The sequence below is a fragment of the Tachyglossus aculeatus genome, chromosome 9, assembly GCF_015852505.1.
Source record: "Tachyglossus aculeatus isolate mTacAcu1 chromosome 9, mTacAcu1.pri, whole genome shotgun sequence".
Lineage (NCBI taxonomy): Eukaryota > Metazoa > Chordata > Mammalia > Monotremata > Tachyglossidae > Tachyglossus > Tachyglossus aculeatus.
This window is the reverse complement of record NC_052074.1, coordinates 13,718,924-13,863,102: the sequence shown is the minus strand read 5'-3', so window position 1 is coordinate 13,863,102 and position 144,179 is coordinate 13,718,924. Positions and strand designations below refer to the sequence as shown.

Here is a 144,179-nt window from a genome sequence, read left to right as displayed (position 1 = left end):
CTACAAAAAAGTGGAAATAAGGCCAAGTCTTTGAAGATTAATTAGAGACATAATGCAAGACTGGAGTCCCATGTGGGACAGGGATCATAACCTAAGCATTACAGCTATAATTCTATTTGTTCTGACGATTTTGACAGCTGTCTACATGTTTTGTATTGTCTGTCTCCCCCTTCTAGACTGTGAGCCCATTGTTGGGTAGGGAGCGTCTCTATATGTTGCTGACTTGTACTTCCCAAGCGCTTAGTACAGTGCTCGTAAGCGCTCAATAAATACGAATGAGTGAATGAAAAGTCAGTCTTTAAAGTACTTGGCATTAGTTGTCCAAATATTTTCAGGCAAGCATACTTTTTGCTGACTCAAATGGTAGTATAAATGAAGGCAAAATGTACTTGGGAACCTGAATTTTATGGACAATTTCCTAGGGCACGAACAAAGAAAACAATGAACATCTACATAGAGTAACACAACCATCCAGTAAAGGATAGGGCCTGCTTATTCCTGATGTTCATGTTTGTTGAAAGATAGTATCACATGGGATGGAAAACTCTTTTCAGGCAATCCAAATCTGGATCTCAATCAAGGCACTTTGGAGTGAAATCTGCAGTTTATGAAATGGGGGGAATTTTTTTAATTTGAACATCAATGCCATGTCAAATTTAAATGAGCATATGAAATAAAGGGTCGGCATGTTTTATTGCTTCATCAGGCCGAAGAGATAATTCTTTTTGAAGAACAGTTTTATAATACTGCACAACTCTAGGAGTGATCTCTATAACATTTAACAGCTTTTTGCAGCATAACATTGAGGACAACTTCAAAACTGGGGCAGCCTCTATTTTAAAATTAAAAAAAAAAATTTTAAACTAAGAAGTGTGGGATTTTAAGGACTGCTTGTAAGGCTGAATTCAGATGTAATGCTAACCAGAACAATACTGTACCCTCTGTAACGACGTTACTGGTGTTTAGCTAACACTTAAAAATAAACTGTGTGGAAATGGACAATTTTAAATATGCACACAGAAGAATATAAAGTAATGTGTATCCTGAGAAGTAGCAAGGCTCAGTGGAAAGAGCACGGCCTTGAGAGTCTGAGGTCGCACTTAACAAATGCCATTATTATTATTAAATACAATGCTATTCAGTAATTTGACTAATGTGGTGACTGCATTTTTAAATGAAAGCAATAAAAAACAGTTAAAAATCATTTTAATTTTTTTCTGTAACTAATGATGGTTTCTATTACAAGGGAGTGGTAAGTAGGCAGATAATAATATGAAAGAGGCCTCTTAAAATACACACTATATATGATACGTCTTTATTTCTTCCAGATGCTGCTACATTCTTGCTGGAGAAGTTTGAGGTAGAGGAGAAGGAAGATAGGCAGAAGATGTGATTCTAAGAGGTTTTAATTGACATTCCTTTTCCATTTTAACATTTAACATTGCAAGGTTTTGTTTTCTTTTTTTTTTTTTATTTGTTTATGGCCCCTTTGTTGCTTTTCCTCCCTTCCTCCCCTAACCTCTTCAACCTGGGTTTTCCCTACTCCATTTCCACTGACTTTCAGAATATAAACTTGAAACTGAACAAGAGCTGACCCTTTTGGCTATCTAAAAATCACAAATCCAGTAAATATTGTCATATCAAACTATGTTTTACAAATTTCCATACTAGACCCCTGCCAGTGATTACATTCAAGTTTTATTTGATCCTTCAAATAGTCATAGAAAATACTACCAGAAACCCTTAGTCAGGAACACAAACAATAAAATACAAAGAGTACTTTGGAAGGTAGTGAATGCAATTAGGGGTGTTATTTGATTGGGATTTTTTCTCATTTGCAGGTCTTTCTCTTCCCTGAATGTCTTGGATACATAGACTCTTTTAGAATTGTTATTTAAATGTATATGGTAAGCTGCAGTCAACATAATAATTAGAGAGGATTAAAGGATAACCTTGCATACACACATGCGCTCATGTTCTTGATTGGAATTGTTCTAGATTAATCAATCAATTGTATTTATTGAGTGCTTACTGTGTGCAGAGCACTGTACTAAGTGCTTGGGAAGTACAAGTTGGCAACATAGATTAGAGTAACTTAGTACAGTGCTCTGCACACAGTACGCGCTTGATTGAAAGAATGAATGAATAACATCTACAGCATATTTTTGAGCTCTGATCTCATGCAATTTCATAAGCGCTCAATAAATATGATTGAATGAAATAATAATGATGCTATAATTAAGCTAAAATAAGAAATAACTTATTTTAAAATTTTGCATCTTACTCAGTAATAATAATGATGATGGTATTTGTTAAGTGCTTACTATATGCAAAGCACTGTTCTAAGCGCTGGGGGGATACAAAGTGATCAGGTTGTCCCACATGGGGCTCACAGTCTTAATCCCCATTTTGCAGATGAGGGAACTGAGACACAGAGAAGTGAAGTGACTTGCACAGCTGACAAGCGGTGGAGTCAGGATTAGAACTCATGACCTCTGACTCCCAAGCCTGCACTCTTTCCACTGAGCCATGCTGCTTCTCCTAGAAATCGCTTAGAAATCACCTTTCAAATAGTCCAGTCTGTTAATTATACTAACTCTAGAATAATAAAAAAGCTAGCATGGCATTTCTGCTGCATATTCATTCTGCATTATATAATGTACACACCTGTTCTACAAAATATTTTTTCTACTCATTATATTTTTCCATGTTGACTTGAAGAACTGAATTGCACAAAATGTTGCACATTTTTAATTTTGTTCAAAACCTAAGTGCACTATTACGGTTTATAGGATAGTCAAAGCAATTCTGAAGAGAAGAATAGTTGACATGGACTAGAAGGCCTGTTTTTTTTTTTAAAGATTATTTTAAATTAGCATTTCCTGTTGGTAAGGCCCAGTTACAACACACAGAGAATTAATTACATGCTAAACTTAAACCCATGCCCTGGAGGCACCCCTAGATAATTATAGGCTGACTGTGATTTTAAAGCAAATATTTCTCATTTGCGGGTAAGTATATGGGTTCCAGGTCATATTTCTCACAACTTAATTTAAAGCTGCAAAAGTGTCTTGAGACCTGGGCACCACAAAAGCTATATGCCTAAATCTATAGTATGGGTCTTGTTAGAAAAAACAAATTTAGCCACATGTTTATAGATGGGATCTGGATCAAAAGGTTTTTGAAGGACAATTACAAGTGTGTATATATACAGTTGTCCTTGGTTTGCGAAAGACATCATTGTTGGTGAAATTCACCTATGAGTGTGTGTTTAGCTGAAAAGGTCAACGTGGGACCCACTTAGCTTCTCTGTGCCTCAGTCACCTCAGCTGAAAAATGGGGATTAAGACTTTGACCCCCATTGTGTCCAACCTGATTAGCTTGTACCCACTCTAGCGCATTGTACAGGGCCTGGCACATAGTAAGCATTTAACAAATCCTATTTTTTAAAAAAGCACCTAACAAATACCATAATCAATTATTATTATTAATGAGGTAGCCAGACCCAAAATTTCCATGGTGACATTCACCTGTCACTATGAAACCCATGCCTTGGAGGCAGCACTAGGTCGTGCTAGTGATGGGAATTTTGAATGATATTTTTCTCATCTTCCTGATGGGATCCGCAGTGGGATAGGTAGTTCTGATGGACCTTAAACTGCAACGCTCAGGCGAAAACTCAATCAAACCAAGAATTACTTAAAGTTTCTAGCTCTATCGATATTGTCTGTGCTTAGGAGTTGCCTGGGGCAATATGGTTGTTGGAATTCATTCTTCTACTGGCCTCCAGGGATAATTGACTCATCCCCTACTTTGGACAGTGGGAATCCTGGCAAATATTTCCAGTTTCCTTCGGACTCTTAATAGGGAACCTCAGGAGTCTCTGAGAAAAACACGGATTTCCAACAGCTGCTTTGGTGATAAGAGCTCACCTGTCCCGACTCTATGCCGAAGGCCTGAGAACACCTCAGCTGGGTGTGCTGACTTATCTTCACAGTTCTTCTGGACTGTAGACATTGGGTGGTAGTCAAAAGTTATGCCCGCAGAGACCTGTCTTTTCAGGCCTGTTCTGAAAGGCATAAATAGTTCTAACTGATGAGACTTGGTGGATATCTCACTTGGTTCTAAACTGATAATAATGATAATAATAATAGTACTTGTTAAGTGCTTACTATGTGCCAAGCACTGTTCCAAGTACTGGGGTAGATACAAGTTAATCAGGTTGGAAACAGACCCTGTCCCACATGGGGCTCATATGCTTAATCCCCATTTTACAGATCAGGTAACTGAGGCCTAGAGAAGTTAAAATCACATAGCAGCCAAGTGGCAGAGCCAGGATTAGAACCCAGGTCCTTCTGACACCCAGGCCTGTGATCTATCCGTTAAACCACGCTGCTTCTTGAATAATAATAATAATAATAATAATAATGGCATTTGTTAAGTGCTTACTATGTGCAAAGCACTGTTCTAAGCGCTGTGGGGGATACAATGTGATCATGTTGTCCCACGTGGGGCTCACAGTCTTAAGCCCCATTTTTACAGATGAGGTAACTGAGGCTCAGAGAAGTTAAATGACTTGCCCAAGGTCACACAGAAGAGTTGTGGTGGAGCCGGAATTCGAACCCATGACCTCTGACTCCAAAGCCCGCGCTCTTTCCACTGAGCCATGCTGCTTCTCGGATCCTGCGTGTAATAAAGTAAAACTTGCTTTAATACAGGTTTATAGGGGGTCAGGGTTAAGAGCTCCTTGAGACCAGGGGATGTGTGTTTTATTTCTACCGTACTTGGGAGCCAAGTAGCTCGTTTTTCTTCTCCGGCTCGGAGAATCGGGGGACCTGGCTTCTAAACCTGCCTCTGAAAGTAGGGGATGCCCGCTAGGACAAGCCGTCTGTGGTGGAAGGTTTTGTTGTGAAGAATTGCTGTCATGTGGAGAGGCCCGATATTATCCTAATTAATAACTGGCTAACATGGCAGCGTAGATCACAGTGGCTACCAAGGCAACTGCTTATTGGGTTAGGGTTCAATGGCAGAGCATCAGCGCTAGACTGCGGTAACTTGGGCCAGTTAAATGTGTCCTACATATGACACACATTCCCTTCAAGGCCCTATTGAGAGCTCACCTCCTCCAGGAGGCCTTCCCAGATTGAGCCCCTTCCTTCCTCTACCCCTCGTCCCCCTCTCCATCCCCCCATCTTACCTCCTTCCCTTCCCCACAGCACCTGTATATATGTTTGTACGTATTTATTACTCTATTTTACTTGTACATATCTATTCTATTTATTTTATTTTGTTAGTATGTTTGGTTTTGTTCTCTGTCTCCCCCTTTTAGACTGTGAGCCCACTGTTGGGTAGGGACTGTCTCTATATGTTGCCAATTTGTACTTCCCAAGCGCTTAGTACAGTGCTCTGCACACAGTAAGCGCTCAATAAATACGATTGATGATGATGATGATGATATAAAATACAGTCATGTGTGCTTCGCAATGTGTTCCTTTCCCTGTTCATCCATCAGTCAATCAGTTGGTATTTGTTGCGTGCTGACTGTTAAGTGTTTGGGAGAGTACATCAGGGAAGAGAAGGTAATAATAATAATAATAATGGCATTTATTAAGCGCTTACTACATGCAAAGCGCTGTCCTAAGCGCTGGGGAGGTTACAAGGTGATCAGGTTGTCCCATGGAGGGCTCACAGTCTTAATCCCCATTTTACAGATGAGGTAACTGAGGCCCAGAGAAGTGAAGTGACTTGCTCAAACTCACACAGCTGACAAGTGGCGGAGCCGGGATTTGAACCCATGACCTCTGACTCCAAAGCCCGGGCTCTTTCCACTGAGCCACGCTGCTTCTCCAGGTACAGACGATTTCTGCCCGTGAAGAACAGTGTGGCCTAGTGGATAGAGCACAGTCCTGGGAGTCAGAAGGACCCGGGTTCTAATCCCGACTCTGGCACTTATTTGCTGTGTGATCTTGTGCAAGTCACTTCACTTCTCTGTGCCTCAGTTCCCTCGTCTGTAAAATGGGGATTGAGTATGAGCCCCATGTGGCTCATCTACTCCAGTGTTTAGTACAGTCCCTGGAACATAGTAGGTGCTTAACAAATACCATAAAAAAGGGATCTTGCAGACTAGAGGGAATTTATAGACTAGACATATATTTGCCTGTTGTTCTCTGAGATTGTGGGGGTGGAAGTGAGTGAGCTAATATCATTTAAATCAACTTCTGAGTCTGAAAATCTCAGGACCGAGCTTTGTCCATTGGGCTCAATAGGGGACTACATCACTCTCTGCAATGCTTAGCACAGTGGTGTGCACACAGTAGGCTTTCCATAAATACTACCGATCGATATATCCGAAGATGAGCGGAAGAGTGAGCTGCCTTTTATTGAGCTTGAACTATTAAAGACTGTGAGCCCACTGTTGGGTAGGGACCGTCTCTGTATGTTGCCAACTTGTACTTCCCAAGCGCTTAGCACAGTGCTCTGCACACAGTAAGCGCTCAATAAATACGATTGAGTGAATGAGTTAATGAAAGTGCTACCCTAGCTAAATGGAGGCAGTGGGAGGGATTGAAAGGCTCATTGCCAAAACTAAATCTCTTTGGTCAGACAGTTCTCTTCCTCTTTACAGGATAATATTCAAGTGTTTAGTCTCCAGCGATTGGTGTCCAGGAATACCACTCTGACCTCTGCTCAATAAATACGATTGATTGATTGATTGATTGATTGCTCTTCTCCAGTGACACAGTTTAGCTGGAGACGTGTCAAATGTGTGTATTCAACCTGGTTACTGAAAGAAGTGATCAGGGTCCAAGTCTAGCATTAGGGATAATGGGCTGTTATCAGATGAAATATAATACTGAGGTCCTAAGTGCATTCGCTAAAGGCCTTATAGGTTTCTTGGAAAACTCCCCGAAGGCAGGGATCATGCCTTATATTCCTTGCACCAAGTAGGTGCTCACTTAATGCCGTTGATAAGCATGTTGCTGCTGGTCAAATTCTAATGTTTGCAATTACCTTTCACCAAATCCCTCAGGAGTAGTTTAAACTTGAAGCAGCATTGTCCCGGTGGCCCTGGGACTTGGGTTCTAATCCTGGCTCCACCACTTGTCGGCTGTGTGACTTTGGACAGGTCACAACTTCCCTGAGCCCCAGTTCCCTCATATCATCAATCGTATTTATTGAGCGTTTACTGTGTGCAGAGCACTGGACTAAGCGCTTGGGAAGTACAAATTGGCAACATATAGAGACAGTCCCTACCCAACAGTGGGCTCACAGTCTAAAAGGGGGAGACAGAGAACAAAACCAAACATACTAACAAAATAAAATAAATAGAATAGATATGTACAAGTAAAATAAATAAATAAATAAATAGAGTAATAAATATGTACAAACATATATACATATATACAGGTGCTGTGGGGAAGGGAAGGAGGTAAAATGGGGGGGATGGAGAGGGGGACAAGGGGGATTGATCCCAATATGCCAAATGGGGATTCATTACCTATTCTCCCTCCTACTCAGATTGTGAGCCCCATGTGTGACCTGATTATCTCGTATCTACACCAGCATTGAGTGCGGTGCTTGACGCATAATAAGCTCTTCAAAAAGAAATCACGATTATTAAACTCTTTTCGTTAACAATCATCAGGGAAAGCATTTTTTACATTTGTTAATCTGAATATTTGCTATATTGAAACTGGCTCAGTGTAGGAACATCAGATACATGTTTTAAAATGCTCCTAAAATGAAAAGTGTATCACTTTTGATTTTTTAAATATAAAGGTTGGTTGTTTTTAGTATCCAGGATCCTGCATAGTTGGGTCTTTTTCAGAGGCCCTCTGGGCCTTCAGAAGACCAAGTGAAAATAAATCTCCTGGTAAATCATTTTATACTTTGAACTTGATTTACGAACTAACAAAAGAGGAGCATTATTCTAGCATAATTAGCAAAACTATGCAGGGCTAATTTGGGTTCCTTGCCAAAACTGAAATCTACATGAAGGTTTTATTATAAAACTTGGGAATTTTGTATTAGTCTTAAGAGTTTTTATAATGTGCAGATATTAGATCTACTGCAATAAAGGCTCTAAGGAAAATGAAGTGTAAGCATAAATTTCTTTACATGTTCTCTGCAACTGCTGACATTTGTTAAAGTGAACTCCCAAATTTCCGCATTTAGGCAAACTACCACAGTATTACTTTTTAAAATACCTATATAAATCTAATGCATTTTAATAGACATTTAAGCAAACACAGTATTTAATTTTCTATTAACTTTCGATTAAATTGAATGAGTATCTCTTTGCATGAAAAGATGTTGATTCATTTCCTTTTTTTAACTAGGTCTAAGAAACTGCAGTGTATGCACAAAATCCTTGCAATAATACAGAGGAAACGATGAGGTGATCAAAAAAAATTTCTAGCATGTATTTGTGCTTTACTCATTTTATGTCCCTCTGAAAGAGATCAAACCTTTTCAATGCTGTTGTATTGATGAGTAAACTGAGGTTAATGACTGAGGCTAAATGACTTGTCATGGGTCGCAAACTTCTAGTTATCTCTATGGAGTACTGCTTTTCTCCCTTATTTATTGAAATTTTAACCAATAAATCAATCAATACTATTTACTGAGCACTTAGTGCAGAGCACAGTACTAAGTCCTTGGGAGAGTACAATAGAGTTAGTATATGTGGTTTATTTTCGCAATAATAATAAAAAAATAATAAATTAGATGTAGGGTAAGCAATTGAGTGTAACGAAATGTACCTAGGTGCAACGGAGTGGGGTGATAGGGAGGGATGATAGGAAAATTGAAAGTGTCCTGCCTCCCTCTGAATCAATGAATCGATCAATGGTATTGAACGCCGTGTGCAGAGCCCGGTACTAAGCACTTGGGAAAGTATAATACAATAGAATTAGCAGATATGTCCCTTGCCCACAATGAGCTTACAGTCTAGAGAGAGAGAGACATGAATATGAATAAAATCAGAAGCGGTGCCTGTGTTAATGAGGAGGGAGAATCCAAAAGCTCTGGAGCAAGGTTTCAGGAGTCAGTGATTCTGGTGGACTTGGGCAGACATTATTTTTATTATACTGGCACACGGTATTACATGTGTCAGGGGCAGCCACCACAGGGAGGGTGTCTCGACAGGCCCTGCCATTGTCCCATCCCTTTCTTGCAAGGTGGACCTTCCAAATCTTCTACGCTAAGGCTCTACAACCTTTCAGCTCCAATGGATCTTATCTACCGACTCAACTGTATTGCACACTTTCCAGCGCTTAGTACAGTGCTCTGCATCCAGCAAATGCTCCATAAACACCACTAATTGATGGATTGATCATTCTGGAAAGCTGGTGGTTCTTTGTAAACCAGGCCAGATCAGCATGGGGACTCGGGGAGCGGGGAGGAAAGAGGAGAAAGCAGTGGCAATCTCTTCCCAATCAATCAATCAATCGTATTTATTGAGCGCTTACTGTGTGCAGAGCACTGGACTAAGCGCTTGGGAAGTACAAGTTGGCAACATATAGAGATAGTCCCTACCCAACAGTGGGCTCACAGTCTAAAAAGGGGGAGACAGAGAACAAAACCAAAACATACTAACAAAATAAAATAAATAGAATAGATGTGTACAAGTAAAATAAATAAATAAATAGAGTAATAAATATGTACAAGCATATATACATATATACAGGTATATTCCCAGGCCTCCTCTGCCTACCAGTCACACCCACTTTGTTGCCCAGCCATCTTAAAGGTCCTGGATGGGGCCGTGGCAATTTGGGTGGCGACAAGGGATGGGGTGGCCATGGTCGGACCAAAGCAGCGTGGCTCAGTGGAAAGAGCCCGGGCTTAGGAGTCAGAGGTCATGGGTTCTAATTCCACCTCCGCCACTTGTCTGCTCTGTGACTTTGGGCAAGTCACTTAACTTCTCTGTGCCTCCGTTCCCTCATCTGTAAAATGGGGGTGAAGACTGTGAGCCCCACAGGGGGCCAACCTGATTACCTTGAATCCCCCCCAGTGCTTAGAACAGTGCTTGGCACACAGTAAGCGCTTAACAAATACCATCATCATCATTATTATTATTAAGTGAGTTTGGGCTATGGGGTTTCCAAGACAGGAAGACACAGGGAATCATGGGGATAAACGTTTATAAGATACAGGTAGTGGGGCAAGTGGAGCTGGAAGGTGGGAAAGGAATCAATCACTTAGTGCCTACTATGTGCAGAGCACTGCTATAAGCACTAGGGAGAATTCAATATAACAATAAATAGACATAGTCCCTGGCCACAGTGAGCTTGCAATCTAGAGGGAGCGACGGACAGTAATATAAACAAATAAATAATGGATCGGTGAAGTGGAGTAAATAAAGGGTGCAAATCCAAATGCAAGGGCAAACCAGAAGGGAATGGGAGAAGAGGAAATGAGGGCAAGGAAATAGAGAAAAGAAAAATCAATGAAAAAGGTATACCTAGGAGTCGGGGCCGGTGTCACCGAAAATTACGTACTCAAAGACTGAGTGCAAGAGGACGTAAAAGATGTCCACCTGCGGGATCATGTTGAACTGGCCCTGCTTTGATTTGGCCCACGGGGGTTGGAGCTATTATAGCTCTGTCTCCTGAAGAGGGAATACCCACATCAACTGTTGGATCAGACCTGCTGTTTTCAACTTTACCATGAACCTCTTGATCCTCTTTAAGAAGCCTGGTCTGCTGATTTGCAGGCTCCAGGCCAAAGACCGGAGTCCGGTTCAAACTGTCTTGGGTTTCAGCATAGACTTTCAAAGTTCAGTGCGATCTAAGATCTCCCCAAACCCAGGCCTTCGCTCAGACTCCTACGGCTAAGGCTCTACAACCTTTCAGCTCCAAGGGCTTGTATCTTCCTACTCGACCGAATTGCGCACTTTCAAGCAGTGCTCTGCATGCAGCAAATGCTCAGTAAATACTACTGATTGATGGATTGATTACTCTGAAAAGCTGGTTCTTTGTGAACCAGGCCAGATTAGGTTTGAATGGGTGGGATAGGAGAGCTCTGCAGCTTCCTATCAGCCGTGGCTTGCAATACATGGGTTGAAATCTCACTAGGTCAATTATTTGGGCTGCCCCAATTTACCAGATTGTCCCATTCCCAAATTTCTAGGGCAAGTTTTGGCCTGAGAGCAGGGAAGCAGCTGAGGGCAGGGGCAACCTAGTCCAACCGACTCCTGGCAATATGCTTAGTACAGTGCTCTGCACAGAGTAAGCGCTCAATAAATACGACTGAATGAATGAATCAGGGAATCCAACTTGCAGGCAAAATGACTATAAAGCACAGGTGCCGATTCCAAATAGGTAATGGAAACCTTTGCCCTTCCAAGCTTCTAGGTGTTGGGGTTGAAACCACTATTTTCAGCCCCACAGTTTTTGAGCTGGACTCCCAGCCTCATGTATTTGAAATCTTCTACAAGGCCTGAGCAGGCTTAAAAGAGCTATTTTTCAAGCGGCAATGATGACAGCCAAATAAGGTCTTTCTGAACTGTTAACTCTTTGAAATTACCCACCATCCCCATCCTCTTTGCTGCTCCCACCGTCTGCTCTGATTGCCCTTCCCCACATCTCTCATCCTCAAAATAAAAGTAGGCCACCTAAAATTATATAAACAGATAATCTTAGTTCCTGATGCTTCCAAATTTCTTGACTGCTCTGAATCGAAACACACGTATTCCTTAAAGTCAGCGATTCCAGTAACCTCTAAACCGAGAAGCTGAGAATAAGTAATTTTGGTATGTGTGGTTCCCTCTTTCGGTGTCTTCATTTCAAATTCTCTAAAAAAGTGGTGTATCTAATCCCAGTCCAGCCTCCTACCTCTAAAAATTTCAAAATAGAGTGTCAGACAAGCTGTATGCCTCATTAGCAAAATTAGAATACACACCTCTTAAATATGTCACAAGGGCTATTGAAAGTTAGTATGCATAAATCACTCTGGGAGAATGATGCTTCCTAAGAATAAGGAACATTTTGGTTACTTAAAAAATGAAAATATAATTAATCATTTTGATTTTTGCATATCGCTTCATGCTGTCTCCCATGTGTATTCCTTTTTTGTTATATATTTTTTAACCTAAATACCTTTTTTTTTTTTCCTGGGGCGGTCATTTGGTCTGGTGGAAGACACAATCTTTGGCCCTGGTTATCAGGAGCTTTGGGTTGAACTCCCATTTCTGCTACTGTCCAGTGACCTCAGGAAAATCACTCAAACTCCCTAGTTTCCTCATTTCCTCATTTTCCTCATCTGGAGAATGAAAATAGTAATGACTGCCTCTCCCAAACCCAGAGAGAGGTTGTGAAGCTAATAGCCATGAATCTGCTCTACCAATTTAAGATACAATATTTTCTGGACTTTACTCAGTCATTCCCTATTTTAAACATCAGTTTTGACGTTAAGAAGGAACAAGGGAAGTAATGTATGCAGGAACGTGTGAATTCTTTGAAGACGGTGGCCAGGACCCATCCTGAAGGAATCATGGTTTAAATCAAGAGCTGAGTTGAAGGAGATGAAAGCAATAAGATAAATTTTCTTAGCAACAAACGTGAAGTACTATGCCACTGGATAGCCCCTTGGGAATTTATTGAGGCAGGTACTTATAATAGCAGTAATGTTACTTATCGAGTGTGACACACTACACTAAATCAGCGGGTGAGTACAGTGAAAGCAAAACCCACACGACCTGCCCCCAAAGAGCTACTACAGCCAGGGTCTTCAGTGAGAAACAACTTCCCGTCTACCCCTCAGCCTTGCCATTTTCTTCAGTCGTAGTTACTGAGTGCTTACTATGTGCAGAACACTTTAGTAGGAAGTGCTCCTGGACCTTATTATGGGCCATGTCTGCTGTGTGACTTTGGGCACGTCACAACTTCTCTGGGCCTCAGTTACCTCATCTGTAAAATGGGGATTAAGACTGTGAGCCGCTCATGGGACAACCTAATCACCTTGTATCCCCCCCAGCGCTTAGAACAGTGCTTCACAATACCACCATTCTCATTCAATCATATTTATTGAGTGCTTACTGTGTGCAGAGTGCTGCACTAAACGTTTATTATTATTATTCTGGAGGTTGGACCTTAGGTTTCACTGATGAAACTGCCCAATTCATTCAGTGTGACATCTATTGCAGGTCCAAATCCTAGTGTGGGACTACTGACAGGGAAATCATTCCCTCTTGCCAGAAAAACAACACCCTCTTACCTAAGGGGGTGGCTTTAGGTGGGAGTAATTAAACTGTATGGCTACAACTATTCCACTATTCCTCTTATTATCCCCCTATGCCAATGGGCTATATCCTCCACTGCCCTGGGACGGTGGGGACTCTTTCCTCTACTACCCTGGCACAGTGGAGGCTCTTTCCTCTACTACCCTGGCACGGTGGAGGCTCTTTCCTCTACTACCCTGGCGCACTGGGGACTCTTTCTTCCACTGCCCTGGCATGGCGGGGGGCCCTTTGCTCCATTGCCCTGGCACAGTAGAGGCTCTTTCCTCCACTGCCCTGGTACGGTTGGGACTCTTTCCTCCACTGCCCTGGCACGATGGAGGCTCTCTCTTCCACTGCCCTGGCACGGTGGGGACTCTCTCCTCCACGGCCCTGGCATGGTGGAGGCTCTCTCTTCCACGGCCCTGGCACGATGGAGGCTCTCTCTTCCACTGCCCTGGCACGGTGGGGACTCTCTCCTCCACGGCCCTGGCACGGTGGAGGCTCTCTCTTCCATGGCCCTGGCACGGTGGGGACTCTCTCCTCCACAGCCCTGGCACGGTGGGGACTCCCTCCTCCACGGCCCTGGCACGGTGGGGACTCTCTCCTCCATGGCCCTGGCACGGTGGGGACTATTTCCTCCACGGCCCTGGCACAGTGGAGGCTCTTTCCTCCATCGCCCTGGCACGGTGGGGACTCTTTCCTCCACAGCCCTGGCATGGTGGAGACTCTTTCCTTCATTGCCCTGGCATGGCGGGGGCTCTTTCCTTCATTGCCCTGGCATGGCGGGGGCTCTTTCCTCCATCGCCCTGGCACGGTGGAGGCTCTTTTCTCCAAGCCCTGGCACAGTGGAGGCTCTCTCCTCCACGGCCCTGGCACGGTGGGGACTCTTTCTTCCATCGCCCTGGTATGGCGGGGGCTCTTCCCTCCACGGCCCTGGCACGGTGGAGGCTTTTTCCTCCATCACCCTGGCACAGTGGGGACTCTTTCCTCCATCACCCTGGCACAGTGAAGGCTCTTTCTCCCACTGCCCTAACATGGTGCCACTGCGCTGGCACGGTGGGGACTCTCTCCTCCACGGCCCTGGCACGGTGGGGACTCTTTCTTCCACGGCCCTGGTATGGAGGGGGCTCTTTCCTCCACGGCCCTGGCATGGTGGAGGCTCTCTCCTCCACGGCCCTGGCACGGTGGGGACTCTTTCTTCCACTGCCCTGGTATGGCGGGGGCTCTTTCCTCCATCGCCCTGGCACAGTGGGGACTCTTTTCTCCATCACCCTGGCACGGTGGAGGTTCTTTCCTCCATCACCCTGGCACAGTGGGGACTCTTTCCTCCATCTCCCTGGCACGGTGAAGGCTCTTTCTTCCACTGCCCTGACATGGTGCCACTGCCCTGGCACGGTGGGGACTCTCTCCTCCACGGCCCTGGCACGGTGGGGAGTCTTTCTTCCACTGCCCTGGTATGGAGGGGGCTCTTTTCTCCATCGCCCTGGCACGGTGGGGACTCTTTCCTCCATCTCCCTGGCAAGGTGGAAGCTCTTTCTTCCACTGCCCTGGCACGGTGGGGACTCTTTCTTCCACTGCCCTGGTATGGAGGGGGCTCTTTCCCCCACGGCCCTGGCACGGTGGAGGCTCTTTCCTCCACGGCCCTGGCACGGTGGAGGCTCTTTCCTCCATCACCCTGGCACGGTGGGGACTCTTTCTTCCACTGCCCTGACACGGTGCCACTGCCCTGGCACGGTGGGGACCCTCTGCTCCACGGCCCTGGCACGGTGGGGACTCTTTCTTCCACTGCCCTGGTATGGGGGGGGGGGGGGGCTTTTTCCCCCACGGCCCTGGCACGGTGGAGGCTCTTTCCTCCATCTCCCTGGCACGGTGGAAGCTCTTTCTTCCACTGCCCTGGCACGGTGGGGACTCTTTCTTCCACTGCCCTGACACGGTGCCACTGCCCTGGCACGGTGGGGACCCTCTGCTCCACGGCCCTGGCACGGTGGGGACTCTTTCTTCCACTGCCCTGGTATGGGGGGGGGGGGGGGGCTTTTTCCTCCACGGCCCTGGCACGGTGGGGACTCTTTCCTCCATCTCCCTGGCACGGTGGAAGCTCTTTCTTCCACTGCCCTGGCACGGTGGGGACTCTTTCTTCCACTGCCCTGGTATGGCGGAGGCTCTTCCCTCCACGGCCCTGGCACAGTGGAGGCTCTTTCCTCCATCGCCCTGGCACAGTGGGGACTCTTTTCTCCATCACCCTGGCACGGTGTAGGCTCTTTCCTCCATCGCCCTGGCACGGTGGGGCCTCTTTCCTCCATCTCCCTGGCACGGTGAAGGCTCTTTCTTCCACTGCCCTGACACGGTGCCACTGCCCTGGCACGGTGGGGACTCTCTCCTCCACGTCCCTGGCACGGTGGGGACTCTTTCTTCCACTGCCCCGGTATGGAGGGGGCTCTCTCCTCCACGGCCCTGGCACGGTGGAGGCTCTTTCCTCCATCGCCCTGGCACGGTGGGGACTCTTTCCTCCATCCCCCTGGCACGGTGTGGCCTCTTTCCTCCATCTCCCTGTCACGGTGGAGGCTCTTCCCTCCATCGCCCTGGCCCGGTGGGGACTCTTTCCCCCATCGCTCCGCCAAGGCGGAGGGCTTTCTTCCCTCATCCTGGCCCGAAGGGGCTGTTCCCTTCATCAGCATCATCAATCGTATTTATTGAGCGCTTACTGTGTGCAGAGCACCGGACTAAGCGCTTGGGAAGCACAAATTGGCAACCTATAGAGACGGCCCCTACCCACCAGTGGGCTCACGGCCAAAAAGGGGGAGACAGAGAACCAAACCAAACAGACTGACAAAACCTCCCTCCGTCCTCCCCGCTCCCTCTTCCCCTCAGCCCCGTCAGCGGGCCGGCCGCCCCTCCCCCCGCGCCTCACGACGGGCGACGTCGCCGACGTGCCCCCGGGCCGCCCTCCCGCGCACGCGCAGAGCGGGAGGGGGGGGGGCGACGGAGCCCTCCCTCCCGCCCTCCCCTCCCGGCTGGCGGTGCCCGGATGTGGCTCCTCGGAGGGCCCCGCCCCCTGCTGGCCCGCTCGCTCCTCCTTCTCCCTCCTTTTATTTTTGATCCTTCCTCCCGAGGTTGCGGGTCAGCGGGAGCCACTGCGGTGAAACCGTCACCCTCCCGTCCTCCGGCCTGCCCGTCTCTCTCTCTCTCTCTCTGTGTCTCCTTCTCTCCCTCCTGCTCGACCCCCGCGGACGCCCCGTCTTCCTCCTCCTCCTCCTGCCGGCCACCCACCCACCCACCGCTCAAAATGGTGAGGACCCTTCTCCCTTCCGTCCGTCCGTCTGCAGTCAGCGGGGCCCACGGGATGGAAAATTCGAGGCCCGTACGGGGAAAACACCGTGCCGGTCCTTTTCCTCCTCCCACCATCCCCCCGACAGTCGATGAAAACCTGTCCCCTTTTCCCCCAAACCTCCCACCCACCCTCTCTGGGGGCTGGGGCACTAATGCCTGCCTTCCCCTGCTCTGGTTGGCATCATCAGGAGGTTGCCCCTCGCCCTCCAAATCCCTCAGCCCATCGAGGCCACCATTGGAGCCCGGCTTCCTTCCCCCTAGGCCGGGCCCGGGGAGCTGGGAAGGAGCCGCCGAATTCCCCCCCCCCCCCCCCAACTTCCCCGGATTTGTGCAAAATGTGGGCGTTTTTTTCCCCCCCCCTCCCCCGTGGCGGTGGTTGTTTTTGAATCATGGCGATTTAAATCCGCCCTCGGAGCCTCCCGAGGCCGTGGTGTTTTAGAGGTGGCGCCTCCGGCCTGCCCCGCCGTTGCCAAGAAATCAACGCCCTTTGCAAAGCGTAAATGTGGCTTTCCACATGGGTGGAAATGGAAGCGCGAATGGACTTCCAGCCTCCTGCAAGGCCTTGCCTTCGCCCCGGCTAACAGTCGCCCGCCGCAGAGCCCGGGGGGCATCGAGGCCCCGTTGCCCCCGAAGCCTCCCGGTGAGGATTGACTACACTGTGACAGGCCTTCTAGACTGTGAGCCCACTGTGGGGTAGGGGCCGTCTCTATAGGTTGCCAATTTATCCTTCCCAAGCGCTTAGTACAGTGCTCTGCACACAGCGCTCAATAAATGCAATTGAATGATTGAGCGCCCGGGAGCCTGGGCAGCCGGGCCTTTTGGGTTTATAGTTTGCCAAGTCGGTGGACTGTGAGCCCACTGCTGGGTAGGGGCTGTCTCTATACGTTGCCAACTTGTCCTCCCCAAGCGCTTAGTACAGTGCTCTGCACACAGTAAGCGCTCAATAAATACGATTGAATGATTGAGAGCCTGGGCAGCCGGGCCTTTTGGGTTTATAGTTTGCCAAGTCGCTGGACTGTGAGCCCACTGCTGGGTAGGGGCTGGCTCTATAGGTTGCCAACTTGTCCTCCCCAAGCGCTTAGTACAGTGCTCAGCACACAGCGCTCAATAAATACGATTGAATGATTGAGAGCCTGGGCAGCCGGGCCTTTTGGGTTTATAGTTTGCCAGGTCGCTGGACTGTGAGCCCACTGTTGGGTAGGGCTGTCTCTGTATGTTGCCAACTTGTACTTCCCAAGCGCTCAGTACAGTGCCCTGTACACAGCGCTCAATAAATACAATTGAATGATTGAGAGCCTGGGCAGCCGGGCCTTTTGGGTTTATAGTTTGCCAAGTCGCTGGACTGTGAGGCCACTGTTGGGTAGGGGCCGTCTCTATAGGTTGCCCACTTGTACTTCCCAAGCGCTTAGTACAGTGCTCAGCACACAGCGCTCAATAAATACGATTGAATGATTGAGAGCCTGGGCAGCCGGGCCTTTTGGTTTTATAGTTTGCCAGGTCGCTGGACTGTGAGCCCACTGCTGGGTAGGGGCTGGCTCTATAGGTTGCCAGCTTGTACTTCCCAAGCGCTTAGTACAGTGCTCAGCACACAGCGCTCAATAAATACGATTGAATGATTGAGAGCCTGGGCAGCCGGGCCTTTTGGGTTTATAGTTTGCCAAGTCGCTGGACTGTGAGCCCACTGCTGGGTAGGGCTGTCTCTATACGTTGCCAACTTGTCCTTCCCAAACGCTTAGTACAGTGCTCAGCACACAGCGCTCAATAAATACGATTGAATGATTGAGAGCCTGGGCAGCCGGGCCTTTTGGGTTTATAGTTTGCCAAGTCGCTGGACTGTGAGCCCACTGCTGGGTAGGGCTGTCTCTATACGTTGCCAACTTGTCCTTCCCAAACGCTTAGTACAGTGCTCAGCACACAGCGCTCAATAAATACGATTGAATGATTGAGAGCCTGGGCAGCCGGGCCTTTTGGGTTTATAGTTTGCCAAGTCGCTGGACTGTGAGCCCACTGCTGGGTAGGGGCTGTCTCTATACGTTGCCAACTTGTCCTCCCCAAGCGCTTAGTACAGTGCTCTGCACACAGTAAGCGCTCAATAAATACGATTGAATGATTGAGAGCCTGGGCAGCCGGGCCTTTTGGGTTTATAGTTTGCCAAGTCGCTGGACTGTGAGCCCACTGCTGGGTAGGGGCTGGCTCTATAGGTTGCCAGCTTGTACTTCCCAAGCGCTTAGTACAGTGCTCAGCACACAGTAAGCGCTCAGTAAATACGATTGAATGAATGAATGATTGAGCACCTGGGAGCCTGAGCAGCCGGGCCTTTTGGGTTTATAGTTTGCCAAGTCGCTGGACTGTGAGCCCACTGTTGGGTAGGGCCGGCTCTCTGTGTTGCCAACTTGTCCTTCCCAAGCGCTCAGTACAGTGCTGTGCACACAGTAAGCGCTCAGTAAATACGATCGAATGAATGAATGAATGGCCGTTGTCGAGGGCTTTAAAATAGAGTCGGGCTCGGCCCTTGGCAGGCTCGCTAAAGGTTCTGGCCAACCTACACCGGCCGCCCCAATCGAAGGAATGGCTAAAGTTGTGGAAAGGGTTGGGCAACAACTAATGCCAGAAATGCCAGGGAATCCCATGGAGGAAGGTGAAGCCTTTAACAACGTGAATGCGGGCAGTCGAATTCAAAAGAGGTGCAAGGTTCGTATGGCAAAATGGCACGTAACAAACATTTTATATGCCGGAGCCCGACTCCTTTTTTTAGTGAAATTTTATGCCTCCCACCCAAGATCGTCAGATGCCAACTCTTTTGGACCCCAATCAATCAATCAACCGTATTTAGCGCTCACTGTGTGCAGAGCACTGTACTAAGCGCTTGGGAAGTACAAGTTGGATGGGAAGGAAGCTTCCGTATTAACCTTCACGGCCTTCCATTGATTGTTTTGATTTCATAGGACGCAGCCTGTGTTTGGCCCTTTTGGGGGCCTAGGGATTGTTCACCGTTCTTGGGCAGATGCGATTTGTCAGATGTTTGTGTGGGAGTGCCGGGCCAAACGATACAGCTCCGTTGATTGGGAAGTGAATATACGATTATCAAAGTGAATAGTGCTTTTGTGTAATCCGTAGTTTTTATTTCGGGTGGAGCACATGGAGCATTATTGCACATGGCTACTGTTTTTTAAAAGCCATGCTGCGGTTTCCAAATATTTTTCTGTTGGGCCTCTTCTGGCAGGTTTTCAAGTATCCGGAACTTCCTTTTCGTTTATTCTGAGGTTTCTCTTCCCATGTGCGCACTATGAGTGTATTTCTAGGATCTATTCTACCTGTTCTATTGCATTTAAGTGATTCATAGATCCTAAAGATCAAAGTTGGAAGGAACAGGTTATGTGCTATGGATTTTTTTTCTCTTTTGCTTTACTTCATGCTTTTGCTCCTCACAGAAATACAGTATTCTTTTGGGAAAGGCATTCAGACAATATTTCTTGTATTTCCCTTTGGTCTCTCCAGACCTTCACCGTTTGGGCTCTGTCCGTAATTTCCCCCCCTCTGCTAAGTAGCCACCAACTCCTTCAGTCCCCATAGAAAACTCCTACAGTGTTGATTCTGTTTCCTTTTCCCCCACACTCTAATTCAGTTCTGATAAGTGAGCAATCCAGATGTTTTGTTAGAAGGTCTCTTAGAATTCCCAAACTCAATTCTGTAATGGAACACAGAGATGGAAGTTCTGTCCCACTCCTCACTGACCTAGAGAAACTTTGAGAAGTCTACTGAGGAGTGCTCACCAGTGATTTTTAAAAGGCATTTAGAATTTCTTAAAGATCGGAACTTTATTTAAAAAAAAACCCTAAAACCTACCTGATGGCATTACATTCTATATGAGTACAAGGCTACCGGAAAGGTTTGCCAGGCTAAGGGAGCAGAAGTACTGCTAGTGAAAAGCAACGTGGCCTAGTGAACAGAGCACAGGCCTAGGAGTAGGAGAATCTGGATTCTAATGCCACGTTCATTCATTCAGTTGTATTTATTGAGCGCTTACTGTGTGCAGAGCACTGTAGTAAGCTCTTGACCTGCTGTGTGACCTTGGGCAAGTCATTTAACTGCTCTGGGCTTCCATTACCTTATCTGTAAAATGGGGATTAAGACTGTGAGCCCTATGTGTGGAACATGGACTGTTTCCAAACTGATTACATTACGTCTACCCCAGCGCGTAGAACAGTACATAGTAAACGCTTAAATACCATAAAACGTAAAAGCAATAAAAAAAATTAGGGTCCCAGGGCATAAACGGGCAGAGGCCACACACCCCTTGTCCAATCTCTTCCCTTGATCCAGCTGGCAGGGACTGAAAGAGAAGCGAGAAGGGTTCTTCTGGCACCCACCAACTTGGCACTCAACCTCGAGCCATTACAACCACTTCTGGCCATTTCAGTGTTTCTGGGGAGGAGACAAAGGGTAGCCCACCTACCTAGGGTAGCCCAATTCCACCCTGGGGAATTGGGGCCTGGATGCAATGGACTCAGCCATCCAAGGGGCAGTCCAGCCGCTGGCAGTCCCTCGGTAGTCCAGGACCACAGAGTTATCCGTTCTCCAAATTAATCAACACGGAGTCCGGTTCAGATAATCAAAAATTTGGATAAACCCACTGATCGTTAACAGGCAGTGACGGACACACTCTCCTTTTCTTTCAATTGGATGATTTTTCAAATAATTGAGATTTCAGTAATATATTTTTAAACAGATGTCTGGATTTTCAGTTTGCTTCTGGATGGCCCTCTGTGAAGCTCTAAGTAAAAGATTTGAGTGAAATGAATGATTTCATTAGGTCAACTTGATTGTGAAGGAAAAGGTTATATAATTTTTTTGCTCTTTGGGTTGTAGTTTTAGACACTTCAAGTGTCTCTTCAGTTATGGAGTCAACAAAACCTTAGAGGCTAGAAGTTCTCTTTTGTTGGTTCCTAGTAGCAAATTTGACTGGATTATGTTTGTGGATGTCCATTGTGGGCATCATATATGAAGGTATTTTTTTTTGGAGTTCTTCATTCCTTTGTTTTGAGGCTTTAAAAAAATTTTCTTAGTTTTTCTATAGTACATAAATGCTAAGAAATGTAGTGAACAAATTACAGTGAAGTACCATAATTACTGTGTCTGTGATGACCAGTTTATTCTAGGACTGTAACCTAAATTTGTAACCAGATTTGTAAGGACCTAAACCAAAACTTCAAAGTTCATTTGAAATACCCTTGTTTGTATAATTATCTTAGTTGGCAGTCGTCTTACTAATATTCAAGTTATATACATCTTAAATTAGCAAAGGACACTCGGAACCAAGCTGAAGAACCCTTTAATGTTCTTAGAATAGTATTCTGGGGGAAAACAACACTTTTAGGGATGTACTCCCAGACTTATAACTGTTTCATTAGTAATTTTAAGGGACTTAAGACATGCAGAAGTAATAGTAACTCTGTGTCTATGAATGTTTTACGTAAACTTCAGGGGCTTTACAGTACACTGTTAAACTGCGCTACTTTCTGTGGGTTTGTCAAACTAGACCACTTCCCTTCACTTCTTCACACATCTCTTAGCCCCCATCAGCTTACTGTCCACACTCTCTCTTCCCATCATGTGAGGCATTACTGTTCTATTTGCATTGCATTTAAGTGATCCAGAGATACTAAAAAATCAAAGTTGGAAGGAATGGGTTTTGTGCTATGGATTTTTTTTCTCTTTTGCTTTATTTTTCTTCATGTTTTTGCTCCTCACAGAAGTACAGTATTCTTTCGGGAAATATCCTGGAAATACATTCAGACGTCTTAAAATCTCTTCCACCCCTAGAGTTTTAAGAAGTCATTTATTGCCGCCCACCAACTTGGCACTCAACCTCAAGCCTTGCAGATAAGGGTGCAGGAATCCGTCCGGTTGCCAACCCCTTCTTAGAAAATAGCAAGTCAGACTTTATCTGATTAAGATGGAAAACAGTACTAGTATGTTTCTGTGTTGTATTTTCAGTTTCTATTGGAATTCTTGTTTTATCTGACTTTACCTTGGTCTGATTTTTTTTTTTATTCCAACCTTAGGCTGGAATTTTACATAGCTTACCTGACTTATTCCATAATCATTCAGCCATACTTTTTGAGCACTTACTATGTGCATAGCACCGTACTGAGCACTGGGTAGAGTACAATGTAACAGAGTTGGTAGACATGTTGCCTGGTCACCATAAGTGGTTATATGTTTTAAAATATTCAGCCTCTTCAGAGTAAATTGCATAAAACCTCTTAATCCAGACACTTTGTCTTCTATGTGTGATATTGCTAACATTTTAGTTGGTTGTACCCCAGCTGAGGTGGAGCCAACTACTTAGTACAGTGCTCTGCACACAGTAAGTGCTCAATAAATGCAATTGATTGATTGATTATACAGGGAGCTTCTGTCTCATTTGCCCCCTCCAGCAAAGAGGCTGACAATGAACTTGATCAGAGTAGAAACAGAGCTCATACCATAGTTATGTCTAATGGGACCGATCACTTGGAGAAATAATCTTTTGCTCTGCCAAAGTAGCCATCCGTTTTGTGATTGCAGATTTTTACCTTGATCATTTATCGATCACAACTCCCTTAGCATGGGGGTGTTACAAGAATACAACCCCCATTTATTGGAGAATTTGGTGTATTATTTTCATGTCACTATGGAATTATGAGAGTGGTATGATGCCCTCCCTTATTCTTGCCCACGTTATATGTCGTGGAAGAGATTGTTATATAACTGTTGCTCTTGAAAGTGAGTCTTTCAGTGATATTTGAGCGTGTGAGCTTGTGAGCAGGGAATGTGTCTGTTGTTATATTGTACTCTCCCAACCGCTTAGTACAGTACTCTGCACACAGTGAGCACTCAATAAATATGATTGAATGAATCTACTGGGGACAGAGCACTGAATAAAGCCTGAGAGAGAGTATTAAGATGCTCTCTCAGCTCTCTAAATTGCTGTTTGCAATAGTTAAAACTGTAAAAGGCAGGTATAAACAAAACGAGGATAAATCAAATTCTGAAGCACTGTTCCATCCACCTTTACACTGAGCGATATTATATTCTAGGTTTTTCAATGGATAGTCTGGTTTGCATTAAACTTGTAAAGAAAAATGGAGATTTAGCTATGTTCCTCTTCTCCCACATCTGTTGATTTATGCTCTCTCCTTTCAGAACATGTACAAGTAGGAGGGATTTGGTTGTGTTTGTACTTCCTACGTAATAGCTTTTCCCCGGTGGCACCGAGGTAATAGAGATGTCATTAGTTTGCCTTTTTCTATAAGAGGTGCTTTTGTTGGGGGGTGGGGGCGGGGGATGAGATCAAGTTGAAGGAGAGTCATAGCGTGGAGTGGAGAAACAGGGAGCAGAACATAGAATTGGTACTGTGAGGGAGACTGGCAGAAATATACTTAAAGTAGAGGGATGGTTGAGGAAAGCCCTTGAGGTGCTTCTGATGGTATTGATACCCATTCTGTACTCAATCTGAAGCAGTCATAAAGCAGATTTGGCCTGCCTGAGGTGAGGATTGGTAACAGCCTTTTAGCGAATGTTCTTTAAGATGTCCTAGTCTCATACCGAGGAAAAAACCCCAAACTGTAGTTATTTTAGATCTCGCAGAAATAATGAAGCCTTTGTTCATTTGACTCCGCATCGCTTCTTCTGACTCCATACCTAGAGTTGTACAAAAATCAGTCAGGAGAAATATTTTTGTGTTCCTCCAATGGCATTTTCGGTAATTAGAAGTCATCGTTTTGGAAAAACAAAACAGCCTGCCCGATTTTGCACTTAATTCATCATTAGATGCATAGTTTGAGCATACGCTCCCTCCTCGCTGCATCATTAATTTGGCTTCAGATGTTTTACTGGTGCTTCATATTTACCTCACCAAACTGTTTTCTAACTCTGCACACATGAGGTATATTTGAGCTGTGACTTGTGTCCTGTAATATTCAAATTAACGACTGGAAATTAGAGATGGGAATAATGTGGAAAATTGAAAGCCAGTAATAATAATAATATTTAAGTGCTTACTCTGTGCCAAGCACTGTTCTAAGCGCTCGGGGGGATACAAGGTAATCAGATTGTCCCACATGGGACTCACAATCTTAATCCCCATTTTACAGATGAGGTAACTGAGGCACAGAGAAGTGGATGTGACTTGCCCAAAGTCACACAGCTGACAAGTGGCGGAGCCGGGATTAGAACCCATGACCTCCGACTCCCAAGCCCGTGCTCTTTCCACTGATCTTAATCCAGCAGAGGCAAGAAATCGTCTCTGACCCCTGGAGAACAGGGATAGATGATCTTTCCTCATTATCTACTTCTTTCCCAACCCTTCTTCTTCACTCAGGACCCGGGTTAGAATTACCCAAGATAAGGTTAATCGATGACACCTTGCGATCTGAATGCTTTAGTTTGGGTATTTGAATCAATTGGATTAATGGGATAATCGCCTAAATCTCCACTTGGAGCTGTTTACACAAATCGTAGTTGTACTTATGTGTTTCCACCAGTCATGGAAGCACACTCCCCTTTATTCTTTGTTCCTCACTCCCTTATTTCTCCCTCTACTGCCTTATTTACACAATAACTGCCCTGTTACTTTTGTAGGTATTTGTGTGTATTTACCTGTACATTCAGTTATTTGAGCTGTTCCATCCTGAGGTGTGTGAACTGTTTCCTGCAGTGCAGTGTCGTGTTCTTTCTCCTGCTTTCAGTGCCTCTAAGAAATTTTGGCTGTCTTCTCCCATTAAATGGTGACCTCCTTGAGAGGTGGAGGCGGGGGGTGAAGGGGTGTATTTCTTGCTACTGAACAGGCAGGTTGGCCCAAGTGTAAAGAGCACTCACCTGAGACTGCAAGCACTTGGATTCGAATCCCAGATCTCCCACTTGCCTGCTGAGTGACACGGGCAAGTCATGAAAATTTGCTTCCTCACTTTCTTCATCTGCAGAATGGGATTGAATACCTGTTCTCCCTCCCCGCTTCAAGAGTGAGCCCTACATGGAGCAAGGCCTATATCCAAGCTGATTACCTTGTATGTACCCCAGTGTTTGTTTCATATAATGCTTGGCACATAGCAAGAGCTTAAAAAATACCAAGTTATTGTACTCTCCCAAGCCCATAGTGCACTGCCTAGGATTTAGTCAATACCATTAGTCGATCGATTTATCCACTCTTCATCCTTTCACCCACCCACTCCTCCCTATTCCACAAACAAGCTGTAAGAGGAAAAACCTCCAAAAATAACTGTCTGACATAAAAGTAATGTTTACATCGGGAGTCTTATCTTTCAGTTTAACAAAGGGGTTTTTGGGTCACAGTTCAGCAAGAATGGTTGGGAAACCTTAAAGCGAATTTGTTAAGGTGTCATGATAGTGTATCTTAGAGCCTCTTTGGGGAATAGTAGTAATAATTGTGGTATTTCAGTGCTTACTGTGTGCTAAGTGCTGGGCTAGGTCCAATGCAATCTGACTGGACCCAGTCCTTGTCCCACAGTCTGAGGAGGGAGAATCCCAACCTTACAGATGGGGAAACTGAGGCACAGAGAAGTTAAATGGCTTGTCCGGGGTCACAGCAGCCTAGTGGCACTGTTGGGATTAGAACCCAGGCCCTCTGACTACTAAGCCACGTCACTTCTCAATTGGGAAAGCTGAATTAACTGCTGCTGCCAAGGAATTGTGGCAGTCTGGTCTCCCTCCCTGTTGCCAACCAGCCTGGGATCCGAGACCTGCCCGGAGGTGTGCTAAACTGGCAGAGGGAGAGGAGTGGGAAAGGGAATTGGCATCTGTGGAACAGCTTGAATTTACCCTGTAAATGAGATGAATGTGCTCAAGTTATGGTTTTAGGTGATGACTTGGCAATTAAAGCCAGTGTTCTTTTCCTCCTATTGCAGAGTTGTGTGCACATGATTGTGAAACTACTGTTTGCTTGGAACTAGCTTTCATCTTTAGTTTTGAGTACTTGGTGCTATTGTCTTTAATGAGTCTTACCTTTCATTGTAGAGTTAGGCAGACTTTTCAGCATATGTGTGGGCACATGATGAAGTTAAGTGATGAATTTAAAATCTATAGATTGTTGGAGCGAGAAGAGGTTCATGGAGGTATTAGACTGGCATTAGACATTCGAAATGAATAATACCTTGAATTTTATTTTGAAGAAGTGGCATGGCTTAGTGGACAGAGCACAGGCTTGGGAGGTGGAAGGACCTGGGTTCTAATCCTGGCTCTACCACTTGTCTATTGTGTGACCTTGGTCAAGTCACTTCTCAGGTGCTCATTTACCTCATCTGTAAAATGGGGATTAAGACTGTGAACCCCGTGTGATTAATTTGTACCTATCCCAGCACTTAGTACAGTGCCTGATACATAGTAAGCCCTTAACAAGTACCACTTAAAAAAATTATGTAGTTCTTTAATTTCCAAAGTCTTTCTACCTGAGCATTTTCATTTTGTCTTTACATCCTCCCTAGTCTCATTTTACAGATAAGAAAAACTGAAGTACTAAGAGAATAAGTGGCTTACTCAGGAGCACTTAACCAGCTAGTAGCAGAGGGAAGACTAGAACCCAGGTCTTTTGACCCCCAGACTACCACAATAGCCCAAATTTGCTTTATGTATCAGATTTGCAGACTTCAGAGAAACGTAATTCAGACACTATCACAGAGTATTTTTCAGTGGTGGGATTAGGGTTCCCTTGCTTTTTCCAATTTAACACCCCAGTTCCCATCCCTGTCTCCTCCCTGACGACTCTAGCTCCTCCTTATCATTATCATCACAGCTGATTGTGAAGCTCTTGGGAAAGTAAAATGAAATCAAGGCCCATGATTACTGGCTACCAAGGAGTTTGCACTATAGTGGATTGACAAAAAGTTAATTACAAAGAGTGGGAACCTGTGGAAGAACAATAGAGCAGGAAGTAATGCAGATCTGTATGGGTGAAATAGTTGAATAAGTAATTGAATAAACAAATATACATCTGTAAGTGGGAGCATAAAGAGATGCTATTGGATACATTTGCCCTTTACTAGCTGAGGTGAAACCACTAAGTTTAGCCATCTGGCCATCTTGGATGTTATCATCACCGGCATTTATTGAGCCCTGCAGAGCTCTGCACTAGGCACTTGGCTACATAAAATAAAGTTTAAAAAAAGTCACTGTCCTTGAAGGGTCTTCAGTGAAATGGAAGAGACATGGGGACCCATATGGCTAAGTATACAATTTTAAAAGGGCAAGACCGTTACACATGAAAAATACAAAATAAGTCAAGGTGGCCAGTGGAGTAGAATGACCAAATAGATAGGGGAAATGCCCCTTGGAGGTGACTCTTAGAGAGCTTTTGAAGACTTGCACGGGCTTTGGAGTCAGAGGTCATAGGTTCAAATCCTGGCTGTCAACCGTGTGACTTCGGGGAAGTCACTTAACTACTCTGTGCTTCAGTTACCTCATCTGTAAAATGGGGATTAAGACTGTGAGCCCCCCTATGAGACAACCTGATCACCTTGTAACGTCCCCAGTGCTTAGAACAGTGCTTTGCACTTAGTAAGCGCTTAACAAATAGCATTATTATTATAAGTAGTAATGGATTTTAACTTCATGCTACTTAGGCTTCTGGAAATCTGAAAATAGGGAGGTTGTCATGCCAGAAATGAGGAATGGGCAGAGGTTTCCTTCCAGTGCTGCTCTTCTTCCTTGCCATCTCCCCCTCCCCCAGCCCCCCATCTGTCAAAGCCAACATTTATTCAGTTTTATTTATTGCACACTTACCGTATGTGCAGAACACTTCAGCTTGGAAGAGTACATTACAGCAGTAAACAGTCACATTCCCTGCCCACAGCTGATAGAGTTCTGCCCCTGTATTTTTCATATTTTCTCTTAGAGATGAGAGAGAAGACCCAGAAAGTTACATATGAGAATAAAACATATCCACACGCTATTTTGTGTATGTTACTGTGAGCTTTTCTTCCCAGAAACACAAAGCATTTGTGCTGGACTGGAAGCTGCGTGAGGATGGGGCTCCTGCAAGTTATTGTACTCTCTGAGCTCGATAAATGCTGTCAATTAATTTGACAGATATTTCCCTCTGTTTTTGGTAACTTTTAGTATTCTCAGTGCTGTTTTTCTCTGCCGGAAGATTGATGCTTTCCAGGTTTGGCTCTTTAGAATTTGTTGCTTCCTATTCTTTTTATTAAACTCTAATCCCACACACAACTCTTTGCTGCCTAAAAGAAAGTTGTGCACCAGTTCCTCCTATTGCTACTTGCTATTATCAACCCTTCACTCATCTCCTTGTCAACTGTCCCCACCTACTCTCACACCCTCTTGTTGTCACACTTCCATGGTAGTAACTGCTCTGTATTGTGAGATGTATGAACAACGCACAAAATTGTCATCCCCGTGCGAATGGGCAAAGGCAGACACTTGATTTCAAGTATCCGGAGTTGAGAAGAAAATTATTTCTAAGTATTGGATTGTTTACTCTCCCGGGTGTTACTCGATGGCTCTCTGGGACTTTTTTTTTTATAAAGCTGACCACTTAATGGTAATTTCCCAAATGTTTAATTAGCTCTCCTGAAATAATGGGGTTTCATTCTTGACAAACCGTGGGCTAAGGAAAAATCACGGTGCAACCAACATTCAGGCCTTGAACAATATTGTGTGTGACCTCTTCTGACATCGCATCTCATCCAGGTTGGAATAACATTGTTGGAATAACCTTTCTCCCTCAGCCATCTGTTGGGAAGCAGTGTGGCGGACTGGAAAGAGCATGGGCCTGGGATTAGAAGACCTGGGTTCTAATTCTGACTCTGCCACTTGTGTGACCTTGGGCAAGTCACTTAACTTCTTTGTGCCTCAGTTCCCTCCTCTGTACAATGGGGATTCGAAACCTGTTCTCACTCGTACTTAGACTGTGAGTCCCAAGAGGGACAGGGACTGTGTCTAAACCTGATTATCTGAAATCTACCCTAGCGCTTAGTACAGTGCTTGGCACATAGTAAGTGCTTAACAAATGCCACAATTATTATTTTTTATTTATCATTATTGTTATTATTATTATTTCAAAGCACAGGGTAAACATCTGCATTCTGAAAAACCAGTCTATGGTTAAACTCTAGTAGTATTTTTTGAGGTTTTTTTTGTAGCATTAACTTTAGTTAATAAAAAAAGTGCCATAATCTTTCATTCTTTCAGAATTTCAGAAGAATTCTTTCATTTTGCCACATCAGATCCTTTATGATCCTCTATTACCTGGAAGATCTACACATCAGGAAAAAAATGTACTTTTCAGCAAGTTTTCTTGCAAATAGTGGCAGTTAGGAATAAACCACCTCATTAGGAGAAGAGTTGTTTCTGAGAAAAGCGTTTCATTGACAATTCTCAGGGATGAACCTTGCAAATTCTGTAATCCTGGGCAAATTTCTACCTGTCTAGCGTATGAGTCGTGCTAACGTCCTGTTGGAGGCTCAAATGGGAAGTACGGCACTAACATTGCATGGAGATTCGGACAAAACTGAAAGTTGCGGAACAGTTTTATTGTTCTGCTTCATCTATGGCTTTGGTTGCTGGATTTTCCACATGCCAGCGTGGCTCAATGGAAAGAGCATGGGCTTTGGAGTCAGAGGTCATGGGTTCAAATCCCAGCTCCACCACTTGTCAGCTGTGTGACTTTGGGCAAGTCACTTAACTTCTCTGGGCCTCACTTCCCTCATCTGTGAAATGGGGATTAAGACTGTGAGCCCCCTTGGGACAACCTGATCACCTTGTAACCTCTCCAGCGCTTAGAACAGTGCTTTGCACATAGTAAGCGCTTAATAAATGCCATTATTATTATTATTGTGCCATGAGTACCAAAGTACCAGACCCTAAACTCCTTGGGGGAAGGGCACTTGTCTACTGACTGTTGAATCTCATACTCTCCCAAGCAGTACAGGGCTCTGCACACAGTACGTGCTCAATAAATACCATGGATTGACTGATTAAAGGACAAGACAGGATCAGAAACATTGAGGTTCTAGAGTACGATCAGAGCACCAACAGGGAAGTAGCTATGCTGGGCAGGGCAGATGAGGAATATACTCAAACTACTTCTGGATAGTTGAAGACAAGGTACTTGGGAGAAGTGCCCAGTGAAGGAAAACCTCAAATGCCAAGGAATTGCAGTGGACAGTCGGGAGACAGCCGCAGAAGACAGGTCAGTGTGGTGGGCAGTGACCAGAGATGAATGAACTGACTTAGAGCCAGTTATGAAAGGGTGTTACTGTGACCTAGCATGACACTCTCTGGTTATGGTTTGGAAGCTGCTGATTCTCCCTCCGCGTGTGCAGTCCTTGTCATTTCTGATGGCTCCGGCGTGACTGCTTTCGAATCCTTTGCCACCCTTCCTCTCCCTGTTCCCTCCGTTGTGCTCCGTCCACCCAAACAGAGGCCGGGAGGATGCCAGTGAACCCAGCGTGCAAATGCGTTCGTGGGCATGTCGGCCCAAATGGTAAAAACCTAGGTGAGAAGCAGCGTGACCCAGTGGAAAGGGTATGGGTTTGGGCGTCAGAGGACCTGGAGTTCTGATGCAGCTGTACCACTTGCCTGCCGTATGACCTTGGGCAAGTCACTTAACTTATCTTTACCTCAGTTTTCTCATCTGTACAGTGGGGATGAAATACCTGCCCTCCACCTCCCAGCCTTAAACTGCGACTCCCAGTGTGGGACAGGGACTGTGCCTGACTTGATTCTCATACCTATCCCAGTGCTTAATATTTGTGCTTTGCACCTGATAAGCACTTAAAGTTATTATTTATATTACTGAACCTCTTGTCTGTGGAACGAGTGACATCTCTCGGCTTCTGTGCCGGAGATTGCCAACAACTGCTTTACGTAATTGCCTTCATGGTTAGATCATATGACTCCCACTTCAGGAAGCGCTCCAGAGGTGATCCTAAGAATGGTAGATTGTCTCACCTCCGTACCTGGCAAATTGGTAGGGTCTGTAGTTGAGATTAGGATCAGTAGCCACTTCAGAAAATCCTCATAGTGCCAGGTATGTCCTAAGCACTTAGTATATGCCATCAATAGCAGGAAAAACAACACGGTTTCTGTAAGGGGAAGTTATGCCTCATTAATCTACTAGGATTTTGAAGGGATTATGAGAATGTAGAGAGCCTCTATTCCTCAATTTCCTTTTCTAAAGACCTGAAGTCTCACTCCAAAAGACTTAAAAATTGGGATGGGAGGGAATATCATGGATGAAAAAAGAGTAACTCTTTTTCAAGATGGAGGAATGTATATTGTTGAGTCTCCCGAGGATCAGTGCTAAGTTGGGTTTTATTTAACATCTTTATAAATTATCTGGAAGACGGAACACCGGGTTTACTGATGATGTTAAACCCTTCCAGATGGTGAAATACCCTGCTGATGGGGCTACATTGCAAGAAGACCCAGTAAGTGTGAGTGAATGGACTAATAGCATATGTGCTTCACTGTGAGCAAATGCAAGGGAAAATGAATGATGGAAATTAAATGGAACTGAAGTCTAAGCTAACAGTAACAAACATCTCGGGAAAAAGATCTATCTCATGGTCATTGAAGACTTCATTCAAATCATTGGTGCAATGTGCAACAGCAACCAAAAAAGGCAGCTTTCAGGAAAGGGGGTACAAACAAAATGGAGTAATTGACTATTATATAAAACCATGGCATCCCTATATGTTGGAATACTCTATGCAGTGAAGAGAAGGAAGATAGGGGCAAGGAATGACACAGTGTTTTTGGAAAAGGTACAGGAGAAGAGCCACAAAGCTGATCAGGGTGATGTATAAGGACTCTTCAGAACGGGAGGAGAATGACTGAGGGGACACGGTGGATATCCTCAAAATCCTGAAACAGGTCAACAAGGTCAGCATGGGACTGATGTCTTTATATCCCATAACAGAAGGAAGTGGCTGCAATCCATTAAGCATGAAAGTGGCAGGCTCAGAATGAAAGGAAACACCTTTTCACGCAGCGGAAAGTAGCAGAAAGTATCGGCCAGAAATTAGCCAGAAATTATCAGCAGGATCGAGAGGTTGGATGAATGCACAAATAAGATGTCCTTAATGGGTTGCTCGAGAGAGAAGTTAGGGATCTAGAAAGAAATATCAGGTATGTTAGATGGCATAACCTTAACCATTAGGACAGATGCCATCAGCTCGGGCCATTGTTGGAGTGAATATGGAGTTAGATGAACCATTAGCCCCACCCAGTAATAAATAATATTTCATAGTGGCCAGAGGATCCCCAGTTTTGCTGCTAATGGTCCAAGCTCTGTCCTACAAGCCGGGTGTTGGTTGGAAGACTGCCTAAATTGTCTCCAAGGGTGATCGGTCTGATCCATAGTGCCGGCAAAACCGTACGTCATGGTATGTCATTATTTTACGAATTATTTAGAACCAGGTCTTTTTGTCCTCTTTTAACTCTTGCACCAAACCTCTCTGTGTCACAGCGTCCACTCCTAAATTCTGCAGCTCCAACCCTGCCTCAGATGTCTCACTGACCTGGGTTGGAAACGCAAAGGTTCTGGAGCAAATGGGAGTTCAGGGGTCCCCCCAGGCTAACTGATGCTGTAGGATTGCAAGCTCTTTGTTTTTCAGCAAAATGATGTCGGTGACATCACAGTTCACCGGTTGCCCGCGAAATATAGATCACATTAGTCTAGTTTGGTATTGGCAAGGGTAGTTCGAGGCCATTCTAGCGCCTGGGTGTACTGGTCAGAATTAAAATCTACTTATAGCAGTGGCTTGTTCTCACCCTTACCCTTTTCCCCCCCGCCTCCTTCCTCCCCCCAGCCTTCCTCAAATGAACATGTCCCCCATTTGTTAGGGAGATTATTCGGGCTGTGGGATGGCCCAAGTGGTCCTACGTGTAAGGGAGCAAAGAGCTAAGGATGTGCTGGGCTAATTGACATTTCCAGGTCACTTTTAAAAGATTCCGTGTTCTCAAGGAATATGTTAACGGGTTAATGTCCTTTTGAATTTTAACTTTATCCCCCTAAGTGAATTCACTTTATTCTTAAATAGAGGGCAGTGCTGTTTGAGGAAAGCTAGTTTCGTTTCTTTGAATTTCTGGGCCAGACTTTCAACGGAACTAGATTTGAGCCCCTGGAAGAAAATGTAATGGCATTTAAAGTAGTGGGTGCTGTTTTACATCCCTGTAGTGTGTGCATCTGGCCCTTTGAGTTGTGGATGATCTCTCTGCTTCTGATGATCTAGAAAAGCAAATGACTCGTGAATTTGAAGAGGTTTTTGAAGACTTATTGAAATTTCATAGACCATATGGTCCCACAGAAAGAAAGTTGGCTGAGGAGTCAGGAGTTCTGGGTTCTGTTTCCAAGTCCTCCACTGATTATGTGATATTGAGCAAATCTCGTAGCCTCTCTGGAAAATTGAGGTCATATCCAGCACTTAGTATGATGCCCAGTGCTTAGTACAGTATTCTGCATGCATTAAGCACTTACTACATACTATTATTGCTATTCATAGTAGCAAAGTGTCCCAGTATAAAGAGCACAGGCGTGGAAGTCAGGACCTGGGTTCTAATCCCAGCACCACCATTTACTTGCCGCGTGACCTTGGGCAAACTCCTTAATTTGTATGTACTTCAGTTCCCTCATTTGCAAAATGAAGATTCAATACCTGTTCTCCTTCCTGCTTTGACTCTGAGCCCCTTGTGGAATCTGATTATCTTTGGCTATATCCCAGTGCTTAGTACAGTGCTTGACACATAGTAAATGCTTAGCAAATTCCACAGTTATTATTCAAATGAGGTGTCTAATTGTCAAGTTAGTAGCCGGAGAATAGCGTTTTTTTCCTAAGTACTTCCTAATGGTCTTATGACAGGCCCATTCTAATTCTGCGTTTGATGGTTTAGATATCTTCGGAAATTAGTAATGAGTATTTCAAGAGCAGAATTTTAGAGACACTGTAAACTAAAGTCCAGTAACTCCTGAAATTAGGAGCCATATTTAGGTCTTTATTTTTAAAAAGTGAAATGAGGCTCTTGTTTGCATGCATACATTTCTTTTTAAAAATACTTTGGTTTTAGTTGAATTTTTCTTGTAAGGCTACTCTGTCTGCAACTCAATTTCTACAGTTCTTGAATTGGTACAGTTCCCCAAAATGGGACCTATATAGTTCAGCAGGTGGCTTTCGTTCATGAGCATGTCTTCAGAGCCAGGAGTTGCTCCTGGAAGAAAGAGAAATTTGGGGCTGTGAAGGAGAAAAGGGGGTAAAGGGTATGAACAGATGAAGCGATTATGAGGGAAAGTGAGCCAGTGATTATTAGGTGAGGAATGGGAATGGGGGAAGCTGTATACAACTTGGATGATAAAGCACTACTTTGGCGCATGAGGGAAATCTTGGGAATATTAATAAAAGCATATCCCAGTTTATTCAGAACACCAAGATGGTAAATAAAAGCACCAGTTACTGAGTTTGAGTGCATGAGAAAGTACCTGTTTTCAACATTCAATCTGATAGAAGTTAAAGGAATCACAAGATTGATTACAAAAAGTAAACTCAATTTCTAATAAGATTATCTGGGTTAGCGTTTGACATCTGTACTGGCTCGAAGAAATTTGATAAAAAAAATTTAAGTGGATATCATGTTAACTTGGGCTTTAGTAAAATGTAAACAATATTTTGGTGACTCTTCTTTGCTACTTTAAAATGGATTCCACTTTGGGCCTGTTATAGAAGCTTTTCTTTGAAGAATATTAAATGTAATAATAATGGTGGTATTTAAGTGCTTCCTATGCGGCAGGCACTGTACTAAGTGCTGGGGGAGATACAAGCAAATTGGGTTGGACACAGTCCCTGTCCCGCCTGGGACTCACAGTCTTTATTCCCATTTGGCAGATGAGGTAACTGAGGCAGAGAAATGAAGTGACTTGCCCAAGGGCACTCAGCAGACAAGTTGCAGAGCCACGATTAGAACCCAGTTCCTTCCGACCCCCAGGCCTGTGCTCTATGGTCTGAGTGAGTAAAGGGGCATTCATTTATGCAGATGCAATATGTGAAAACTTTTATTCACTACACAAACCGGTTTTTGTCACTAATAATGTTAACTACTCTGGCAAGCATGGGCAGCGGAGTGGAAGAAAGAAGGGAAATCCCCACTGATTATATGCTGACCCTGCAGCAACAGGAAGAGAGGTGGTCATTTGGGCATGCAAAAGTATTCAGGTCCAAAAGCTAAAATTCAAAAGAGACGATGAAACTGCAGTCAATATCTAGAGGGAGAAAAGTGGACATTAGATACAAAAGTGGAGCATTGACAGGGTGAGGACCCACTGGAGCCCTTGGGGAATATAAATAGATGAAAGGCCAGAGGAGGATAGACAGGTCACCTAAACCAAGGAGCCTGAAGAAAAACGGCAAAAGAAAATGTTTATTTTGAGAAACAGGAAAGATGATTGGACCACACCAGCTAAGACAGTGGCAACCTAGATAAGACAGCCGTAGGGATAGGTGAGAGAATGCAGGTGCCAAAAATCAGTTGGGATGCTTGAAAACTGGGCTGTGCCCAGCAGAAAAGAGGTGGGAGAGAGGCCCACTCAAATGCCAGATGGAAAGGTTGGTTACTGGAGAGCAATAAGTGGTTGGAGAAAAGTGGGCTGGATAGTTAGAGCAGGAAATAACTGAGATTAGCACGACCAGAATGACAGAAGAGTATGTGACAGACAAGTAGAAGATGTGGAAGAGGGGCAGGGGGAGGAAGGGGTGACTCAAAAAAAAGATCTTAATGCTTCATGGGTATTAGATAATGACTAATATCTCCTACTTAGCAGCATGCCTTCCCCTGACTTTCCCATCACTGTAGACAGCACCACCATCCTTCCCATTTCACAAGCCCTTAACCTTGGCATTATCCTTTACTCCTCTCTCTTTGTTTCAACCCACATAATCAATCTGTACTAAATCCTGTGACCTTGGGCAAGTCACCTCACTTCTCTGTGCCTCAGTTACCTCATCTATAAAATGGGGATTGAGACTGTGAGCCCCACGTGGGCCAGGGATCGTGTCTAACCTGATAATCGTGTACCTACCCCAGTGCTTAAAACAGTGCTTGGCACATAGTATGCGCTTAACAAATTTCATCGTCATTATTATTAATCTGTTCATCACCACTAAAATCCTTCCTTTCCACTCCATCCAAACTACTACTACATTAATCCTAGCACTTATCCTATCCCGCCTTGATTACGTATCGAACTCCTTGCTGACCTCCCTTGCCTCCCGTCTCTCCCCAGTCCAGTCCATACTTCACTCTGCTGCCCGGATCATTTTTCTACAAAGGTGTCCAGTCCATGTTTGCCACTCCTCAAGAACCTCCAGGGATTGCTCGTCCACTTCCGCATCAAACAGAAACTCCTAACCATTAGCTTTAAAGCATTCAATCACCTTGTCCCCTTCTACCTCACCTTGCTACTCTCTTACCACAACCCAGCACTCTCCCAAGCACTTAGTACAGTGTTATCTACAAAGTGCTCAATAAATGCAGTTGATTGGTTTCAGGGGGCTAATTCATTGGCCTCTGCATTTGGGGTCTTCAAAACATAGCTACCCATTCACAAAATCACCCCATTTACTTTTTGATTCCTTTAACTAGCTGTCCCTGTTGCTCAGTGAATGTAATTCTCCCTCTCAGGTTGTTAGCTTTTCTGACAATTGCATTAATTATCTTCAGTTTTTCAAGCTACCCATTTGTCGAAGCAGGCGAAGAGGAAACTGGTAAAAATGGTGTGGGTGATATGCAAATTGTCAAATAGGGAGTAGAAATTGACTAAGGTGGAGGCAAGAGGTGAGTGATTTTGTGTACCTATATTTTTTTTCAACATTCTCACAATAACACTTTGAAAACAGCAAGTTTATGGCCATAAAAAGGGGTTTAAATTCATCCCTTGAATCATATTTTACATCCAAAGATGTGTTAGAGGAACTTTTCAGGATTTCTAAAAGATTTAATAGCAGTGCAGGTGTACTCCTGGTTACAACCATTAAGGTGATTACAAGAACTTGGATATACAACCAGTAGATATACAACCAGTTAGATGTTGGATATACAACCAGTTAGATGTCTTACCACTCTGAGTGCTGAAGGCAAATAAATCCCCTCCCACCCCCTTCCCCATCTGAGTTGAGATAAAGCAATCAACAGTGAATCGATCTTGAAAAAGCACCACTCCCAATTTGTGTAAGATTTTCAAGATACTGAAGAGAACATTCAACAGATAACCAAAGAGATTGTTGAACTGGATGGGGCATTTGAGAAACTGTTCTCAGCAATGTCCCTGCAAAATTTACTTTGGCCTAAACACCCACTCCCCGACTCCACTTTCCCTCCTCCTCAGCCTTTGAAGTACTTCTACTCACTAGATTGGAATGATTACAGAACCTGTTTTAACTTAGCATTAGATAATGACAGATCCTTTTTTAGTATTGACTATACCTAGAGCTGGGAGGAAGGTGAGGATCCCACTTTCCAAGGACTGGGTCTATTTTGTTTTCCACTGTTATCTTGGATTGTTGATTTAAGTAATTTATTATTTTGTTTTCCATCATTATCCCATAGGAGATTGTAGAATCCTTTAAGAGCAGCAGTCCTGTTTCCCGCGCTGATCTCCCAAGGGTTTAGTACGGTGCTCTGGACTTAGGTACCCTAGACTTTAAGCTCCTTGTGAGCAGGGAATGCAACTACCAATTCTGTTGTACTCTCCCAAGTGCTTAGTACAGTGCTCTGCACACAGTAAAGCACTCAAATGCCACTGATTAAGTTGGATAGAGTTGGTAGAAATGGACAATGCATATTTCAGGTAGTTAATTGCATCCTACTCAGAAATCATTAAAAAAGGACCACCTCACGTTTTGACAATCTAGTGTTTCATTGCAAGATCCCAAAATAGTAGTAATGATTTCTTCACCAGTTACGATTTTGGGATTGAAATTTTGCCTCAGTTTTCAAGAAAGTAGATTAACTGATTAACATGATTGAAAAAGACCTTAATGGAGGGAGGGGTTTAAAGCTGTACAGGGGTGTTCAGAAGAATCTAGCTTGCCGCAGGATGCTTTAAGAAGATAAGGCTATTGGACAGGTTTTTCACTAATATAATCCTATAATAACTCATGTTGAAAAATTCTGATGTACTTCTGAGTTACTCAAGTAGTAGTTGTGTTAGCATTTCAATATATTAACATGTGGAGGAATTTCATATTTTCCAGAGGCTCTGGATGGATCTCAATTTTTACATGTAAGTCTGTGGGAAAATGTATCCATGATAAATCACATTTTCAAGGACTATAACCTGGTGGTATAATGGAATAAACCTGTACTATCATTGTTCTACAGTTACTACTGCTGGGATGTGAGTCAACCCTATTTCGAAGAAGTAGTGGTACAATTCCTTATGGAACTTAGCCTGTGTTTGTTGTCTTTGTGTTGCGGGGGGTTGCGGGGAGAGGGAGGTGGAGAGGCCAAGCCTACTGACAGTGGAAAAATAATACCAGATTTGAAAAAAATATATATAATCCTGGCATTCAAATTCAGTCAATGAGAGAATTTCAGGGAGTGGCTCATTTCTTCCCTTCCTCATCACAATTGTATTACTGCACTAGTTTTCTTAAAATGTTTCTCCAAATTAGGGACAGCGCAACCAGAGATGGGGAAAATTGGGATCATTCCCTAGTCTCTGTTGCCTGAATAGCCTAATTTGTATTGTTGAGGCAGTAGCAGATTATGCGTACTCCTTCTATCCCTATCAGTTTAAAATCATCCACAGTAGTGGATAAGTAAATAACATTTCAAAGCAAATTTATCTTCTGTATTAAAAAACTAATTACTAAGAATAATTTTACCCATTGTGCTTCTTTAGATGGGTAAGAAATTCAAAACTGGGAAGATAGCAGATATTTTTTACCATCCACATTTTCTCCTGTTTGGTCCCGAGAGGCTCTGCTTTTGACTCATTCAGGTTTCATTCGTCCCCTTAGTTCTGCATTCTCCCCACCCTAGATCACCAAAGATTAAAAAAAAAAGTCCGTAAGTGTTAGTCACATAGGAAAGGATCTGGAATAGTCATCTTGTTTTTATTCTTTTGGTTAGAAGCTGTTTTGCTGGATAAGCCCCTAGCCTTTCAACTTAATAATGCCTTTCTCCCAGGCACATTACTGAGTACACATTTTATCTTTGACTCCTTTGTTATTTTAGGTTGTAAGTAACATTATCCTCATTCTGCAGAGAGGGAAATTAGGGTACAAAGGTTATGGTTTAGTTCACTGAAATCAGTGGCAGATCTGAGGAAAGGGCAATTTCCTCTGTGCCCTTTTTACTTAATATGAAATGCCTAACCATAAAGAACGGGCTATTAACTAGCATTTTGCACTATAAACTATGCTGTAATCACTGTAACACCATGTTCTAATTTGCAGAGAGCAACCATGCCGAAAATGCTCTAAGAATCTTAATTTGACTCTGTGTGTAATCCTGACTTCTGCTCGCTATCCCTTTGGCTTTGGTTCCCTATTTCTGGTAACTACAGTTGAACATTACATTTAATTCAAATCCCTCTGCTGTAGGAAGTTGCCACTGAGTGCTTGTTTTCTGGAGATGTGCACAGTAACTTTTATACGCTCACTAAGCATTTTGCACAGAGCACTGCCCTGAGCATTGGGGAAAGGTACAAGGGTACTTGATTCGGAAATAGTCTGGCCCACAGAGAGCTCACAGTTTTGTGGGCAAGCAGTTGTCTCACTTGACAGGTGTGTCCTGTTCTGGTCTGGGGGTGGAAGGGGTTTGGGCTGGGTGGTTGCAGGGTCTGCCCACCTTTTCTTGAGCAGGTCCAAAATAAGTTCCTGAAATTCTGGTTGTACTGAAGCCAGTAATTTAATCACGTACACTAAACATTGTTAAGGCTTGTAGTATCTTTTAAAGTCCTAAGTTTGTTTGGCCTGGCAAAACAGAAGTGCCATTTTCCTTTCCATTTGTTGGAGGTTCAGTTTCTGAATTGAGTGTGTACAAATGGAAACAAGGCATTATGACTCAAGCAGTGAATTTGTTGTTGAAAGCATTCCACTATCAAAATGCCTTGTTGACTTTTTGTGGAGTGGGGTATAACTATTGAGGTTGACGAAGTAGTAAACTTGAAAGGAATTAGTGTGATTTATAGTTAGTGAAGTGGAAGAAAAGAGGATTTGTTCAGTGTGAGTAAAGGCAAGTTTCAAAATATGGGGAAGCACAATTTGAAAAAAATACACTACACGAATTTTAAATGGTTGGGCTTCAGTTTTAAAGTTTAGTGTTTAGCACAAGTACGCATATGGATACAGAATCTATTGTGAGTTTAGATAGTAACAACGATGAGTCGATGGTATTTGAGTGCTTACTGTGTGCAGTAAGGTGCAGAACATCATACTAAGCATTTGGGAGCTTAACAGAAATGGCAGACACATTCCCAGCCTACAAGTAGCTTACAGTCAAGAACCAAAGTTCGCTTCCAAAGTCTGCTATATATAAGGCCGATTAACCACTTTACGTAATTGGTATGGAAGACATTGTTTCTACATTGCTTTTGGCAGCTATATTTACGGACACAACTTATAATGCTGTGGAAAATATTTTCAGATACAAAAGATGAGACTGTATGATATTGGTCAAATTAAAAAAGGTTACTCCAAATCTTGTCTGAAAGTGTTTTCTTTAAACTAAAAGTTAATATCAACTTATATATTTTTTAGAAATGGAATACAAATTATATTTGGAGCAGTGCGTATTACATGTAAATGTAAAGGACAGAAGCTTATTGTTTGCTAATTGGATATAGGATAACCTGCTTTTCAACCTGGACTTTTTTCACTAGTCACTGATAGTAGAACAGTGCATTTATTGAGCCTCAGTTTATATTGATTTTTAGTGGGAGGGGATATTTTCCAAATAGCTTATGGACTTTTGTTTGCCTTTTTATCTCTTAAAATTTCTGAACACCTTTTTAAAGTGCTGAAAATGAGCGTATATACAACATTTTGGGTTCATGTGCTTGCATATGAAATTTTGGTAAGAGTTATATTTTAAGTAGTTTCCTATGATAACATGAGAATGCCTTTTCATTTTCAACCAGAGTAGGTTTGGAATGGTAATTTTCTTTTAGCAGTGAAATGCAGGTTGAGGGAGAAAATCGTTAGGAACAGAAAAGTGTTGCATTACATTACGGGATTATATCCATAGTTCATACCGCCCCATTAAAAATCCCACTGGCCAGTATTCTGCATATCGTGTTTTGTGAAGAGCTCAGGGCCTTGGGCCTTGGTACATGTTTATACCTACAACTAGTTGGCTATGGAAGTGCAGTGCCCAAAGGACTTTCCTGGCTCAAAATTCGTGTATATGCCTCTGGTACACAGTTCTCATGCTGGATGAGCATTAATCTACTTGGCCTTTTAGAAAAGGTTTTGAACTCTGCTCAGAATCAGCTGGCCATCTTTTGCTACGTCTTTAATGCCTAATTTATGAAACTCACATTTAGATTTATTATGTGAATCCCTGTGCTTTGAAATGAATCTTATCTCAGTGTTAAGATGGCGGGGGGGGGGGGGGGGGGGGGGTGGGGGGAATACTATCCATGATCTACCCCAGAGTTCTAATAACTCCATAGCAGAAACAGTTGTAATTGCTTTGTGAATACAGTGTTTCATTAAACCAAATTATAGCAGCTAGCAAACGAGCAGCCTGAACCAAACATGAAATTGCCTGGAAATTAGAGAAGCAGCATGGCCTAGTGAATAGAACAAGGGCCTGGGAATCAGAGTGACCCAGGTGCTCCTTGTCTGCTGTGTGACCTTGGGCAGGTCACTTAACTTCTCTGTGCATCAGTTACTTCAACTGTAAAATGGGGTAAAATACAGTGAGCCCCATGAGGGTCATGGGCTGTGTCCAACCTGGTTAGCTTTTATCTACCCCTGCACTTAGTACAGTGCCTGACACATAGTAAGCACTTAACAAATACCATTAAAAATTATTGAAAGGCTATTAACTCAACATTACCTTTGTAGAGGGTCTGTTTTAAAAGCATCCTTCAAGCTTTGAGAACTTGAACGACCTAATTCCACGGTATTAAATTCTAATAAATGAGTGCCATATTAATCCATCTTTCCTTTTTTTGAGTAGGAAGTATATGTTTTTATCCTACATTTTCTTTAGGCACACTCAGCTTTTTCTTTTTATAACAATCTGAATTTTGGTCAGTCTGTAAGGGGCTAAGGCTTTTTGGATTTAGAAACTGTGGCTAACAAAGAGAAACTTTAGTTTTTCTCTGAGTTTTCACAGCAGAGATTTTCTAGAGGACACAGTTTCTTAACTCAAATTTCGTTCTGAATTTGTGCCATTATTTTGTTTCTACTCTTTTTTAGAGCCAGGAGGTAGTAATTCTATTACCCTGGGTTATGGTGTAGAGTGATGGTTTAGGAAGGTAGGTGAGCAGATATTTATCTCTCTTGTGGCTTTGAGTTCTAACATTGAAGTGAAAAAGGTAGCAGGTTAGAAAACACTCCCATGACAGAACCTCCACAATTCTGAATAAAATGATACACATTTGGGGGAGCAAATTTTTATTGGCCAAAAGCTTAGGAGAGTTGTGTTTTCCATCAGTATCTTAGAGAGATGTGACTGTATTAAAATAGTTAAAATTTGGGTAAGCACTAAAGGCAATCCCAGGAATGAACTGTGCACTCATTGACCAAAACTAATGGCTCAGGTTTTAGATCCCACTTGACTTTGTCGTGTCTTATGCTGTCGAGTCTTTTCCGACCCATAGAGACTCCATGGACATGTCTCTCCCATAATATCCCACTCTTCACCTGCAGCCATCCTGGTAGCGTATCCGTAGATTTTTCTTGGTAATAATAGGGAAGCGGTTTACCATTGTCACCTTCCGCTTAGTAAACTAGAGTCTCCTCCCTTGACTCCTCCCATGCTGCTGCTGCCCAGCAAAGCTAAGTTTTGACTTGTAGCTGATTGCCTTCCACTTGCTAGCCACTGTCTAAGCTTGGAATAGAATGGGTATGCTTCTGCTTGACTCGCCTTCCCATAGGTGAGACTGGTAGAGTACTGGAAACTCTCCAGGTGCAATCCTGAGAAGGGGCCACTTGACTCTAGGGAATTCAGTAGAACAGGTGATAGCCCAGCATGAAAGTTGCAACTTGAAAGTGTTCCCCAGAAGTAATTTCAGGCCTACTTAAAAAAAAAAAAACTGGCTGTTAAGCATATTAAAGTTTTTTTTGGGGGGGTGGTTCCTTGTGTTTAAACACAGAATGCGAAAAATGATATTTCAGGGTCTTGGGCATTTCAGGCAGTGTTAGGTAAGAAGTTACCAAAACCAAAAGTAGTTTTATGCAACTCCCTACCCCAGCTCCCCAAAGCCTGTGTTTGACATTCCCTGTCAAAATTCCATCCTGCATGAGATAGTTGCAAAGTAAAGCCAAGCATCGTTTTATGAGTACATCTCTCTACTTTGGAAGTTTCCTTTGACAGTGAACAAAACCAGAGTTCATCACTTGTGGATGTTCCCAGTTTTGCTCCCAAAATGTGCTTGAGGCCTGCCACTAGAGCATGTGGCCCAGGAAGAAGACCACATGTCTGAAAGTCAGAGGACCTGGCTTCTAATTCTGGCTCATCCGCTTGCCTGCAGTGTGATCTTGGCAAGTCACTTAACTTCTCTGTGCCTCAGTTTCCTCGCCTGTAAAATGGGGGTTCTGTACCTGTTCTCCCTCCTACTTCGACTGTGAGCCCCCTGTGGGATAGGAACAGAGTCCAATTTGTATTTACCCCAGCGTTTGGCACACAGTAAGCATTTAACAAATACTATTATTATTAGTAGTAGTAGTTAGTAGTAGTAGTTCATTAGAATACTGCCTCCATTTCTTGGTTTCATCTCTGGTTTGAAATGTGTGATTGTTAATGGCGAGCTAGTCAGTTTTTTTTTTTACGTATACAGTCAGAGAAGTGGATTTTGACCGCCATGTTTCTAGGCTTAAGCGATATATTAAGGTGAAGTCACTGTGCACAACTGAAGTTTGACTACAGGTCAAGGCCTAAGCTTGAACAGTGACTTTTAAACTCTGGTCACTCCATGGCCACAAGGTCCAGCCTTGTTTGGCAGGCCCAGAAAAGTAAAAATTCATCCTGCTGCTGTCTTGCTAGTCAGTGTTCAATCAGGTTACTTTTGAGCATTGAGAGCTTCAAAAGTGGTCTGGGCCTAGGGGCAGAAAAGTGGTTATCAGAAGGCTTCAGGACTGGCAAGTAGCCAGTAAAGAGGAGGCACCGTAAAAATAAACTACTGGAAGAGAGATTGAGTAAAAGAAAAGTGATATAAGGGGAGCGTGGTGGTGAGAAAAGAGTTTAGTAAACAGTGAAAAGATGAGAGAAACACAAGGAAGTGTCATGGTGGGGTATTTTCAACTGAAGTACAATTTTATGTAAAATATACTGCAGTGATGGCATTAAGCTTCTAAAAGTATTCAACTTCTAAGTCATTTATAACTAGCAGTAGTTAATTTGGCGACAGAGGTAGAAATTGGGGTTTAATTTCAAAAAATGTGACTTTGACTTTGTGTTTATCATAATCTGCCTATTTCCCCTATTAGATATAAGATCCTCGAGGCCAAAGACATTGTATATTCTACTTTATTGTCTACTCTCCCAGTACCCAGTACAGCATTCTGCTCGCGAGTCCTCAATTGTAGGTGATGATTATGGTTATGGATTATCACTCCCTTTTTGAAAATAGATTTTCTTTGTCCCTATTTCTTTGGCAACCAGCTTGGCATGCTGGTTGGAAATCTCTGGAGTTGAAATGGAAAAGTTGGTAAAATAATTAAAAATTCAACTAAAAAAAAATTCACTTTCATCTTGAGTTGGACAATTAAAATATTTTTATGTGAGCTGTATTTCTCCAGTTTGCCATTGGCAGACTTGAGTGTTGTGTATGTGGACTTTCCCCATTCATATTCAGTTGTTGACTATCATGCTTTTCACATATTTAAGTTCTACCTGATGTCATGTGATCAGAGTAGTTATCTGACAGAAATCGGCCAGTCGTATTTATGGAGTGCTTACCATGTGCTGGGCACTGTATTAAGTGCTTTGGAGAGTACAATATAACAATAAACAGACACATTCCCTGCCTAGTGTGGGTGAATGAAACTGAAACCTTGCTCTAGTAAAATAAAAGGATAGGCTGCTTCACCTTACTTGAGTCAGATTTCATTTTAGCCAGGGTTTCTTGAGGAAAAGAAAAGAGGACTGGGGGAAAGCTCAGCTTAATCTACCCTAAAAGGATTTGAATTGACAGGGAACTCAAGTTAAAAGGTGAGAGCCCAGGATTAGGGTTATGCCCGGAGGAACTCAGGTGTCAAAGAAGTTTTGGTGGCGGGGCCTGGGAAGAAAACCCTAGGTTCCCCCCTCAAGAAATGGGTAATGTGTGGCCCGGGGAAGAGAATGGAGTAGGAGAATGAGGAAAGAATAGAAAGAGAGTCTTGGTGGTTATTGGCCACAAAGAACAGTGAAGTGTCAAGGATCAGTAGGAGGTGCATGCAGGAATAGGCAAGATAACATGTGAATTATGTGTAGGTTATTCCAGTGGGTTTGCCTTTCAGTCAACTAATTGAGCCGGAAAGGGGGCAGTTTGGGTGAAGATGGAATCCTCTACTATCTTGGTTAGGAACACTCAGTTTGAAATTGTCCTAAAAACGGAAGAGAGGTTGCCACGAGAAAGAAGTTTAAATTGTCTATGTAAAAGGTGGTACCTGAAGACATGAGTGGATTACCTCCTTGAGGGAGAAGAGATGGTTAGACAGCCGAGCCTTGAAAGATGCTCACTGGAAAGGGGTCAGTGTGTTGGTATAAAAGGATCTGGCCACAGAAGCAAAGGACCGAAGAGCATGCCGAGGAGGAGAGAGTGATGGGTAGTGCCATTTGGGACAGAGATGTCTCGGAGAATAGTACGTAAAAGAAATCTTTGGGTTTAATCTGAGGGAGTTGGCCAGACGCTTGTGAATAGTGGAGTTGGAGACAGAGAGTCAAGGAGCATTGGCCGGAAGTAAGGGTTTGAAGACAGCAGAAGCAAGTTTGAGGAATTTGAGAAATGTAATAAATGACAGAGTAGGACAGCTAAGACTTGCAAGGGCTTGAAAGAAGAAGTCTGCACAGGGCTCTTAAAAAAAATCCCATGGCTAGGCCACTTGCATCATTTTTATTTTGGTGTCTTATTTTGGCTTAGGCATCATTGCTATGTGCTGAAGGAAGCTGACAGGGCAAATGACACTGCATTTGCAGAACATTTGGAACCTGAGGTTGATAGAGTGGTGGGTATGGACAGGCCCAGAGTCTCTTACTGAGAAGAGGAATTCCCACCCTCACAGCTGTCAAAAGCATGGACTCATCTCGGCCTGAATTACAGCCCTTGCCTGTGTTCCTCCAAGTTCTTAACACTCATTAGCCACCCAATAAAGACGATTGACTCCTGGGAAGTGGAGAAAAACAGAGATGGGGAAGACAGCTCATGGTCTCAGAGGGGTGGGGAGAGATGAGAAATACAGGATTAATATAAGAGGATAAGTAAGTAGGTGTGAGGATCAATGATTGCCCAGCATTTGAGTGTATGGAAGAAGGGGAGGATTTTTTTTTTAAAGGGTATTGAAGGTGCTAAAAATGAATACTGACTACTGGCCGAGTACTGAGGATGGAAGGAGAGGCAAGGGCCTTGGAAATTACATACTTTGCAAAAAATGGCATTCTTTTCAGCTCCCTTCACTGAAAGTCTTGATTTCTGTCTTCACCTCTGGAATGTGGTTTTTCATCAATAGACTTCCAATTTTTACTCAGAACTTTGGGAAATGTTGCTTCTTTACACTTTCTCACTACTTGGCGAAATTGAAATGAAATAGAATTTGGTAAATAGACTGGAGATTAGGAGCCTTAAATCCCAGGGTGAGGCTTTTTATTCCTTTGATGCTTTGTTGTGACATGGTTTATCTTTTTTTCCTCCCCGTTTCTTCATTCTGTCTTAGAGACCACAAAAGCCTGCTCACCTTCTGCTCACCTCTTCTATTTAGCAATTCGTTTTTAGAGACATCATTTTTTTTTTTTTTGGCTCCACATTGACAATTCCATTTATTTCAGAAGAGGCATTCCTTACTTGATAGGATTGAAAGGGAATGGCCTCCTGACATGATGAAGGTTCACTGAATCTTGTTGTTTGTAATTAAATGAAGCCTAACTTAGAATATTTTACTTGGAGGAACCTTGAAAGGTATTCCAGGGGCCAACATCAGACCCATAAGAAAATATGCTTTACAACTCATTCTTGTGATTTTTTTTCCCCCCTCAAAGACCAAATAAATTAGACCTGTAATCAGGGATCTGGACAAAATGCCATTTTGAGGCAATTAGTAAGGGTGGTTATCATTATGTAGGTTTTTGAGAGTGTGGGAAGAGAACAAATGGAAAATACAATAAAAGAGAGGAAGAGTTTGGAGAAATAAAAAGCTGGATCAAATTAGAAACTGGCTGGAGTGAAGAGATTAGCAAAAATAAGAGGCAAGTGAAAAGAACAAATGGCGATGAAGAAGGTGATTGAAAGGCAGCAGAGGAGAAAGAACACAGGACTATCAGGAACCCTGGTTTCAAGTGTGTCTTCTACCACTGACTGACTGTGTGTTTTTATGCCTAATACCCTCTCATTAAACTGGGTGACATACCCTGTGCTTTCATTAACTGACAGAGATGTTTTGAAGATTAATAAAATGTCAGGCAGTCCAAACCGCTTGTTGGAAGGTGCTAATTAAATTCAGAGTAGTGCTATCACAATATAGTTGAAAATGGACAGTAGTAACTTATGAAAATGGGCATTATCAAGTTGGATGGTTAAAAGATCATGCACTGAAAAGGGCACAGCGCGGAAATAGGACTTTTATTTTTTTGGACGGGCGTTCATAAAACTTAAAGGGCTGTCATTGCCCTGGAAAAAATCAATCATCTGTATTTCTTCATCACATTTGAAACATGCTGCCTCATGTTGGATGCTAAATCCAGAGTAAATGTGTGAGGCCGAATAGGAAATTGGGCCTGCATCTTTGAGTAGTCTCTAGAGAAGTAATTAAAAAAAGATTATTTTATCAATTTTATACTTTGGGGCCTATGGAGGTATTCCGTGATTAATTTAGCCACTGATTACTTCTTTGCTAAGTGCAGCTCTTCTGTTTCCTAAATTTATTCAGCAACTATAAATGATCACTTTGGGAGGGACACTAATTCTTTCAGACCATTAGTGGGCTGTTTAGTGCATTGTTCCATACATTGTGGATGCAGTGTCTCAATACCCTGAACAAGCTTTTGGAGGTTCAAAACAGTTACTACTAGTAAGCACTTAAAAAGTACCATTGTTGTTGTCATTTATTATTATTATTGTTGTCACATTATTATTATTATTGTTGTTGTTGTTGTTCCTACTTTCCTCTTCCAAAGCGTCATTTTTTCCTGGAGTTTTGGGCCCTGGGGTAATTGGATTTCATGTTCGTTAAGGAAGCAGTGTGCTTCCAGATGGTGCTTTAAATAAGTGTCACCAGCTCACCTGGTTTTGGGGCATGAAGATTCAAGTCTGAGCTGGCTTGGATCAGATTGCCCCAGGAAATCTTTTCTTAAGAGGTATTGGACTCAGCTTCCATTTGGGTGTGTCTCTGGTCGCATTCAGCAACTTCTTTCCAGACCTTGTAGGGAAAGCGTATATAGGTTTGTTCTTCTCCTGGCTAATTTGGAACTGAGATTGTATGTTTCAGGCCCTATAAGGATGCTAAAAATGGAAGAGACGGCTTGTTTCTGAAAGCCGAAATACAGATTAATGTGTTCAATTGAAGTGTGCATTGTGGAATAAAAGTTACCAGATGACTGCTACAGTGAAAAAGTTTCCTTGTTCTAAGTTTTACATTCTTTTAGCCTAGTACTTCACAAACAGGTTCAGAGTCTGTGGACCACTTCAGAGGGGTTTGGAGGGGATCGTTGAAAAGGACCTCAGTAATTCTTCTGGTCCAGGGAAATGAATACCTGAATGTTGACATGTTTTGGGCATTTGTTTACAAAATCACCTCTGTAATTTGCCTCTTTTTACAATCAAATTATTCTTCTTTAGGTCAAGCGCAACACTTTCTTGCTGCAGTTTAAACTCATTTGCTCTGGTTTAGTCATTTGTAGGAAAGAACAAATGGTCTGGGTCCTCTTGGGAAATTGCAGGATGAAAGAGCTTAGGAACTGGTTTGGAGCAGTGTTTCTCAGTTGATTCCAGCTGACTGTCTCCATTCTGCCATAACATCAGGGGCACTGGGTCTGAATTGTGAGAGGGTTTCCTTTTGTGTTGGTTTTAGTGAGGAGCAAAGTTTGCAGTCTTACAGTTTGACTATCCACTAGTCCCCCAGAGCTATTTTTAGGTGAGTTAAACTTAGGAAACTTAAAAATCGTAATACCAGTTATTCGCACTGGCCTTTGATTGTCAGGGGTAGGCCTTTAGTACATAGGAGAGATTTTATTTCCTAACTTTCATTTGTGAGATTTAGAAGTTCACCTTAATAATTTTCCTATTCATGATTGACGAAACAGTTGGGGTGTAATTCCTTGGATCACATACCCCTGTGAATTAGTGGTCAACATTGCTTAATGTCTTAAACTCTGTTACTTGCCAAGAATAATTTTTTGGGGTGGTGCCTCTTGCCTAACTGTTATATAATTGTAACTATTGGTATAGGTTGTGTAACTTCACCTTTGCGTAATCCTTAGCTTGACTCAAAATTACAATTTGAAAAATTAGTAACATTTTTTTTAATAGCATCCACAGTAACATTCTTTCAGTAACATTGGTTGTGGGCAGGGAACATGTCGGACCAACTCTGTTGTATCATTACATTGTACTCTCCCAAACACTTAGTACAGTGGTCTGCATACTGTAAGTGCTCAATAAATACAGTTGATTATATATGTATCCTTTATTTTCATGTCTTTCATCTCCTAGAATTGGAAAATATTTTCTTGGTATTAAGGGTCTTCAGTCATGGTGAAAGTTTGACCTTTGCTAGCCGTATTCTCCGGGTATGGCATATCCTTTAAGACGGCTAATCCAAGGTGACCAAAATATTACAGAATGAAAGTTTAGAATGTGGTTATTTTTTAATGTACCCACCTATAATTTTCTTTCCCTCTTGGAAAGAGTAGGTAGACTACATTCTGAGTAGTCAAGTAGGTTCTCAGCTTCTGGAAAAAGGAAATTCTCTTCCTGAGTTTTACAGCTTCCCCAGGCTCATTTACTGTTTCCTGATCACTTACCTCATGGTAGTCTCTCCTGTATGTTTAAATTTGGGCTTTCTATCCCTTTTGGCCTTCCTAATCCATGCTGTTCCTATTTGGCAAGATTTTTATATTTACCTGTCCCTTACATACACCTCCCTCTCTGTCACTTCTCTGTGCCTCTGTTTCCTCATCAATCATTGGATTTTATTGAGCACCTACTGTGTGCAGAACACTGTATACTGTTTGGGTGAGTGTAATACAACTGTAAAATAGGGTTACAGTACTGGTTCTCTCTCCACCTTAGATTGTGGGAGAGGGACTGTTTGACCTGATAGACTTGTATCTACCCCAGTAATTACTACAGCGCTTGATGCACAGCAATCACTTAAATACCCTAATAATAACATTTATAAGATGGCAGGACTGTATTTCATTGCTTTTCTTCTCTCCATCAAGTCTCAAGAGGGCTATGTATATTAAGCCGCTCACTGGCCATCAGGTATTCCAGTTCCTCGGTTTCATTTTTCAGGCTTCTAGCATTAGGATAGAAACATTTGCATATTTTGAATGTGTTTTGCCTGTTTTGTATTTGACTAATCTGCTCTCACTTCCTCACATGGCCTATTAGATTCCCTCTAAGGTTCGATAGTAATAAATAATAATAATAATAATGATGGAATTTATTAAGTGCTTACTATGTGCAAAGCACTGTTCTAAGCTCCGGGGAGGTTACAAGGTGATCAGGTTGTCCCACGGGGCCTCACCGTCTTAATCCCCATTTTACAGATGAGGTAACTGAGGCCCAGAGAAGTGAAGTGACTTGCCCAAAGTCACACAGCTGACAAGTGGCGGAGCCGGGATCTGAACCCATGACCTCCGACTCCAAAGCCCGGGCTCTTTCCACTGAGCTACGACCTTGAACCACCTTCTTGCCACGAGTTGAGTCATTCAAGGCCTCCTTCACTCACCTGCCTTCCTCCCAGTTTATAACTTTGCGAATTGCAAGAGTGATAAAGTAGTTTTTAACTTCAGCGGCGTGGTGCCTATCCCTCTTGTACAGGATTCTCCTTAACCTCTACTTTGCTCTGAATCCAGCAGTTCTAGAAAAGTTAGTAGAGGAGCTGGACTTTGGTCCCCTGCCTAACAAGCCAAATTTGGGCTCAGTGACCTACTTTCATGCTCGTCTCCTGCATGTCTTAGTATCAACATTACTCAGGGTAGTATCAGCATAATCCATTGCAGTCTGCTACCCCTACCCTGGCAGAATCACCAGGACGTCCTTTCTGATGTCACAATCCCCACCGTCAAAGCTTCTAATACCACCACCGGCTTCAGATTGTACTACTCCCTTCACTGGAGTAGGGTTCTTGGTGCGAGAGAGGATCCGTCTGGCTAAAGCTTTGCTTTCCTTCCTTTCAGCCGACTGCCCTCCTTTAGGGGGCTGAGGGTTGCCTCAGAGGATGGCACTGAACTGTAATGTCTCTGGAAATCTCGTAATGAATTCTCTCTCTTCTGACCCTTATCGTTGGCTGCATTTGTTAAATATTGACTTGTTCGAACAATTTAAAAAACATCGGTGTTCGATTTTCGGGGTTTTTTTTGGACGATATTTCTTAGGTGCTAAAGGCTGGGATAGATTCAGTCTAATCGGTGGGACAAGGATCGGGTCCCATATTGGGGTCGCAGTCTGAATCCCCATTTTTAAAGAGGCACAGAGAAGTTAAGTGACTTATCCAAGGTCACGCAGCTGGCACGTGTTAAATTTTTGAAGCTGGCCTCTCTTGAAATTTTGCTGGTCTGTTGTGTTGTCTTGCTTCCTTTCCGAGGAAAATATCTTTGTGGCCGTATTCATGACTTCCCAGAAAATCAAAATCCGACATTTCTGAGGGCTGTTCTAAAACATTTCAACTTTATTTTGACAACAAAAATAATTCTAGCCAATTATGACTAATCACAGTTTTTTTTTTTTGTCTTTCAGGGTAATGAGGCAAGCTACCCCTTGGAAATGTGCTCGCACTGTAAGTCATTAAATATTTCTTTAACTAGAGAATACATAATGTTTTGCTGATCTAAAACCCGTTGGAAGAATTTAAGAAGCCTTGACAACTCATTACAGAAAACCTCAAAATAAGTATAAGGAGATTGTTTTTGCTCCAGGGATGAGTAACTGTTTTTGGCTAGTTTTCATCTTGAGTAAACAAAACCTGTTGTCCAGTAAAGAGGTGGGGGGAAGTGTTGAATGGAAGAAGCTATTGCATGGGCCCACAAAAGCCTATTTCTAGCTCCGAGCCTGCAGAGAAGCATGCAGAGAGGTTCTACTTCTATGAATCAGTTGACGATCTGGGTCCAGTCTTTGAGCAATATTTTCCCCACCTCTGCTTTGATGGTATTGCTACCGTCATTTTAAGATACCAGAAAACATTATAAATGCTATAAATAGACGTGTGTTTTCAGTTTGAGTAGTTTTCTTCTGTGCCTGGTGTGTAAATAGAATATGTAAAAGACTGAATGCAAAAAAAAATAAGCAAATCTTTTTTGTATATTCTTGGGTCAAGGAATGCAGGTCATAAAATGCCAGGATGGGATTTTTTTTTTCCACTCTTTTTTTTTTCCTGCGGGGTTTATAATGGTCAAAGAATTCATTCATTCAGTCGTATTTGTTGAGCGCTTACTGTGTGCAGAGCACTGTACTAAGCACTTGGAAAGTACAGTTTGGCAAAAATAGAGACAATCCCTACCCCACAACGGGCTCACAGTCTAGAAGGGGGGAGACAGACAACAAAACAAAACCAGTAGACAGGCAACAATAGCATCAATATAAATAAATAGAATTACAGATATATGCACATCATTAATAAAATAAATAGAATAATAAATATGTACATATGTACTCAAGTGCTGTGGGGCAGGGAGGGGGGTAGAGCAGAGAGAGGGAGTCGGGGTAATGGGGAGGGCAGGAGGAGCAGAGGAAAAGGGGGGAAAACTTATCAAGAAACCTCTATGGATACATATACCAGAATGACTTTACGATAGAAGACTGGACTTTCTGAAGAGGGGGAGTTCATGGAGTCTCTATGGGTAGGAAACGACTCTACGGCATGTGAACAATGCTGTAGTATATAACACATTGTATTTCAGTAATTTTTCCAGAGATTCTGGAATGGATCTTAATTTATGACATGTAAGTCTAGACAAAACATAACCCATGATTCAGCCATTCATGATACAGTCCTATTTATTTTCAAGGAATATCGTCTGTTGTATCATATAGGTCAGTCAGTCATTCGACCGTTATTTATTGAGTGCTTACTGTGTGCAGACCACTGTACTAAGTGCCTGGGAGAGTGCAGTATAACAACGTAATAGATACATTCCCTGCCCACAGTGAGCTTACAGTCTAGAGACTACAGTCTAAAATCTAGTTCAGGTATTTCTAGACCTGCCATGTCTAGAATGATAACTTGTTCCTAGATATCTGAAATCCTTCAAGCCTACTTTATCAGTGTGCAACAAGCATGAGGACAACCCTCTTTATAGTATTATTATTATTATTATTATTATTAGCCATCGAGTTGTTTGATTCATAGTGACTCCATGGTTATACTTTCTCCAGAACATCCTGTCCCCTGCCATGATCCGCAACCTTTCTAATGGTTCTTCCGTTATCGTTGTTATGGTCTCTATCCACCTAGCTGCTGGTCTGCCTCGTCGATGTTTTCCCTGGACTTTTCCTAGCATTAGTGTCTTTTCCAGAGAATTAGTCCTTCTGATTGTATGTCCAAAATAGGCTTATCTAAGTCGAGTCATTTGGCCTTCCAAAGGCCACTTTGGTTTAATTTGCTCTAAAATCGATCTGTTTGTCTGTTGGTATTCGCAAAAGCCTCCTTCTCCAACACCACATTTCCAAAGACTCGATGTTCTTTCTATCCTGTCTTTTCACTGTCCAGCTTTCGAATCCATACATTAGCACATTTCATGATTTTTTCCAGGCTCTTCATAGCTAGTCTACCTGACATTAATCTTCGGCGTATTTCTTTCCCAGGAGAGAGAAATTGTCAACTATTTCAGTCTTCTCTCCATCCACTACAAATGTGTTAAAACTTCCAGTTTTCATGGTCTTTGTTTCCTTGACTTTCAAATATAGGCCCATCTTTTTGCTCTGTTCCTTAACTTTTAATAAGAAGCCCTCTTTACATATTGGCCTTTAAAACTTGACTCGGAGTTTATAAGAATGAATGCAACCGTGATTGCCTTTGAATTGGGGGCTGTCTAGGTTAACTTTTCAAGTAAATCCTAGTTCCCTTGTAAATATGTCATTTGGGAGGGTGGTAGAAAAACAATGAAAGCAACTTAATCGTTGCATTTGTGAATTCCTTTGGCATATGAGAGTGCCTCCTTCTATAGTCTTTGCATAAGAAATGTTAATTGGCACATCTGAAAGCCATGTAAAGGATTAAGCCAGCTGTGTGTAAGCATATATAAGACAACTGGTCAGATATTCTCAAGGGCAGTGACTTTTGGGAATTTGATCTCAAGGATCGAAATAGATGTTATCTTAGTAGCTTACCAGAAACATTATATTTCCAAATAGGACAAGATGATAGAGGCGAGAATCACGGTGAAAGGTCCCATTGAAATCTAGTCTTTTCTAGTAGGAAGCTGAATCTGTACGTCAAGATATGTGATAGTTTAAAGAAGCCGTTGGTTTTTAAATAGCAGCCAAAAAAAAAAATGCTAGCCTATTTGATTTTGATCTTAAAAAGAAATACTAAAGAAGAGAAGTAGTATAGCCTAGTGGAAACATCACAGGGCTGGGAGGTTACTCCAAAAGCTGCTTTCCTTCACTGGTAACCATAGCAGAATCAGAGATAAATGGTAGAGGAGGGAAAGGGGGTATAACAAAGACAAAAGCAGCAGCAGCAGCACTGCCTGGGCCTGAGAGCTGGCAAGACCTGGGTTCTAATTCCAGCTCTGCCAATTGTTGGCTGTGTGACCTTGGGCAAGTCACTTAACTTCTCTGCGGCTCAGTTACCTCTTCTGAAAAATGGGGATTAAGACTGTGAGCCCCTTGTGGGACAAGGTTTTCGTCCAACTTGATTAGCTTGTATCTTCCTCAGCAGTGCGTGGCACATAGTTAAACGCTTAACAAATACCATTAAAAAAAGCTAAACACAAAAAAAAATTGAAATGGAAATCTTATCTGTTTAGGGAATGAGTAGAGTTCCCACCAGTGAAGGGGTGTTGAAACATTAAGCAGTATGGGCAAAGCGAATCTATGCAGTTCTGCCAGAGTACATGTTTTTATTATGTGTCTTGGCGCAATTAGGGAATGTTCTTCTCGCAATATGAGCCGCCTGCATTCAGAGCTACATTGGCCTTGTGCGAGGCATTGTTTTCCTTGATATGGAGTTCTGCAAGAATGCAGTCTCCCACTACAGGAAAATTCAGTGCGCTTGAAAAAGTACTAGTTAAAGGACAGGTTAGCATGAGAAGTATTTGCGAAAAGGTTAGCCAACACAGAAAAAAGTAAAAACTGAGTCACGAATACAGCAAGCCAAAAGAGGAAGAAAAATATAAATGGATAGAAGATGAGAAAAATCAATTTTGTGTCCCATGTTAAGTATTCCATTGAACACCTGTAATAGAGCATACTAGAAACACAGGCCAGCAGGCGTGCCCAAATAAACATACATGCAGTACTTACTCCCCACCCGGGGTCCCAGTCCAAATGGGATCATGCTTTGTGGTGAATACCTCCACTTTAATCCCCTTCCTTGCCCTTTCGTGGGGACCCCATGATTTGGGAAAAGAGAAACTGAGGAGAAATAGAGCAACACTCCAATTGGATCCCACTCCAGCAGCTTTCCAGCAGGGAAGTCCATGGTTCAGCTGGGGTTGTTCTTGATCACACGGTGTGTAATATAATCTGTTATATATATCCCAGTTAGCACCCTTTATTGGTTCCATGACAATAAGATGTAATGCAAAAAATCAGCAGATGAAATAATGAAGGAAAGTACAGTAATGCTTTTCCAAGATCCAAGAAAACTGAGCAAAAAGCAGCGTGGCTCAGTGGAGAGAGCCCGGGCTTTGGAGTCCGAGGTCATGGGTTCAAATCCGGGCTCCACCAGTTGTCAGCTGTGTGACTTTGGGCAAGTCACTTCACTTCTCTGAGCCTCAGTTACCTTATCTGCAAAATGGGGATGAAGACTGTGAGCCCCCCGTAGGACAACCTGATCACCTCGTATCCTCCCCAGCGCTTAGAACAGTGCTTGGCACATAGTAAGCGCTTAATAAATGTCATCATTATAATTATATAAAAACTAGTAATAAAACTCAATATGGTTACATGATCAAATAGCAGTAAATATGTACCAATAATGAAATATTTTGGTTAACTTTTTTGTGCATATATAACAGCACTTCATCTTCAAAACCTTATCTTTCACATCCTTCTTAGCAAAAGGACACCAGAGAAGCAATGTGGCTCAGTGGAAAGAGCCTGGGCTTTGGAGTCAGAGGTCATGGGTTCAAATCCCTGCTCCGCCACTTGTCAGCTGTGTGACTTTGGGCAAGTCACTTAACTTCTCTGTGCCTCAGTTACCTCATCTGTAAAATGGGGATTAAGACTGTGAGCCCCACCATGGGACAACCTGATCACCTTGTGACCTCCCCAGTGCTTAGAACAGTGCTTTGCACATAGTAAGCACTTAATATATGCCATCATTATTATTATTATTATTGTGCTAACATCTATTATCTATGTTAAATGGATGCCATTATCTAATGCTAAATTGAAATGGGCTTCAATCTGTCTATCAGGTAGATCAAAGGGAGGGAAAGGGATTTGTTAACTTTGCAGAGTTCCCTGAAGTTTCCCTGTAAGTTATCACTTACAGAGGGCTGTAAGTGATAACAGCCCTATCTTGAGAGTGGGGTGGGAAGCATTATAAGGGTCAGTGCTGTAGTCTGAGCCTGGGTTGATGTTCCTGACACGTAATGCACCTAGCTAGCTGGTGGATTCCACTCCAGTTTTCCCAGAAGGATGGAGGAGAAGTGAAAGAGGTTCATTTTCTCAAAAGTAGGTTTTTCAAGGATGGTCTCCATATAATAAAATTTTTAAAAGACAGCAAAAGCCTTGTACTTTCAGTGCTAGTTTCCTGTGTTGGTTCAGCTGTTTATGATAGTACCATCCTCTGGGGAGGTTTCACTTGGACTCTGATTGTCCAGCTCTCATTCACCCTCCCACATATGTTCCCTACGGCTTCACCTGGGCAACTATAAGGAATTCAGATGGCTCTGAGAAACACCTAATGGTAGTTGTAATGGCTGTTTCACTGCTTGGGATGAGCATAGCAACAATAATGATAATAATAATGATTGTGGTATTTAAGCGCTTACTATGTGCCAGGAACTGTACTAAGTGCAGGGGTAGATACTATAGCAAATCAGGTTGGACACAGTCCCTGTCCCAAGTGGGGCTCACAGTCTCACTCCTCATTTTACAGATAAGATAACTGAGGCCCAGAGAAGTTGTGACTTGCCCAAGGTCACACAGCAAAGAAGTGGCAGAGCTGGGATTAGCTCCCGTGAACTTTGAACTCCTAGGCCTGTGCTCGATGCACTACTCCATGCTGCTTCCCCATTCTTACAGGAGAGTCAAGGTGTAACTGCCCTAATGCAGGTTTTCCTAGACTCTTCAAGAATGTAGCCCTGTGGTGGAGGAGAGCTGACTTCATCTAAAATGGCTAATCATTAGCCATACCTCTGACTCACAGTACTTCTAGTCATCAAACAGCAGGATCGGTTATGACATGGGAACATCTTCCTCACTCAAATCCTAGGGTCTTTGGAGCTCTTATAGAATAAGCAGGACCGGGCTTCCTAATCCCCACCATTGTTCCGAAAATGGGGACAACTTGATTCCTATTGTTGCTTGCTCGTACAATTCAGGGTGCCACTAAGATGCAAGTCAAATAAAAGACAAATCTGGGGGAGCTTCAAGAATCCGTGGTGTCTTTCCCACTGCCCCAACTGTCTGTGGTTACCGCTCAGGCAGGAGACTGTTGATTGCTTTAAAAGTGTCATAGTGGAAGTACTAATGTTGTATTCCTGCGCTGACACCCTGTGCTTCGAGTACGTTGTCTAATAACACTGGCGGATCAGCCACACCTGGGCCCGCTGCTCAAATCCCAGCATCATATTTGAAGCCGAAGAGATAGTTTTATATCTCGATGTAGTCATACTAGGTCTATCAAATTGTACCTCAAACTTTTGTCGCAGAACAGCTTGAAGTTATGGGAGAAGGGGCTATTCGCTTATTGAAGTTTCTGAAGCACAAATAACATTTTTATCCTGTAACTTCATTACTTTCCCTTTAAGAAACAATATTAGAACCGGACCTCCATTTTCAGCCGCCACATATTTGTGACTCATGTGGTAAAAAGAAAAAAAAAACTATAGGTGAAAAGATTAAAAATGTGTTGCATCACTTAGGGTCAATTCAAGAATGTCAAGAAGAGTTACCTTCCTAAACATTTTCTTGACCAAATGATTACACTTTAGTTTCCCTTTAGGGTTTTGCCCATGCTCTAAATATTTTCAGCTCTCCTGTTTCTCAGAAATCTGGCTACAAATGTGTAAGGCCTCTTACATTGCAATCTGTTAAAATATACAACAGAGAGAAAAGTACAACTTGCATTTACATTTTAGTATCCAGATTTGATTTTTCTGTAGAAATGTTATTCTGAAACGTTCTGTTCAGTAGATATTTTTAGTATGCATCGAAAGGAAATCATCTTGGAAGTTTTCAGCACATCTGATTCTTACCTACTTTCCAGACTAACGAAGCATTGGAAAATAGTCTTTTCTTTTGGCACCGAAGGCATTTCAAATGCACTGTAGGTTTCGTAAATATAAAAAACCTGATTTTATAGACGCTGTCGCCGGATTGGAGAGTGATCTTTTAAAGTCCATCCTTGCGCATCGTTTGGTTGACAGTGTTCTATGCCCAGTTGTCATAGAAAATATTTATTATAGCGTGAGAGGCGATATTACATTACAAAGAAGGATGCTTCAATTTTGGAAGGGGTCTTATAGATTTTATGTTTTCTGTTTGGAGAGATTTTTAATTCACTAGGAAAGCTGTTAGCACTACTCCCTCTGGTGACTGTTACTGCTTCACTGTAGCTCTTACTTGACTAATTGGAAGTTCCCTTTCCAGGAGATGAAGACACTCAAATTTTCTGATTGTGGTTCCAATTAGCCTCCTACCCATATATGCTACCCATATATTCTTAAAAAAGAAAACGTGTGATATGTAGACTCGGCCTGCACAACAGCAAACACTCATTTTGGGAACGAATGAGTAGTTTTGGGTGATAGCAACGTCCCACGGGAATTGGTTCGACCTTTTGAACCTTCTGTCCAAACCTCCCTTTCAAATTGTGAGCCTCTGCCAGTTGGATATGGGTTTTCCAGAAAAAAGGCTCCAGATTGCTTGTCGGTGAGTCACTCTTGTGTATGTCTGTGCTTTTAACACCTTATTTATGGAAGGAGAAAAACCACTTTGGGCCAAACAGCACAGTACTTTACAACTTGGAAATGTTTGCCTCTGTCTCTTAGCTGTGCTTACGGAAGATGAGTCTCCAAGAAACTGCTGAGTTATAAATGTTCTCATTCTTTGATTCTTAAGTGTGTTCCCTCCCACCGTTTCTAATAATTTCCCAAATGAGAAAAGAAGAAAACTAAAATAGAGGAAGTTCAGCCAAAACTTTTTTAAGGTACCATATAAAATCCTTTGTCAGTTTCCAACTTTAGAGATGCCGTTTCACACTCTTTTTGATATGAGGATGTTGCATGCCCAGTCTTCTCATTAACCTGTTGATTGGGCCGTAAAATTCCTGATTTTGCAATGTGGGAGTTTTGTTTTTGCAAAACCGTTTAAAGAAAACTCCTGTGACAGTATTCGTTCCAACGCCATGTGCAAAAGCCGTTTCTTCTGACTGGGGCACATTGTATCCGAACAGGCTTTCAGTGTTGGATTACGTTTCCCTAACAAAGGATTACGTTTCCCTAACAAAGTTCTAGCCAAAAGTGCATTGTGAAGACACGCATTTTGGCTGAAGTGTATGTATCTGAAGCATATGGGAAAGGGGAGTTAAATGATGTCTCATGTCTCTTTCTCGTAGAATATGTGCTAGAAAAGGACAGGATCTCTGAGCTTTGGGAGACAGTTTGACACCTTCAGAAACCCAATAGGAGGCTATTAGGCAGTTACTTCTGTTGGGCTTCGTCGAACTGAAGAAAGCTGCCCTTTCAGATTTTAATCCAAGTTTCTCTCCTCCTGACATATTAGTTACCGAAAGAATAAGACCATTTAAAGAAAAGCGCAGGCTGGAGGAGACTAACATCAGCCACTCGGTATTCTGGAAAACGAGAGCTGGGTGACGCTTTGGTGTGAATGTTGAATTTGACATTGACCGTCGTGATGCCATAATGTGGTGTCCGGTAAAATATTTGTTAGAGATACTTTTCTCGTAATTAGAAGCAATGTATGATCTGAGGCAGAGAAGCTTCGATACCTTGGAGTTCTGTTCCACTCATTAATAACTGCCGATACTGCAGGTCTACAGAATGGGTAAAATGCCGTTGTTTGGGATTCCGTGATTAAGTTTGGTAGCCTTTGATGTCTCTGTTCTTGAATCAGTCGTATTTATTGAGCGCTGACTGTGTACAGAGCACTGGTCTAAGCTCTTGGGAGGAGGGTACAGTACAACAGAATTAGTAAACACATTCCCTGCCCACAATGAGCTCTCAGTCTAGAGGGAAAACTTCAAGAGTCTTTGGAGCATCTGCTTTCAAGTGACTTGAACTGCAACTTGATATTCTAATAGAAAAAAATATTTTTTGAAACACTTCATATTATAACATTTTATGACCGGCTAATTAGTCATTGGGACCTTACTCCGTAAGTTGGTGTTTTAGAATCACGTTGGATTCCTTCTTTAGAAACAATCAAACTTAATCAGTTATTTGTCTGTCACCGTTTCTTTAGCCGTTCCATGCTGTCCTAGAGGTATATAGTAGTAATAGATACAAAGAAATCATCTGGCCTTTTTATTTCATAGCAGTGGGTTTGGACAAGTTCTAACAAAAAGGTTTATGTTCACATCATCTGCTTTTGAGGCCATCTGACATCTCAATCTGGAGGATCATGTTAGCGCCCTTTTGGAGACTCATAAATATCCCTGTCAAAGAAATTTGTTAAACCGTCTCGGAGTCTTCCATACCAGAGTAATAATTCAGTCTTGTGGGTTTTTTTTTGAGTTTCCTATCTTGGGATTTGTTCAGTGACTCTATGCTTGCCTCTGGTTGAAAAATGGGTTTCTTTTTTGAGTGTCTGTGGCCATTTGGTTCTGGTTAGCCATAGATTGGGCTATATTGTTCTCCCTGATATATGGGTTATCCACCAACTCAAGTAATTTCATGCAATGGATGATGTATGTCATCAACTAGAAGTAGTAATCTCTCAGTACCACAGATTTTGGGAAAGAGTCCTATGTGTACACGGCGCAAACTGACAAAGACTCATTAGACTCCCAAGCTTTAAAAGATGTATCATATATAGAACGATGAAAAGGATTGGTAAACTTTTATAGGCTGACCAAAAAAAAACCAAACAAAAAAACCAAACAGCTGTTATAACGGGAGTTCTACTAAACTGAATCATCAGCATCCTAATACTACTGTACAGTTCCTAACGGCATATTGAGATTGGGTTAACTTTTGCGAGAAATGTTTTTCTTAGCATTTAAGGAACTGAGAAAAGTGAGTTGTGGGTCTGGGCTAAGATTTTGGCCTCTGGCCTAACCCTTGCTGTTTTTTCTTTATTCCACTTCATCTAGTTGTTCTTCTTCTACCCTCACCTCAGTTAAAATAGAGAGTCAGCGTGCTTTTCAGAGCTATTTTTAATCTTCTGCTAAGTGAATGAATCCTTTCAGGTAACCCTATGCATATTTTCTCCCCTTCAAAAGAGAAGACATATTCAAAGTATGCTAAAGGAATAAAATTAAACTTTGTTGCCATCAAATCTGAAAGGATTATACACAGGCTCTCCATTCCTGATCTGCTGAAACGTTAGTGCTCTCTGGTAGTAACAGGGCTATGCCTACTCTAAACTGATAGTAGTGACTGTGATGTGTAAGCACGTACTCTGTGTCAAGCACTTACTAAGCGTTGGGGTAGGTACAAGATAATCAGCTCCCACAGGAGGCTCACAGTCTAAGTAGTAGGGAGAACAGGGATCGAATCCCCATTTTGCAGATGAGGGAACTGAGGCACAGAGAAATTAGGGGCTCACCCGAGGTCATACACAGGTACGTGGCAGAGCCTGGATTAGGTCCTCTGACCCCCCTGGGCCCATGCTCTTTCCATTAAGCCACGCTGCTTCTCCAGCACTCCCAAAAGGTGTTTTAAGTGAGATGAAGGTTATATAAGAGCTTAGTCTATTCTTGGCTTAGTATGACTATGTTATTTTAACTCCTTCCACATCCTCAAACACATTTTGAATGTTAGGCAGCCACCTCCTACTTCCTCGCATAAAAGTTTATAAGTAATACGGCATCTTTACACTTATGTCCCTTGGTTGCAGAGTTGTCCTTTTTTCAGATGTGCCGTCAGGCCAACGCTCTTGTTATTTAATAGAACAGCAAAACTAAAGAGGGGAAAGTCAGGTTTAGCTATGCCCCCAAAGAATGCAAGCACACTTTTATATTGCAAAAAAAGTGGCAAATATCCCAGTACTCTGTTAGAAGAATATCTGCAAAAAGTCAGTATCTCTGACTCAAGATGAGTCAAGTGGGTGAGGCTTAGTTTTCCCCTTCCATCTGTTATAAACAAGTGTGATCCTAAGCAGTATGGAAACCTTGGAGGAAAGTTGCTGCCACGGAGGTGGTTATCTGCTCTCCAAGTGTTTATCCTGTTTCATTGCTAAGTGCAGATGTGCTGAGTGTATGTTGAGGCATTTGTTCCAGCAGGAACATTATTTCAATGGTTGTTTTCAGTGTAGAGAACTGGGTCTAATAGCCAAGTCTGCCGTGGCACACACCGACCAAGAGTTGAGATTTTGCAGTTTTTGCCCTGTCCATTTCACTCCATCATCATCATCATCAATCGTATTTATTGAGCGCTTACTATGTGCAGAGCACTGTACTAAGCGCTTGGGAAGTACAAATTGGCAACATATAGAGACAGTCCCTACCCAACAGTGGGCTCACAGTCTAGAAGGGGGAGACAGAGAACAAAACCAAACATACTAACAAAATATGTACAAGTGAAATAGAGTAATATGTACAAACATATATACAGGTGCTGTGGGGAGGGGAAGGAGGCAGGGCTGGGGCGGATGGGGAGGAGGAGAGAAAAAAGGGGGCTTGCAGGGCACTGCAAGAGGGGCTCAAGTGCCGACGATGACAATCTAGATGGATGTACATAGCATTTTCTAGAATATTGTTTTGGAAAAGAGTAAATACTCCTTTCTGTTGTGGGCTGGGAATGTGTCGTTCAACTCTGTTGTGTTGTACTGTCCCGGTACAGTGCTCTGCACACTCAATACCATTGATTGATATGGCCCTTTAAGCACTCGTTATTCACCCTGCCCGCAGCCCCACAGCACTTACGAACATATGTATAATTTAGACATTAATGTCCACCTCCCCCTCTAGACTGTAAGCTCCTTTTGGGCAGGAAACATCTCACATCTGTATTTGTCCTCTCCCAAGCGGTTATGCTTTGCCCACAGTTAACACTTAAATACCATTGATTTGGTTGCTATTTGGGAATATGTATACTAGGACGCAAAATTGCCCTTAATGGCGATACGGTCTGGTGTATTTTGTGAAATCAATCAATCGTATTTATTGAGCGCTTACTATGTGCAGAGCACTGTAAATCAAACACTCAAGTGTTGCTATCCACAACTGCTTGGAGGTTTTCAGGAAGGGTCACTAGTTGAGGGTGGTTACGAGTTTTCGCCTCCATCCTCCTTGTTGTAAAAGAGCTAGGAGTTGGGAATGATGCTGGATTTTGAAGGCGGAGCAGGAATGTGTTCAGGAAATGTGAGAGGAGGACTTTTGCCAGTTGAGGCATGGCCTTTGACTGAGTCTTCAGTTGAAAGAATTGTTTTTTTCAGAAATAAGGCTAAAGGCACTCCACTCAATTTTGAATCATTTCTCTCTATTGAATGTGTCATTTGATTGGAATTTCAGGGTTTCCAAAAGGTTTTCGATATTGCACCGACAACCTGGCCATCTTCCTTGTCCTTTTGGATACCACTTCTGTCTGGTACTTTGGAAGAGTCAGCCTTCCTGAGCGTAATTGGGCTGCTGGTAAATCCAAAAAATACCCTTGGGTTGTTTTGTCTTTGTTTTCCCTTTTGTGTGAAGCAGAATCGGACTAATTTACTAGAAGACTGTTCAATTGAGAAGCAGCCTGACCTAGCAGAAAGAGCACGGGCCTGGGAATCAGAGGGACGTGGGTTCCGATCTCGGCTCCCCATCTTGTCTGCCGTGTGACCTTGAGCAAGTCACCTAACTTCTCTGTGCCTGTTCCCTTATCTGTAAAATTGGGATAAAGACTTTGAGCCCCACGTGAGACACAGATTGTGTCCAATCTGATTATCTTGTATCTACCCCAGTGCTTTGTACACTGCCTGGTACATAGTAAGTGCTTAACAAATCCCATTAAAAAAAATGGTTAGCAGCAAAGATGATAAAACTTGGAATTTCTGCTAGTAAACTATTGAACCCCTGAATCCTACCTCTGTTGTTGTTGGGGTTTTTTTTTTCCAGAGGAGTTGATTTTTATCACTATTCTGATTAGAAGCAAGGAGTGATAAAAGGGCTATTGCTGTTTGCTTTTGCACAGGGGATATTTTAAGGAAGAGAAGAGAAAGGGTATTTGTCGGTTTTTATATCATTGGGAATTCTAAAGTGCAAATGTGCTGTTTTGAACAGTTCACCACCTACTTGGGTTGAAGTGGACTGTATGTACTCGATTTGAATATTGAAATAGGCGAGGCTGTTTTCAGGACACTGACAAAACAGTTAATATGTGGTACTGGCAGTTTTTTTGTTGTTGCCTATTTTTGTGTATTAAAAACAAACACGCCCAGTTCTCTTAAGGCAGAAATTGGTTTCTTGGAAAACTTCCATTCCAGTGCTGGCCCGTTAGGACACCTCGGTGTGCTGTATCCAAACAAATGTGGTTTGTTGGGTGAATGTTTCCTAATTCTCTAGCATCATTCCATTGAAGGGAAAACACGCATTATGGCAGAAATTAGGGTATGTTGTTCAGGGTATTTAAACGCGAAATCAGCAGGGCGCGCTTCTATAATCCCCCGCCCGGGTCATGAAAATATAAAGACCGTCCACGCGATTGCGTAAGCCTTTTAGAGGAAGTATTCATTTGGGAAATCAAACCAGTAGATGAATAATAGGTATGCGTTGATGAACATTATATCTGTCAGCACGCTCATTGTGGCTGTCAGTATGCTCATTGGCAACACAGTGGTAATGCTGTGGCCAGCAGCACGGGAAGGCCCTGGCAGAGCGTGGACAGAAGGGAGGGCGAGAACAATCTCCCCCACCTGCCCAGATAATCGGCTTATTAGTATACGCTGGATTCTTACATTTGAAACTAGACCAAATGGATGATAGTAATCAGGAACCCTTTCCCTTGAAGGCATTGAAAAGCTAAGGAACTCTTTTCCTCCGCATATGATTGGGTGAATAAATGAAGGATCAATACCAAAGAACAGAGCAGGATTGATTTGACATAGTTAATAAGGTAGCACGTGACCCTGATCAGCTAAGCGTTGTCAATCTTCCTGAAGTCTTGGTGTACTCGGCGTAGTTAATCGCAGGTCGGATGATATGGATGGTAGAGGCAAAAAAACGGGTAACAATTGTAAACCTCATGTGATCCAATTTTACCAAAATGTGTACTCCCGGGAGCTGCGGCAGGGTGGAGTTCGATGGAACTGGAATTTTAAGCACCCTGTTATGTATTCATTTTATAGCTGTAGATGTGTAGGAAACTTGTAAAAAAATGAAAAATCCTTTAACTATCTGTTCCTTTACTTTCTAGTTGATGCTGATGAAATTAAAAGGCTAGGGAAGAGATTTAAGAAGCTCGACTTAGACAACTCTGGTTCGTTGAGTGTGGAAGAGTTCATGTCTCTGCCTGAGTTGCAACAGAACCCTTTAGTTCAAAGGGTAATAGATATATTTGACACAGATGGAAATGGAGAAGTAGACTTCAAAGGTAAGAAAATCATTTTAACACTGAATCTGAAGTAGAACCCAATACCGTCAACCTTACAGGCTCTATGAATAGTAATGTCTTAATTGGAAGTTGATTCTGTTCTTAAAATGTCTTTTCCTATTTCCCTGTTTTTTGGAAGTTTTTTATGTTTGGTAGTACCTGTTTTTAATACTGAGTTAAATAATGTGCCCTGATCTTGACATTTCTACAAAACAGATGCATTTGTCCAACATTCATGTAAGGAATGAAAGAAGCAGCAGTTTAAGTATAATTAATAATTGTATCCAGACATAGTACGTGTTTGAGTCAAGAAAATAAGTTCAGTGTGTTATACGGTACAGTATTAAAAAGTGCAGGAGCTTTTAAGCAGTTTTCCTAAGGTTACAGGTATATATTATGTAGTCAACTAATCTAGAATACATAGCGGTAATCAGGGGAGCATTACTGCAACAGAAGATTATTTTCCTATAGCTAATCCTGGATCTTTCAAGAACAATCTGTTTACACAGTTGTTTTATTATTACTAAGGACTACAGAATCTTAATTTGGGAATTTATATATCTATGTAAATTAAAAATGTATTCCCACAGAGCCCATATTTCTGAGGCATCACACATATTTTTAAATTGACATTTTAGGCATTTCTTTTTCAACTGGTCAACTTTTTAAAATAAGCTGTTTTGGTTTAGAGAAGTGTTGACTAGAAACAAAGCAGTGCAGAGTCAAATGGAATAAAGCAGGCTTTTAGGGGAGGAAGTACAAATAAAGAAAATTTCAGAAAGCTGGCAGGGAATGTGTCTGTTTACTCTCCCCAGCGCTTAGTACAGTGCTCCGCAAATAGTAAGCGCTCAATATTGGAATGAATATTCCAAAACATTTTGAAATAAAATATCACCTTAAAATATTCTATCAGTAAAAGCATCTTTACTACAGTAGCAGAGTACAAAATTAACTTAGCATACCATTTACTAAAATACTCTGTAATTTTTTTTTTGTCGTGGTAGCTTTTTAAAATTTTAGATGCTTAATTTCCTGGAAAGGTAATTGGTTCCAAATTTCAAAATGCTAAAATGCTTTCTAAAGAGAATGTTGAAGAAAGGGATCAAATAGTTCAATAGATCAATTAATCAATCGTATTTATTGAGTGCTTACTGTGTGCAGAGCACTGTACTAAGGGCTTGATCATCATCATCAATCGTATTTATTGAGCGCTTACTGTGTGCAGAGCACTGTACTAAGCACTTGGGAAGTACAAGTTGGCAACATATAGAGACAGTCCCTACCCAACAGTGGGTTCACAGTCTAAAAGGGGGAGACAGAGAACAAAACCAAACATACTAACAAAATAAAATAAATAGAATAGATATGTACAAGTAAAATAAATAAATAGAGTAATAAATATGTACAAACATATATACATGGCTTGATCAGTAACATTGGGTTATACTCCACGTAAAATTTTGAAAGTGTCTGGACTAAAAGGTAATTAATCCTTGTTTTAAGGTATCCTGTAATTTTTTTTTTTTTAGCACTGCTCTACAAGGTGGTAATGGGCTCTTTTCATGTAAATCGGGTTTAAGACTGAGAGCCTAATGTGGGACAAGGACTGTGTGTCCAACCTGATTTACTTGTATCCCCACCAGGGCTTAGTGCAGTGCCTGGCACATAGTAAGCGCTTAACAAATACCACTATTATTATTATTATTATTATTATTATTATTTACTCTGTAGCAACAATTATTCCCTCCTTGAAATCCACATATGCCCTCATTCTCTTCTGTGCTTGCTTCTGCTATACCTTAGCACAGTGCACTGCACACAGTAAATAAGTGCCATTACTACTACTACTTTTTCCTGCTTTTCTTGTCCAGTTACCTTTTGTGAGAGCTGTGGCCCCAAATAAGACAGCTCGATTGAAGAAAGCAAACTTGATTTTCAGCAAAAAACCCCCCACAAAAAAACCCACAACCTTTTTTAGGCAGATTTTTCATGTCTGACTCTGTCTTGCAACAGAAACTTCTTGTGTTTTCTACATTCACACTGGACATGCGCAGAGTCACTTTGTGCATGACCATTTGTGACCCATAGTGAATTAGTATATCAGTCCGGTTTCAAAATGGGTGAGTGGTACTAATGATATTTGTTAAGCAGTTGGTGTGCTGAGCACCATACTAAGCTCAGAATCATCCCTAAGATGGTTCAACAGGTTCATTCAGGAAGTGTCTTTGTTATTGAGCACTTACTGTGTGCTGAGCACCGTGCTGAAACAAATGTAGAGTTTAGTTTGGGAAAGGGTCACAATCTAAGCCCCAGGATTCTGTTTCCAGACATTTCCCTTTGCAGAATGGCTGTCTAAGGGTCTGTCTCCCAGCACAAAAATAAGGGAAACTCACAGTCAATGTAAGACATGCTTCTACTGCCATCATTCCTCGTTTATAGAGTTCTAGAAACCATCAGTTCCCCAAACTGTAGTACTAGGACTATTGTTCCAGAAAGGCTTGTGGCTTAGAAATCTCCCTTTGCTATCCTTTTCTTTTCCCTGATCTCACTTCTGGCCCTAAGCCTCACATCTCCTTGTCCATGCTGAGGGTTTCGGTGGAGAATTTGCCTTAATAACCAGAGAAATAACGGCAATCAATCAAGCAATCGTATTTATTGAGCGCTTACTATGTGCAGAGCACTGTACTAAGCGCTTGGGAAGTACAAATTGGCAACATATAGAGACAGTCCCTACCCAACAGTGGGCTCACAGTCTAAAAGGGGGAGACAGAGAACAAAACCAAACATACTAACAAAATAAAATAAATAGAATAGATATGTACAAGTAAAATAAATAAAGAGTAATAAATATGTACAAACATATATACATATATATACAAACGGCATGTTTGCAGATATGTTCATTCTGGGAATAATTCATCTACATTCTAATGTTGATCGAGTTTTCATAGACAGGGAGTTTTTCCAAGGAAGCACTTCCTTTACTCTCATTGTTTTGTTTTCAAGTTGCCACTTTTCAAGCCTGGTTCATTCACATGCCCATTTTTGAAATTAGCCCCTCAGTTTTTTTCCTCTTCGAATGTGTCAGTGGGGCTATCGAATACTTTATGGTTGCAGTCTTTTGGAAAGCAGCATCAAAAGTTAGAATCGCTTTGAAATTCCCTCTCCCTTCTTACCCCCTCCTCCTCCTCTGCTTCTCCCTCCACCCCCCACCCTCCCACCAACACACAGACATCTTTAGTTACTTTCAAGGTATGGCATTTGTTTTTTAAGCAGAGGCAGTGTAACCTGACTTTCCACTCGTAAGAAAGCATAGCGTTAGCTCCATGGAAGCGAGTGGGCACCATTCTCCTCCGAAAATTGCACGGAGGGGACGAAGTTTCACTCGCATAGCTTTTCGAATAGGGCAGTCGGCTGTAGCAGTCTGGTTCCCACTGGATCCAGAAAGCAGACAGGAGGGGAGCCAAGGTGTCAGCTCCACTTCTTGGCTCCTCCTGACAACCTTGGTACCCCAGCCACTTCCACCCCTGGGTGTTCCTGTCCTCCCTAGATCCTGGAGCTGGACCAGAAGCTCCTCTCATCCTCGGCTCTCCATTGGAGACACTCTACGCTTCCACCTTGGCACCGGGAGAGATGGTCTGTGGGGCCAGTTAACTCAGCCACCTCCCACTATCCTTTACCACCACTGAGAATGCAACTGCCCCAGCCCAAGTGCTCCATACTGGGCCAGTATGGCCCAGTATGGCCCAGTACACAGTCATGACTAGTGGCGGCGGCGGCGGAGGAAATTGTGTAGCAGTAGGGAGTTGAGTACCTCTTCTCCTCTCACTCCCCACCCCCTTCCCCTCCCTTCCTCTCTCCCTCTCTTTCGCTCCTCATTCCCTCTGTCTCTGCCCCTAGACCATGTTCACGCACCAATAAAAATTTTGCACCCTGGTAACAGGGCCTTCAACGTTGTAGACTTTACGTGGAACCAGTTTTACCTTGATATAAAGTATGGGAAATAGATGTATCTTTGGAGTTTATCCCTTGGAATTGAGTGGGTTTGGTGGTGGGGGTGGGTGTTGTTTTGGGTGCTTTAACGGTTGGTTTTGTTAGCCAGAGAGTAGGATTTCTTTTTATGTGTATGTAAGTTAGCCATTAGATTCTTTTTCCAAGAGGAAAAAAAAATACTTTATGTGTAACTAGATTGTAGGCTCCTTGTGGGCCCTGGTTGTGTCTACCAACTCTCCCAAGGACATAACATCAATCATCATCATCAATCGTATTTATTGAGCGCTTACTATGTGCAGAGCACTGTACTAAGCGCTTGGGAAGTACAAATTGGCAACATATAGAGACAGTCCCATAACAGCGCTTAGAACAGTGCTTTGCATATAGTAAGCGCTTAATAAATGCTATCATTATTATTATTATTATTATAACACAGTGTTCTGCCCTCAATAAGTGCCACTGATTGACTGATTTGTAACCACTTCTTCCTACTTTGGTTGTTCTAGAATTCATTGAAGGCGTCTCACAGTTCAGTGTCAAAGGAGATAAGGAACAGAAATTGAGGTGTAAGTAGCTTTCTTTTGTCTTAAACTTCTTTCACATTTTTATTTAGCTTTTTAAAAGTCTTAGGAAATGAATATTTTCAACAGACTCCTTTGTAGGTTCGGCAAGGCCCTATGAAAGGTATGGCCAGTGCCTGTCAAAAAGTGCTAGCCTCAGATGAGGAGGCACACTTGCGTTTTTCTTTCGTTTTGGTGAAAGGTGTTTCTTCCAGAGTATGTCAACAGAAGCAGCGCGTGGCTTAGCGAGCATGGGCTTGGGAGTCAGAGGATGTGGGTTCTAATCCCGGATCCACCGCTTATCTGCTGTGTGACCTTGGGTAAGCCATTTCACTTCTGTGCCTCAGTCGCCTCATCTGTAAAAGTCGGCTTCAGACCGAGACATCCTGGTGGGACAACCTGATTACCTTGTGTCCACCCCAATGCTTAGAACAGTGCTTGGCACATAGGAAGCGCTTAACAAATACCATAATTATTATTATTATTATTGCTGCCTTACTGAAAATGGGAAGGAGAATGAGAACAGTAATAATTGTTATTTAAATGCTTAATCTGTGCCAAACACTGACCCAAGTGCCGAGGTACTTATAAAAGATTCAGGTAAGACACAGTCCCTGTCCCCAACAGAGTTCAGAGTGTAAGGGGGAGGAAGGATAGGTTCTTCATACCCATTTTACAGATGAGCAAACTGAGGCACAAAGACATTAAGTGCCTTGCCCAAGGTCACACAGCAGGCGAGTTGTGGAGCCCAAGATTAGAACTGAGGTTCCCTAATTCCCAGGCCCCGGCTCCTCTGTTAGGCCTGCTGCTGAATTAATTTCCAGTATGACTGGTTAAGCTTAAATAAGTCTTTTGAGGTACACAAATTGTAATGCTCCATTTTGAAATTTGTAACTGACGGTCTAGTATTTACACAGCGGCAAAAAAAAGAAATTAGTCTCTGGAGACCTGGCAAATCTCTCTTTCACAAATAAAACCTTTTTAGTAGGCAGTAAAAAATACAATTTTATTTGCATTTCCTTTTGAGAAGAATTGTTTTAGTAAAAGTTGCCATAAGATCTAGGATCCAATTTAAGGTGGACAAGCTTTTTGGTCACAAATAGAGGAAGAGACTCCAAAAGATAGGGAGCATAGTCCAATTATCTTCCCGTAGAATGACTTCTTATTACCACTGAGAGGTATTTAAGACCTTAGAGCAGTTTGGAAATTTTATGGTGGATCCTGTTGAAATATTATATTGATTATATTGTATTTGTTGTCGAGCTTTTCTTAAAACGCAATTTTTTTTTTTTTAGTTGCTTTCCGTATCTATGACATGGATAAGGATGGTTATATCTCCAATGGGGAGCTTTTCCAGGTTCTGAAGATGATGGTTGGGAACAATCTGAAGGATACACAGTTACAGCAAATCGTAGACAAAACCATAATTAATGCAGATAAGGATGGAGATGGAAGAATATCCTTTGAAGAATTCTGTGCCGTAAGTTGAAAAGAAATTATTTTCCCCACAGTCGTCGGATTTTGGAGCTTTCCCCCTTGCAGTGTTCAGTAGGAAGAGTCCAAAATCAACAGTTTAACCTTCTCACCTCTTCTGTAACTGCCACTGACAGTGAGTTTAGCACATCTGATGTCTAAAAAATTGGAGTTTCAAGTCAGTGTCCCAAAGTTTGACTCCAGCTGTTGCTGAAGATCCCTGGGGTGGGGGGGCCTGGATACATGGGATATTTGTTAAAGCTGATTCTGGGCTGCACCGTTTAAAAAAAAATCGCTCATGAGCCCTGTAAATAAATTATTTTGGCTGGTTCTCCAGGTAAAATGTTTTTGAAGTCTATTTTTGATGGGTGTCCAGGTGGTTTTAAATGAGTTCTTTGCAATGAAAATCACATTTTGCATAATGCCTTACATGCATAATTAGGAAATGCAAATATTTCCCCAGTAACTCTAAGTTTTGAATTGGGAACTTGGGATTTTAACTGCACCAGTAACTCTGAATTTTTTTTACACTTGAACAAATCCGTAGCAAAGCTAATTTTACTGACACACGCTAAATTATTTTTGAACAGTTAATCTAATGGAATACACACTGTTGTTCAATTTAAAATGATGGAGTTCCTCTAAGATTATGATCCCCACAAGGGACAACCCGATCACCTTGTATCCCCCCAGCACTTAGAACAGTGCTTTGCACATAGTAAGCGCTTAACAAATATTATTATTATTATTATTATTAAATTTTGTGGCGAGATGACAGTCCGGTTGCTCGTATATTAAAATTAGATTAGATTTTAGATGGATACCACAGTGAAAGCGCTTAGTACAGTGCTCTGCACACAGTAAGCGCTCAATAAATACGATTGAATGAATGAAAACTCGTTTGGGATTTATCTGATTGCCAGTTCTTTCCTTATGCTTAATTCCATAAAAGAAGGCATGTAATTTAAATTTTGTCACAATTTCTTTTCTAGAACATGCACTCCAGGTTTTGGGGTACAAAATAGGATCTTGTGAACCAGTGTGAAATAACCAAAGCACAAAAAATTGAAAGCCTTGGTTTCCAATTCAAGTGAAGTAAATTTGACCTAAACTGTCCCCTATGGTTCAGTAACTTCTTGCCTGAGAGGGAGAGGACCCAGGTTCATTCATTCATTCATTCAATCGTATTTATTGAGCGCTTACTGTGTGCAGAGCACTGTACTAAGCGCTTGGGAAGTACAAGTTGGCAACATCTAGAGACGGTCCCTACCCAACAGCGGGCTCACCGTCTAGAAGGGGGAGACAGACAACAAAACAAAACATATTAACAAAATAAAATAAATAGAATAGTAATTCATTCAGTTCATTCAATCGTATTTATTGAGCGCTTACTGTGTGCAGAGCACTGGACTAAGCGCTTGGGAAGTCCAAGTTGGCAACATATAGAGACGGTCCCTACCCAACAGCGGGCTCACCGTCTAGAAGGGGGACACAGACAACAAAACACATTAACAAAATAAAATAAATAGAATAGTAATTCTAATGCCGGCTCCACCGTTTGTCAGCTATGGGACCTTGGCAAGTCACTTCACTTCTCTGAGCCTCAATTTCTCCATCAGAAAACTGGGAATTCAGTATCTGTTCTCTCTCCCCCAAGACTCTGAGCCCCATGAGGGGCAGGGACTGTGACTGATTATCCTGTATCTACCCCAGTGCTTCGCACAGGGCTTGGCACGTTGTAAGTGCTCAACCGATACCCCACTTATTATGTAGTAAGAATCCTAAAAACATTCGTTTTGTTGGGGGGGTATCTTTTTTTTTTTTTCCTCACTTGTATGCAAGGCAAGACTTGTTAGTTGGGTTACATTTTGATTTTTTTTTCCCCTGTCTGTTTCAGGTTGTAGCTTATTTTTTTTCCTCACTTGTATGCACGGCAAGACTTGTTAGCTGGGTTACATTTTGATTTTTTTTTCCCCCTGTCTGTTTCAGGTTGTAGCTTATTTTTTTTCCCACACTTGTATGCACGGCAAGACTTGTTAGCTGGGTTACATTTTGATTTTTTTTTTTCCCTGTCTGTTTCAGGTTGTAGCTTATTTTTTTTTCCTCACTTGTATGCACGGCAAGACTTGTTAGCTGGGTTACATTTTGATTTTTTTTTCCCTGTCTTTTTCAGGTTGTAGCTTTTTTTTTCCCCTCACTTGTGTGCACGGCAAGACTTGTTAGCTGGGTTACATTTTGATTTTTTTTTTTCCCTGTCTGTTTCAGGTTGTAGCTTTTTTTTTTCCTCACTTGTATGCACGGCAAGACTTGTTAGCTGGGTTACATTTTGATTTTTTTTTTTCCCTGTCTGTTTCAGGTTGTAGCTTTTTTTTTTTTCCTCACCTATATGTACAGCAAAACTTGTTAGCTGGGTTACATTTTGATTTTTTTTTTTCCCCTGTCTGTTTCAGGTTGTAGCTTACTTGTATGCACGGCAAGACTTGTTAGCTGGGTTACATTTTGATGATTTTTTTTTTCCCCTGTCTGTTTCAGGTTGTAGCTTTTTTTTTTTTCCTCACCTGTATGCACAGCAAGACTTGTTAGCTGGGTTACATTTTGATTTTTTTTTTCCCCTGTCTGAGGTTGTAGCCTTTTTTTTTTTTTCCCCTCACTTGTATGCACGTCAAGACTTGTTAGCTGGGTTACATTTTGATTTTTTTTTTCCCCTGTCTTCCAGGTTGTAGGTTTTTTTCCCCCCTCTTATATACACGGCAAGACTTGTTAGCTGGGTTACAGTTTGATTTTTTTTCTTTTTCCCTGTCTGTTTCAGGTTGTAGGAGGCCTAGACATCCACAAAAAGATGGTGGTAGACGTGTGACTCGTTTTAGAGCACCACCCACCACTTTTGCTTTCTTCTCCATCTCTGAAGATCTGCTCAAGACGTCCAGCAACGCTCTCTGTGTATTTAAATGGAAGTATTTTTCTCTGTGAAGCCACATTTTCCAACACGAGCCTCATGAAGCCAACTAAGTGTTATTGAACTTTTATTCTCTCAATAACTCAGTGTAGCACTTTAAAGTCTGAAGGACAGCCCGGTGGAAAGAGCATGATCAGTGTGGCGGAGAAAGGGAAGGGGTTTGGCTTTTTAATTTATTTTTCTTCATCTTTTATAACAAGGAAATATCTATCTATATATATATATGTAAAGGTATTTATATATAGATATATATGTAGCTTTCTATATGTAGTAGGTTAGGTTGGCTTTAATTTAAATAGACGTGATTAACCGAAACAAGAGTACAGAAGTGCCAAGCAGAACGTAACGAGTTCAGAATATGGATATACATCCTTACTTTTATTTCACACAGTTTTATATATATATAGGAGTAGAAGACTGTACAATTTAAACGGGGTGTTAGGTCAACCGTCTTAGCCTTCCTTGGCCGTCCCGTCTTCTGACGGGTTTGGCAAAGCGTGGCTGTCATCTTCCTGTTCTCGACCGTAGTTTTTGTAGCACGGGAATCTGTACGGTAATTTAGGCCCGTCAATAGATTACCAGGGATTGTGTCTCTCTGCTGAGTAGCTTTTCATACACGTCTGCTTAACGGGAAGATGTCATTTAACACGAATGCCAAGAATTCGGCCTTGGGTGCGCGAAAGGGCCATTTTGGTTCTGAGGTTTGGCAACTGGAATCAGTTGCATCTCCTTAAGGACTGAGGTAAATGTAAATCGCCAGGTGTGCCTGGTGTGTTTTACATTCAGCAGCTGGAAAGTGTCTGGTGCATTCACGATTTCTCTAGGGCCCAGCTTTAAAGCCGAGAACTTCAGCCCCGTCTTCTAGTTGCGCTTGCCGTATACGTCGCAGAGTGAAATGAGACAATGTTGGCCATCAAACTTACGTCGGAACCATAGTAGTTTTCTTTTGGCATTAACAAAAAAAAAAAAAAATGCAGGTAGCGTAACCGGTAATATTTAATGCGTGGGTGTGGGCGTGCGTGTGTTTGGGGGGCGAGGCGTATGTATATATATATTGGATTCGTACAGTGGGGAAATCTTGTTAACCAATGCCATAGAGAAGGGAAACTCCGTAATATCCAAATTGAAGCCTCTTTCTGCCCGCCTCAAGGGCTGAGGGCATTTGGAGAGTTTTCTTTCTTGATTTGTCTATATCCTGATTTCTAATGAAAGCTATCTTGCTCGATTTGTGTGATATAAAAGTAGCGAGTCATGTGTTCCACCACTTTATATCATCCCTTCCCTTTTCTGCGATGGTACTTATTGGCCGGAAGAAAAAAAAAAAAAAAACACTTTTGGTAGCTTTGTAGAAGAGTACAATCTTTCCTATATAGTTGGTTTTTTTTCTATGAAACTGGTTTTCTAATCAGCCGTGGAAAGGGCAGGTGGTCTTGCCATAGCTGTTCCTTCAACTGAGTGCTGCACAACATGGGCTCTGTCTGTCTGTGAGAGAGAAATCCAGGTGCTTGGTGTCCTTGCATGACATGGAGTTTTGCATGTAGATCGATTTGAAATGTTCCTCTTGTTTACATAATTTGCATAATTTAAAAAGATAATTGTTGCCAAACTTTGGTAAATGTTAATGTTCAAACCGAAAATCTCCACTACATGTAACCTTCTTCCTCTGGATCAGTTACGTGGCTTAGAATCTCAGCCAGGGGTTTGATCTGTTCCAGTGTCAACTGCCATATGTGCTCTGCTTCAAGGGGGAACTAGTCTTTTGTGAATTTTTTGTACATAAATATTTGTTACAAACATTTTAGCGAACGCTTTCTATTTCTCTTGCTTGTGCATACCTTGGCTGGCGTTGTAGAAAATAGTGCAAACATTATTTCCTTATTGGGGGTGAGGTTTTCTTTTTTTTGGTTTTCTTTTTTTTTTTAGTTTGTGTGGGGGGGGGTGGGGATGATTTATGTTGAATGTTTAGTTTTTCTTCTGCATGCTACATCATGTTGTGGGATCTTTAGGAAACTTCATACTGTATGAACAAAAAAATAAAATATTTGAACCTTGCCGCAGACTGCTTGAAACCGTCTGTTTAGGCTCCCTTTGTGGAGAATTTGTCATTCACTTCCAGGGCTTCGTGGTTTTTAATGTGGTTAATTATGGCCCCCCCCCTCCCCACTCCTAAAGGGAACTTGGAATAATTTCCTATTACTACATAAAGGTGCAGATTCCCCCACTGGTGATTGATTGATAAGTTGTAGCACAGGATCTAGATGGCAGAGGCCGAGTCCTTTCATTAGAGTTGTAAGTGGACAAGCACTTCGTACAGGGTGGTTCTGCATGACTGGTGTTCAGATAATGTTGATATCGAAATAGGGCATCGTTGTCCAAACTAATAGAAACGGGCTGTTTTGGAAAATAATTTTAAAAAGTGGAATTCTGTCCATCACAGGTTCATTACCACACCGTGCCCTGTCCTAGGGGACAGAGCGCACGTCTGGGAGTCCGAATGACCTGAGTTTCCACCACTTGTCTGTGGAAGTGTGACCTTGGACAAGTCACTTCACTATGCTTGTTAAACTTTTTCTCTCTCTCCATAAAGAAACTGGGAATTCACTGAAATGTGTGTTGTACCCGCTGCCCTCCCAGGCTGAGGATTGGGGCGAGAGTTTGCAGGTGGACCTAGGTTCCATTCTTTGCTAGGGAGCTTGGTTGTAACCAGTGATATGACTGAGGTTTCATTCCCCCATACGATGATCGTCGAAAATGAAATCTTACCCATTCTTTCCCTTTTGAGATAATGAACCATGTCCACGTTATATATTTGATAATGGAATTTATTTAGGGCTCCAGATCTTAAGCCTTTAGGATCAAAATTTCCAGGATCTCAACAGGAAAAAAAAAAGACTAGTGACAGTTTTACTTTCACTGATTCCTTATAACTGCTTTATGAACCCGTTTTATGTTGTTTGCCAAGCACATTTACTCGGCAAGTAGAGCATGCCACACGACACCCCTGCAGAGAAGGTTTGGAGAACCTCATTTTAGCCCTGAATCGTTTGTCCCGAGTCACAAAGCAAGGTGGAGGCAAAACCAGCCCCGACTGTCCCACGCTTACACCACACCCAGTCATATTCAGGCATAGTAGCAACTTAGTCACTGAAAAATCCTGATTTTAAAAAAATACAACCCAAAACTGCCTAGATAATTCAGATCTAAAAACTGCTTAGGCATTAGGTCAGTTTTCCTCTAAATGAGGAATTCTACCTACTTTCTGCTGTCAGTAATGAGAGTAGTTATTGTTTCTTAAACAGTAGGGATAAGTTAGGAGTTTGTATTTAAATAGTATAAAAGCTATTAAGCGACCCCCCCCAAGCTCAGTGTGACTAGCTTTGCTCTCCTTAGGAATCCAGATGAGAATGAAGGGAGACTCTAAGTGTCTTATGCACTGACAGTCCCACGGTTTCTTCAGAGCGACCGCCTACGAGCCCGGCCGACCCGCTCCTGCATCTGGGAATTAGAATCTTTCCGCTGCTCTGCTAGCCACGGCCCGAATGTTACCGTAAACCTTTGATGGGGGATTGCCTGGAGGGAGGAGAAGAGAAAAAAATAAACGTAAGTCAAGCCCTTCACAGATGCTACGGGTAATGACGAACACAGCTGTAAACTCCTTGAAGGCGGGGATCCTATCTACTGTACTGTACTCTCCGAAGAGATTACAGTGCTCTGCACACGGTAAGTGCTCAAATGGTATTCATTCATATGTATTGAGCGCTTACTGTGTGCAGAGCACTGGACTAAACGCTTGGGAAGTACAAGTTGGCAACAGATAGAGACGGTCCCTACCCAACAGTGGGCTCACGGTCAGTGGTCACCAATCTAAGGGAAGGAGCTGCCACCATCCACCCAAATGAGACAGCTGCACTTCTTAAAAGCAACCTAACAGCCCCCCCTCCATGATTTGCTGGAATTATGCGACTTTGTTTGAATCTCGTTTCCCTGACACCTGTCTTCTGCTTCAGGGCAAATGACTGTGGTTCTAAAGCTATGGAAGAGTGATGTCTTTCTCCCGCTAGTTCAAAGTCCAAGTGGGTGATTCCCACCGGGCTTAGTCTCCCCAAACCCTAGGGAGGGTTTTCTCCTGGCCCAAGGCACCTCAATTATTCATCCACCTGAAAGCCGGATATTCCCTTCAGTGTCCAAGGGAAAGAGGGCAAAGTGGATGGCTTTGCTCCTTTCACAGGCAACTTAGGGATCTCTAACTGGATCTACACGCACAGCCCTGGTGACCCCCCCAGCCCCACAACCCTTTCTTTCCCCTTTCCTTTTCTACCTTGACCGGCCTGTAACTGGCTGACCACGTACGGTCCCGGGCTCCCCATTAAGGTGTTTTCTGAAAAGAGCTCAAAGGTTTCACCGGCGCTTACCTAGGATGAGGTTGCAAATGGCCGTTCGCGCCATCTTGATGTTTTGGAAAGAGCCAAGGATGTGAACCTTCCTGGAAGGGGGACACACACACACAAAAAGCAGAGGAAGGGAGTTACACAAAACCTCTTCTTAGGAGTTGACTTCCTAGCTACGTTACCCTCCCTCCACCCGATTTGCTTGTATCCACCCCGGTGCTTAATACAGTGAGCCCGTTGTTGGGTAGGTACTGTCTCTCTCTGTGTTGCCGACTTGTAAGCGCTTAGTACAGTGCTCAATAAATACGACCGAATGAATAATACAGTCTGGCACAGAGTAAGCACTTAACAAATGCCATAATTATCATGATTATCCACGTGTGAAAGGGCATCAGCCAGCTGAATAAAATGACTGAAGCCCAATCAACCACTTGTATTTACTGAGTGCTTATGTGCAGAACACTGTACTGAGCGCTTGGGAGAGTACAATACAACAGATTCAGCAGACACTTGGCCTGCCCAAACCGTCACCACCCCAGCCACCCTTCCTTTGACACGTTAGCGGCAATCCTGCAAACCCTCCGGGTCTTGACCCATCGATTTTATTGATTTATCTTGGAACACAAAGGGACATTCGTGTATTTGTGCACGGGTGTACCTATGCATTTTTCAACTACTCCTCATCTACGTAATATACAAATATATTTCAAAAGAGACATCGGGGCCTGGATTTTGCAGCGCAAATTCATTCTCCTCGTTCAGGGCTTCGTTCATTCGCTTCGTTTCAGGGCTTGATGAATCCTGCGTAAACCCCTCTACCATCTGTCGCCATTTGCAGTCCCCGTGGGGAGATCAACTTCAAACTTAATTAGGGCTAATCCACACTTTGCACTCTTACTTTAAGCACCTTTTGCGTTCTCTAAGAGATCGTAGGGGGTTACTCTCTGCCTGCTGCTCACCTTGGGTTTGCAAGCTCCTGCTGCCTTTCATTAGAAGATATTTCTGGAGGAAAATCCCTCCCGGAATATTCCAAATGGGCTCCAGCTCAAGCTGGAGAAGCCAAACGTGCAGCTACCCCACCTGGGGCCTCGGAAGAAACCTCGGCCGCTCTGCACACTGCCGCGGACTCGTAACGAGAGCGAATAATGGGATTTCTGAAATGTCCCCGTCCGCTTCCTCTGCAAACAGATCCGGTTCCTGGGCCGTACTCCCAGACTCATCAAACTGACAGGTGGAATCCCAGCTTTTGGATCTACCGTGGGTATCTTATACACAAATGAATACTGCATTTCTTCAACTTAATCCGCCCAATCAACTTCTCCCATAATGGACTAGGCGTAAATTGATGAGATTTCCTAAGATGGGTTTACTCACAAGTCAGCTAGCACTATCCGGGTCCGGGTCACATTTTCTATGGTGAATTTGGTTTTCCCTCCTTTCCCGGCAATTCTTCCGATTGCTCTGGAGAGATGGTCCCCTTTCAAAGGTTTAACTGACGCAGAAGAGAAACAGTAAGTGAAACAGGGATCGGACGGTCAGCGAAACCCTCTCCGGGGCTCCATCCATTTTCAAAGCAAACGCCCTGCTCTCGGGATTTCCCACCCTCTCCGTTATCTGACGCGCGTTCAAAATCAAGCACGTCCGACATTTCAGAAAATGCCGTGTGGGAAACGGAAAGATAACGGAGCGCAGGACAGACGCCCCAATTCACTCACCGTCTGTGATTTCAAAGCTCTCCAGAAAGAGATCATCTAATCGGATGAGAGCGAGGGCGTCCTAAAATACGAAGGGGGCAGAGTTAATTCCGAGCCGACGCTTGGCACCACCCCAATGCTTGGTGCCGCCCTTGGCGCAGCCAAGTGCCTAACGCGTATTACAGTTATTATTTCGTGGACTATGGTGGAAGCCAAGCAGTTTCAGGGTTTAAGGCTGCGTGGTGGCATTTTCTCCAGCGCAAGCCAGTGACGACTTCTGGCTAGCAGAAGACACCCCTGGGCTTGGGCCCGTACCCCAGGTCTCCCTACAGCCAATGGGTCTAGCAGCACTACCAAGGGGGAAGCTGCCACGGGACCAAAACGGCATTTTTTCCTTCCTGCTGCCAGTGGGAAAGATAGAGCAGTTGTTCTGTTCCCACCGGAATGCAGCTCATGTATTCTCATCTTCTGAGGATGCGAAGAGAAAATTAGGCAATGAAAAACCCGCAATTCGCTATTATCCAGAGACCTTCCACCTGTAGATTCCTCCCACCAAAGAAAAAAAGAACTTCTGTGAAAGGTGAAAAGAACTCTATAATTCTAGATCACCGACCCATTAGAACTTTCTGCTGTTTCTTCATGTCTGTTCTAGATTTCAAGACCAGTCGTGGGAGCCGGCCCATGAAACTACTTACCTCCACCTGAAATCCCAGAATAAAAGCTTTCACAAAGTCAGCAGCTTTGGTCAGGGCACTTATATCTTTTGTTTCTTTGCAAGTCTGCAAGGACACACAAAACCAGGGTGAGAATCAAAATGCAGGGTTATGACAATTATCTGCAGGCATGAGCGAGACGAGGTGGGAGAAAAGTAGAAGAGGCCTTTCCCAAGTAGCACAATAAGATCCCTCCCCACCCAATTCTGTCAACTGGATGAGAAACACGGGCCTGGGAACTTAACCCAGCTCTCTCCGGTATTCATTGACTTAGAACAGGGGTGAACCTACAGGCAACCGAGGGATACACACAACTTGCGATTTCCAACCAACAACTGTCCTGGCTACCTACTAAGAATGTCCAGAAAAACCGGTCCATTGGGGGGATTTGATGTGAGCAGGGCTGGATCCTACAGGAAACTGGTGACAGTCCTAAATGACCATCACCAGAACTGACCTGTGGACCGTGCAGCCGTGCAAACCTGAAACGGATTAATGCCACAGCCCCCCTTCATCCAGCCATTTGAGGGGTGGCTATTCACGCCTCCGAGGCCAACTTCATTCAGTCGCATTTACCGAGTGCTTACTGTGTGCACAGCACTGTACTAAGCGCTTGGAAAGTACAATTTGGCAACTTGAAGCCAATTACCAGCCACAGCAGGTGCAATTAAGGCTCCTGAATTTTTCTTTCCGTGAAACAGCGTGGCTTAGGGGAGAGCGCACAGGCCTGGGAGGACCTAGATTCTAATCCCGGCTCCGCCATGTGTCTCCTGGCTGACTCTGGGCACATCGCTTAACTTCTCCGGGCCTCAGTTCCCCCATCCGTCCAGTGGGGATCAAGACCGTGAAACCCACACGGAACGTGGACTGTGTCCAACCTCGTTAGCTGCGTCTACCCTAGCGCTTCCAACAGTGCTGGACCCATAGTAAGCACTTAACAAATATCGTTAAAAACAAATGGGCAGAGGATCACACTGCCTCCCCACTTCTCAAGAACCTTGTGGCGGTTGCCCATCCACCCCTGCATCAAACAGAAACTCCTTTCCATCGGCTTTAAAGTGTTCGATGGGCTCGCCCCTCTCCCCCCTCACCTCACTGGTCTCTTGCTATAAGCCAGCTTGCCTCTTTTACCACTTACTGTATCTCCACCTCGTTGATCTCGATCCCTGGCCCACATCCTCCCTCTGCCTTGGAGCTTCCTCGCCCTTCATATCCAACAGACACCCCCCCGCCCCGCCAACTTTCAAAGTATTAAAACTCATCTCCTCCAAGAGGCCTCCCCTTACAAAGCCCTAACCTCCCCCTCTTCACCTTCCCTTCTGCACCACCGAGGCACTCGGGTCTGTACCCCTTAAAAACACCAAACATTCACCCCGGCCCTAAAGCGCTTCTGTTCACATCCTTATACTCTCCCATCTCCCCTATCTCTAATTTTTAAAATTAACTTATATGCCACAGATTAATTTCCCCAACAGCATTTTAGCCAAATACTAAACTGCAGAATTAAGTGCGCTCAAACGGAGGGGAAAAGCGTGTTTAAAGCCAAAGTGAACTTTGCAGTTTGATCTCCAAGTGAGAGAGCCCGGAAGAAATCCTGACATTAAAACCCAGTAGCGATACCGTGGAAGAGTGAAGAGGACATTAGAGCGGGGGACCACGGCACTTAAAAATCTTCAACTTCTTTCCCAAGCTAATCTGGGATCATAATAGGACCTTAATCTTTCGCTCTTTAGCAAAACAGTGGCTTAGTTTAGATTCTCTAACTAGGGGATAATTGAATGAAGTCGGTTACTAGGCCTACGCTCCATCTTCCAAGTCTGTTGATGGGATTTCTCCAATTCAATGGAGCAGCTTGGCCGAGCGGAAAGAGCCCGCGTCTGGGAGTTAAGGGACCCAAGTTCAAATCCCAGCTCTACTAATTGCTTGCTGGGTGGGCCTGGGCAAGTCACTTAAACTTCTCTGAATCTCAATTCCCTCAACTGTAAAAAAAGGGGATTAGATACCTGGTCTCCCTCCCACTTAAGACTGTATACCCCACGTTGGGTAAGGACCGTGTCCAACCTCATCAACTTGTATCTACCACATCGCTTAAAACTGTGCTTAACAAATATGATATTTTGCTGTTCTATGGAAATCTCCATTTTCATGGAAACAAAGACGTAGGTTCAAAACTGCTATCCGTGCTACGAAGTCCTGGAACAGAGTAATATTTTTCTAATGCCCTCAGCCTGGCCAAAAGGCCTTATCCTACTATTTTCCAGATAAAATGGTATTCAGGGAGGCAAGCTAAAGTCTGCCAAAGCTTGGAACGGTCACATTTCAAAACCTTCCACCATTGCTTCCAGCATCCCACATAGCAATCCCCAAGGAATTTTAATTTGGAATACTATAAAATTAAGAAAGGATCTCCTAAAACTTTAAGACCTTTTAGGCTCCAAGAAGCTCTTATTGGTAAAAGAAGGAAAGGGTTGATCATCATCAATCATCATCATCAATCGTATTTATTGAGCGCTTACTATGTGCAGAGCACTGTACTAAGCGCTTGGGAAGTACAAATTGGCAACATACAGAGACAGTCCCTACCCAACGGTGGGCTCACAGTCTAAAAGATCAAACACCTTAAAAATGCTGACAGAAGAAGATCACTTCCTGCAGAAGCTTAAAAGGATGCAAGTTTTCCTTACCCTGATTTCCACATTTCTTGACTTTAAGTTAAATCGTATCTGAAGTTCTAAGTGTTCTACGATAGGCGTGAATATTTTCATCCAGTTCTCTTTCAGTGGTGTGTATCTGTGCGCTGGAACGGGAATTCTCCGCATTTCACTCTTGCCGCCCTACGGGGAAAAAAACCAACGACCGAAAAACACCCGTATTTATATTTAGTCCCACTGCTTCTTTCTTCACCCCACCTCCAGAACGTGTCCCTTCCTCGCCACCCAGACTGGCAGCGTGCCGGCCCAGCACTCGCCACGCACTCCCTGCCTCGACTTCCACATCAGCCTCCTGTCTTTAGTTCACTCACTCTGCTGCTTGAATCATTTTTCGGCGTTCAAACGCTAACGTCACCTAAAATGCTGCACGGGGGTTGCCAAAAATGCTCCCCTCCGAAGAACCGTTGCTTGCGTTTTTGCAAAAAGGCCTGATCCGCTCTCCATGAGGAGATCCCGGACTTGGGAGTCGGAGGTCGTGGGTTCTAATCGCGGCTCCGCCGCTTGTCAGCTGTGGGACTTTGGGCAAGTCCCTTCGCTTCTCTGGGCCTCAGTCCCCTCATCTGGAAAATGGGGATTGAGATCGCGAGCCCCACGTGGGACAAACTCAGAGGTCATGGGTTCTAATCCCGGCGCTGCCGCTTGTCAGCTGTGGGACTCTGGGCACGTCCCTTCACTTTTCTCTTAGAGAAGCAGCATGGCTCAGTGGAAAGAGCCCGGGCTTTGGAGTCGGAGGTCATGGGTTCTAATCCTGGCTCTGCTGCTTGTCAGCTGTGGGATTCTCGGCACGTTAATATGTTTTGTTTTGTCGTCTGTCTCCTCCTTCTAGGCTGTGAGCCCACTGTTGGGTAGGGACTGTCTCTAGATGCTGACAACTCGGGACTTCCCAAGCGCTTAGTCCAGTGCTCTGCACACAGTAAGCGCTCAGTAAATACGATTGAATGAATGAACTTGTACTTCCCAAGAGCTTAGTCCAGTGCTCTGCACACAGTAAGCGCTCAGTCAATATGATTGAATGAACTTGTCCTTCCCAAGCGCTTAGTCCAGTGCTCTGCACACAGTAAGTGCTCAGTCAATACGACTGAATGAACTTGTCCTTCCCAAGCGCTTAGTCCAATGCTCTGCACACAGTAAGCGCCCAATAAATACGACTGAATGAACTTGTACTTCTCAGGCGCTTAGTCCAGTGCTCTGCACACAGTGAGCGCTCAATCAATACGACTGACTGACTAAAGCAGCGTGGCTCAGTGGCAAGAGCCCGGGCTTTGGAGTCGGAGGTCATGGGTTCGAATCCCGCCTCCGCCACATGTCTGCTGTGCGACCTCAGTCACTTCACTTCTCTGACCCCACTGGCTTAAATCGCAATAAATACGATTGAGTGAATGAATGAATGAATGAATGAATGAATATGTATATATGTTTGTACATATTTACTTATTTTACTTGTACATATTTACTGTATTTGTTGTATTTTGTTAATATGTTTTGTTGTTTGTATCCCCCTTCTAGACTGTGAGCCCGTTGTTGGGTAGGGACCGTCTCTAGATGTTGCCAACTTGTCCTTCCCAAGCGTTTAGTCCAGTGCTCTGCACACAGTAAGCACTCACTAAATACGATTAATGAATGAATGAATGAATGAATGAATGGCTTTCTAGACTGTGAGCCCACTGTTGGGCAGGGACTGTCTCTGTATGTTGCCAACTTGGACTTGCCAAGCGCTTAGTACGGTGCTCTGCACACAGTAGGTGCTCAATAAATACGCCTGATGGATTGACTGATTGAGCCTCAGTTCCCTCATCTGGAAAACGGGGATTTTCGGAGAAGCAGCGTGGCTCTGTGGGAAAGAGCCCGGGCTTTGGAGTCGGAGGTCACGGGTTCGAATCCCACTCCGCCACTTACTACTTGTGTGACCTTGGGCCAGTCACTTCATACGTATTTATTGAGCGCTTACTATGTGCAGAGCACTGTACTATGCGCTTGGGAAGTATACAAATTGGCAACACACAGAGACAGTCCCTACCCAACAGTGGGCTCACAGTCTAAAAGGGGGAGACAGAGAACAAAACCAAACATACCAACAAAACAAAATAAGTAGAATAGATATGTACAAGTAAAATAGAGTAATAAACACGTACAAACATATATACAGGTGCTGCGGAGTGAAGTGGAGTGTGCTTCACTTCTCCGGGCCTCAGTTCCCTCATCTGTCAAATGGGGATGAAGACTGTGGGCCACATGGGGGACCACCTGATCACCTTGTAACCTCCCCAGCGCTTAGAGCAGTGCTTGGCACAGAGTAATAGCTTAAAAAAATGCCATTATTATGGGTTCGAATCCCGGCTCCGCCACATGTCTGCTGTGTGACCTTGGGCAAGTCACTTAACTTCTATGATTATGAAGGCCGTGAGCCTGACAGGGGACGACCTCATCATCATCATCATCATCAATCGTATTTGAGCACTTACTATGTGCAGAGCACTGTACTAAGCGCTTAGGAAATACAAATTGGCAACATATAGAGACAGTCCCTACCCAACAGTGGGCTCACAGTCTAAAAGGGGGAGACAGAGAACAAAACCAAACGTACCAACAAAACAAAATAAGTAGAATAGATATGTACAAGTAAAATAAATAAATAAATAGAGTAATAAATATGTACAAACATATATACAGGTGCTGTGGAGTGAAGTGGAGTGTGCTTCACTTCTCCGGGCCTCGGTTCCCTCATCTGTCAAATGGGGATGAAGACTGTGAGTCCCATGGGGGACCACCTGATCAATCAATCATATTTATTGAGCGCTTACTGTGTGCAGAGCACTGTACTAAGCGCTTGGGAAGGACAAATTGGCAACATCTAGAGACAGTCCCTCCCCAACAGTGGGCTCACAGTCTAAAAGGGGGAGGCGGAGAACAAAACCAAACGTACCAACAAAACAAAATAAGTAGAATAGATATATACAAGTAAAATAAATAAATACATAGAATAATAAACATGTACAAACATATACACATATATACAGGTGCTGTGGAGTGAAGTGGAGTGTACTTCACTTCTCCGGGCCTCAGTTCCCTCATCTGTCAAATGGGGATGAAGACTGTGAGCCCCATGGGGGACCACCTAATCAATCAATCATATTTATCGAGCGCTTACTACGTGCAGAGCACCGTACTAAGCGCTTGGGAAGGACAAATTGGCAACACATAGAGACAGTCCCTACCCCACAGTGGGCTCCCAGTCTAAAAGGGGGAGACAGAGAACAAAACCAAACGTACCAACAAAATAAATAGAATAGCTATGTACAAATAAAATAGAGTAAAAAAAATCTGTACAAACATATATACATATATACAGGTGCTGTGGGGAAGGGAAGGAGGTAAGATGGGGGGGATGGAGCCCCTCCCGGCGCTTAGAACAGTGCTGGGCATATAGTAAGCGCTTCCCAAATGCCATTATTATTATGAGGGAGGGAGGGTGGCCGCCCACCTGCAGTCCGGCGGCAGAGATGGCGGGGAAGTCGGGTCTCTTCAGGGGCGGGGGAGGGGGCTCCCCGGGCTCCATTGGGCCGCCGCCCGCCTCAGCCCGACGCTTCTGCGCCCGCCGGCCGCCATGACGGGAAACACGGGTAAAGCCGTCTCCTCCGTCCTCCGCCCCGTCCTCAACCCGCTCCTCCATGGCCGCCTCGCCGCCCTTCTCCTCCCGCGCCCGCGTGAGGCGCCGCCGGAAGTGGGCCCCGCCGGAAGTAGGGATCCCCACCGGAAGTGCCCCCCCGAAGCCCCGCCCTGCCCGACCGTCCGCCCGACTTCCGCCCGCTTCCCGCCGGAAGTCGAAGGAGGGCGGCCCCCGCCGGTCCGGCCTGAGGCGACTGAATCGATCGTATTGATTGAGCGCCTACTGCGTGCAGAGCGCTGGACTAAGCGCTTGGGAAGTCCAAGCCGGCAACATAGAGAGACGGTCCCTAATCAATCAATCGTATTTATTGAGCGCTTACTATGTGCAGAACACTGGACTAAGCGCTTGGGAAGTACAAGTTGGCAACATCTAGAGACAGCCCCTACCCAACAGTGGGCTCACAGTCTAGAAGTCTATCTCTCTACAGATTTATTACTCTATTTTACTTGTCCATATTTATTATTTATGTTGTTGATGATCATCATCATCGATCGTATTTATTGAGCGCTTACTGTGTGCAGAGCACTAGACTAAGCGCTTGGGAAGGACAGATTGGCAACATCTAGAGACAGCCCCTACCCAACAGTGGGCTCACAGTCTAGAAGTCTATCTCTGTACAGACTTATTACTCTATTTTACTTGTACCTATTTATTATTTATGTTGTTAATCATCATCATCATCAATCGTATTTATTGAGCGCTTACTGTGTGCAGAGCACTGGACTAAGCGCTTGGGAAGTACAGATTGGCAACATCTAGAGACAGTCCCTACCCAACAGTGGGCTCACAGTCTAGAAGGGGGAGACGGAGAACAAAACCGAACATACTAACAAAATGAATAGATATGTACAAGTAAAATAAATAGAGTAATAAATATGTACAAGCATATCTACATATATACAGGTGCAGTGGGGAAGGGAAGGAGGTAAGATGGGGGGTGGACAGGGGGACGAGGGGGAGAGGAAGGAAGGGGCTCAGTTCGGGAAGGCCTCCTGGAGGAGGTGAGCTCTCAGTAGGGCCTTAAAGGGAGGAAGAGAGCCAGCTTGGCGGAGGGGCAGAGGGATTGGGGGCATTCCAGGCCCGGGGGAGGACGTGGGCCGGGGGTCGACGGCGGGACAGGCGAGAACGAGGCCTAACGGTGAGGAGATTAGGGGCAGAGGAGCGGAGGGTCCCTACCCAACAGTGGGCTAAATCCTGCCCAGACTGAGCCCCCTTCCTCCCCTCCCCCTAATAATCAATCAATCCATCGTATTTATTGAGCGCTTACTGTGTGCAGAGCACTGTACTAAGCGCTTGGGAAGTCCAAGTTGGCAACATATAGAGACAGTCCCTACCCAACAGTGGGCTAAATCCTGCCCAGGCTGAGCCCCCTCCCTCCTCTCCCCCTAATAATCAATCAATCAATCCATCGTATTTATTGAGCACTTACAGTGTGCAGAGCACTGGACTAAGCGCTTGGGAAGTAGAAGTCGGCGACATCTAGAGACGGTCCCTACCCAACAGTGGGCTCACAGTCTAGAAGGGGGAGACAGACAACAAAACAAAACATATTCACAAAATAAAATAAATAGATACGTACAAGCAAAATAAATAAATAGAGTAATATAGTATATTGTACATATTGTACATATGTTACATGTACAATATATGTATATATGTATACATGTATATCATCAATCGTATTTATTAAGCGCTATGTGCAGAGCACTGTATACATATATATATATATATATATATATAGGATGGGGCGTGGCCTAGTGGAAAATGGGCTGGTCCCGGCGGGGTGTGGGCGTGGCCTAGGAGCCAATAGGGTGCGTCCCGGCAGGATGGGGGCGTGGTCTAGGGGGCAGTGGGCGTGCCCCGGCGGGAGGGGGCTTGGTCTAGGAGCCAACGGCCGGGTCCCGGAGGGGTGTGGGCGTTGCCTAGGAGCCAATAGGCCCGTCCCGGCAGGCTGGGGGCGTGGTCTAGGGGAAATCAATCAATCAATCAATCAATCAATCGTATTTATTGAGCGCTTACTATGTGCAGAGCACTGTACTAAGCGCTTGGGAAGTACAAATTGGCATCACATAGAGACAGTCCCTACCCAACAGTGGGCTCACAGTCTAAAAGGGGGAGACAGAGAACAGAACCAAACATACCAACAAAATAAAATAAGTAGGATAGAAATGTACAAGTAAAATAAATAAATAAATAAATAAATAAATAGAGTAATAAATATGTACAACCATATATACATATATACAGGTGCTGTGGGGAAGGGAAGGAGGTAAGACGGGGGGATGGAGAGGGGGACGAGGGGGAGAGGAAAGAAGGGGCTCAGTCTGGGAAGGCCTCCTGGAGGAGGTGAGCTCTCAGCAGGGCCTTGAAGGGAGGAAGAGAGCTAGCTTGGCGGATGGGCAGAGGGAACAGGGCATTCCAGGCCCGGGGGAGGACGTGGGCCGGGGGTCGATGGCGGGACAGGCGAGAACGAGGTACGGTGAGGAGATTAGCGGCGGAGGAGCGGAGGGTGAGGACTGGGCTGGAGAAGGAAGGAGAGAAGGGAGGTGAGGTAGGAGGGGGCGAGGGGATGGACAGCCTTGAAGCCCAGGGTGAGGAGTCTAGAAGCCAATGGGCTTGTCCCGGAGGGTTGTAGGCGTGGTCTAGGAGCCAATGGGCTTGTCCCTGCGGGTTGCGGGCGTGGCCTAGGGGCCAATGGGTGCGTCCCGGCGGGCTTAGGAGCCAATGGGCTCTTCCCGGCGGGGTGTGGGCGTGGTCTAGAAGCCAATGGGCTTGTCCCGGAGGGTTGTAGGCGTGGTCTAGGAGTCAATGGGCTTGTCCCTGCGGGTTGCGGGCGTGGCCTACGGGCCAATGGGAGCGTCCCGGCGGGGTGTGGGCGTGGTCTAGGGGCCAATGGGGGCGTCCCGGCGGGGTGTGGGCGTGGCTTAGGTGCCAATGGAAGCGTCCCGGGAGTGTGGGCGTGGTCTAGGGGCTAATGGGGGCGTCCCGGAGGGGTTCGGGCGTGGCCTAAGGGCCAATGGGAGCGCCCCGGCGGGGTGTGGCCGTAGCCTAGAAGCCAATGGGCGCGTCCCTGCGGGGTGTGGGCGGGGTCTAGAGGGCAACGGGGGCGTCCCTGCGGGGTGTGGGCGGAGCGCGGAGGTTGGCGGTTTGGGGGCGGGTCCTCGGGGTCAGGGGTCGGGGGTCAGGGGTCGGGGGGCGGGGCGTCCCGGGCGGTTTTGGGGTCCGGGGGTCCCGTCCGGGGCGTCATGGAGAAGCCGCAGATCATCGCGCACATCCAGCAGGGCCTCCACTACACCGTGTTCGACTGCAAGTGGGTGCCCTGCAGCGCCAAGTTCGTGGCCCTGGGCAGCCTGGCCCGCGGCGGAGGCCTCGTCCAGCTCTACGAGATCCAGCACGGACGAGTCCGGTTGCTGCGGGAGGTAGGTGGGGACCGGGGGGACGAGGGGAGGTCGGTCTGCGGCCCGCCGGCGCGGGGGAAAAGAGCCCGCGGGGGTCGTGGGTTCGAATCCCGACCCCCGTCGGCTGGCCGACTTTGGCCCAGTCCCTTCGCTTCTCCGGGCCTCAGTCCCCTCATCTGGAAAATGGGGATGAACACTGGGAGCCCCCCCCCGTGGGACAACCTCATCACCTTGGAACCTCCCCGGCGCTTAGAACGGCGCCCTGCGCAGAGTAAGCGCTTAACAAGTACCATTCAATCGTATTCATTCATTCATTCAGTCGTATTGATTGAGCGCGTACTGTGTGCAGAGCGCTGGACTGAGCGCTTGGGAAGGACAAGTTCATTCAATCGTATTGATTGAGCGCTTACTGTGTGCAGAGCGCTGGACTAAGCGCTTGGGTTTTAGACTGTGAGCCCACTGTTGGGTAGGGCCTGTGTCTATATGTTGCCAACTTGTACTTCCCAGCGCTTAGTACAGTGCTCTGCACACAGTAAGCGCTCAATAAATACGATTGATGCTGATGATGACAAGTTCATTCAGTCGTATTGATTGAGCGTTTACTGTGTGCAGAGCGCTGGACTAAGCGCTTGGGAAGGACAAGTTCATTCATTCAGTCGTATTTATTGAGCATTTACCGTGTGCGGAGCGCTGGACTAAGCGCTTGGGAAGGACAAGTTCGTTCATTCATTCAGTCGTATTTATTGAGCGCTTACTGTGTGCAGAGCGCTGGACTAAGCGCTTGGGAAGGACAAGTTCGTTCATTCAATCAATCGTATTGATTGAGCGCTTACTGTGTGCAGAGCGCTGGACTAAGCGCTTGGGAAGGACAAGTTCATTCATTCATTCAATCGTATTTATTTATTGAGCGCTTACTGTGTGCAGAGCACTGGGCTAAGCGCTTGGGAAGGACAAGTTCATTCATTCAGTCGTATTTATTGAGCGCTTACTCTGTGCAGAGCGCTGGACTAAGCGCTTGGGAAAGACAAGTTCATTCATTCATTCAATCGTATTTATTTATTGAGTGCTTACTGTGTGCAGAGCACTGGACTAAGCACTTGGGAAGGACAAGTTCATTCATTCATTCAGTCGTATTTATTGAGCACTTACTCTGTGCAGAGCGCTGGACCAAGTGCTTGGGAAGGACAAGTTCATTTATTCATTCAGTCATATTGATCGAGCACTTACTGTGTGCAGAGCGCTGGACTAAGCACTTGGGAAGGACAAGTTCATTCATTCATTCATTCAATCTTATTTATTGAGCGCTTACTGTGTGCAGAGCGCTGGACTAAGCACTTGGGAAGGACAAATTCATTCATTCAGTCGTATTTATTGAGCGCTTACTCTGTGCAGAGCGCTGGACCAAGCGCTTGGGGAAGGACAAGTTCATTCATTCATTCAGTCGTATTGATCGAGCGCTTACTGTGTGCAGAGCGCTGGACTAAGCGCTTGGGAAGGACAAGTTGGCAGCATCTAGAGACGGGCCCTACCCAACGGCGGGCTCACAGTCTAGAAAGGGGAGACAGACAACAAAACAAAACATACTAACCAAAGAAAATAAACAGAATAAAGATGTACAAATAGAGTAGTGATAAAGTAGAGCAATAATAAGATAAATAGAGTAATAGTAATAGTATTTATTGAACACTTACGGTGTGCAGAGCGCTGGACTAAGCGCTTGGGAAGGACAAGTTGGCAACATCTAGAGACGGGCCCTACCCAGCAGCGGGCTCACAGTCTAGAAGGGGGAGACGGACAACAAAACACAACATACTAACAAAATAAAATAAATAGAATAAATACGTACAAATAAAATACAGTAATGAAATAAATAGAGTAATAGTGATCGTATTTATTGAGCGCTTACTGTGTGCAGAGCGCTGGACTAAGCGCTTGGGAAGTCCAAGTTGGCAACATCTAGAGACGGGCCCTACCCATCAACGGGCTCACGGTCTGGAAGGGGGAGACAGACAACAAAACAAAACATGGAGACGGATGGAAACCGGCAAAACAAATAGAATTAAAGCTCTCTACACCGCATTAACGAAATAGAATAGTAAATATGGACAAGTCAAATAGAGTAATAAGTCTGTACAAATATATATACAAGCGCTGTGGGGAGGGGAAGGAGGTAGGCTGGGAGGGGGAGAGGAAAAAGGGGGCTGAGTGTGGGAAGGCCTCCTGGAGGAGGTGAGCTCTCAGTAGGGCTTTGAAGGGAGGAAGAGAGCTACCTTGGCGAATGTGCGGAAGGAGGGCCTTGGGCAAGTCACTTCACTTCTCTGGGCCTCAGTTACCTCATCTGGAAAATGGGGATGAGGACTGTGAGCCCCATGGGGGACAGCCCGATGATCTTTATCTGCCCCAGCACTTAGAATAGTTTTTGGCACATAGTAAGCGCTTAACAAACCCTTTGAGCCCGTTGTTGGGTAGGGACTGTTCCTATATGTTACCGACTTGTACTTCCCAAGCGCTTAGTCCAGTGCTCTGCACACAGTAAGCGCTCAATAAATGCGATTGAATGAGTGAATGAATATTATTATTATTATTGTTGTCTAAGAAACCGAGCCATTCATACCCATTTTACAGGTGAGGAAACTGAGGCCCCGGCTCACTCAGCCGGCGCGTGGCGGAGCCAGGATGAGAAGCAGCCTGCTGTAATAACAATAATAATGATGATGATGATGATGGTATTTGCTAAGCGCTTAGTAGGTGCCAAGCACTGTTCTAAGCGCTGGGGTAGATACAGGGTCATCAGTTTGTCTCATCAGTCCTAGTCCCCATTTTTACAGATGAGGTCACTGAGGCACGGGGAAGTGAAGCCGCTCGCCCAAAGTCACACAGCACACAAGTGGCGGAATCAGGATTGAAACCCATGACCTCCGACTCCCAAACCCGGGCTCTTTCCATTAAGCCCCGCTGCTTCTCTGTGGATAGTGGATAGAGCACAGTCCCGGGAGCCAGAAGGATGCGGGTTCTAATCCCAACTCTGCCACTTGGATGCTGTGTGACCCTGGGCAAGCCACTTCACTTCTCTGAGCTTCAGTTCCCTCATCTGTAAAATGGGGATGAAGCCTGTGAGCCCCATGTGGGACAACTTGTATCTATCTACCCCAGCACTTGGCACCTAGTCAGCACATAACAGATACCATTATTATTACTATTCTTCTTATTGTCTGGGCCTCAGTTCCCTCATCTGTAAAATGGGGATGAAGCCTGTGAGCCCCATGTGGGACAACTTGTATCTATCTACCCCAGCACTTGGCACCTAGTCAGCACATGACAGATACCATTATTATTACTATTCTTCTTATTGTCTGGGCCTCAGTTCCCTCATCTGTAAAATGGGGATGAAGCCTGTGAGCCCCATGTGGGACAACTTGTATCTATCTACCCCAGCACTTGGCACCTAGTCAGCACATGACAGATACCATTATTATTACTATTCTTCTTATTGTCTGGGCCTCAGTTCCCTCATCTGTAAAATGGGGATGAAGCCTGTGAGCCCCATGTGGGACAACTTGTATCTATCTACCCCAGCACTTGGCACCTAGTCAGCACATGACAGATACCATTATTATTACTATTCTTCTTATTGTCTGGGCCTCAGTTCCCTCATCTGTAAAATGGGGATGAAGCCTGTGAGCCCCATGTGGGACAACTTGTATCTATCTACCCCAGCACTTGGCACCTAGTAAGCACATAACAGATACCATTATTACTACTATTCTTCTTATTGTCTGGGCCTCAGTTCCCTCATCTGTAAAATGGGGATTAAGCCTGTGAGCCCCACGTGGGACAACTTGTATCTATCTACCCCCAGCACTTGGCACCTAATAAGCACATAACAAATACCATTATTATTACTATTCTTATTATTGTCTGGGCCTTGGTTCCCCCATCTGTAAAATGGAGATCGAGACTGTGAGCCCCATACGGGACAGGGGCCGTGTCCAACTTGATTTGCTTGTATCCACGTAGTACAGTGCCTGGCACATAGTAAGCGCTTAATAAATATTATTTTTATTGTTGGTATTATTATTAGAACCCGCATCTCATGGATCCCAGGCTCGTGTTCACTAGGCCCCCGTTGCTGGCTGTTTTTCCTCGACCACATTCCCTTCTCTTCTTCCCACTGCCTTCGGCTTCTCTCCACTTGCCATGCTGGAAAGTTGGGAATGAGACTGAGGAAGAAATTAAGATCAGGGGGAATAGAAGGCTATAGATAGTAGGAGAGTGTATGTATACTCCCTCTGGCCAGGGAACCCGTCACTTAGTTACTCTGTATTTCCCAAGCATCTAGTGCAGTGCACCGCTCACCGAGTGGGTGCTCAATAAATGCTACTTTCAGTCAATCAATGGTATTTATTGAGCACTTACCATATGCAGAGTACCGATCCTAAGCACTTGGGAGAGCACACTACAACGGAGTTGGTAGCCGCTTTCACGGCCACAAGGAGCTTACCATCTAGAGGATTACTATGATTTAGTTAGAGTACTCTAAAGTGCTCTGCACACAGTAAGCGCTCAATAAATACGATTGATTGATTGATTTAGAGCCAATAGCAATTTCTGCTTAATGTAGAGAGGATTGGGCAACCTTTGAGGAGTGGGGAGGAATAATAATAATGATGATGGTAATTGTTAAGTGCTTACCATGTGCAAAGCACTGTTCATTTACTTATTTAATTTATTTGTACATATCTATTCTATTTATTTTGTTAGTATGTTTGGTTTTGTTCTCTGTCTCCCCCTTTTAGACTGTGAGCCCACTGTTGGGTAGGGACTGTCTCTGTATGTTGCCAATTTGTACTTCCCAAGCGCTTAGTACAGTGCTCTGCACATAGTAAGCGCTCAATAAATACGATTGATGATGATGATGATGATGGGGAGGTTACAAGGTGATCAGGTTGCCCCACGGCGGGCTCACGGTCTTAATCCCCATTTTACCAATGAGGTCACTGAGGCACAGAGAAGTGAAGTGACTTGCCCATAGTCACACAGCTGACAATTGGCAGAGCCGGGATTTGAACCCACGACCTCTGACTCCCAAGCCCGTGCTCTTTCCACTGAGCCGTGCTGCTTCAATTAATGCTACTTTCATCATCATCATCATCAATCGTATTTATTGAGCGCTTACTATGTGCAGAGCACTGTACTAAGCGCTTGGGAAGTACAAATTGGCAACATATAGAGACAGTCCCTACCCAACAGTGGGCTCACAGTCTAAAGACTGTCAATCAGTGGTATTTATTGAGCACTTACCACATGCAGACTACTGATCTAAGCACTGATCTAACTGGTAGACAGTTTCCTGGCCACAAGGAGCTTACCATCTAGAGGATTATTATTACCTAGAGCCAGTAGTAATTTCAGCGTAATGGAGAGAGGATTGGGCAACCTTTGAGGAATGGGGAGGAGTGCCAACGATGCCCTGGAGAGGCTAATGTGTTAATCCCACCAGAATTAATTAATTCAGTTGTATTTATTGAGCGCTTATTGCGTGTAGAGCACTGTCCTAGGCGCTTGGAAAAGTACAACACAGCAACAAACAGTGACATTCGCTGCCTGGGCCCTTGAACCAGGGCAGGGCTTGAGTGGAGAGGTAAATTCAAGAACAATTCTGCCGTGTGACCCTGGGCAAGTCACTTCACTTCTCTGTGCCTCAGTTACCTCCTCTGTAAAATTCAAGAACAAGTCTTCACTCGCAGTGTTTTGGGACGGAAAGATTGTTGACCCTTTTCAGAAAGCGAGGAGGAGCGTTTGGGAAAGACCATGTCTTCTGTTTGATCTGTTGATCTGGAGGGGCCACGGGACCAAGACGTCCTGGGGTCAGGAAGAAATGAGACTGGAACGGGTGAGAGGCGGCGAGGCTTGGGGGAAAGAGCCCGGGCCCCGGAGTCGGTGGACCTGGGTTCTAATCCTGCCTCTGCCAGTTGTCTGCTTCATGACCTTGGACAGCACCTGTATATATGTATATATGTTTGTACATATTTATTACCCTATTTTACTTGTACATATCTATTCTGTTTTATTTTGTTAGTATGTTTGGTTTTGTTCTCTGTTTAGACTGTGAGCCCACTGTTGGGTAGGGACTGTCTCTATATGTTGCCAATTTGTACTTCCCAAGCGCTTAGTACAGTGCTCTGCACGTAGTAAGCGCTTAATAAATACGATTGATGATGATGATGGACAAGTCACTCAACTTCTCTATGCCTCAGTTACCTCATGGGTAGAATGGGGACTATGACTGTGAGCCCTTTGTGGGACATGGACTGTGTCCAACCTGATTAGCTTATATCTACCCCAGCACTTAGTACAGTGCCTGGCACATAGTAAGCACCTAACAAGTACCATTTTTTTAAAAAAAGTCCATCAGCCTAGAGGGGGTAGCTGAAGCCATGGAAGCAGGTGCTACCCACTCCTCACCCCCACAAAGCTAGTGTAAAGTGAGAAAAACAGAAGATCCTGATCAGAGCCTCTCGGGACTCCTCATCATCATCAATCGTATTTATTGAGCGCTTACTATGTGCAGAGCACTGTACTAAGCGCTTGGGAAGTACAAATTGGCAACATATAGAGACAGTCCCTACCCAACAGTGGGCTGACTCCTCTAGTTAGGGGGTGAGTCGTGGAGGCAAAACTTCTAGACCGGCAGCCCATTTTGGGGTCTCTATATGTTGCCGATTTGTACTTCCCAAGCGCCTAGTACAGTGCTCTGCACACAGTAAGCGCTCAATCAATACGACTGAATAAATGAAAACCTGAAAGAGATCGAGTGGCCAGAGAGTTGGGAGAACCAGGTGAGAATGGTCAGTAAAACCGATGATGGATAGTATGTTGTTGGGTTTTTTAAAGTGGTATTTATTAAGCCCTTACCCTGTGTCAACCCACTGTTCTAAGTGCAGGGGGTAGGTAATAATAATAATAATAATAATGATCGTATTTGTTAAGTGCTTACTATGTGCAAAGCACTGTTCTAAGCGCTGGGAAGGTTACAAGGTGATCAGGTTGTCCCACAGGGGGATCACGGTCTTAATCCCCATTTTATAGATGAGGGAACTGAGGCATAGAGAAGTTAAGTGACTTAATAATAACAATAATAATAATGATGATGGCATTTATTAAGCGCTTACTATGTGCAAAGCACTGTTTTGAGCGCTGGGGAGGTCACAAGGTGATCAGGTTGTCCCACAGGGGGCTCACAGTCTTCATCCCCATTTTACAGATGAGGGAACTGAGGCCCAGAGAAGTTAAGTAGGTACAGGTTAATTAGGTTAGACACACTCCCTGTCCCGCATGGGGCTCCCAGTCTAAGTATCTCCATTGTACACTTGAGGAACCTGAGGCACAGAGAAGGTGAGTGACTTGCCCAGGATCACACAGCTAGCAATTGGCAGAGCCGGGACTAGAACCCAGGTCCCTCCGACTCCTCAGCCCGGGCTCTCTCCCCTAGGGCATGCCGCTTCTCATCTCCCCGTTTCCACGAGAAGGTGGTGACTGACATGGTCATCATCATCATCAATGGTATTTATTGAGCGCTTACTGTGCCCAGAGCACTGTACTAAGCGCTTGGGAAGTACAGATTGGCAACATATAGAGACAGTCCCTACCCAACAGTGGGCTCACAGTCTAAAAGGGGGAGACAGAGAACAAAACCAAACATACTAACAAAATAAAATAAATAGAATAGATATGTACAAGTAAAATAAATAAATCAATATGGTCAGAGACGGCTGACGTGGTTCCCTCCGGGTTGGAAATCCCGGGAGTTGGGGAGCAAGGCTACCAACTCTCTCGTAGTAAGTACTCGATAAATATCATCGAGTTTTTGAGAGGTCAAGGAGGGTTAGGATTCGATTCACTAAGAAGAAGGCGACTGTCTTTGGAGAGGGCCATCTCCGTGAAGTGAAGAGTTGGCAGAGGAAGATGATGTACAGAGTGAATGTAGGGGGAATCTCTTCTGGCCTTTTCCCCCCCTATTTTCCCTTCCCCACTGTAGCTCCTTAAGGGCAGGGCTTCGGTCTTCTGTTTTGTACCCCCTCAAGGACTCAATAGGGTACTTAGCGTTTTTTTGAGCACATGCCGAAATGCTATTAATGATTGTCTTTGGTGTTCAAAAATAACACTTTTTGATGGTATTTGTTCCAAGCGCTTACTATGTGCTAGGCACTGTTCTCAGTGCTGGGCTCTCTTCCAAATCATCATCATCATCATCAATCGTGTTTATTGAGCGCTTACTGTGTGCAGAGCACTGTACTAAGCGCTTGGGAAGTACAAGTTGGCAACATATAGAGACAGTCCCTACCCAACAGTGGGCTCACGTCATCCCCCGGGCCTGGAATGCCCTCCCTCTGCCCATCCGCCAAGCTAGCTCTCTTCCTCCCTTCAAGGCCCTGCTGAGAGCTCACCTCCTCCAGGAGGCCTTCCCAGACTGAGCCCCTTCCTTCCTTTCCCCCTCGTCCCCCTCTCCATCCCCCCATCTTACCTCCTTCCCTTCCCCACAGCACCTGTATATATGTATATATGGTTGTACATATTTATTACTCTATTTATTTATTTATTTATTTATTTTACTTGTACATATCTATCCTATTTATTTTATTTTGTTAGTATGTTTGGTTTTGTTCTCTGTCTTCCCCTTTTAGACTGTGAGCCCACTGTTGGGTAGGGACTGTCTCTATATGTTGCCAATCTGTACTTCCCAAGCGCTTAGTACAGTGCTCTGCACACAGTAAGCGCTCAATAAATACGATTGATGATGATGATGATAAAAGGGGGAGACAGAGAACAAAACCAAACATACTAACAAAATAAAATAAATAGAATAGATATGTACAAGTAAAATAAATAGAGTAACAAATATGTACAAACATATATACATATATACAGGTGCAGTGGGGAAGGGAAGGAGGTAAGATGGGGGGATGGAGAGGGGGACGAAACCAGCAATCTTTTGTTGTATATAGCGTGCTTTCTGTGGGCAAATCAGCAAGACCTCATTAGGAGATCAATCAACCCTATTTATTGAGTGCTTACAGTGTGCAGAATACTTTATTAAGCCCTTGGGAGAGTTCACCAGAACAGAATTGGTAGACATATCCCCTGCCCACTGGGAACTTCCAGTCTAGAGGGGGAGACAGACATTAAAATAAATGATGGATCGGTATATAAATAAGTGCCGTGGGGCTGAGGGAAGGGTGCATAAAGGGTACCAATCCAAGTACAAGACTAGGGGATAGTCAGATATGGGCCTTCTTGGGCTGCAAGATCAATTGGACTCTTAAGTTTATTCATTCATTCAGTCATATTTATTGAGTGCTTACTATGTGCAGAGCACTGCACTAAGCGCTTGGGAAGTACAAATCGGCAACATCTAGAGACGGTCCCTGTCCAACAACGGGCTCACAGTCCAGAAGGGGGAAACAGACAACAAAACAAAACAAGTAGACAGGTGTCAATACCATCAGAATAAATAGAACTATAGCTATATACACAAAGTTCACACGTACACACAGAAGTTCACAAAGAACAGTAGTATTTACTAAGCACCTCCTGTGTGCAAAGCGCTGCCCCGAGCCCTGGGGTAAAATACGCAGGTGAGAATTGGACCTGGAATTTCCCTAAACCCCAGGATATTCACAATCGAAGGGAGGGAGATTGATGAGGAGAAGCAGCGTGGCTCAGTGGAAAGAGCACGGGCTTTGGAGTCAGAGGTCATGGGTTCGAATCCCGACTCTGCCACATGTCTGTTGTGTGGCCTTGGGCAAGTCACTTAACTTCTCTGAGCCTCAGTTCCCTCATCTGGAAAATGGGGATTAAGACTGTGAGCCCCACGTGGGACAACTTAATCACCTTGTATCCCCCCAGCGCTTATGCACAGAGTAAGCGCTTAACAAATGCCGTCATCATCATTATCATCATGAGGAACACATAAGGAGAGATGACGTAATAAAAAACGCAAACAAATACAAAGATGGTAGTAGAAGTAGCAGCATTTATTGAGTGCCCACTTAGGGCAGGAGACTACTGAGTGCTTGGGAAATCTAGAATAATGAAGTAACGTCACTAGCTCCCTTCCTTCTTCATTTTTTTGCTTTCTTCTGCTGTCCCCTAGCTCTCTCTGCTCTCCTCTCAAGCTCACCCTACTTATAAATTGCTCCCGATTTTCTCATTTCCATCTCAGTGTCCGTGCCTTCCCCTGGACAGACTCCTTTCAGACCTCAGAATTGGTCACCATAGATCCTCACCTCACCGCCCTCAATAAATCACCTCCTCCAAGAGGCCTTCTCTGACTGATTTCCACTCCCTGGATCAAATCCGATTAGTCACCCTTGATGCTTATGAGGGTATTGGTTTATTTATTTGTACTTATTTAGTTGCTACCTGCATCAGGCCAGTGGCCGCCCTGCCTTCTTTAAGTTCCTGGCCAACTATTCGGATGGTTTCATCACTGTGTTGCAGCCGTGACCTTGGCATTTAAACCCACGGAGCTCCAAAGCTCACAGTCGTGGGGTCCGCATTTTATGTACAGTGCTCTGCACATAGTAAGCGCTCAATAAATACGATTGATGATGATTGATGATGACTAGATAAAATGCTTATTGCTTGTGTAAATGTGCAGAACGGAGTCAGAGGTCATGGGTTCAAATCCCGGCTCCGCCAACTGTCAGCTGTGTGACTTTGGGCAAGCCACTTCACTTCTCTGGGCCTCAGTTACCTCATCTGTAAAATGGGGATTAAGGCTGTGAGCCCCCCCGTGGGACAACCTGATCACCTTGTAACCTCCCTAGCGCTTAGAGCAGTGCTTTGCACATGGTAAGCGCTTAATAAATGCCATTATAAATAAATAAAAAGCTCTGAGGAACAAGTTTCTTTTTACACAGACATGGTGAATTGGAGACTGCCCAGAGAGCAAGCTGTTTTTGCAGTAACTCAGCTGTGTTTTGCATTAAAGCTGTCACAGTTTTTGCGACTAAAATAATAATAATAATAATGATGGCATTTGCTAAGCGCTTACTATGTGCAGAGCACTGTTCTAAGCGTTGGGGGGATACAAGGTGGTCAGGTTGTCCCACGTGGGGCTCACAATTTGACAGATGAGGTAACTGAGGCTCAGAGAAGTTAAGTGACTTGCCCACGGTCACACAGCAGACATGTGGCAGAGCCGGGATTCGAACCCACAACCTCTGACTCCCAAGCCTGGGCTCTTTCCACTGAGCCACGCTAACGCTTTCCCAATCCGCCTCCACCTCTAGCGGAAACTCACCGCTGGATTCAAGGCTCTCAGTCCGCTCTCTCCCCCAATCAATCAATCAATCAATCGTATTTATTGAGCGCTTACTGTGTGCAGAGCACTGTGCTCCTCCTCTCCCGCTATAACCTAGTCCGCAAACTTCACTTCAGGGGTGGCTATTGGGATTGGAGATCAGTCAGAGAAGACCTCCTGGAGGAGGTGCTTAATTGAGGGCGGTGAAGCGAGTCCCTTTGAGACTGTGAGCCCACTGTTGGGTAGGGACTGTCTCTATATGTTGCCATATTTGTCCTTCCCAAGCGTGTAGTACAGTGCTCTGCTCATAGTAAGCACTCAATAAATACGATTGATGATGATGAGAGAGGATTTTTGTTGGGCAATTCTGAGGTCTGGAAGGAGTCTGCCCAGTCTGCACGAACATTGAGATGGAAATGGGAAAATCGGGAGCAAGTTATAGGTAGGGTGCGATTGACTGCAGAGGGTGAGCTAGGGGATAGCAGGAGAAGAAAGTAGAAAATTAAGTAGGGAGACAGCTAGTCACGTTTTTGTCGTTCAGCAGGGGCTACATAATGTAGTGACTTTTTGTGTACAAGAATTCAAGAAGTGTAGTGAGGGGGAAAAAAACTGGCGGGACAGAGAGACAAACACAGTGAACGATAAAACAAGTCAGAGGCCACCAGGGTTGGATTGGAAGGGGCCAGCAAGCTAGGGATACCTCTCCTTGTCCCTGTCGTCCCCCTCCTCATCCCCTCCCCATAGCACCTGTATATATGTTTGTACAGATTTATTACTCTATTTTACTTGTACATGTTTATTCTATTTATTTTATTTTGTTAATACGTTTGGTTTTGTTGTCTGTCTCCCCCTTCTAGACTGTGAGCCCGTTGTTGGGTAGGGACCATTTCTATATGTTGCCAACTTGGACTTCCCAAGCGCTCAGTCCAGTGCTCTGCCCACAGTAAGCGCTCAATAAATTCGATTGAATGAATGTACAGTAAATGTTGTAATAATAATAATGGTATTTAAGTGCATACTGTGTGCCAGGCACTGTGCTAAGCACGGGGGTGGATGCAGGCAAATCAAGTTGGACCCAGTCCCTGTCCCATGTGGGGCTCACAGTCTCAATCCCCATTTTGCAGGTGAGGTAACTGAGGCACAGAGAAGTGAAGTGACTTGCCCAGGGTCACCCAGCAGACAGGTGGCAGAGCCGGGATTAGAACCCAGGACCTTCTGACTCCCAGCCCCATGCTCTATCCGTGTGCTGCTTCCCCTTAAACATTCTATACCGTTTTTGTAATATTTTGTATTTTTGTTTTGCAACTTGGGTCATAGCTTGGCTTGGGCCCGGAAGCCAGAGAACCTGGATTCTAATCCCAGCTCTGCCATGTGCGTGGGACAGATCACTTCCCTTCCCTGTGCTTCAATTTCCTCATCTGTAAAATGGGGATTAAATACCTGTTCCCTTTCTTGGATTGTGAGCCCCATGCGGGACAGGGCCTGTGTCCGACCCAACCGATTTGCATTTACCCAGCACTGAGAACAGTACTTGACACATAGTAAGGGTTTAACAAATACCGTAATTTTTATTTCGGTCTGCAGACCTTCCCCCAAAAATGAAAAGTAAGAAACAAAAACAAAAAATAATGCCTAGAGACCTGCACCGCTGGTCTGGAGGCCTAGTAGAAAGAGTGTGGGCCTGGGAGTAAAAGGACGTGAGTTCTAATCTTGCTCCCCACCCTGTCTGTTGTGTGACCTTGGACAAGTCACTTAACTTCTCTGTCCTTCGGTATCATCATTTGTAAAATAGGGATTCAATACCTGTTCTCCCTCCAACTGTGAACCTCATAATAATAATAATGGCATTTATTAAGCGCTTGCTACAGTAACAGGGACTTAGAACAGTGTTTTGCACATAGTAAGTGCTTAATAAATGCCATTATAATAATAAATGTAAATTATAAATATAATTATTTATAATTATTTAATTATAAAATATAATAAATATAATTATTATTATAATGGCATTTATTAAGCACTTACTACAGTAACAGGGACTTAGAACAGTGCTTTGCACATAGTAAGTGCTTAATAAATGCCATTATTATTATTATTATTATTACTACTATGTGCAAAGCACTGTTCTAAGCACTGGGGAGGTTACAAGGTGATCAGGTTGTCTACGGGGGGGGCTCACAGTCTTCATCCCTATTTTACAGATGAGGGAACTGAGGCCCAGAGAAGTTACGTGACTTGCCCAAAGTCACCCAGCTGACAATTGGGAGAGTCAGGATTTGAACCCATGACCTCTGACTCCAAAGCCCGAGCTCTTTCCACTGCTGCTTCTGTGAGACAGGGACTGTGTCCACCCTTGCCTCTATCCCAGCGTTGGATGTAGTGCTTGGCAATCGGTTGGGTTCATCAGTCAGTGGTGTTTATTGAGCGCTTATTGTATGCAGAGTGCTGTACTAAGCGCTGGGGAGAACACAATGCAACAGAATTGGTAAAGGCGTCCCTGCCCATCAAGAGCAGTTTACAGCCTAAAGGTACAAAGCATGCTTAACATAATTAAGTACTATAAATAACCAGTTCAGAGGCTAAAGTTCTGTCTAATTAGACCAAATTAATAAATGCAGCTCCAGGAAGAGGAGCCCTCCCCTCTTGGACTGCAAAATATTCAGTTGTTATCTACAAACACAGCCCCAGGTTATAGCTCCTATGAATATCTTTTTGTTTTCAGCTTGACTGTCCCTGAATGTAGGATTCAAGCAAAATTGTAGCTGATCTTTGAATAGTTTGTACTTCCCAAGCGCTTAGTCCAGTTCTCTGCACACAGCGCTCAAAAAATACGATTGAATGAATGAATGAACGGTGTACATTTTTGATAATTTCCTGTAGTTTTAAAAAAAGCAAAAGCCCATGCAGAAGACCGTTTCAACACCGAGATAAACAGCTGGTGTAAATCATCATCATCAATCGTATGTATTGAGCGCTTACTATGTGCAGAGCACTGTACTAAGCGCTTGGGAACTACAAATTGGCAACATATAGAGACAGTCCCTACCCAACAGTGGGCTCACAGTCTAAAAATGTAAATAAGTGTAAATAATATTCGTTTTCCCGGGTATCATTGTACAAGTTAACTGTGTTTTAAAAAAAACTACTCTTCTGCTCAGAAGTTAGCATCCAGACTTTATCAGAAAGTTATAATATGGGAAAGTATGTTTTTCTCCGACTTTGGGTCGTTTTGTTGAACTTCCAGTGTTTGAAATTTAAAGAAATCTCAAAGGATTTGCTTAGCTGCAGTGCCTCTGGTCCATGAGGAGATACAAAGTTATCTAGAGACATTGGAGAGCAGATTATTATGGCTCCTAGGGTTCCCTAGGAAAGAAATGTGAGCATTCTGTTCCTCCGGTCTTCTTGGAAGAATAGTATCTTCATTGTGTTTTCCCCTAATTTAATTCTTTGGATTGCAGACCTGAAGGATAAGAACAGTACAGTGGTTTGAAATTACCTCCGCAAATCAGGAGAGTCAGGCAGAGTTAGCCAATTTTGCACATGTCGTTAACAGCTCGGGGAGAGGAAAAAGAATAAAAACACAATTTTAAAAGCCTCATCGGCAAACGTGTTGCTCCCCTTTTTGGAAGTAATATGACATTTTCAGTTATGGAAAGAGAAAAGTAAATACGATTGTCATTTTGGCACGGAGTATTTTAATTACATGGCATATTCTGTGTCATTTAAATTTCAAAACAGGTCCATAAATATTGTGGGTTACAGGTAGCTTCTTAACTAAGTTGGTTATCGTTTCTTCTTTCTGCAAGATCGAAAAGGCCAAGCCCATTAAATGTGGAACTTTTGGTGCGACGTCACTACAGCAAAGATACCTCGCTACAGGGGATTTTGATGGAAACCTTCATATATGGTAAGAACAGTTAATCTGTGTTTAGACAGATGGGATAAGACGTTCTTTGATCTCCCAATCATTCTTCCCGTGGAAGGGAACACTCATTTTAAAAATACATCCTTTCTTGTTCAGTTCTAGCAGGTTTTAAGATGAGACATGATTTTCGACACCTATTTTTGGAATTTATATTAAGATGAGGGATAAGAAGATGGCTGCATATTTTCTTGAGCTACTTGAAACATTATCAACCGACCGTTTGAGAGTACCTAGATTAATCAATTCATTTTCATGTCACCATCCAGCACTGATGGGTTAAGAAATGTTATATGTATTTATAACTAAAGTTACCTTTTCAGTTATAGAGAAGCGGCACGACCTGATGGATAGAGAGCAGGTCTGGGGGTCAGAAGGACCTGGCTTCTAATCCTAGATTCACCACTTGTCTGCTGTGTGACCTTGGCCAAGTCACTTCACTTCTCTATGTCTCAGTCACCTCAACTGTAAAATGGGGAATAAGATCGTGAGCCCCATATGTCCAACCTGATTAACTTGTTCTACCGTAGCGCTTAGTACAGTGCCTGGCACAGAGTTAGCACTTAACAAATACCATTTAAAAAAAAAAACCTGCAGGTGTCTCTTTTAGAGAATACCATTTGGAGAGGAGGGAAATCAGCTGAAGAACTAAAACGTCACATAGAGCAAACTGCAAAAGTAAACAGTGCCTTTTCATTGACGATAACCATCAGCCAGAGACCACAGATACCAGAGGAAAGACTCCAGTGGTCTAGTTAGTGACCGTGGACGGAAAACTACAGTGAGTTCTGTGAATTCTTGACTTTTCCTGGATACCCGTATTGACGTGAACTGAAAACTACAGTGAGTTCTGTGAATTCTTGACTTTTCCTGGATACCCGTATTGACGTGAACTGAAAACTACAGTGAGTTCTGTGAATTCTGACTTTTCCTGGATACCCGTATTGACGTGATCTGCTCTGCTGTGACTCCTGGTTGGCATTAGCGACCTCCCATTTTTAGATCATCATCATCATCATCAATCGTATTTATTGAGCGCTTACTGTGTGCAGAGCACTGTACTAAGCGCGTGGGAAGTACAAATTGGCAACATATACAGTCCCTACCCAACAGTGGGCTCACAGTCTAAAAGGGGAGACAGAGAACAAAACCAAACATACTAACAAAATAAAATAAATAGAATAGATATGTACAAGTAAAATAAATAAATAAATAGAGTAATAAATATGTACAAACATATATACATAGATGAAAGTGACTTGGCTGTAACCAATTTCTAGATGCCCAGAAGGAAATGGGGTACTACTACCCAATATCAGTTCTCGAATCTGTGAAGCCCACTTGGTTTTCCAAAGTGCTTTTACATTACTTTTCTCAGGTGCAGAAGGGCATTTGTTATTCCCTTTTTTCCGATAACAACAACTGTGGTGTTTGTTAAGCATTTACTACATGCTAAGCCCTGTTCCAAGCGCTAAGGTAAATACAAGATAATCAGGCCCCGTCTGGGGCAAACGGTTTATATAGGGGGAAGAACAGTTATTGAAACCTCATTTTGCAGGCGAGGGACCTGAGGCGTAGAGAAGTTAAGTGACTTGCCCGCGGTCACATGGTGGCAAGTGGCAGAGGCAGAGATTAGAACCCAGGTCCTCTGACTCCAAGGCAGGTGGTCTTTCATCATCAATCATATTTATTGAGCGCTTACTGTGTGCAGAGCACTGTACTAAGCGCTTCCATGAGGTCCATGTGGTCTTTCCATGAGACCACACCGCTTCTCTGCTCCCGATGAGGAAACCGAAGCCCAGAGAGGTTAAGTGACTTGCCCCGGGCCCCCCAGCAGGCCAGCGACAGAGCCAAACTTAGGGGCCTATGCGAACCAGCCCCCGGCCAAGGGGGTTTCCTGTTTCTAAGACCCTTGCTCTTTCCAGCACATCACACTGCCAAGGGGGTTTCCCGTTTCTCAGACCCTCGCTCTTTCCAGTACAGCACACTGCCCTCCTTTACCGTTTCGTTCTGCTTCTTGACTGAAACAACACACTTTTCAGAGTCCAGAAATACTAACCATCCGCGGGCAGTCATGGTTCGTCACCGTCCCCCAAATCAAACTCACGTACGACTGAGAAGTAGAAGGTGGAAGAGAGACTACAACCCTCTTCAGAGCCCTCTTAAAGGTCCATGTTCCCCAACTACACCCCGAGTCACACTTTCTAATCCCCACCACCAACACCTCAGTAAATAATAATAATAATGATGGTATTTGTTAAGCGCTTACTATGTGCAGAGCACTGTACTAAGCGCTTGGGAAGTACAAGGTGGTAACGTATAGAGACGGTTCTTTACTGATACCCTTCTTCAGCCTCTAGAAATGGCGTGTGGTGACTGGATGGAGGTGGATTAAAAATTTAAGTTGGGCGTCAGAGGGACCTCGGTTCTAATCTCAGCCCTACCACGTGTCTGCTAGGTGACCTTGGGCAGGCCTCTTTACTTCTCTGGGCCTCAGTCACCTTACCTGTAAAATGGGGTTAAAACTGTGAGCCCCGTGTGGGACACGGACTGTGTCCAACCTTGTTAGTTTGTATCTGCCCCAGCACTTTGTACAGTGTCTAGCACGTAGGAAGCGCTTAACAAATACCATCCAAAAGAAAAAGGAGTTATCAGAAATTCCTCCTGACAGTAAATAGATATTTTCATTCCTCATGGCAGAAAATCTCCTATCAGTCTCAGTATCAAAATAAACTTCCGTCTTTACTGGATCCCTCCTCTGTCTGCTTCCCTCCATCCACACTTTTCCCCTAGATCTTTAAAGGTCTTAAGTGTATTTGGGTTCGAGGTAAAATTTTCCTAGTTATCCAAAAAGGGATCAGAGGTAAACCCCTAAAGTCCCCTAAAGGCGATAGGCATTGTAAGTGAAATGTTTAACTTTTACTGTGAAGATTTCATTAGAAAAATGTCTCATGAAGGTAGAATCCAGTACGGTTTTGTTTCGGGCTTACGTAATAGATCATTTCCTTCCTAAATTCTAGTGGTGGACCCAGTCATTTGGGACATGTCGTCCTGATGGTTCTTTTCTGTCGTGTAGGAATTTGGAAGCTCCCGAGATCCCAGTGTACGCCGTGAAGGGCCACAAGGAAATCATCAATACTATAGACGGTGTAGGTGGTTTAGGGATCGGGGAAGGAGCACCGGAGATTGTAACCGGCAGCCGAGATGGTGAGTCAGCCCTGCTGTGTGGCTCTTTGGTTTTTCCCAAGAAAACGTACATTCAATTCTACCCTGTGGGCTCTGAAAAATCCACCTTCATCCGTCAGCATCTTCCTTGTCGGTACGTGCTGGGCAGTCACGTGATGTGGAAGTTAGCTTGCTGGGTATTTTGGTTAGTGGCAGAGCGCTTGCTATTTCAGTTTGGGCTGGCCAAGTCAGACCTGTGGTTTCCTGTGGGGTTTGCAGACTTCTGAAAGCTAGCTGCAGGTTTTTGAAACAGCTGCCAATTATAACGTGGGTGGTGGCGTCGCTGTTTCTTCTTTTCATTCCAAAGCAAATTTCGGCCTTGTGAAAACTTCCAGGTCGACGGCTAGTCGAGATCGAAATTTCGCCCTTCCGTCGTGTAGCGGACTTCCAACAGGGTGAGCCTCGGCGCCCTGCGCCTCAGCCTCATGGAGAGTAACAGAGGGACGGACTACGGCTTGCTTCTCTGCAGGGCAGTGTCACTCTAGGAATAGGGATAAGAGTCCTGTGTACCTTAATGAGAATTTTTGCATGGGTTGCTACTGGCTGAGAGCAAAAAAAAACGGAAACGTCATCGTCTGGCCAGTTTTTGGAGCCGATGTTTAACATGGCAGCCCTTCACTGCCCTCCGATGTGCGGTGGAGCCATCTGTTCAATATCAGAGGTGATGAGTCAGTTTTTGGCCAGTCCCTTCTTCTGCTGGCCTCTTGGCCATTTCCCTGCGTTGAGTGGCTCCCCAGACGGAGGGCCAGAAAATGAAATTCTTACGCTAATCAAAAATCCGCTACTTCGGTCCCAAACAGTATGTGGTGGTCAAAAATCACGTGAAGTACTTCCGTGCATGTACAAAACGTCGGTGGCAAGTGGGTGAAGGGGGGAAATAATCAAAAGAATACCCCGATGGCGCGCTCAAAATCGTCGGGGAGGGACAAGGTGATCTGCATAAGCGGTAAGGATAGAATAAAGAAAGGTTAGAATTTTAAATGGGGTAGGACTGTGCTGACCAAGCGAATCGCATCTACTGTAGTTGATTTAAGAGTGATTAATTAGATGTTCGGTTCATCAGTTCATTTAGAAAGCAAATTACACATTATTATCTGGGCTGTTTCTCTTTCTGTTAAGTGCATTCAGCCGTTTAATTGCAAGTATCTTTAAATATTGCAGAGTGTGGAACCGTACCGTGGAACCAGTAGATGTTCTCCCCCTTCTAGACTGTGAGCCCACTGTCGGGTAGGGACCGTCTCTATATGTTGCCAACTTGTACTTCTCAAGCACTTAGTACAGTGCTCTGCACACAGTAAGCGCTCAATAAATATGATTGAATGAATGAATGACTGTTCAGGAACTGGTTTTAAAATGGTGAAAAGAGAATGCATAGGTTATTGGAAAACATAGCATGGACTTTGTTACTTCATTGCAGGAACTGTGAAAGTATGGGATCCCAGACAAAAAGACACTCCTGTGGCTAATATGGAACCGGTACAAGGAGAAAGCAAGAGAGACTGTTGGACTGTGGCATTTGGTAAGTGTCTGATGAATTTGGGGTTTTTTAAGTCTTGGGTTAAAGATACAGCACAATCTGACTTTTGGGGAATTCGTATTACTCTAGCTGATTGTCATTGAAATTGGAGATATTATGCCCCTGTTTGGTTGGCAGGTTCAGCTGTAACAATAGCAATGTAAGTCAGATTTATATCAAAGTTACACCCCCAAGACCCCAAAACTCAAATTGGGGTCCCCCTGGGAAAGATCTTCTATAGAAATCTGATTCATGTAAACTCGTTAAGGGCAGGGAACATGTTTGCTAATTCTGCTGGACTGTACTGTCCCAAGTGCGTAGTACAATGGTCTGCACATTGTAGGTTGGATTGTGGCTGTAATAATAATAATAATAATAATAATGGCATTTATTGAGCACTTACCATGTGCAAAGCACTGTTCTAAGCACTGGGGAGGTTACAAGGTGATCAGGTTGCCCCACGGGGGGCTCACAGTCTTAATCCCCACTTTACCGATGAGGTAACTGAGGCACAGAGAAGTTAAGTGACTTGCCCGAAGTCACACAGCTGACAATTGGAGGAACCGGGATTTGAACCCATGACCTCTGACTCCAAAGCCCGGGCTCTTTCCACTGAGCCAATTGGGCCCAGAGCAACATGCTAACCCTGACTGGTTTTCAACAGTTCCATTAGCGGGTTTTCCCCCTCTGCCCTGTCAGCTCCCAACCCCAGTTCCAACCGTCAGAGCGGCTTTAAAACTAATCCCATGAATTTGCAGAGTGCTTTTATTTTACCAAAGCACGGTCACCTTACTTATATAATAAAAACAGTTTAATATTCAATAATCCTTGTTATTATTGTGTTTATCAAACTCTTACCATGTGCGCCAAACACTGGAATCGATACAAGATAATCGGGCTGGACACAGCCCCTGTCCCACAAGGGGCTCACAGTCTATTTAGGAGGGAGAGCAGGCCTTTTAACCCCCATTTTCCAGATGAATCCCCATTTCACTTTGTACATCATCTCTGTAGGTAGGGAGAAGCAGGTAAAATTGTCCGTGTTTTATGAACTTGGGCCCAGAGAGGTTAAGAGTCCTGTTTAACATCACACTGCTTGCCAGTGGCGGAGTTTAAATAGAGCCAGAATGCCTGACTTCGAAGCCCTTTCTCTGGCCACCGAGGCCTATGCTCTTTCCCCTAGGTCTCCCTGCTTCTCACTTGTGCCCGTCTCTTTTACCGATTTTCTGGCCAATCTGTCAGCCACCCTTTTCTCCAAGCCGTCCACATCCATACCGCATTGCCTGAGGTTACATTTTCATGTCCCTTCCTGATGACCACCTGTCACCTATGATTCTGTAGCTGGGCAGCTTGTCACCTTCAAGAACGAATTATACGTGTGTTCTTTTTTATCACCTGAAACACCGCTTCTCTTTACTTCTAGGCAACGCTTACAATCAAGAGGAGCGGGTCGTATGTGCCGGCTATGACAACGGAGATATTAAACTCTTCGATCTTAGAAATATGTCCCTACGGTGGGAGACAAACATTAAAAATGGGGTAACGCGCAGTACAATCATAATAATAATAGCCGTCTGAGTATGTTTAGTTTCTATAATTTCTCTAGCGGTCGTTTTTTGTTAAATTACGGTTGGGCAAAATAAAATTTTGGTGTCTGTTAAGCGCTTACTCTGTGCCAGGCACTGTACTAAGATGCTGGGGTGGACTCAGCGCTTAGTGTAATGCCTGGCAGAGAGGAAGCGCTTAAAAAATACCGTCATTATCATTATTAAATCGGGTCCTTGTCCCACATGAGGCTCACAGGCTTTATCCCCGATGAGGTAGCCGAGGCACAGATTGCCCAAGGCCACACGGCAGACAAGTGACGGAGCCAGGATTAGAACCCATGACCTTCTGGTTCCCAGACCCTTGCGCTAAAGCTAGATCAGGGTAGCTAAATCTGCCTTCTGTGGCTAGCTAGCCAACTGTCCCCAAGCCCTCCCGTCCTCAGCCCACTCACCGTAAGCAGGCAGGGCCACCAGGAGTCATCGAGCTTCCACTTAAAGTGCTTTTTTTATCTTCAGTACCGTGTAAATGAGATGATTTGGGCGTAGGTGGTATTCCGGGGGTGAGTGTCTCTGCGAGCGTTCGTGGGGAGGAGGCGTGACAGTGACGCACGCACACGGCGAATGCAGAGGAAGGAGTCGGGGTAGGCGCCAGTGGAGGTGATGAGTAGTGACGGTCTTGCTAAACTCAAGTTGTCATTCCGAATTGACAACGTAAACAACAAAAGTAATTTCAAGGTTGAACGAGCACTCGATAATCTCGCTACGTGGGAAGTGTCTGTTGCGTTAAAAAAAAATTTTTTTTTCCCACTTTGCGCTATCAAATTTGGGGGATTGCATCTTAAATCCAGAGGGTCGTCTTGTTTCGGAGACAAGTGGGAGTAAGTAAGGTAGTGACGTGCCTGGCCCCGTAGCCACAGCAAAACTGGAAGTTAATCTGATCAAAGAAAGTAATCTCTTCTATGTCCAGAAAGTCAAAAGGTGCTTTCAGAATTTTAAACAATTTTACGGTATTTAGTTCTCAAGCATCAAATGAGTACGTAACAGGGATGTTCGTATCAAAATGAGACTGTTGATTTACAAAGCACACTGTGAGGAAAAATGCGGAAGAAAGTTAAGGAAGTGAAAGATGTTCGTTGGTTCGTAAATGACACGTATTCTATTTTTTCCAGGTATGTAGTGTAGAGTTTGACAGGAAAGACATAAATATGAATAAATTAGTAGCCACATCACTGGAAGGAAAATTCCACGTGTTTGACTTAAGAACCCAGCATCCCACCAAAGGCTTTGCCTCTGTTTCAGAAAAGGTACGGAATCGGGTAGAAACTTCTGTAGTAGAAATGTAATGGTTTCTTGCATTTTGGGCTCTATGAGATTCAGATAAATTATGTTTACGGTAATGTCTGTCTCCTCCTTTAGACTCTAAACTCATTGTGGGCGGGGAACATATCTACTAATGCTCTTATATTATACTCTCCCAAGTTCAGGGTTCTGGACACAGTAAGCGCTCAATAAATGTGAGTCATTGTGATAGATACAGAATAAAGACTAGTTTTTAGCAGCCAGCTCTTAAACTGTTCCTTATCCTTGGGCACTCGACAGTTAGAGTCACCATTGTCTAATTTCTTTACACGAGACAGCCTAGACATAAATTTGCAAATTCCCAGGTAGTCTTTTGTCAGAGTGGAACAAGTTGTATAAAAGAAACTGCCTAAAGTGTTAACAAATTAATCGTCCAGTGACTGGTCCAGTAAGCTCTAATTGTAAAAAAAAAAAAAAACCCAAAAAACCCACTTCAGCCCTTAACACCTAATCTGAGCCAGATGCCCAGCTTTAACTTTGTTGAGAGGTTGATTGTGAGTTTTGGAAAAATTGATGATTGGGCTTTAAGTGTACAGTTTCAAGCAAACAGATTGTGAGCCCGTTGTTGGGTAGGGACCGGCTCTATATGTTGCCGACTTGTACTTCCCAAGCACTTAGTACAGTGCCCTGCACACAGTAAGTGCTCAATAAATACGATTAATACATGCCATTCTTATTATTATAAATACCATTGATTAATTGATTGATTTTGGGCAACTACTGCTCTGAAAAAAGGAAAGTCCCCATGCGTAGATACCTAGCATATGCATATCCAGAAAACTGGGTTACCAAATTTTTGGTTGTGATAACCATTTAGAGGGGTGTGCTGTCTGTATTCAAATCACTATGTTTATATGTTTGTGCATATTTATTACTCATTTATTTTACTTGTACATATTTATTCTATTTATTTTATTTTGTTAACATGTTTTGTTTTGTTGTCTGTCTCCCCCTTCTAGTCTGTGAGCCCGCTGTCGGGTAGGGACCGTCTCTGTATGTTGCCGACTTGGACTTCTCAAGCGCTTAGTACAGTGCTCTGCACACAGTAAGCGCTCAATAAATATGATTGAATGAATTGGTCTCCCACTCCTTACTGTCCACTGAAAAATGAGGAGGTGCTGAACTTACTGGAGTTTATTGGAGGGGAGTACACTGGATTTAAAGAGGTGCCACTTTTATTTCTTGTACATGTCTGTGCACTCGAGATTCCAGCAGCTGGTTTCCAACTGTGCCCAGTGAAGGGAGATGGTCTCAAGCCATTCCGCCTTCTAGGAATCCTGGGCTACAACAGCTAGGACAGGGGAAAGGGAACCCATAGCAAGTGCCCAGGGGATAGTCTGCCACACCTTTCTGGCGTGACCGAGGGCACTACTGCTCATTTCTGTCCGTCTCCGGTTGTGCCCCAGGGCCCACGGCGGTGCTTCTTCTTGACTATGAGCCCACTGTTGGGTAGGGACTGTCTCGATATGTTGCCAACTTGTACTTCCCAAGCGCTTAGTACAGTGCTCTGCACACAGTAAGTGCTCAATAAATACAATTGATTGATTGATTGATCCCAGTTTGGAGCAGCCTCTCTGGAGAGTCACCCCGTCTTCCCGGGCTCTCCTCTTCACCGCCACCCCTCTAGGCAGTAAGTTCATCATGGGCGGGGAATGTTTCTGTTTATTACATCGCACTCTCCCGAGCGCTTAGTACAGCTCTCCGCACCCAGGAAGCGCTCAATAAATACGATTGACTGGCTGACCGTCAGCCAGGGCCACGTCTGGAACCCTAGGCACCAAATCGCCAACTCCCCCCATGCCCCTGCAGTTGGATTTGACAAGCGTTTTGTCTGCCAGTCACTGAGGAGGAGAATGGGCCCTGGGGAGTGTGGTAACAGCAGGGCAAATCAGGTTAGGGAATTATGCAGGCCTCTGCATTATGCGTCATCATCAAGAAACACGCCCATTTTTTGCCAAAGACAAGATGCTACAGGTATATGACAGGCTATCTTGAGATGAAATCGATTATTATCCATTTGAATCTTGTTGTTGTCCAGCTCAGATTGAATTTAGTTAGCGCCTATTTGGACAGCGGGCTGAGGCTGACTGTGCCTTGAAAGCCAGTGTTGCACACAAACTGCTGCAAGCAAACGTACTCTGCTGCAAATCCTTGCCTTCATCAAAGACTAATGGCTTCATCTAGCTAATGAATGTCTTCGGTAGATCGTTAGAGGTGTTTTCTCTTTTTTCCCCCTTGGCTTCTGCGCTTCAGTAATTGTGTTGACCGGTTTCACTTGTAGACTTTCCCCCCCTGTGGATTTGCTCAACATCAGGAGAGCAGTATTAAGTGTGCCAAGAGGAATTTAAGGTTCAGCACAAATTACAACGAGCTCCTCCAACCCTGTGTTCCAGGGTGCTTGTTGTGGTCGCGTCACAAAGGGGTACTCGGGATGCCACTATGACCACAGTTTGGAGGCTTCCTGTTCCCTAGGATCTGGAGAATTCTAGATCAATCAATTAATCAATCAATTGAGCAAGACAGTAAACCCTTGGATAATAATAATGGCATTTATTAAGCGCTGATGTGAGCTGGCTACATTTTTCCCAGACTCTCTGCTCTTGTAGATTAGAACTCCCCTCTGTGACACCTTCCTGAATGACCCTCATTCATTCAGTCGTATTTATTGAGCGCTTACTGCGTGCAGAGCACTGTGCTCAGCGCTTGGGAAGTACAAGTTGACCCTCCTTCTGTACAGGCTGTTCCTGGAAGTGCCAACAAGGTGTTAATTTTCTTCAGCAGGTAGCTCACCTTTCACTGTCTGCAGGTCCCCCTGGCTCTCAAAAGTCAGCAAGACCCTCCAGATTTGGAGTTTGAAATTTAAATTCGGTTAGGTGCACCTGCTTTGGCTGGAAAGAAATCTAGTTGATGGTTTTTTTTTTTCTCCATTTGTTGACACGGATCAGAAATTCTCTGGAGAAAATGCATTCTTGAGGAAATTCAAAATATCAATACTTGAAATGACCCTCTAAAATATTTAATAGTTAATGAAAGTGAAAGCGAAATAATCCTTGAGTATTTGAGTAAATCTATTTTGAACCTAATGGGCGACTTTGCGCTCCGTAAATTTGGGCGTTTTAAATTGTAGTACCCCTGAAACCTCTTCATTTGGGCTCAGCAGAGTTCAGATTTCTTCCGTGGTTCTTTAATTGTATTTTCTTGGTATTGTTTCAAGATTTCTTTTGGACTAGTTTCAGTTAAAGTCGGGTGGCCAACACAAAATGTGGGGTGGGGAGAGCCGGATAATATTATTTGCTTTCTTAAAGATGATTACCTTTGAATGATGAACGTCCATATTTGCATGTGTCCCTGTTCGTTGTATTGATTTGCATCCATTTCTGTGATTATTGATCTGAATTAGGCTCACAAATCTACCATATGGCAAGTTCGACACTTGCCCCAGAACAGAGAGATTTTTATGACGGCGGGAGGAGCCGGGGGCCTTCATCTCTGGAAATAGTAAGTTTTCTGCCAACGGACAGCATCTGTTTTTAGTGGACTTTTCCTCTGGAAAAAGAACTCACTTTGGAAAAGTTGCCTTTAGGTTTAAGGTACAAATAGGTACCTTCCTGTACTTGCCAGTGGAATTTGATGCCTTAGTAATTGTAATCATGGTACTCGTTAAGCACTTACTATGTGGCGAGCACTGTTCTATGCACTGGGGTAGATACCGTTTAATCAGGTCGGACGCAGCCCCTGTCCTACGTGGGACTCACAGTCGAAGTAGAAGGCAGTAAGATTTAATCCCCATTTTACTGATGGGGTAATTGAGGCCCCGAGAAGTTAAGTGACTTGCCCAAGGTCACACAGCAGGCATGTAGCCGAACTGGGATTAGAACCCAGGTCCTACTCCCAGGCCCGTGATCGTTTCACTAGGCCCCGCTGCTCCTCTTGACTTCAGCATAGTTTCAATGCATTTGTACCTTCCTTTACTTGCAGGTGGAATTTGATGTCTTAGTAATTATAGTCATGGTACTTGTTAAGCACTTACTATGTGGCGAGCACTGTTCTAAGTGCTCGCACACAGTAAGCGCTCAATAAATATGACTGAATGACTGAAACTTGTAAGAGAGAACAGACAAGCAGCATGGCGTAGTGGAGAGAACACAGCCCTGGGAGACAGAAGGTCATGGGTTCTAATCCAGACTCTGCCGCTTGTCTGCTGGGTGACCTTGGGCAAGTCACTCCACTTCTCTGTGCTTCAGTTCCCCCATCTGAGAAATGGGGATTGAGATTGTGAGCCCCACATGGGATTGTGTCCACCCCAGCGCTTAATGCAGTGCCTGGCACATACTAAGCGCTTAGGAAATCATCAATCGTATTTATTGAGCGCTTACTTTGTGCAGAGCACTGTACTAAGCGCTTGGGAAGTACAAATTGGCAACATATAGAGACAGTCCCTACCCAACAGTGGGCTCACAGTCTAAAAGGAAATACCATAATAATAATCGTAACATTAGTAGTAATAATAATAGTAATAAATTAGCCAGGTATTACTGCCTCTGAATTTTAAGTAATTATTTTACTCTCAAAATTCGCAGTTTTCTCGGTGGTGTCAACCGCAGAGAGGTTGGATCCAACTGCGTGTCATAGAACTAATTATCTACCTGTTCTTATAGCCATATGATCATGAAATAAGTAGATACATGTTCTAAAGACCCCAGAGGATCCTATGAAAACATTTCAATCGGATTTATTGGTCTGGTACCCGCCCCCGCCTCCCGCCAGTTGATCGTTGGAGATAATCAATTCATGGTATTTAATGAGTGTTTACTCTTCGCAGAGCACTGTACTAAGCACTTGGTTGAGTACGCTGTAACTGAGTTGGTAGACACAACAAGCTTATAGTCTTTTATATTGCAAATCTGGGGAGCGAGGCTGCCTTATCCAGACTTTTCCCCTCTGTTTCTGACTTCTCCGATGAGGCAGATTCATACCTTGCCCCACCAGAGCCGGGATTAGAACCCAGGTCCTTCTGTCTTCCAGCCCCGTGCGCTATCCACTAAGCCACGCATGGAGACGTGGAGGTAGTTCACAGCTCATAGGCATTTTTCCACGCCTTTCAGAGCCCTCCACTGTGAGCCCACTGTTGGGTAGGGACTGTCTCTATATGTTGCCAACTTGTACTTCCCAAGTGCTAGTACAGTGTTCTGCACATAGTAAGCGCTCAATAAATACGATTGATGATGATATAGTAAATTTGATCCACTTAGCTTCCAGTTTGATTTGCGAATCACTTCTCTCCCTTGGGTTGTAATACCCTTCATCAGAAAGAGCCTGTGAACCTTTCGGGCTCATCGATTCCTCCATTGGGCCCATAAAAATTTAATGGATCGGGTAGGATTAAAAAAAAAAATATGTGGACTCTCTGCATACTATACTTAACAGTCAATGCACTTGCTAATGGGCCTACAAAGAAGGAAGGTTTGCTTTTAACGATTTGTTCTTTCGAATGTTTTATCCCCCTTAAATCATACTGAGGAAAGATATTGGAAAGCACACGTTCAACTTGTGTACGACCCTAGAGGAATCACCTCCCCTCTTTAGGCCACCCGTAAAATGGAATAATACTCAGCACCCACAGAAGTAGTCTCAGGATCAATCGGTTAAATGTTGATGAAGAACTGGAGAAAAGGTTGGCTCCAAGTTCAAAGAATTAATATCAGGGAGATTTTTCTGTGTTAGTCTAGTTTTATGAGGGCCCGATTCTTTTAAACCAGGAATCGGGTCCTCTTAGAATTTTTCAGAAAGAGCAAATCCCAAATGCTCTTCTGTGCAAAATACCTAGGAATGATCTACAATTCCCAGAGGTACATTGTGAAAATAAAAATAGTAATGAACTCAAAATTTAGTGGTGTAGATCAGAGAGTGTTGCCGCGTACTCTCACTCATTCATCCAGTCGTATTTATTGAGCGCTTACTGTGTGCAGAGCCCTGTACTAAGCGCTTGGGAAGTACAAGTCGGCAACATAGAGAGACGGTGCTTAGTACAGTGCTCTGCACAGAGCGCTCAATAAATGCAGTTGATTGATTAATGTTTGCAGGGTTTTGAGGGCTAGGCTTTGTCAGGTACAAATTGATCCGGTCCCTGCTCTTCAGAGGGTTTCATACGAAAGCAGAAAATTCCCAGTTTAACATGACTCACTGGATCTGCAGTCTGAAGCAGCGTGGCTCAGTGGAAAGAGCACGGGCTTTGGAGTCAGAGGTCATGGGTTCGAATCCCGGCTCCGCCACATGTCTGCTGTGTGACCTTGGGCAAGTCACTTAACTTCTCTGAGCCTCAGTTCCCTCATCTGTAAAATGGGGATTAAGACTGTGAGCCCCCTGTGGGACAACCTGATTACCTTGTAACCTCCCCAGCGCTTAGAACAGTGCTTTGCACATAGTAAGCGCTTAATAAATCCCATCATTATTATTAAGTCTTGGTCTAGTATTTTTGGAATAGCTAATTTTCTTCAGAGTTCATCTAAGAGGTGAAAAGTAAATTTAGGGCATGATTCGGATGTGTTAAGTGAAGTGATCTTAGATGGCTGTGTAGTAAAATATTCAAATATTAAAGAGTTGGAAGCAACGTGATTGTGAAACAAAAAAGTTATTTACACTGCTGTATCAATTCTTTCACAAAAGAAAGTGTAGATGTAGGGATTTACACAAAGAGCCACATCATCAATCATATTTATTGAGGGCTTACTATGTGCAGAGCACTGTACTAAGCGCCACAGATTTGTTTGTTTTTGTTGTATGGTATTTGTTAAGCACCTCCTTAGTGCCAGACACTATACTGAGCTCTGGGGTAGATACAAATTAATCCAGTTGGACGCAGTCCATGTCCCACTTGGGGCTCACAGTCTCAATCCCCATTTTACAGATGAGAGAACTGAGGGAACAAAGATTTGCTCAGGGTCACCCAACAGATAAGTGGCAGAGTTGGGATGAGAATCCAGGCCTGTGCTCCGTCCACTAGGCCACGCTGCCTCAGTGCTTGGCACATAATACGCGCTGCACAAATACCATTATTATTATTATTAATAACAGGTAGCACTAGAGGTTTTTAGATTGATCCCTTTGGTCTTGTTTCAGCGAATACCCAATTCAGCGGTCCAAGAAGGATTCCGAGGGAGTGGAGATGGGCATTGCCGGGTCGGTCAGTCTCCTGCAGAACGTCACCTTGTCCACCCAGCCCATCTCTAGCCTTGACTGGAGTCCCGACAAAAGAGGGCTGTGTGTGTGCAGTGCCTTTGACCAGACGGTGCGAGTGCTGATAGTTACCAAGCTCAATAAGGTGTGACACGCGGTCCCGCCAACCGCCGGGAAGACCTCGGAAGGTGACGCTTCATCGGCCGCGGATCGGCTCGCTGAGTAAAAGCGGAACAAGGGTGACGCAAAGAGTGACGTCGCGTGCCTTTCCTTACAGCGCAAGCAAGTTAGGTGCATTTACCTGGATGAATACCGACTCGGCTGTTGGCAGGTTAGGGAAAATGGTCTCAGGAGCTAAGTGTATTTCTCTCTAATTTTTTTGATAGTGTAAACTTGAAAAATAAAGCAGTAGTTCAAAAGTTGCCTTTCACATTTGCGATGATTCTTCTAACTGAATTAGTTGAAGGAAGAAATTATTTCATTCTACTTAATCGAACTCCGCCGCCCCCCCCCCCCCAATTATTAGCCTAATTTTTAGCTAGCGTACATCTGTCAATAGAACCGACGACTGCGTAAAAGGGAATAACTTCAAACCTGAAACGGAAACATTTGATAGTAGCTCATTTGTCTTGCTGATAGAATTACATTTTAATTGTAGGGAAAATGTACGTATCTGAATTTCCTAGGATTGAATATCCTTACGATGTGTAGCAGTTGTACCTTGTTCTCAAAATCGATGGCCCAGATGGCAGAATTTACTGACGAATATGCAGGTGACGGAAAAGGCCGATGCGAGATCGGTGCATTCCTTCGTTAGGGGGATTCACCTCTGTTATTTCTGTTACTGTGTCCTTGGAAACACTATTTGACCCACGGAAAAAAGGGTGAATTTTACTGAGAGCTAAAACATTTCTGATACCAGGTTTTCAGGTGCGGGTTTTTCTATTCAGAAGTGGCTTCCTCTGAAAACGAGGGCCCTGTGATGGCGTTGAGCTGAATTTGTTCACTTCAAGCCCTGTGAGAGCTAAAGATTCAGTATCCTCTGGTGGAAAGCCATATATATCGCAGCCGTACTTGAAATACCAAAGGAAATCGATTTTTCTTTTCAGTGTAACTGCGAAAGCGTCACTGTTCCGTTTGCGGATAGTCCTCTTCCAAACTTAGTGATGTTTAATTTAAGGAGAACACGCATTGTCCCGCAGATTTCAAGAGGATCTGCTTTGAACTCCTGTGCATAGTACAGTGCTCTACACACAGAAAGCACTCAGTGAATACCATCAATAAATTGATTTCTGTGTGCCAAGCTATAGGGTCAATACAAGATCATTAGACTGAACAGCCCTGCCACGCATGGGGCTCACACTCTAAGAGGGAGGGAGAAAAGTTCATTGTACTATAAGCTCCTTGAGAACATGTTTACTAACTTAATTGTAATAATAATGATTGTGACATTTTTAAGCACTTACTGTGGGCCAAGCACTGTACCAACCGCTGGGATAAATACAAGATAATCAGGTCTCACATGGGACTCACGAGCTACATAGGAGGGAGAAGTATTGAATTCTCATTTTGCAGGTGAGGCCCAGAGAAGTTAAATGACTGGCCCAAGGTTGCAGAGCTGGGATTAGAACCCAGGTCAATCAATCACGCTTATTATATGGCAAGCACTTGGGCAGGTACAAGAGAGGTCAGATGCAATATAAATAAAGCTTAAGGCATAGAGGGAATAGGCATTTAATCCTCCCGCTTTACAGCTGAGGCTCAGAAAGGTAAGTGACTTGTCCAAGGTCACGCAACAGGTAATGGGCAGAGCTGGGAGTCGAACCCAAGTCTCCAGGTCGTCAAGAGTGCTGGACGGACCGTGGTCCGCTCCCAAAGACTTCATGTCCGAGGACCTGCACGCCGGAATTGACTGTGGTTCTAGTGGTTTGTGCGATGCCATTTCCATTCATTCATTCATTCAATCGTATTTATTGAGCGCTTACTGTGTGCAGAGCACTGGACTAAGCGCTTGGGAAGTGCAAGTTGGCAACATAGACGGTCATGACCCTCCAGGGTGGTGGATGCAGGGAGCAAGCGGACCGGCCCGGGGTTCCACAAAACGGTTGCGTCCTGAATGGAGAAAAGACAGAAGAAAGGAAATTTCAAGTTATACAACATTTGGATGGGGGAGTGTTGTTAAGGGGAGAGGGGATGCAGACTGAAGAGTTTATCAGGAGATTCCCGGAGGAAGTAAGTCCTGCAGGGATGGGGAGGAGGGAAGGGGGAAGGAAAATCTACACCCTCTGCCATTCAAAACACCCAACTGGGGAAGTTGCAGCTGAATCTGGCCTTCACCAAGTACCATATGTTGTTTGCCTTCACAATGACTGTTTCCTTTTTTAGAGGGTGATAATACTGGTAGCAATGAGGTAACATTGTGGAAGTAGAATGCCCTCAGTAAACAGCTTTGCATGTGTGCTCTTGAGAGGCAGAATGAAGAGGAAGGACTGAGGTGTGGCTTTTGGAGTCTCCATAAAGAGCATCTGCGGGCCCAGAGCCAGGTTTGGCTGCAATTCTTCCCTGGTCACAAAATCTTCTCCCTGCCAGAGATGACTCCCTAGACAGCTGCCGGGAAAGATGGCTTCAGGCCACGGGGAAGTGGTTGTTCTCCCTCAAGCCTTTGGAAAGGAAACCCCGACTAGCACCTTGGCAGCTGCTAAACTCAGATGTTCAGTAGCCACCGGGGAGCTGCTGCTTGTAGCTAGAGTTTCTCTTTTTTCCCCCGCTGACAAGTCGTTTAAGGCGGCTGGGACCAGAGCTAGTCGGGCCTGTTCTCTGGTTTCAGGCATGGCCGTGGCGATGGGTCATATAGGATGCTTTTGCCATAAAACAGGAATTTCAGGCTTGGAAGGGAGCCTGGGGGATGTGGGGGCAATGTTAGGTGTAGATACAGCTGTTTGGTGGGGGCAGAGGGGGAGTTTTTCTTGGCTAAGGGGTTTGCTCTCCTGCAGTTGACTTTTGGCATTTGTTAGACACCTCCTGGGTCCTTTGCCTTCCCCATCCGCACGCATTTGTTAAGCGCTTACTATGTGCCAAGCACTGTTCTAAGCGCTGGGGAGGTTACAAGGTGATCAGGTTGTCCCATGGGGGGCTCACAGTCTTCAGCCCCGTTTTGCAGATGAGGGAACTAAGGCACAGAGAAGTTAAGTGACTTGCCCAAAGTCCCACAGCTGGCAAGTGGCGGAGCCAGGATTTGAACCCATGACCTCTGACTCCAAAGCCCGGGCTCTTTCCACTGAGCGACTGTGAACCCCATGTGGGACCGGGACCGTCCAAACTGATTACCTTGTATCTCCCCCGGCGCTTAATACAGTGCCCGGCACATAGTAAGCGCTTAACATATACCATAAAAAAGAGGAATTTAACGCTGCCACCCTGGGCTAAGAAGGAGTCCCCACCGAACCCCCAACAGTGGGCCCTGCTTCTGCCACAGATGACGCTGTCTTCACGACCTATTAATAAATACCATCATTATACATGACGATGAGGACTATATCATAATATATAAATTATAAATGATGATTATAAATAAACCTAATAAATGCCATCATCAACCTATTTAAAGGCCACGGCTGGCATCCCCCCAGGACGAAAAGATCTATTTTCGAGGTACATTGGCTTCCCCTACCGCTCCAGGGATTTGCAGCAGAAAAGAGTCCAATCAATTCATTCAATCGTATTTATTGAGCGCTTACCGTGTGCAGAGCGCTGTACTAAGCACTTGGGAAGTACAAGTTGGATCGATCGATGGGATTTATCGAGCGCTTACTATGCCCCGAGCGCTTGGGAGAGTACAACAGAATAAGCAGGCACATTCCTTGCCCCCGTAACGAACTTACGGCACAGAGGGGACCTTACAGTCTAGGGGCTGCCCACTCCCCCGCTCCCCTGGGTAGACTTATCATCATCATCATCATCATCAATCGTATTTATTGAGCGCTTCCTATGTGCAGAGCACTGTACTAAGCGCTTGGGAAGTACAAATTGGCAACATATAGAGACAGTCCCTACCCAACAGTGGGCTCACAGTCTAAAAGGGGGAGACAGAGAACAAAACCAACTTATATTCGCAGCTCCCCTGTTGCTGTCCCACTTTAGGCCGAGGGCAGGGCAGACGGGACACAACCCATTCACGGCCGCCTGAAATGCAAGTTATCCTGGCTGGAGCTTCATTTTCTGGAGCTGGAGGGAGAGAGGGGCTCATGGTGGCAGCCCACCAGATGGGCCCCTGCAGAAGGGGAGGGGGAAACATGAGGGAAACCACTCCTGCTCCTCCTCAATTAAGTACCACCGCAGGTAGGAGCTGCCAATAAAGGCCCGTTCATCACGGGCTAGCTCCGATCATCACGTTCGATCGATAGCAAATAATGGATCGTCAGGCTTAGCCGACCATCATTTATGGCAGAGTCGCCCCTAAATCGTGCCACCGGTATTCATCATTGTAATAAAATTGTCTAATTGATAAAGCCCATGTTGACAAACCGACAGGAAGTCTCTTGACTTCGTAGTTTCTGAATTATTCAGCCTGTTGTTTCTTGCTTCGTAGAACTGTTGCATTTTTCACAGGGCCAACCCCTCTCCGAGCTTGGCTCCCACGACTGGCTTCGCCTTTGGCCGATGAGAAACTCTGTGGGCATTTTCAGGAGTGGGATGGGCAGTGAAAAGCAAAGCCATGTTGGTGCTAGTGGATAGAGCACAGGCCTGAGCATCAGAAGCGACTTGTCGGCTGTGTGACCTTGGGAAAATCACTTAACTTCTCTGTGCCTCAGTTGCCTCTTCTGTAAAATGAGGATGAAGACCGTGAGCCCTATGTGGGACAGGGACTTCATCCAACCCGATTACCTTGTATCTACCCCAGGGCTTAGAACAGTGTCTGGCACATAGTAAGTGCTTAACAAATACCATTATTATTATTAACAAATTAACAAATGCCAACAGTATTATTATATTCAGAGCCACCCCTGCATCCCCTCTTCCTCTAGTCTGACTTGGGAGGCACAGCCGGCTCTTCTCGGCACCAAACGTGGCTCTCAATCAATCAATCAATCAATCAATCAATCAATCATATTTATTGAGCACTTACTGTGTGCAGAGCACTGTACTAAGCGCTTGGGAAGTCCAAGTTGGCAACATATCGAGACGGTCCCTACCCAACAGTGGGCTCACAGTCTAGAAGGGGGAGTTTTTGCTTAACAAATACCATTATTATTATTAATAATAATAAAAGAGATTAAGACTGTGAGCCCCATGTGGGACAGTGACTGTGTCCAAACTGATTTGCTTGTATCCACCCCAGCCCTTACTACAGTGCCTGGCACATAGTAAGCGCTTAACAAACATACTCCTAATAATAATGAGAATAATTTTTTAAAAAATGACCTCATGCCTCTTCCCGATATCCTGAATGTCACCGCCAGCCTACTTATTTGGATGAAGGAGATGAGGCATACAAATGGCAAACAACATCAGGAAGTTGAGAACTTGTCACTGAGGACTCGAGTGGGAAATAAAGTTCTCCTGATCCTAATGCCATCTTAGAGCAGCACTTTTCAACTCCTAAAATGACTCTGGAAGTGAATCAGAAACTGTGTTCATCTGGGGAGAGTGTAACCCTGCATAACAGCAACACCCAGGCTTTGAATGGGAATTTTTTCGCATCCTAAACGCCTTAGATATCTTTCCCAGTCCCTGCTTTGAAGAATGGGGATAAACAGTGTGGTGGTTCTATGAGTAAATAGACGAATCAATCAACCAGTCATATTTATTGAGCCTTACGGCACGCAGAGCGCAGTATTAAACGCTTAGGAGAGTACAATATAAAAGACTCAGTAGACATGGTCACTCCCCACAACGAGCTTACAGTCTAGAGGGGGATGCAGACATTAATTTAAATAAATAAATTACGGGATAGAAATATTAGTGCTACAGAGTTGAGGGAGGGGTGAATAAAGGGTGCAAATTCAAATCCAAGGCAGAAGGGAGTGGGAGAAGAAAAAATGAAGGCTGATCTGAAGAAGTGTGTTTTTAATAAGGCTTCGAAGGTGGGGAGAGTGATTGACTGTCAGATATGAAGAGGCAGGATGTGGGTGAGAGTTCAGCGGCAAGGTAGGTGAGATTGGCGTACAATGAGTTGCTTGGCATTATTACACAGTAAGAAACACTATTATTGGAGTAATCCTCCAGCCCAGGGCCCTATATCCAATGGTGGCACCCAAAGATATCTGGAAAAATGGTGGTATCCATCCTCATGATTAAGGATAGATCCTTCAAGGTCCCTGATTTTTCCCTCATAACCCTCATGGATTCCCCCTTCTAGACTGTGAGTCCGTTGTTGGGTAGGGACCGTCTCTCTATGTTGCCAACTTGTACTTCCCAAGCGCTTAGTACAGTGCTCTGCACACAGCGCTCAAAAAATATGATTGAATGAATGAATGAACGGATCTCACAACCATGTATTTGTTAACTGTTTCTTGAACATATATATATATATATGTATATATGTTTGTACGTATTTATTACTCCATTTATTTTACTTGTACATATCTATTCTATTTATTTTATTTTGTTATTATGTTTTGTTTTGTTGTCCGTCTCCCCCTTCTAGACTGTGAGCCCACTGTTGGGTAGGGACCGTCTCTCTGTGTTGCCAACTTGTACTTCCCAAGCACTTAGTACAGTGCTCTGCACACAGCGCTCAAAAAATATGATTGAATGAATGAATGAACGGATCTCACAACCATGTATTTATGTTAACTGTTTCTTGAACATATATATATATGTATATATGTTTCTACGTATTTATTACTCCATTTATTTTACTTGTACATATCTATTCTATTTATTTTATTTTGTTAATATGTTTTGTTTTGTTCTCTGTCTCCCCCTTCTAGACTGTGAGCCCGCTGTTGGGTAGGGACCGTCTAGCTATGTTGCCAACTTGTCCTTCCCAAGCGCTTAGTACAGTGCTCTGCACACAGTGCTCAAAAATATGATTGAATGAATGAATGAATGGATCTCACAACCATATATTTGTTAACTGTTTCTTAAACATATATATGTATATATGTTTGTATGTATTTATTACTCTATTTTACTTGTACATATCTATTCTATTTACTTCATTTTGTTAATATGTTTTGTTCTCTGTCTCCCCCTTCAAGACTGTGAGCCCACTGTTGGGTCGGGACCGTCTCGATATGTTGCCAACTTGTAGTTCCCAAGCGCTTAGTACAGTGCTCTGCACACAGTAAGCGCTCAATAAATATGATTGATTGATGGATTGAACAATTGGATTTTTTTCTGCTGAACCCATCATGTTCCTATCCCCACTGTTGCTGTTTGCATTCTGGAAAATGATAGTAGGTTTGTTGGTTTCTTTGCTACTCCTGTACTCCTACTTTCTGGTCCAAAAAGAGTCGCTTTCCCTGCTAGCACAAAACGATGCAAGATGTTTCAATTATAACCAAAAAAAAAATTTCACTAAAAACTTTCCCACTTACACTCTGCTCTGGAACAGCGTGGTGTAGTGGATAGATCACAGGTCCTGGGTTCTAATCCTGGCTCTGCCACTTGTCTGCTGTGTGACCTTGGGCGGGTCACTTCAATTCTCTGCGCTTCAGTTTTTGTCTTGTCTTATAATGTCAAGTCATTGCCGACCCACAGTGATGCCATGGACACATCTGTCCCAGAACGCCCCACCTCCATATGCCATCGTTCTGGTAGTGGCCTCATATAATAATAATAATAATAATGGCATTTATTAAGCTCTTACCATGTGCAAAGCACTGTTCTAAGCTCTGGGGAGGTTACAAGGTGATCAGGTTGTCCCTCGGGGGGCTCACAGTCTTAATCCCCATTTTACAGATGAGGTAACTGAGGCCCAGAGAGGCCCAGAGAAGTGAAGTGACTTGCCCAAAGTCACACAGCTGACAATTGACGGAGCTGGGATTTGAACCCACGACCTCTGACTCCAAAGCCCAGGCTCTTTCCACTGAGCCATGCAAAATGGGGATTGAGACTGTGAGCCCCACATGGGACAGGGACTGTGTCCCACTAGATTTGCTTGTATCCAACCCAGCATTTAGTACAGTGCCTGGCATATAGTAAACGCTTAACAAATACCACACATTATTATTTGTGTTTTTGAAATACAAAATTCATATTTGATACCCTGGCATCTAGGAAAGCCAAAGCCACCCCCGCTGATTCGCTCAGACATTCATTCATTTATTCATGTGTCTAGACTGAAAGTTCATTGTGGGCAGGGGACTCCGTTAGAGTGTACTCTTCCAAGTGCTTAGTACAGTGCTGTGCACACGGTAAGCTCTCAATACATGTGAATGACTGAATAATAATAATAATAATTTTGGTATTTAAGCGTTTACTATGTGCAAAGCACTGTTCTAAGCACTGGGGAGGATACAAGGTGATCAGGTTGTCCCTTGTGGGGCTCACAATCTTAATCCCCATTTTACGGATGAGGTAACTGAGGCACAGAGAAGTTAAGTGACATGCTCAAAGTCACACAGCCAGCTGACAAGCGGCGGAGCCGGGATTTGAACCCATGACCTCTGACTCCTAAGCCCGGGCTCTTTCCACTGAGCCACCAACTGGGTGCAGAGCACTTTACTTGCCCCTTGGCAAGTTTGCATTAAAAAGCAAAAATTGTGATCCTTCCCCAGAGGAAGCTAACAGTTTGAGCAAGGAGAGAGACAAACATAAAGGTCGGTAGGAGATCGGTAGATCCCCATCTTAGACTGTGAGCCCACTGTTGGGTAGGGACTGTCTCTATATGTTGCCAACTTGGACTTCCCAAGCGCTCAGTACAGTGCTCTGCACATAGTAAGTGCTCAATAAATGGGATTAATTGATAGGAACAGGAAGAAAAATGCAATTCTGAAAAGAGACAGTTGGTCTTCATTTAAAGAGCTTAGGGACTCCCTAGCTCGGGACAGCTGGGACTCTTTCCATCACCCTGACGGATGCAGCCTTTTTAGTATTATTAAGTGACGCTGAGTAGTTTCCAATTCCTAGCGGCTCCACGGATATACTTTCTCCAGAAAGTCCTGCCCTCCGCCATAATCCGCAACGTAACGGTTCTTCCGTTCTCGTCGTCATGGTCTCTGTCCATCTGGCTGCCGGTCTGTCTCTTCCACGTTTTCCCTGGACTTTTCCTAGCATTAAGTGTCTTCTCCAGAGAATGAGTCCTCCCGGGGGTTCAGACTTATGCTGCGTTCGAAATATCACGCGTTCAAAACCTGCTAACGTAAGTCATTTGGCCTTCCAAAGGCAGCTTTGGTTTAATCTGCTCCAAAATCCATTTGTTTGTTTTTCGGGCAGTCCGTGGTGTTCAATCAATCGTATTTATTGAGCGCTTACTGTGTGTAAGTCGAGTCGTTTGGCCTTCCAAAGACCGCTTTGGTTTAATCTGCTCCCAAATCCATTTGTTTGTTTTTCGGGCAGTCCGTGGTGTTCAATCAATCGTATTTATTGAGCGCTTACTGTGTGTAAGTCGAGTCGTTTGGCTTTCCAAAGACCACTTTGGTTTAATCTGCTCCAAAATCCATTTGTTTGTCTTTCGGGCAGTCCGTGGTGTTTAATCAATCGTATTTATTGAGCGCTTACTGTGTGTAAGTCGAGTCGTTTGGCCTTCCAAAGACCGCTTTGGTTTAATCTGCTCCCAAATCCATTTGTTTGTCTTTCGGGCAGTCCGTGGTGTTCGCAAAAGCTTTCTCCAACACCACGTCAAAAAAATCAATGTTCTTTCTACCCTGTTTTTTCACTGCATCCTACCTCAGTTATATTGTCCCAAGTGCTTAGTCCAGTGCTGGGCACTTAGTAAGTGCTCAATAAATACCTTTGATCAATTGATATATAAAGCAAGTTGAGTCTCCCTTTAGAACAGCGTTAAAAGTATTGTATTGTACTTTCCCCGGCGCTTATTAGTGCAGTACTCTGCCCGCAGTAAGCGCTCAATAAATGTGATTGAATCAAGCGCTTAGTACAGTGCTCTGCACACGGTAAGCGCTCAATAAACGTGATTGAATAAACGAATCCGTGATATCACGGTCTTTGGGAGAACGACTCTTTGTTGATGAGATGGCAGAGCCAGGGTTGGACGGTTCAGAGGCTTTTTGGGAAAGGAGCGGGTGGGGATTAAGTCTTTGAGCCCCATTTATTTATTTTACTTTTACACATTTATTCTCTCTATTTTATTCTGTTAATATGTTTTGTTTCGTTCTCTGTCTCCCCCTTCTAGACTGTGAGCCCGCTGTTGGGTAGGGACCGTCTCTAGATGTTGCCAAATTGTACTTCCCAAGCACTTAGTACAGTGCTCTGCACACAGTAAGCGCTCAATAAATACGATTGAATGAATGAACGAATGAAAAAGAAGGCCGTAGGGGGAAGAGATTATCGGAATCAAAGAGCCGCCCTGATGCGCTTCCACTCCGCAGGCCCGGGAGCTGAGTGGATTCGTTTTGAATGTGGAGATAGATGATTTCCTCTGGTCAAGCATCCATGAAAACTACAGCAAGGACCCAGTCAAATGCCCAGTCCCCACAGTGTGCGCCTTGTCCCCAGTCTGGCCATTTACTGGTCTCCAAGATGATATGTTGCCAACTTGTACTTCCCAAGCGCTTAGTACAGTGCTCTGCACACAGTAAGCCCTCAATAAATACGATTGATGATGATAGGAAACAGGAGGATGTGACAGGAAGACCTTGAGTGGATAGAGCCCGGGCCCCGGAGTCAGAAGGTCATGAGTTCTGATCGCGCCTCCGCCGTGTATCTGCCGTGTGACCTTGGGAATGTCACTTCACTTCTCTAGGCCCCAGTTCCCTCGTCTGTAAAATGGGGATTGAGAGGGTGAGCCCCAGGTGGGACAGGGACTGCGGCCAGCCCGATTTGCTTGTATCCACCCCGGCGCTTAGCACAGTGCCTGGCACATGGTAAGTGCTTAACAAATACTATAAAATTAAAAAAGGTTCCCATTCAGCTCACCTCCTCCAGGAGGCCTTCCCAGACTGAGCCCCTTCCTTCCTCTCCCCCTCGTCCCCCTCTCCGTCCCCCCATCTTACCTCCTTCCCTTCCCCACAGCACCTGTATATATGTATATATGTTTGTACATATTTATTACTCTATTTATTTATTTATTTTACTTGTACATATCTATTCTATTTATTTTATTTTGTTAGTATGTTTGGTTTTGTTCTCTGTCTCCCCATTTTAGACTGTGAGCCCACTGTTGGGTAGGGACTGTCTCTATATGTTGCCAACTTGTACTTCTCAAGCACTTAGTACATTCATTCATTCAATTGTATTTATTGAGCGCTTACTGTGTGCAGAGCACTGTACTAAGCACCTGGGAAGTCCAAGTTGGTAACATATAGAGACGGGTCCCTACCTGACAACGGGCTCACAGTCTAGAAGGGGGAGACAGACAACAAAACAAAACATATTAACAACATAAAATAAATAGAACAAATATATACAAATAAAATAGAGTAATAAATATGTACAAACATATATACATTCATTCAATCGTATTTATTGAGCGCTTACTGTGTGCAGAGCACTGTACTAAGCGCTTGGGAAGTCCAAGTTGGCAACGTATAGAAATGGTCCCTACCCGACAGTGGGCTCACAGTCTAGAAGGGGGAGACAGAGAACAAAACACAACATATTAACCAAATAAAATAGGACAAATATATACAAATAAAATAGAGTAATAAATACGTACTAACATATATACATTCATTCATTCATTCAATCGTATTTATTGAGCGCTTACTGTGTGCAGAGCACTGTACTAAGCGCTTGGAAAGTCCAAGTTGGCAACATATAGAGACGGTCCCTACCCGACAGTGGGCTCACAGTGTAGAAGGGGGAGACAGACAACAAAACAAAACGTATTAACCAAATAAAATAAATAGAATAAATATGTACAAATAAAATAGAGTAATAAATACGTACCAACATATATACAGTGCTCTGCACACAGTAAGCGCTCAATAAATACGATCGATGATGATGATGATGATTCAGAAAGATGGGAAGTGTGGTGTTAAAGAGACCCAGCCCAAGATTTGAAACTGTATTCCTTTCACGTATATTTGTGTTGCAAAATTTCCCTGCTCGCACCGCTATGCAGCTTTCTGTTCCCCCTGTAGAGACGCTCAATAATAATAATGGCATTTATTAAGTGCTTACTATGTACCAAGCACTGTTCTAAGCACTGGAGGCTTGAGGAAACCTCACTAAAGTCAATACCACGTTCACTGGGCTCCAGTGCACTTCCTCGCTGGGGAAAGAAAAGCCTGTCAGGGAAATATATGGCGCAGAAGGAACGTATCGCTCTCCAATCTAATCGCACATTTTTACGCGTCCCTGGGGCCGCTCCGGAGTGGATCACTGAGGGAATCATATATTCAGCCCGGAGACAGCTCAGTTGTGGGTGAGTTGGGTTCCTGCTAGTCAGAGAAGCAGCTATTTATTAGAGAAGCAGCGTGGCTCAGTGGAAAAGAGCCCGGGCTCTGGAGTCAGAGGTCGTGGGTTCAAATTCCGGCTCCGCCACCTGTCAGCTGGGTGACTTTGGGCAAGTCACTTCACTTCTCTGGGCCTCAGTTACCTCCTCTGGAAAATGGGGATTAAGACTGTGAGCCCCATGGGGGACAACCTGGTCACCTTGTAAGCTCCCCAGCGCTTAGAACAGTGCTTTGCACATAGTAAGCGCTTAATAAATGCCATCATCATCATCATCATCAGACTGGATCTACCCAGTTCAGTTGTCCCCTGCAGTGACAATCAGTCCTCCTGGGCTGGTTCAGATGCCCGATTCCAGCCATCTGCCTTCTCAAGTCGCTCCATAATAATAATGGCATTTATTAAGTGCTTACTATGTACCAAGCACTGTTCTAAGCACTGGGGAGGTTACAATCAATCAATCAATCAATCCATCAATTGTATTTATTGAGCGCTTACTGTGTGCAGAGCACTGTACTAAGCGCTTGGGAAGTACAAGCTGGCAACATCTAGAGACAGTCCCTACCCGACAGTGGGCTCACAGTCTAGAAGGGGGAGACAGAGAACAAAACCAAACATACTAACAAAATCAAATAAATAGAATAACTAGGCACAAGTAAAATAAATAATACAAGGTGATCAGGTTGTCCCACAGGGGGCTCACAGTCTTACTCCCCATTTTACAGATGAGGGAACTGAGGCATAGAGAAGTTAAGTGACTTGCCCAAAGTCACACAGCTAAGTGGCAGAGCCGGGATTCGAACCCGTGATCTCTGACTCCAAAGCCCAGGCTCTTTCCACTGAGCCAGGCTGCTTCTCTATAATAATGGCATTTATTAAGCGCTTACTATGTGCAAAGCAGTGTTCTAAGTGCTGGGGAGGTTACAATAATAATAATAATGATGGTATTTGTTAAGCGCTTACCATGTGCAAAGCACTGTTCTAAGCACTGGGGAGGTTACAAGGTGATCATGTTGTCCCACGGGGGGCTCACAGTTTTAATCCCCATTTAACAGATGAGGTAACTGAGGCACTGAGATGTGAAGTGATTTGCCCAAAAGTCACACAGCTGACAGTTGGCGGAGCCGGGATTTGAACCCATGACCTCTGACTCCAAAGCCCGGGCTCTTTCCACTGAGCCATGCTGCTTCTCAAGGTGATCAGGTTTTCCCAAGTGGGGCTCACAGTCTTCATCCCCATTTTACAAATGAGGTAACTGAGGCCCAGAGAAGTGAAGTGACTTGCCCAAAGTCACACAAAGCCGACAAATGGCGGAGCCCGGATTTGAACCCATGACCTCTGACTCCAAAGCCCGCGCTCTTTCCACTGAGCCACGCTGCTCAAGAGCACTGGCTGCTTCCAAGATGGAAGGTATTAGATCCTAATATCAAATATCATCATCATCATTATTATTATTATTATCCTGATAGGAATGTCCAGAAACACCTCCCATGCCGCGGGGCCCAACTACTCCATTCCCAGTTGAGTTGATGTTGGATCAATCGGTCAATCAATCAATCAATCGTATTTATTGAGCGCTTGCTGTGTGCAGAGCACTGTACTAAGCGCTTGGGAAGTACAAGTTGGCAACATATAGAGGCAGTCCCAAGCAGCGTGGCTCAGTGGAAAGAGCCCGGGCTTTGGCGTCAGAGGTCATGGGTTCGAATTCCGGCTCTGCCAACTGTCAGCTGTGTGACTTTGGGCAAGTCACTTCACTTCTCTGGGCCTCAGTGACCTCATCTGTAAAATGGGGATTAAGACCGTGAGCCCCCCGTGGGACAACCTGATCACCTTGTATCCCCCCAGTGCTTAGAGCAGTGCTTTGCACATAGTAAGCACTTAACAAATACCATCATTATTAGAGAGGCAGCGTGGCTCAGTGGAAAGAGCACGGGCTTTGGAGTCAGAGGTCATGGGTTCGAATCCCGACTCCACCACCTGTCTGCTGTGTGACCTTGGGCAAGTCCCTTGACTTCTCTGAGCCTCAGTTACCTCATCTGTAAAATGGGGATAAAGACTGTGAGCCCCACGTGGGACAACCTGATCATTTTATATCCCCCCAAGCGCTTAGAAGAGCGCTTTGCACATAGTAAGCGCTTAACAAATGCCAACATTATTATTATTAAAAGGGGGAGACAGAGAACAAAACCAAACCTACTAACAAAATAAAATAGAGTAGATATGTACAAGTAAAATAAATAAATAAATAAATAAATAGAGTAATAAATATGTACAAATTGCATCGATTAGGATTTATCGAGTGCTTCCTGGGCGCAGAGCACTGTGCTAAGTGCTTGGGCAAGTACATCAGAGTTGGTCAACACTTTCCCTGCCCACAGGGAACAGCATGGCCAGAGGAAAAGCCTGGGAATCAGAGGTTCTAATCCCGGCTCCATCACTTGTCTGCCCTTTCGTTCATTCAATTCAATCGCATTTATGGAGTGCTGACTGTGTGCAGAGCGCTGTGCTAAGCGCTTGGGAAGCCCAAGTCGCCAGTCACTGAACTTCTCTCTTGCTCAGTTACCTCATCTGTAAAATGGGGATTAAGACTGTGAGCCCCACGTGAGACGTGGATGGTGTCCAACCGGCTTAACTTTTATAAATTATAAAAAATACAGTTATGAAAAATACGGCGATACTCTAATTAGGAGAAATGTGGTCTCGGGACCATGTCAGAACATGGCAGAGGAGCAGTGTGGCTCAGTGGAAAGAGCCCGGGCTTTGGAGTCAGAGGTCATGGGTTCAAATCCCGGCTCCGCCAACTGTCAGCTGTGCGACTTTGGGCAAGTCACTTCACTTCTCTGTGCCTCAATTACCTCATCTGTAAAATGAGGATTAAGACCGTGAGCCCCCCGTGGGACAACCTGATCACCTTGTAACCTCCCCAGCGCTTAGAACAGTGCTTTGCGCAGAGTAAGCGCTTAACAAATAATAATAATGATAATGGCATTTATTAAGCACTTACTATGTGCTTAATATAGTTAATATAATGAACTTAGCTTAATATAATTAATTTGCATTAATAATAATGCAAATACCATTATTATTATTTTTTTTTTTTATCTACCCCAGCATTTAGTACAGTGCCTGGCCCATAGTAAGCGCTTAACAAATACCACCCGCACGAAAAAGCAAACTCTGAGGGATTTTCGAAACAACACCAACAAATCTAATCGTCCCTACCGAATCCCCCCTTTCTTCGTATGTCCTTTAAGAATTCCCAGGCAGCTTTATGGAATTGGAAGGCTAATGGAATTGGAAATGGAAATGAGAACCTCTTCTCCCCCTCCATCTGATTTTGATGGACTTATCCGTGGGGGCCTTAAAACTCTGCCTTTCTTTCTAACTCTCCTTTCCAGCCCATGTCCTGATGGGATCGGGAAGTGAGTCAGGCAATAATAATAATAATAATAATAACATTTATTAAGTGCATATTATGTGCAAAGCACTAAGCTAACTATAAGCATGGAAGGCAGGGAGTACTTACGCCTAATGCTGCCAAAGGGAGTTAAAAGTTTTTAAGGTAATTTACTACCCTAGGCAGAGTTAAAGAGACAGTTATAAAAAAATACGGCGATACTCTAATTAGGAGAAATGTGGTCTTGGAACCATGTCAGACCAAACACTCGATCCATTATAGATTGCTTTCCATTAATTTCTATAGTTTCCCTAAGTGAATAACCTATTAGCGTACCTGCCTTCAGCAAATGAGCTCCTCCATAAAGTAACTGGAGACTTAATCCAGCAGTCCCCCCCACATCCTGTCATTTAATCCAAATGACACAAGGGTCAGCCCCTTTGATCGCTACCAACTATCTTTATCTGGCTGCAGATCTCAGCTTCCAATCTGCTGTTTTTTTTCCAAAAGCTTTAATCACAGGGTCCCAACAAGTCGCGTTGAATTAGGGAGTCGGGTTTTGTTCTTCCTCCACTCTCCCCCCAGACGCAAAGCCACTGGGCTCTTAGCTTGCTTTCTTCTGGGCTACTTAGACATCTCTGTTTTGATTAGGAATTTTCTGTTTGTTTGTCCAGAGAAAAGGAAAGGAGCCAGGGGTCGGTAGGAAGAGAGCCCATCTAATCTAATTTGAGCGGAGAAGGCCAGACGTCTATCAGGGGGTTTCAGAAGGGAGTTGAGTGGAAGTTCATCGACCCTACGCTGGGGATTTAGACCCCGGAGACCTAGCCGGGACAGTGGGTTCATGATCTTTTGACTTAATACAGTCACGATCCTTGCCCAGTGACCGTGCAAGGTCACGGACTCCGGTCCTACCCCAGGAGATGAGGGGGAAGCCAAAAGATGAGGCTCCTTCCGACTCACTGTGGCACTGGCGCGAATCGTCGCCTCTTTGGGTTCTACGTGTTTCGTCTGTGAAAAGGGCAAACGGTACCCTCCTTCATTTCATTCATTCATTCATTCATTCATTCAATCGTATTTACTGAGCGCTTACTGTGTGCAGAGCACTGTACTAAGTGCTGGGGAAGTACAATTATTTATTTATTTATTTTACTTGTACATATCTATTCTATTTATCTTATTTTGTTAGTAATAATAATAATAATGATAATGGCATTTGTTAAGCGCTTACTATGTGCAGAGCACTGTTCTAGTATGTCCTAGTGCTAGTATGTGGTTTTGTTCTCTGTCTCCCCCTTTTAGACTGTGAGCCTACTGTTCTGTAGGGACTGTCTCTATATGTTGCCAACTTGGACTTCCCAAGCGCTTAGTACAGTGCTCTGCACACAGTAAGCGCTCAATAAATACGATTGATGATGATGATGATTTATTTATTTTTCATTAACATTAATGTCTGTTTCCCCCTCCAGACCTTAAGTTCGTTCATTCGTTTATTGAGCACTCACTTTGTGCCGAGCGCTGTACCAAGCGCTTGGGAGAGGACGATACAACAATAAACAAGCAGTGTGGCTTAGTGGAAAGAGCCCGGGCTTGGGAGTCGGAGGTCGTGGGTTCAAATTCCGACTCTGCCACATAGCTGGGTGGCGTTGGGCAAGTCACTTCACTTCTCTGGGCCTCAGTGACCTCATCTGTAAAATGGGGATTGAGACCGGGAGCCCCACATGAGACAACCTGATCACCTTGTATCTACCCCAACACTTAGACCAAGGTTTGGCATATAGTAAGCGCTTAACAAATATGTTTTGTTTTGTTCTCTGTCTCCCCTTTCTAGACTGTGAGCCCACTGTTGGGTAGGGACCATCTCTATATGCTGCAACTTGCACTTCCCAAGCACTTAGTACAGTGCTCTGCACACAGTAAGCGCTCAATAAATACGATTGAATGAATCGTTATTATTATTATTTTATTATTAAACAGACACATTCCCTGCCCACAATGAGTTTACAGTCTAGAGGGACGAGCTTATAGTCTAGAGCTCGTTGTGAGCAGGGAATGGGACTATCAACTCCATTATATTGCACCTCGCCCAAGTGCTTAGTACAGTGCATTGCACACACTCAGCTCCTAATAAATATGATTGATTACCTTGTCTCCCAAGGATTTTGGGGAGGATGTCTGCTGCTGTGTGACCTGGAGCCAGTTACTTAACTTCTCTGGGCCTGTTATCTCACTTATAAAATAAAGAATAAATACCTATTCTCCTTTTCGCTTAGACTACATTCCTACTGATTATCGTGGATCTGTTTCAGCGCTTAGTACAGTCCGTGGCCCAATGCTGAACAAATACCACAGTTATAGCAGAAAAGACCGGGTTTTGGAATAAAGGAATCAGCTAGACACCAGATATGGCAGAAAGCTTCTCCCAGGCTGAGTTGACTTGGCATCTCGGCCTTTTTGTTTTCAGAAAGGCAGCTTTGGCTCGAGGTGGCGAAGATGCAGTCTGTGAGCGAGGAAATCCCTTGAAAGAGGAAATCCTGTACTTCATGGTCACAGATCAAACCATCCCCTCAGTGTTTCCCCTATTTCATTTCAAAGCTAGTATATAAAGCCAAACTTCATGTTCCACACCCAATTAGATAAAGGGCAGAGGTGAGCCTGTTCTGAGGCTGAAAACTGCGTGTTCCCACCCAGTTGCATAATAGCATTGCTTGGAAAAATGATCCGACACCACGCAGAGAGCACACTGCAAAATGCCAAGCCCACTCAGACCTCCTATTTATAATAAATTACCCCAAGGAGCCTGTCTTCTTCTAACTTGGAGATATAGGGAATTTAAAAGCCCAGAAAAAAAAGACAAATATTTGGAAGAGCTTTGCAGACTACAGTGAAGGAAGGGGAAAGAAGGATGAAATGAAACAGAATAAGAAAGAACATGCAGAAGAAAGATGAGAGGGAGAGAGAGCAAAATAGACTGAGAGATTGAGAATATAGAGAATTAAGACACAGTTCTCCACTTTGGACTGAATAATTTACCCTTGTTGCCTATTTAAAATATATTTTTTTTTCTGATAGCTCAGTCTCAGTTGCCCAGGATTGTTCAGCTGAAAAAAGGGCTAGAGAGGAGATAAAGATGGGCTTATAATGGTTTAATTTTTGTTATATATACAGTGATCTTGGCCCTCTCCTTCTTACGGAGACCAGAAAGAGTGACAGCAGGCTGAACAGTTCTCTGAGAAACACAGCAAACATAATAATAGTAATAATAATGGCATTTATTAAGCGCTTGCTATGTGCAAAGCACTGTTCTAAGCACTGGGGAGGTTACAAGGTGATCAGATTGTCCCATGGGGCGCTCACAGTCTTAATCCCCATTTTACAGATGAGGTAACTGAGGCACAGAGAAGTGGAGTGAAGAAGTGGAGTGACTTGCCCAAAGTAACACAGCTGACAAGTGGTGGAGCCACGATTTGAACCCACGACCTCTGACTCCAAAGCCCATTCTCTTTCCACCAAGCCACGCTCCTTCCCCTGCTTAGTAAGTCTTGTTCATTAATTGGTCAACCAAAGCAGTTCCTAAGGTTTCTAACGCATTTCTTAATTCTTATTGCTGTCTTTTTCTGCTGGAGCTGATGGAGCTGAATTTTTCTCCACTGTACTTGCTAGGGAGAGCAGCTCGGAGAAATTCTTGCATTCCCGGTGCAGTCAATCAATCAATCAATCAATCGTATTTATTGAGCGCTTACTGTGTGCAGAGCGCTGTACTAAGCGCTTGGGAAGTACAAGTTGGCAACATATAGAGACGGTCCCTACCCAACAGTGGGCTCACAGTCGTATAAGCATCTGGTTTTCGGTCCTAGACATTTAGCCAATCTCCCTCCTGTCTGCCGGGATCGAGTACTGTGGGGGTGGCAGTACGGCCTAGTGGAAAGAACAGGGGCCTGGGAAGACCCTGGTTCTAAACTACCGTGTCACCTTGGGCAACTCATTTGACCTCTTGAAGTTTTGGTACAACAATAATAATTAAAATGGTATTTGCTAAGTGGTTACCATGTGGTAAACGCTGAGTAGATACAATCAGATCAACTCCCTTCCTCTTAGATTCTGAGCCCCATAAAAAATAGGGATTGCGTCTGATCCAATTATTTTTTTTATCTGTATTAGTGATTAGCACATAGAAGTGCTCACTAGATACCATAATTATTATTCATTGGTGTGATGAAATTGGGAAGTGGGAGGTGGGTGATTGGGACAGACACTGCCTCCGTCACAGTGAGGGAAGGGGGACAATCTCGGAGAAATTCTTGCATTCCCGGTGCAGTCGTATAAGCATCTGGTTTTCGGTCCTAGACATTTAGCCAATCTCCCTCCTGTCTGCCAGGATTGAGTACTGTGGGGGTGGCAGTACGGCCTAGTGGAAAGAACAGGGACCTGGGAAGACCCTGGTTCTAAACTACCGTGTCACCGTGGGCAACTCATTTGACCTCTTGAAGTTTTGGTTTCCTCATTTGTACAACAGTAATAATAATAAAAATGGTATTTGCTAAGTGGTTACTACGTGGTAAACGCTGAGTAGATACAATCAGATCATCTCCTTTTCTCTTAGATTCTGAGCCCCATAAAAAATAGGGATTGTGTCTGATAATAATAATAATAATAATGGCATTTATTAAGCGCTTACTATGTGCAAAGCACTGTTCTAAGCGCTGGGGAGATTACAAGGTGATCAGGTTGTCCCACGGGGGGCTCACAGTCTTCATCCCCATTTTTACAGATGAGGGAACTGAGGCCCAGAGAAGTTAAGTGACTTGCCCAAAGTCACACAGCTGACAATTGGCAGAGCTGGGATTTGAACCCATGACCTCTGACTGCAAAGCCCATGCTCTTTTCCACTGAGCCATGCTGCTTCTCTAACCCGATTATTTTTTTATCTGTATTAGTGATTAGCACATAGAAGTGCTCACTAGCTACCATCATTATTATTCATTGGTGTGATGAAATTGGGAAGTGGGAGGTGGGTGATTGGGACAGACACTGCCTCCGTCACAGTGAGGGAAGGGGGACGATAGGAAGTTTAGAGTGACCTGACTCTCATTAGGGCTACTGCCTCCTTTAATACGAATACTAATTATGGTATTTCTTAAGCACTTCCTACGTAAGCGCTTACTATGTAAGCACTGATGCAAAATAATCAGGTTGGACACATTCCCTGTCCCACATGAGGCTCACGGGTAGAAGGGAGAACAGGTATTTCGTTGCCACTTGACAGTTGAGGAAACTAAGGCCCAGAGTAGTGAAGTGATTTGCCCAAGGTTGCACAGCAGGCAAGCAGAGCAGGTGTCAGAGCCGGCGTCTTCCGACTCCCGAGCCCGTGCTCTTTCCATGCTGCTTTCTGGCTGCCAGGATGGGATTGGGATTGGGGTTGGGCTGTG

The 144,179-nt window shown here is 44.1% G+C and overlaps 4 protein-coding genes and 1 long non-coding RNA gene across 5 annotated transcripts; 2 read left to right on the top strand and 3 right to left on the bottom strand.

Moving 5' to 3' along the window:
• Positions 1–14,489: 14,489 nt before the first annotated feature.
• LOC119932032 (basic salivary proline-rich protein 4-like) lies at positions 14,490–15,458 on the bottom strand. Its single transcript, XM_038750848.1, has one exon. The coding sequence runs from the start codon at positions 15,456–15,458 to the stop codon at positions 14,490–14,492; it is 969 nt and encodes a 322-aa protein (XP_038606776.1).
• A 24,046-nt stretch (positions 15,459–39,504) lies between these two features.
• On the bottom strand, positions 39,505–52,091 carry LOC119932001. Its single transcript, XR_005452273.1, has 3 exons — positions 51,874–52,091; positions 49,203–49,338; positions 39,505–39,591 (listed from the first exon to the last, which is right to left on the bottom strand). It is a non-coding gene; the product is annotated as an uncharacterized LOC119932001 (long non-coding RNA).
• A 213-nt stretch (positions 52,092–52,304) lies between these two features.
• On the top strand, positions 52,305–78,262 carry PPP3R1 (protein phosphatase 3 regulatory subunit B, alpha). The gene is made up of 6 exons (XM_038751506.1): positions 52,305–52,398; positions 52,884–52,923; positions 67,052–67,228; positions 71,728–71,787; positions 73,077–73,261; positions 76,064–78,262. Exons 1-6 carry the CDS (start codon positions 52,366–52,368, stop codon positions 76,109–76,111), a joined length of 543 nt encoding a protein of 180 aa, XP_038607434.1. The 5' UTR covers positions 52,305–52,365; the 3' UTR covers positions 76,112–78,262.
• Positions 78,263–79,014: 752 nt separating this feature from the next.
• On the bottom strand, positions 79,015–89,419 carry PNO1 (partner of NOB1 homolog). The gene is made up of 7 exons (XM_038751866.1): positions 89,198–89,419; positions 85,690–85,839; positions 82,988–83,071; positions 82,314–82,374; positions 81,973–82,090; positions 80,623–80,693; positions 79,015–79,780 (listed from the first exon to the last, which is right to left on the bottom strand). Exons 1-7 carry the CDS (start codon positions 89,384–89,386, stop codon positions 79,713–79,715), a joined length of 741 nt encoding a protein of 246 aa, XP_038607794.1. The 5' UTR covers positions 89,387–89,419; the 3' UTR covers positions 79,015–79,712.
• Positions 89,420–92,628: 3,209 nt separating this feature from the next.
• Positions 92,629–123,261, top strand: WDR92 (WD repeat domain 92). The gene is made up of 8 exons (XM_038751861.1): positions 92,629–92,802; positions 107,893–107,993; positions 111,085–111,215; positions 112,651–112,752; positions 114,173–114,288; positions 115,466–115,600; positions 119,056–119,153; positions 122,775–123,261. The coding sequence occupies exons 1-8, from the start codon at positions 92,629–92,631 to the stop codon at positions 122,980–122,982; spliced, it is 1,065 nt and encodes a 354-aa protein (XP_038607789.1). The 3' UTR covers positions 122,983–123,261.
• The last annotated feature ends 20,918 nt before the right edge of the window (positions 123,262–144,179 follow it).

Coding starts and splice junctions, on each gene's coding strand:
- LOC119932032 (XM_038750848.1), bottom strand. CDS start 15,458: ATGGAGAAAAGAGTCCCCACTGTGCCAGGGCGATGGAGGAAAGAGCCT.
- PPP3R1 (XM_038751506.1), top strand. CDS start 52,366: ATGGCACTGAACTGTAATGTCTCTGGAAATCTC. Junction 71,788..73,076: donor TAAGGAACAGAAATTGAGGT/GTAAGTAGCTTT, acceptor TTTTTTTTTTAG/TTGCTTTCCGTATCTATGAC. Junction 73,262..76,063: donor CCTTTGAAGAATTCTGTGCC/GTAAGTTGAAAA, acceptor TGTCTGTTTCAG/GTTGTAGGAGGCCTAGACAT.
- PNO1 (XM_038751866.1), bottom strand. CDS start 89,386: ATGGAGGAGCGGGTTGAGGACGGGGCGGAGGACGGAGGAGACGGCTTT. Junction 85,840..89,197: donor TCTCTGCCGCCGGACTGCAG/GTGGGCGGCCAC, acceptor TTTTCCCCGTAG/GGCGGCAAGAGTGAAATGCG. Junction 82,375..82,987: donor TTCTGGGATTTCAGGTGGAG/GTAAGTAGTTTC, acceptor TTCGTATTTTAG/GACGCCCTCGCTCTCATCCG.
- WDR92 (XM_038751861.1), top strand. CDS start 92,629: ATGGAGAAGCCGCAGATCATCGCGCACATCCAGCAGGGCCTCCACTAC. Junction 92,803..107,892: donor GAGTCCGGTTGCTGCGGGAG/GTAGGTGGGGAC, acceptor TCTTTCTGCAAG/ATCGAAAAGGCCAAGCCCAT. Junction 111,216..112,650: donor TGTAACCGGCAGCCGAGATG/GTGAGTCAGCCC, acceptor ACTTCATTGCAG/GAACTGTGAAAGTATGGGAT.